The 116,878-nt window shown below is 39.2% G+C and overlaps 1 protein-coding gene across 1 annotated transcript; it reads left to right on the forward strand.

Annotated features, from left to right (window-relative positions):
- On the forward strand, positions 26,295–103,410 carry ADAM28 (ADAM metallopeptidase domain 28). Its single transcript, XM_005684210.3, has 21 exons — positions 26,295–26,497; positions 34,232–34,335; positions 39,722–39,798; positions 41,264–41,342; positions 42,833–42,909; positions 44,659–44,848; positions 49,469–49,540; positions 50,760–50,831; positions 55,963–56,132; positions 59,097–59,181; positions 62,694–62,824; positions 66,183–66,360; positions 68,124–68,213; positions 78,569–78,764; positions 80,652–80,754; positions 83,183–83,342; positions 84,281–84,361; positions 85,168–85,246; positions 96,392–96,500; positions 97,443–97,518; positions 101,082–103,410. The coding sequence occupies exons 1-21, from the start codon at positions 26,446–26,448 to the stop codon at positions 101,100–101,102; spliced, it is 2,202 nt and encodes a 733-aa protein (XP_005684267.3). The 5' UTR covers positions 26,295–26,445; the 3' UTR covers positions 101,103–103,410.

A 116,878-nucleotide genomic window follows, 5' to 3' on the forward strand; every position in this document is an offset into this window, starting at 1 on the left:
GTGAAAGAATGTATCTCCAGGTGTGTCAAGAGCCAGCCACTGCCAGATATCTCAAGAACAACCTACCCCAGGCAAATTCCAGAAATAGGAGAAATATTTGTCTATGGTTTGAAAAGATTTGCTTATGGTTGTTTTATAAGTACTAAAATGTGTGGGGTGGTAAGGTATGCATCAACTGGGCTTCCCAGGTGGCTCAGTGTTAAAAAGCCTGTCTGCCAATGCAGGAGATGCAGGAGACATGTGTTCGATCCCTGGGTAGGGAGGATCCACTGGAGGAGGGAAATGGCAACCCACTGCAGTAATCTTGCCTGGGAAATCCCATGGACAGAGGAGCCTGGCGAGTTACAGTCCATGGGGTCACAAAAGAGTCAGACATGACTTAGCAAGTGAACAACAACAACAAATAAATTACTAGAACAGATAGTAATCATTCTTCCACCAAAAGTATTTCAGCGATCAAATATCTTCTGGCAGTTCTACAGTGTCTAGTCATGTCATCAGGGACAGTATAGTTTCTGATACGTCTTACAGTAAGGATAGTTTGTCACTGCCCAACTCGTGAAGTCAACGAACATCCCCATCCCACTTCTTTCTTTACATAATTTTATTTATTTATTTATTCATTTTTATTTTTGGCTGTGCTGGGTCTTCTTTGCTGCGCTGGTTGTGATGAGTAGCGGCTACTCTCTGGTTTCCGCATGTGTGCTTCTCATCGAAGTGGCTTCTCCTGTTGTGGAACACTGGCTCTGGAGCAATCGGGCTTTGGTCCTTGAGGCACTTGAACTCAGTAGCTACTGTTCCCAGGCTCTAAAGCACAGGCTCTGTAGTTCTGGCTCACAGGCTTAGTTGCTCCACGGCTTGTGGGATCATCCCAGATAATGGATCGAATCCATGTCGCTTGCATTGGCAGGCAGATTTTTTACCACTTATCCACCAGGAAACCCAGCATCCCTACTTTTTCTGATAGAAATAGCTTTTAAATTCACAGTGTATCAGAGACTGTATTGACAGTATTGAAAACCACATAGAAAACTCTCTATTTCTACTAGATATTTTAAATTGTTGCTGAAGTGTCTCACTAAGAGCTAATTTTTTTCTTTTAGGTGCATTGCCACCTTTCTAATTTTGCTAAAATGAATTCTGTGCAATTGAATAAAACCTTTTGCTCCAAGCTATCCAGTGTCCTTTCTGGCCAGTAAAGATCATCATTTCAAGAATGGGCTAGACAATAAGAAAGAATGAAATAATGTTATCTGCAGCAGCATGGATGGGCCTAGAGATTATCATACTAAGTGAAGTAAATCAGGCAGAGAAAGACAAATATCATATGATATCACTTATATGTGGAATCTAAAAAGGAAAATGATAGTTGAGAACTTGTCTAGAAAACCAAAACAGAGTCACAGACTTAGAAAACAGATTTATGATTACCAAAAGGGAAAGGTGGAAGAGAGGGATAAATTAGGAGGTTGAGATTAACATATGCACATTACTATGTATAAAATAGATAACTAATAAAGACCTACCATGTAACACAAAGCACTCTACTCAATACTCTGTAATAGCCTATATGGACAAAGAATCTGAAAAAGAATAGACACTTCTTTGATATACACCTGAACTAAGAGACCAGTGTGAATCAACTATACTCCAATATAAAAACAAATGAGCTAGACAGAACCCAGAGATGATAAAACAGCTTATTAGGCTGGAATGGAATAAAACTCAGGTTCCTTGGTAACCTGAGCTCAAATTTTATTGTTGTTTAGTTGCTAAGTTGTGTCTGACTTGTGATCTCATGGATAGTACAATGTCAGGCCCCTCTGTTCTCTCCTATCTCTGAGAGTTTGCTCAGATTCATGTCCATTGAGTCAGAGATGTTATTTAACCATCCTATCCTCTGTCGTCCCCTTCTCCTCTTGCCTTCAACCTTTCCCATCCTTTCCCATCATCAAAATGTTGGACCTTCAACATCACTCTTTCCTGTGAATATTCAGGGTTGATTTCCGATAGGATTGGCTAGTTTGATCTCCTTGCAGTCCAAGGGACTCTCAAGAGTCTTCTCCAGCACCACAATTTGAAAGCATCAGTTCTTCAGTGCTCAGCCTTCTTTGCGGTCGAACTCTCACATCCATTCTTGATTATTGGAAAAACCATAGCTTTAACTATAGGGACTTTATCGGCAAAGTGATGTCTCTGCTTTTCAATACACTGTCTAGGTTTGTCATATCTTTCCTTCCAAGGAGCAAGCATCTCTTAATTTCATGGTTTCAGTCACCATCAGCGGTGAGTTTTTGGAGCCCAAGAAGATAAAATCTGTCACTGCTTCCACTTTTTCTCCTTCTATTTGCCATAAAATGATGGGACTGGATGCCACAATTTTAGTTGTTTTTTTTTTTAATGTTGAGTTGTTTCAAGCCCCTTCCCCACAACAACGCTGTGATCCATGAAAGAGTAGCTCAAATTACCTATCTTTTATCTTCTGAGTGTCTCATTCTGATCTAGAAGGTCATTCTGCTTAGATTCCCTCTGAAGTTTTCCTGAAGTAAACATGAATGGGCTGAGAAAAACTAGCACAACATTAAAGAGCACAGAACCAAGATTAATATGCACAGAGGGCTTTGGGGGAAGACTTAAGTGTTACACCATTTACTCTGGGATCAAGTATTAATGAGACATGATAAAGAGGAGAAAGTAATTATGACTCACTTTGTCATCTGGTACAAAACACATCCTCTGGTGTGCAACGTCCCTGTTTCCCTCCAGAAATGGTAGAAAAAGTGGCTTTGGAAAAATCTGTTTTGCAAGATGAGTTTCTGAAGGGCCTAGTGTGTTTTATTTTATCACGATCCTTACCTCCAAACACAAGGCCATCAAGTCCTTTATATTTTATCAGGCTGTGGAGAATGCCAGCTTCCTTCGGTTCATGCTGACAAACCTCTTGCCCTGGCGCTGGTCCATTTCTGCCTAAATCAATTCATGAGAAATGCTGTAACTGGAGATAAGGTTTGCAGCCAAAACATTTGACTGAGAGAGAGAACTTTATTTCCCACTTTGGTATTAAATGATACTGGGATTGTTCTTAAAAAGTAACTTAGCCTTGTTGATCCCAGATTTCTTCTTCTTTTGTTGTTGTTGTTTTAATGTTTAATTATTTATTTGACTTCGCTGGGTCTTAGTTGCAGCATGTGGGGTCTTTTATTTGCAGCTTGTGGGATCTGGTTCCCTGACCAGAAGTCAAACCCGAGTCCCCTGCATTGGGACATGGAGGCTTAGCCACTGGACCACCAGAGAAGTCTTGATCCCAGCTTTCTTATTAGGAATGGAATGTTTGAGTAGAGGTAGGTTTGGGTAGAAGGCCCACCTAACAAGATCTTCTGTAGCTCAGATCCCTGATGCATTCAGTTTCATTTGTGTTAGGGTTAACACTGGTGTGTTGTGCAAGCAGGGTTGATTTCCACAGCTCAGTCTTTCCTTTATCTGGTTCTGTCTTCTCCCTCTTCTTCAAATTATCTTCTCACCATGCACATTATCCACTCGCTGATAAAGAATGGATGCCTCAAATAGCATCCTCAGCCTTCCTGTCCCTTATACCTTCCATTGGTTCAAATTCTAGATGTCTTCTCCTCATTTCCTCCCAGACTCCTCTCTCTCAGCCTTCACTCTCACACCCAAGTCATGAACAATCATGACAATTGTTCCCTTTATGTGTTCCAGTTTCTTCCTCTCTGCATGCATGCATACTCAGTCACCTCAGTCCTGTCTGCCTCTTTGCGACCCCATGGACTATAGCCCACCAGGCTTCTCTGTCCATGGAATTCTCCAGGCAAGAATATGAGAGTGGGTTGCCATTTCCTCCTCCAGGGGATCTTTTCCCCAACCCAGGTGTCGAACCCACATCTCCTGTGTCTCTTGCATTGCAGGTGGATTCTTTACCCGCTGAGCCACCTGGGAAGTCTAGCTTATTCTTACAAGAAGCTGTTCCGCCTGGACAGAAAGAATAACTAAAATAGGACCAGTGAAAATTCTTCCTCTTCCCTGCCATCTTCTCCCATATGCTGTGTGCTGTTTAATTGTTGATTTTATGATATTCAGGTCTCCAGTTCTTGATTATAAATTCTCAGAGAAGAAAAATGTTCTCTACTTGAGCAGTGGTCATGGGAGAACAAAATTCTCATGCTTATTTTATTTGCTGAGTGATCTTTGGCAAGGGACTGCTGTGTGATATACGCGAATTCATGTTAGGACCTATCTCATGATCTCAGCGTGTCAGCATGCAGCGAATGAATTGCTTTCTTCCTTTGCTCTGCTTCCACCCCCCTCCCCCCCCAAGAAATGCTCCCATTAGGAGCTTATGTGAGCCTCTTGCAGGTAGTTTCTTTAGTGTCTGCTGTGTGTGTCTGTGACAGAGAGAGAGTGAGTGGGAATGTGAATATATAAAGAAGATAATGTTTAGTCCCTTATGGAATGAATGAATGAAAGTAGTTAAAACATACGAAAATCAATGGGTTGTCTTTTCTATTAATAAATATAACAGAGAAACACATTCACTTAATAATTGGATTATACTTAAGAAGGAAAAGCCAAAGTTTTCAAAAATTCAATGAGATTTTTTTTGGTAGCTCCAATTTTTCATGTCCGACTCTTTGCGACCCCATGGACTGTAGTTTACCAGTTCTGGAGTGGGTTGCCATTTCCTGCTCCAGAAGATCTTCCCGACCCAGAGAGTGACCCTGGATCTCCTGCATTGTAGGCAGACACTTTACCATCTGAGCCACCAGGGAAGTCCCAATTTATTTCAGAATTTTCCAAACTCCACATCTTAGACGGTTTATTTAAGGTTTTTAAATGTAAATAAAATAAAGCATGCTTCCAGGAAAATGTCCCTGTGCTAACAATTAGTTCTTCAAATTTTCAAGTGACTATGATTATTAATTCTTAGTTCATAGAGACTTTGTGAGCACACTACACTCAATAGTATTGCCAACAACAGGTTTATTTTTCTTTCCAGTGAAAGGCGTTGCCCATTTTGGCAAAAGTAGAACTAATTAGTAAATCACTAATATACTGTCATGTATTTACATATGGGTGACTCAGTGGTAAAGAATCCACCTGCAGTGGAGGAAACATGGATTCAGTCCCTTGGTCAGGAAGATCCCCTGGAGAAGGAAATGGCAATCCACTCCAGTATTCTTTCCTGGAAAATCCCATGGAGAGAGGAGCCTGATGGGCTATATACCACAGGGTTGCAAAAGTATAAGACACAACTGAGAGACTAAACAACAACATACTCTCCCAGTAAACAGCCCCGTTATTCAAGCCTGCATTCCAATTTGCCAGTATAAAAAAAAAAATGGCTGAAATACCAAAAGATGTTCTAATAAAATTGTATGTCTACCTGCAAACTGTGAGAGTGTTCACATGTTTCTGCATGGGTATTTTCTATAACTCTGTGACAAAGAAATGTTGGAAGCAATCCCAACAAAAGTGCATTAGTTAAATTGTATATCCATCCAGTGGGGTGCTGGGCAGCAATGCAAATGATTCAAAACTGTACCTATTAATTTAAAAGATTTTCATGGCAAATTTTTAAATGAAAAGGAAAGCTATAAATCTTAATATCATGATCTCATTTTGGAAAAAGTAACACACCTACAGACGTGTAGAAAATTCCCTAAATGATTATACCCTGGAGTGAGAATTTGTCTGTCTTGTGCGGAAGTTAGAATCTTTAAAACTAGGTTTTCTTCCTTTGTTGCTTCTTGGTACTTTCTGATTATCTATACTCAACATGAGTTAACATGATAATAAGGAGAAACACTTTCAGGATTGCCATTTGGCCATATATATTAAAGCCCAAGAATCATCATGCACTCAGCATAAGAAAATTTTTATACTTTGGGATATAACACATGAAAATGATTAGCAATGTATACAACATATTGAAAATACTGGACTAATTTCCCCGCCCTTCAGCAGTGGCATTTTTGGCAATATTAAGCATTATCATTTAAAAAATTTGTGCCAATTTGATGGGTGATAAGAGGTGTTTATGTTTATATTTTGTATATTAACTTTTAAGCAATGTGGAATTAATATATCAGACAGGAATTCTTAATTGATTTTTTCTATGTAGTTAATTAATTACACTTACTAATTACTAACCCTACTAATTATTACCATTTATTGAGGACCATAAGCTGGTATGAAAATTTAACCTTATTATATACTAAATTTTATAGATATATTTCTGGACTATCTAGTTTATCTCATTTAACAGTCTATTACTGTGCCTGGACAAGACCTTTAAGTATTGTAACTTCATGATTTAACTCTGGTGAAAATTTGCCCTCCTTGTCATCGATTTAATGAAAGTTTGTTTACTAAAATAGAGAACTATTAATCAAGAAACTCAAGAACATGAATAGGACTATTTTGGGGCCCTTTACAAAGTGCTTTGTTTTGTTTTTGTTATTTTGGCTCTTTTTTTTTTTTTTTGGTTATGCTGGATCTTCCTTGTAGCAGGCGCTTTCTCTAGTTGCATCTCGAGGTTTTAGTTGCTTTGTAGTATGTGGGATCTTAGTTCCCTGATCAGGGATTGAATCCTCGTCCCTGAATTGGAAGATGGATTCCCAACCACTGGACCAGCAGGCAAGTCCCCCTTTACAAAGTTCTGGCAGGTAAACTGGTGGTATATTTCTCTAGGTATCTAGGTAAGTGATTTCACTATGACTTTTTTACATGCATAGACAGGTTTCATGTGCCCATCAGTACTTCTAATCAGCTTCTCTGCTATAAATTTTCTTACTCCTTGCCACCCAGTTTCTTTCCTAGGGACAAGGAATAACAATGTAGAAACTTCTTACAGCAACTTGAGTTCTATGGCTCATATTTCATTCTATTCATCCTATTCGCCTGACCTCATTGATAAGGTATCACGGTTCCTGATAAATACCTTTCCTGCGTATAGTAAGGCACCTTCTAAGATCTGTACCCAAGAGCTCTGGTAGGTCAAGCAACTCTGGCTGTGATTCATTAGATGGTTATGCTGGAGACATTGGAGATTGTTTTTGTAAATCTCTGTGATCTATGAAGATAGTTCAAGACACTGTTTGTGCATGAAGGTCTCATCTCCCATTGCTGCATTCTTTTTACCTTTCAAGTATTTTCTCCTAGAACTGTACCTTTTTAAAAAAATTTAGTTTTTGTTTTATAATGGAGTTGAGTTGACTTAGGATGTTGTGTTACTTTCAGGTATACAGCAAAGTGATTCAGTTATACATACACATTATACTCTCCTTTTCATATTCTTTTCTCATATAGATTATTAGAGAATATTGAGTAGAGTTCCCTGTGCTATGCAGTAGGTCCTTATTAATTATAGAAATGTAACTTTTGTTTTTAAAGTCCTGCCATCATTGGACATCTTCCAAATGAAAACTACTCTGGTTAATTTTTTTCTATAATCTTATCTCAGAATTTCTCTGTGCTTCCTTTGCCACCTTGTCACCATACCAATGCTCTCTTTCTCGGACTTTCCATTGTGCCTTCCAGAATGACTGTGTCATTGTTTATAAAACCTGTGTCACTTTTAACATCATTCAGCTCTAGCAAGGATAATGCATATCTGTAGCTTTTTATTAGACAGTCTTCATTCAAGTACCTCCTAAGAATGCAAGTAGGGTTTTGTTTTCCTAAGTTTCTCACTGCTGTTTGCATCTCTCCTCTTCTACAAGTGTGACATCTCTTTTCCTATGAAGTTCTATATTTGCTTAGCTTACAAACTACTTCTCCATTTTCATCTAGAAGTTAGTACACATTTCACAGGTTTTCCTCTTTCAAACCCATCATCATCCCAAGTGAACGCAACACTCATAAGATCCAATAGAAATATCTCGATTTATATCTCAGTTCCTTGACATTCTGTTGTATTTATCTTCTCCTTATGTCATTTTCAGAAATAGCTTCAAACTCGACCTGTTTATGATTCTAAAATTTTCCAGTTTTGAAACATTAAAAGGTTTTTGATTTCTAATTTATCTTATTAAATTAATCATGTGCTCTTTAGGAAAATTCTGAGAGATTTTAAGAATAAAAAAATATACAGCTCCCCAGTAAGCCCATGATATCGGTGACTTGTATGTTACATATCTATCTCTGTGTCTATCTATCTCGGTATCTATCATCCAGCTATCTATGTATCTATTTTTTGTCTATCATATGTACCTGATGTGAAGAGCTGACTCATTAGAAAATACCCTGATGCTGGGAAAGATTGAGGGCAGAAGGAGAATGTCGACAGAGGATGAGGTGTTTGGATGACATTAGTGACCCAATGGACATGAGTTTGAGCAGACTCTGGGTGGTAATGAAAGGCAAGGAAGTCTGACATGCTGTGGTCCATAGGGTTGCAAAAAGTCAGACACAACTGAGCAACTGAACAACAACAACAACAACAACAACAATATGCATGTTATCTAGCTAGCTAGTTATCATCTGCTGCTGCTGCTAAGTCACTTCAGTCATGTCCGACTCTGTGCGACCCCATAGCTGGCAGCCTACCAGGCTCCCCTGTCCCTGGGATTCTCCAGGCAAGAACACTGGAGTGGGTTGCCATTTCCTTCTCCAATGCATGAAAGTGAAAAGTGAAAGTGAAGTTGCTCAGTCGTGTCCGACTCCTCATGACCCTGTGGACTGCAGCCTAGCAGGTTCCTCCACCCATGGGATTTTCCAGGCTAGCAGTTATCATCTAGCTAGATAGTTATTGATCTATAATTCTCCCTCTTCAAACCCTTAACCAGGGACTTCCTTGGTAGTCTAGTGGCTAAGAGTCCACCTTTCCAATGAGGGACACAAGTTCAATCCTCCACCCATGGGATTTTCCAGGCAAGCAGTTATCATCTAGCTAGATAGTTATTGATCTATAATTCTCCCTCTGCAAACCCTTAGCCAGGGACTTCCCTGGTAGTCTAGTGGCTAAGAGTCCACCTTCCATTGAGGGACACAAGTTCAATCCCTGGTCAAGGAGCTAAGATTTCACATGCTGCTGGGTAACTAACCCCAAGTGCCATAACTAGAGAGGAGCCTGTGCACAGCAACTAGAGAAGCCTGTGCACTGCAATGAAAGACCCCACATGCCAAAGCTAAGATCCCACTCAATCAAATAAATAAATATTTTAAAATTAAAGAAAACCCTCAGCCACACAGTGGCACTTAGCACATAAGCTAATGCCTGTGTGTGTATATATATATATATATGTATATGTATATATATGTATATGTGTATATATATATATATATTTTTTTTTTTCTATGTCTGCATGAAGTGGCAAGTGAAACCCATTCTGGCTCAGACTGCTATGAATATGCACATGCCCTGAAAATATGGCTCTGTGGATGAATTCTCAACATCATCATGTTGTGATTCAAGCCAGTTTGAGCAAGAAGCAATACAGTTTCAGCCTTATTGCCTCTCCTGGTCTAAACAGGAGACCTCTTTAACTCCCTATAGCTCTTAAACAATCATGAATAATGTGACCAGCAACAGTGCAGCAACTGTCCCGCAAGGCATGCAGGTTTCACCGTGTTCTGTGTATCTCCAGGGGACTTGTAGTGCCTAGAGCAGAAAGATTAGATTCCTAAACTCACATGACTATCTGACATAGGCATTCTTCTACATGCTTTTTTGTTTGTTTTTTCATTACAGGTAGCTCTCTTTGCACATTAAGTGTGTTTCCTTTTCATAGCTTTCTTCACCTTTTATACGGAAATTAAAAATATGCATATTTTGTTGTGGGCAACATATGACTTCTAAATAAAATCCTAAATAAACCCATGTCTCCTATGTCAGCAGGTAGATTCTTTACCACTAGGCCACCTGGGAATTCCAAAGTTTCAGTTATTTAAGATAAATAAGTTCTAGAAATCTACTGTACAGAACAGTGCCTGGAGCTAATAATACTGTATTATAAGCTTAAAATTTACTAAGAGCATAGGTCTTTAGGTTAAGTGGTTTTACCACACAAAATAATAATGATAGTGAAAGTAAGACAATAACTTAAAAAGAAGTGGGAGGAAAACTTAGGAGAACTTAGATATATCTATGGCCTTGATAGTGGTGATGGCTTCTTACTCCCAGACTCATCAGCTTATATACAGTGAATTTGTACAGCCCTTTTATATGTCAATTGTACTTTAACAAAATGGTTTTAAAAAAGAGTTTGATGATTTAAATGTTAATCTCATCAAAAAATCATCACAGAAACATCCAGAATAATATTTGACCAAATATCTGGGTAGGGTATCATGGCTTTAGTCAGGTTGCCACACGATATTAATCATCATATATTCATAAGTTATGTTGACTAAAAAGATGGTCAATGTGAGCGTTGCAAGTTAAGTTTTATTTGGGGCAAAATGAGGACTGCAGTCCGGGAGACAGCACCTCAGATGGCTCTGAGACTGCTCCAAAAACGCAGTGGGGGGAGGTCAATATATAAGATTTCAGTGAAGGGGGAGCTCAATGCAATCAAGTACTTACTTTATAAACGGGTTTCTGCTAGTCATAAGGAACTGATGTCACCATGAAGGGATTTAGTGCTTTTCTCCATATGAGGAGATGAACAGACTGGAATCATAAAACTGGTTCCTGAAAATATCTAACTATCTAAAGACCTGTTCCACCACTTTCTTTAGAGTACAGAGCGCCTCACTGTCGACACTGAATTCCACTCAGGGGATGTTGAAGGTCTGCAGCTGCAATAGTACAGGGTTCAATCTCTGCAGGGGCAGATGACAAATGCCTTTGTTGTTCAGTCCTTGGCAAATGCTCTTGGCAAGCGTCAATTTGTAGTTGACAGTTAAATTCTAAATCTTAATTTCTTCAAGCTCTCTTTTCTCATTTCTTTAACATTCAGTTGCATTTATCTTTTCTTAAACCACTCTCAGAAATGGTTTTATTTTTTACCTATTAAGCAGATCTATTTAATACAATATTAATTTAATCTGTGACTAATTAGGTGATTTTCATTCATACACGTAGTGCCTAAGCGATCACACATTAATAAGAGCATGGGTTAGCAGCTTTGTTTGGTCAAGTATAGAGATAAACCAGAAAGGATCATTTGCCGGGGGCCAGCGTGAGGAATCCCACCCATGACAAGGTCATGTGGAAGGAGGCCTGACAAAACACAAGGACATGATCAGGCTTCAGGGGTTCCCCCTGGAATTTTTTGAGCATCCACCCCCCAAGACCAGAGTCTGCCTGCTTTACTGTGTTATGCTTTCCACCTACTCTTCTGTCATTAACAGGGGGCTGTCCCCCCACCACCTTTTTATGGGAAAATTAGAGCTTTTAGATAATAAACCTCCTGGGTATAATATGAGTGTTTCAATCCAAAAACCCCTCTGATGGTTTTCTAGCCTGCCTACAGGACTCTTACAGCTGCGTATGTGATTGTTTGAGGCCTCCTGACCACAGGAGGCACAGGAAGCTTAAAACATCCTAGGAATGTAGGGGCTTCTGAGGAGTCAAAATCATTAGAATAGGACTGATTAAGGTTTCATTTGTTGAGCCAATACTTGCTGCCAAATTTTCATATCTTTTACTTGTTGATATAGTCAGTATATTAAAAAAACAAGTAGGAACATTAGATCTTTGAGTTAAGTACCTTCTTTGTTATAACACACTGTGCCTTTGTTCTATAGAGATGTAACTTTAGTGCTTTAAGGAGATGCAGATTAAAAAAAAAAAAAAACACTTCAGGGGAAACGAGATTAACATTCATTAAGGAAGAGAGCCAAAAAGTGTTAACAAGCCTCCTGGCCAAAAGATAATGTAAATCACCTGAGACCTTTTGTATACAAAAAGATATACAAAAAGAGTCTGGGCTGCTTCAGTTCAGTTCAGTTGCTCAGTCGTGTCCGAATCTTTGTGACCCCATGAATCTCAGCACGCCAGGCCTTCCTGTTCATCACCATCTCCCGGAGTTCACTCAGACTCTGTCCATCGAGTCTGTGATGCCATCCAGCCATCTCATCCTCGGTCATCCCTTTCTCCTACTGCCCCCAATCCCTTCCAGCATCAGTCTTTTCCAATGAGTCAACTCTTCCCATGAGGTGGCCAAAGTACTGGAGCCTCGGCTTCAGCGTCATTCCCTCCAAAGAAATCCCAGGGTTGATCTCCTTCAGAATGGACTGGTTGGATCTCCTTGCAGTCCAAGGGACTCTCAAGAGTCTTCTCCAACACCACAGTTCAAAAGCATCAATTCTTTGGCTCTCAGCCTTCTTCACAGTCCAACTCTCACATCCATACATGACTACTAGAAAAACCATAGCCTTGACTAGATGGACCTTAGTCGGCAAAGTAATGTCTCTGCTTTTGAATATACTATCTAGGTTGGTCATAACTTTTCTTCCAAGGAGTAAGCGTCTTTTAATTTCATGGCTGCAGTCAACATCTGCAGTGATTTTGGAGCCCTAAAAATTAAAGTCTGCCACTGTTTCCACTGTTTCCCCATCTATTTCCCATGAAGTGATGGGACCGGATGCCATGATCTTCTTTTTCTGAATGTTGAGCTTTAAGCCAACTTTTTCACTCTCTTCTTCCACTTTCATCAAGAGGCTTTTTAGTTTCTCTTCATTTTCTGCCATAAGGGTGGTGTCATCTGCATATCTGAGGTTATTGATGTTTCTCCTGGCAATCTTGATTCCACCTTGTGTTTCTTCCAGTCCAGCGTTTCTCATGATGTACTCTGCATATAAGTTAAATAAGCAGAGTGACAATATACAGCCTTGACGTACTCCTTTTCCTATTTGGAACCAGTCTGTTGTTCCATGTCCAGTTCTAACTGTTGTTTCCTGACCTGCAAACAGATTTCTCAAGAGGCAGGTTAGGTGGTCTGGTATTCCCATCTCTTTCAGAATTTTCCACAGTTTATTGTGATCCACACAGTCAAAGACTTTGGCATAGTCAAAAAGCAGAAATAGATGTTTTTCTGGAACTCTCTTGCTTTTTCCATGATCCAGCGGATGTTGGCAATTTGATCTCTGGTTCCTCTGCCTTTTCTAAAACCAGCTTGACCATCAGGGAGTTCATGGTTCACGTATTGCTGAAGCCTGGCTTGGAGAATTGTTACTTTACTAGCATGTGAGATGAGTGCAAATGTGAGGTAGTTAGAGCATTCTTTGGCGTTGCCTTTCTTTGGGATTGGAATGAAACTGACCTTTTCCAGTTCTGTGGCCACTGCTGAGTTTTCCAAATTTGTTGGCAAATTGAGTGCAGCACTTTCACAGCATCATCTTTCATGATTTGAAACAGCGCAACTGGAATTCCGTCACCTCCACTAGCTTTGTTCATAGTGATGCTTTCTAAGACCCACTTGACTTCACATTCCAGGATGTCTGGCTCTAGGTGAATGATCACATCATCATGATTATCTGGGTCGTGAAGATCTTTTTTGTACAGTTCTTCCATGTATTCTTGCCACCTCTTCTTAATATCTTCTGCTTCTGTTAGGTCTATACCATTTCTGTCCTTTATCGAGCCCATCTTTGCATGAAATGTTCCCTTGGTATCTCTAATTTTCTTGAAGAGATCTCTAGTCTTTCCCATTCTGCTCTTTTCCTCTATTTCTTTGCCTTGATCTCTGAGGAAGGCTTTCTTATCTCTCCTTGCTATTCTTTGGAACTCTGCATTCAGATGCTTATATCTTTCCTTTTCTCCTTGCTTTTTGCCTCTCTCCTTTTCACAGCTATTTGTAAGGCCTCCCCAGACAGCCATTTTGCTTTTTTGCATTTCTTTTCCATGGGGATGGTCTTGATCCCTGTCTCCTGTACAATGTCACAAACTTCATTCCATAGTTCATCAGGCACTCTATCTATCAGATCTAGGCCCTTAAATCTCACTTCCACTGTATAATCATAAGGGATTTGATTGAGGTCATACCTGAATGGTCTAGTGGTTTTCCCTACTTTCTTCAATTTAAGTCTGAATTTGGCAATAAGGAGTTCGTGATCTGAGCCACAGTCAGCTACTGGTCTTGTTTTTGTTGACTGTATAGAGCTTCTCCATCTTTGGCTGCAAAGAATAGAATCAATCTGATTTCAGTGTTGACCATCTGGTGATGTCCATGTGTAGAGTCTTCTCTTGTGTTGTTGGAAGAGGGTGTTTTCTATGACCAGTGCATTTTCTTGGCAAAACTCTATTAGTCTTTGCCCTGCTTCTTTCCACATTCCAAGGCCATATTTGCCTGTTATTCCAGGTGTTTCTTGACTTCCTACTTTTGCATTCCAGTCCCCTAGAATGAAAAGGACATCTTTTTTGGGTGTTAGTTCTACAAGGTCTTGTAGGTCTCCATAGAACCATTCAACTTCAGCTTCTTCAGCATTACTGGTTGGGGAATAGACTTGGATAACTGTGATATTGAATGGTTTGCCTTGGAGATGAACAGAGATCATTTTGTTGTTTTTGAGATTGCGTCCAAGTACTGCATTTCAGAGTCTTTTGTTGACCATGATGGCTACTTCATTTCTTCTGAGGGATTCCTGCCCGCAGTAGTAGATATAATGGTCATCTGAGTTAAATTCACCCATCCCAGTCCATTTTAGTTCGCTGATTCCTAGAATTTCGACGTTCACCCTTTCCATCTCTTGTTTGACCACTTCCAATTTGCCTTGATTCATGGACCTGACATTCCAGGTTCCTATGCAATATTGCTCTTTACAGCATTGGATCTTGCTTCTATCACCAGTCACATGCACAACTGGGTATTTTTTTGTTTTGGCTCCATCCCTTCATTGTTCTGGAGTTACTTCTCCACTGATCTCCAGTAGCATATTGAGCACCTAATGACCTGTGGAGTTCCTCTTTTGGTATCCTATCATTTTGCCTTTTCATGCTGTTCATGGGGTCCTCAAGGCAAGAATACTGAAGTGACTTGCCATTCCCTTCTCCAGTGGACCACATTCTTTCAGACCTCTCCACCATGACCTGCCCGTCTTGGGTTGCCCTGCAGGCATGGCTTGGTTTCAGTGAGTTAGGCAAGGCTGTGGTCCTAGTGTGATTAGACTGACTAGTTTTATGTGAGTATGATTTCAGTGTGTCTGCCCTCTGATGTCCTCTTGCAACACCTACCATCTTACTTGGGTTTCTCTTACCTTGTGCGTGGGGTATCTCTTCACAGCTGCTCCAGCAAAGCACAGCCGCTGCTCCTTACCTTGGACTAGGCGTATCTCCTTACTGCCACTGTTCCTGACATTCAACGTGGGATAGCTCCGTTAGGCCTTCCTGCGCCTGTGCAGCCACTGCTCCTGGGCTGCTATTACCCATTGATCTCTATGTATAATCAAAAGTATAAAAGGCCTTGAAAGACAATAGAGGGGAGCCAGTCATTGGAAGGACTGGTTTCCCCCGTGTCTCCTCTTTACTCTAATTTCAGGCTGAATTCCCATCTGGGGCATAGAGGCTCGCCATGTCTACTTACTTGTCCTGGCTGCTAAGATCCGTAAGAGAAAGCCCAAGGCAGGGCACTCTCTGATATTCAAACAGACGCCAGTGGCCTAACATACATGGTACAAGCTCCTTTTCTGGAACTTTATTGGTTTTCCATGTAAACCAAGTTAATCAGCCTCTTTCCTCCATTCATTTTCCTACTACACTATTTCTTCATAATCTAATCTTACATTAATAAATAGATAAGTTTTCCCTCGCCAACACCATCCCCACTTCGAATTCCCTGGATCCAATGGGCAATCATTCAATCATTTATTTTTATTCTATCAACATTACAGAGCACTTCTTATCAACCCAGAAACATGTGACACAGAACTAGAATTTATAGAATGACTCAGTTATAAATAAATTTGTTGAATGTTACTCCTGGAGAAGGAAATAGCAACCCACTCTAGTATTCTTGCCTGGAAAATCTCATGGACAGTGGAGCCTGGCAGGCTATAGTTGCAAGAGTCGGACACAACTGAGCGACTGAGCCTACACACTCTCCTGGAACAATGTTTTCCCATATAGTTTGTATGAAAGTAAGGTCAATACCTTCAGCCTCAGGGGTGTTTTTTGGTTCTGGTTTATACCAAGTTAAAAGATGAACAAGTCTGAGAACAAATTCAGAAGACATTTACTCAGAACTTGCAATCAGCTTTCACTTCTGGTTTTTAAAGTTCATTCTAATTAACCTGTCACAGTTTTGGGGATTATTACTTATGTGGGTATCCCTTCTTTGAACAAGGAGTTCAAGATTTCTAATCCTGGGTTGATCTTCTTTGTCTGGCAAAGGATCCCTTGGAGAATCTTCTTTGATATGTAAATAGAGGGCTAGCAGAACACATTTTTTCTGGGATTAGAGGATTAGTATATAGCTAGTTCTGTTTAAAAAAAAAAAAAATTAAAAACCTGCAGCACCCACTTGACATGCACAAATACATCTCTGTAGAGAGATTAAAGCCCTGGATTTTCTGGAAGGAAATAAATAAATAAAATTTAAATTAAAAGCCTTAGATTCTCTGGAAGGAAAGAGTCAAATTCCAATCTCTATGTTCAGCATATGGCCAGCAGGCTTGTGAAAAAGCCTTCTCCTCCTGCCCTCAATCTTTACTAGCATCAGGGTCTTTACCAATGAATTGGCTCTTTGAATCAGGTGTCCCAGTTATTGGAGCTTCAACTTCAGCATCAGTCTTTCCAATGAATATTCAGGATTGATTTCCTTTAGGATGGACTGGTTTGATTAGGGAACTCAGGGAATACTTCATGGTGAGAGTTGGACCATAAAGAAAGCTGAGTGCTGAAGAATTGATGCTTTTGAACTGTCGTGTTGGAGCAGACTCTTGAGAGTCCCTTAGACTGCATGGAGATCCAACCAGTCCACCCTAAAGGTGTTGTAGCCACACATTCCGGGAAACAAACTCACTCAGAAGGATAATGCAGATAGTGAAGTGGTTTATTACACCAGCGGGCCCAAGGCAAACTCTCCTCTTAGCCAAGGACCCCGACCAGTTTTTGTGAAAATGTTATATACCCTAAGTGTACTTCTCAAACCCACCTCTCCAAATTCCTTGAAACTAGTCTGGACAAGGTAAAAGAGAGAAACGATCAAAGTTAACCCATGATTCATGTGTCACAAGACTAGATAAACAGTGGATATTTATCAATAGGTCTGTGGTCATATCCCGATAAACATAATGGAATTTACAACTTTGTTCTGTTACAGAGATATTATCATATTCTTTTAGACAATGGAGAGTCCAAGTACAAGTCCTGAGGCTCTTTTATCTGGGGTCTGGTTTTCCATTGGTATGCCATTTCTATAGACACCGGACACAAAGTTCAGAGTCCACTGGGAGGGTGACCATGTGTGTAGCCTAATGTTCGCAGCCTGGCCTAAGACAGAGTCCAGCTCTGTTTCCTCCTTCAAAGGAAATCATTCCTGAATAGTCATTGGAAGGACTGATGCAGAAGCTGAAGCTCCAATACTTTGGCCACCTGATGCAAAGAAGTGGCTCATTGGAAAAGCCCCTGATGCTGGGAAAGATTGAAGGCAGGAGGAGAAGGGGACGATAGAGGATGAGATAGTTGGGTGGCATCACCGACTTGATGGACATGAGTTTGAGCAAGCTCCGGGAGTTGGTGGTGGACAGAAAGGCCTGGTGTGCTGCAGTCCATTGGATCTCAAAGAGTCAGAAATGACTGAGTGACTGAACTGAACTGAATTGATGATGACCAAAGGCAGAGACCTCTACATTAAATAGCATGTGAGAAAGGGAGTTTAAGCTGGACAACTGGGCTTTAGACAAGGGCTTCAGTTTGATCGAGAAGAGCAGGTTTGAAGCAGTATGTAGCTGCTATCCTATTTAGATCTAGGCACCCTGCCATGAACAAGCCATGAGAACAATACCTAACCAAGTCCCAGTGAACTACGAACAATAGTGCTTTAAAAAAAATACTTTTATTTGTATACTTGGCTGCACCAGGTCTTAGTTGCAGGAACTTAGTTGTGGCATGCAGTCTTTTTAGTTGTGGCAAGTGGGATCCTAGAACTTACATGAGGCAGGAGTCATATCTGTACCCCCTCCCACCCAAGGTAAAGCAATTAGAGATTCATTCTCTATTGATGGAAAACTGCGAGACAATTAAGGGAGGAGGCTGGGTCCTGCTCATATCACATATTTCTTGTTTCTGAAGTCAGGAGACCTCCCCAACCACACATGTGCAGAAGACCAGAGGGGGAGACCAGAGGGGGCGAGATGTGAATGGATGCTCTACCCAGATGCCTCTTCAGTAGGATCCATCTTGGCTAAGAGAGGTGTGCGCACACATTGAAGGATCCAAACATAAACTGTGAAAAAGGCAAATTATAATGATTGGCTAAAGGAAAACCAGAAGAAATGCCCCATGTAAGTGATTTAAACTGCCTTGCAGGTGCAACTCAGGGACTCTCCCTCTGAGTCTGCCCGTGTGCATATCCACAGTAGTGTATTTTTTCCTTTTAATAAATATTTTACTTGCTTCATTACTTGCTGTCTTTGTGGAAATTCTTTTCTACAAAGCTGAAGGCCATTACACTTGTCACCTACCCCTGGTCTAGTGGCTAGGATCTGGTGCTTTTCACTGTCGCAACCCAGCCTCAAACTCTGGCTGGGAACCCAAGCCCTATTTCAAGCCATTGCAGGCTGAGGCCGCCTGAGATCATACCCATGAAACTAGAATAGAAAGGGAAATTTATAGTTGGATCAATCCAGACCCTTTTGCTTTTTGCAGGATGTTAAAGCACACATAATATGGGATCTTAATTTTAATTTTTATGCTAGATGAGAGATAAGGGAGAGTGCAGGTCAGCAATGGGGCATAGAGGAACAGAGGAATCACAGATATAGAGATGGACAATGTCTATTTTTATTCTGCCTGGAGGATAGAGTGTTTTGACAACCCTGTCTGCTTGTTAAGTACAACAGATTATGCAAATAATGCATCAGTTTGATTGGACTCAATAAATCTCTACTGATTAGCTGCTGCTGCTGCTAAGTCACTTCAGTTGTGTTGGACTCTGTGTGACCCCATAGACGGCAGCCACCAGGCTCCCCTGTCCCTGGGATTCTCCAGGCAAGAACACGGGAGTGGGTTGCCATTGCCTTCTCTGATTGATTCGCTACTGCTTTTTAATTTATATACTGTATGATGACAGGAATGGCCATTTCATGTTATATACCACTCCAGTATTCTTGTCTGGGAAATCCCATGGACAGAGGGGTCTGATGGAATAGTCCATGGAGTCCCAAAATAGTCAGACATGACTTAGCGACCAAATAACAACGACAACAAATGAAACATACCGTATCTTAAACAATAGCCAATCATTCAAGGTGACTGGACATGGAACAACAGACTGGTTCCAAATAGGGAAAGGAGTAGGTCAAGGCTGTACATTGTCACCCTGCTTATTTAACTTATATGCAGAGTGCATCATGAGAAACGCTGGGTTGGAAGAAACACAAACTGGAATCAAGATTGCCAGGAGAAATATCAATAACTTCAGATATGCAGATGACACCACCCTTATGGCAGAGAGTGAAGAAGAACTAAAGAGCCTCTTGATGAAAGTGAAAGAGGAGAGTGAAAAAATTGGCTTAAAACTTAACATTCAGGAAATGAAGATCATGGCATTCAGTCCCATCACTTCATGGCAAGTAGATGGGGAAACAGTGAAAACAGAGACAGACTTTCTTTTTGGGGGGCTCCAAAATAGCTGCAGATGGTGACTGCAGCCATGAAATTAAAAGACAGTTGCTCCTTGGAAGAAAAGCTATGACCTTCCTAGACAGCATATTGAAAAGCAGAGACATTACTTTGCCAACAAATGTCCGTTTAGTCAAAACTACGGTTTTTCCAGTGGTCATATATGGATGTGAGAGTTGGACTATAAAGAAAACAGAGAGCTAAATAATTGAAGCATTTGAACAGTGGTGTTGGAGAAGACTCTTGGACTGCAAGGAGATCCACTCAGTCCATCCTAAAGGAAATCATTCCTGAATATTTATTGGAAGGACTGATGTTGAAGCTGAAACTTCAATACTTTGTCACCTGATGTGAAGAACTGACTTATTTGAAAAGACCCTGGTGCTGGGAAAGATTGAAGGCAGGAGGAAAAGGGAACCACAGAGGATGAGATGGTTGGATGGCATCACCAACTCAATGGACATGAGTTTGGGTAAACTCTGGGAGTTGGTGATGGACAGGGAGGCCTGGTGTGCTGCAGTCCATGGAGTCACAGAGTCAGATACGACTGAGCAACTGAACTGAGCTGATTCAAGGTGAGAGGGATATTGGCTGATTATAATAGTAAAGCCTAAGCAAGAAAATGGTGCCCCACTCCAGTACTCTTGCCTGGAAAATCCCATGGATGGAGGAGCCTGGAAGACTGCAGTCCATGGGGTCGCTGAGAGTCGGACACGACTGAGTGACTTCACTTTCACTTTTCACTTTCATGCATTGGAGAAGGAAATGGCAACCCACTCCAGTGTTCTTGCCTGGAGAATCCCAGGGATGGGGGAGCCTGGTGGGCTGCTGTCTATGGGGTCGCACAGAGTCGGACTAGACTGAAGCGACTTAGCAGCAGCAGCAGCAAGCAAGAAAATAATATCTCTGTAAATATAGTACCTGAAAAGAGATAGCAAAACCTCTTGGCTTTCTTATGTAAAAATGTATTTACAGAGCTTAAAAGCAAATAGCTTTCTTTCCTTGGTGTCACTCTCTATATCACCACAAGTGGGAACATGATAAGTTAGAATAGGACACCTTTAAGGCTTTACCTTTGTTCTAGTTTTGACAGACTAACAGCTCTTTTATTTCTTCTAAGACTCAGCTGCTCCTTGTGGTTCAGGGTCTCTGCTTGTTTTTTGAATGATCCTTCTTCAAATCCCTAATTAGGTATCAGTAACTACTACTTTCCAAGCATTGTGTTGGGGTTTTGGGGGTGCAGTGATGACTAATGTGTATCCTAAAGGAAAGCTCAGTTTAGAGGAAAAAAGGTCTGTCTATGGTTTTTGGAAAATAATCTGATTTTTGTGTTTATTTTATGCAATTTTTAAATTGCAAGAATAATAGTAAAAAAATAGAAATAATTAAAAAATACAAAAAAGAAAAGTAGTGAAAACACTCACTTTCCCAGCACATACAGAAATGCCTCTCTAAATATTTGGGAATTTTTTTGCTTCTTCTCTTTTTTTTAAAACTCCAAATAAGTTTTTTAAGTTTTTATTTAGCTGTAACCATTTTGTATATACATTTATAGCTTCATTTTTATTCCAATATTATAATGTTAAGATTTCCCATAATATTAAATGTTGTTTTAAGTGGTTTAATAGTTCATTAATTATGTCATTGACCATATACCTATCTTTTTACTTTTATCCATTATAGATACTGCAATTAGCATCTTGATACATATCTGAATTATATTTCAAACAATTTTCTTAGAGCGATTCTCACTCTAAGAAATTATTTGTTCAAAATATAGAAAATATTTTAAAATCTTGAATTTGATGACCAATCTGTCTTAAACTCTAAGCTTATATTTTTGTTTGTTCTTTTCTAGAGATGTGATCTGATAAATTTTCAACATGCGTGCAGTATACTTGCCTGAAAAATCTCATGGACAGAGAAGCCTGACAGGCTACAGTCCAAAGGGTGTCAGAGCACACATACATACTGTATATCTATAGAGCAGACAAAAGGAATGTATTCAGCCATGTTAAAACCTGAGTTCCTTATGCCCTACAACATACCTTTAATAGCATCTCTGGAAGCTATTTATTTACTCAGTGCCAAATCTGTGTAGTTCGTTTCTGGGCACAGGGAAAACAAACGTGCCTCAGTGTTTGATGACCCTATAGTCTGTCTCCGGGTTATAGGAATGGTACTTTTCTGTTTGTTCCAAAAGCAACTAACTGTAAGAGTGTAGAAGTTTAAGAATATTTTAATTAAATAAAAACACACTGAAGATCCTATGCCCAGTGGTCTCAAGATCTGCCGCACATGCTTAGAGAAGATCAATGTCAAGTTTTTGGTATTTTAATGACACTTCCTTCTCTAGGTTGTGGTGAAGATGATACATTTAATATAAAGCAACTGGTGCATTCTAATCACCCAGGAAGTTTTTCCTCCCTTCTCTCTTCTTACTAAGAAGACTTTGCATCCCCCTGAGTGGGGTGAAGTTGGTGGTGACTGAATCATCCTTTTTTCCTAGTTCCAATACTAACATCATTTGCTTTTCTTTTGATCTGATGTTCTTTGAAATAATCAGTATGGAAAGCAGAAAGAATAGTGAGAATTCTGGCCTGAAGGGATTTTTGTGAAGTCATTTTGAGGAAGAATACAGTCTTCCATGTGTACTATTTCTCTTTCACCCCCAAGTGACTAGGAATAGAGCTATAATGGTCCAGAGAGATGAAACTGTGATGGTAAGGTCCTCCTAGAGTTTCAGTGACAACACGCCCACCTCAACTCTACCCAAGGGGACAGAGTTCAGGACATGATTTCTCATTCACATATCTTGATGGGCTTCCTACATGGCACTAGTGGTAAAGAATCCACCTGCCAATGCAGGAGATGCAGAAGACATGGGTTCCATCGTTGGGTAGGGGAGATCCCTTGGAGGAGGGCATGGCCATCTATTCCAGTGTTCTTGCCTGGAGAATCCCATGGAAGGAGAAGCCTGGTGGGCTAATCTTGATGGTTCTAAATAATTATTTTTCAAGATATTTTGAAGGCCTTGAATGACATAAGCATACAGAGAACACAGCAGAACTATTATGATTATTTAATCAGATACAATCTAAGAGTCTTAGTAACCTACCTATAATTGGGTCCTTATTTTCCCCATCATTCCACTCCCAGTTTTAGGTCCATCTACTCCTAAAAGATAAGGATAAGATGTTTAAAACATTGAACACCTCTCCAACCCATTTATCTGTGTCTATTTCAGGAGTTTCTTTTTTGAGGTGTGCAGCAGGGTAGAGAATAAGAAGAAAGGGTATCCTACTATGGTACAGATACTCTGTTCCAAAATATACACAAAGCACCAATGAAAAGCCAGAGCCCAAGACAGATGCTCCCTGGTGCATTGATCCTCATTGTTTCCTGCTTGGTGCTAGATCCTTTGACTATCAATCTGTTCCCAGCCAGCATGCCTAAAGGATTTTCTTTTTCTGGCAATCATCTCCCAGTGAACTGTGCTCCTGAAGGGGACACAACTATTCTTTAAAATGATAATGAAACTATTACCTAGTCCATAGGAACAATGTGAACATAAAAAGTGTTGATTCACATATGAAAGCTCAATATATGTAATCTATCATTTTCTGAAATAGATCTCTAGTCTGAAATCTGAATCTACTTTTTCTAATTAACAACTGAATATTCTGCCTCTAAGCATCCTTGGTGGCTCAGACAGTAAAGCATCTGCCTGCAATGCAGGAGACCCGGGTTTGATCCCTGGGTAGGGAAGATCCCCTGGAGAAGGAAATGGCAACCTATTGCAGTATTCTTGCCTGGAAAATCCCATGGATGGAGGAGCCTGGCAGGCTACAGTCCATGGGGTCGCAAAGAGTTGGACATGACTGAGCGACTTCACTTTGACTAACGTGTCTTAGTCACTTCCTAATTATTTCTTCTTCCATTTCCTGATCTCTTTCTGATTCCGTTACTCTCTTTGCTGTATGAATAATCTTTTAGAAACGTGAGGTAACATATATTGCCCTCTGCTCAATCACCACCAAGATCTTCCCATAGCACTTGAAATAAGATACTTAAAAGCCCAAAATTATCTGGCCCTGGGCCCACATACCCAATTTCCTCTTTTCCTCTCTTTCGGTTCCTCCGGCTACGTCAGCTCACTTTTTTCTTGGGTATGTCAGCTGTGCTTCAGCTTGAATCCTTTTGCATTGTCTCTTTCTTCTGCCAAAATGTTCTTCCTTCATATTTTTCCATGCCGGAGTTCTCATCGTTATATTACCTCCTGAATCCATCCCTGTAGGCTGGACTTTAAAATTGACCAGTGAGACTTCTGAGCCATCTGAGGAAGAAGGTAAAGCTAAGGCAGATACTGACTAAAACAGCTTCTTTATAATTGATTAAAGTGAATAAAGCAAAGTGTAAGAAAGTGTTAGTCACTCAGTCATGCTGACTCTTGTGACCACATGAACTCTAGACTGCTAGGCTCCTCTGCCCATGGAATTTTCCAGGCAAGAATGCTTGATTGTGTAGCCATTCCCTTCTTCACAGGATCTTCCTGACCTAGGGATTAAACCCACGTCTCCTCCACTGCAGGCAGATTCTTTACTGTCTGAGCCACCAGGGAAACCCTGAAGGTAAAGGTGACTTATAACTGTGGAATAAGCATGTTTGCCAGTGCTTATCCTTAGGATTCGGAAGACTCACTTACCTGACCTGGAAATTCCACAGGGCAAGCATCTTCTGACCCGCAGGAGGACTCATCGGCATAGGACCCGTGCACTGAAGGTGTTGAGAACAGAGACTCCTAATCCTGATGGCTAACATATTCAATAACTAGATTCAAAAGTTCCCTTATGGGGGGCTTCCCTGGTGGCCTGATGGTTAAGAACCCTCCTTACAATGCAGGGGACATGGGTTCCATCACTGGTCGGGGAACTAGGATCCCACATGCCACAGAGCAACCAAGCCTAGGGACTGCAACTACTGAGTCCAAGGGCTCTGAAAGATCTCACATGACACAAGGAAGTTTCCACGTGCTGCAACTAAGATGCAGCACCGCCAAGTAAGTAAGCTAAAAAGAGAAAATTCCCTTATGGTTGTTAGCAATATATGTATGATCATTTGGACATGTCTTTTTTCATTGTAATCACTAGTATAAGCACGTGTTTCAGAATCCATAAAATGATGTATATTTTTAGTGGACCAGAAATGGGTTTTGTAATAATACTTCAGGATTTAAAAAAAATAGGAACTGTATATTTATTTCTCAACAGAAATATAACTGGGTGTATAAATCAGTATAAGTCAGAAAGCATGTAAGTAAGTGATCAGACAATACAAGTTCAAATCCCACTTCTGCCACTTACTGATAGGTGACTTTGGGCAAGCTGCTTAATCTTTTTATTCTATGAAATAAGGAAAACTGAGTCTCAATCTCTTGAATTTTTAAACTTTTAAACCCAATTTTTTTTCTTATACAAAATAGAAGTAAGATATTTATTAAACAGGAGTATTATAAGAATCAATATGACAATAAACATAAAGGACCTGGAATTTAGTAAGCGGCTCTAGTAAATGTCAGCTGTTTAATTAGCCATACAGTGTGAGAGCTGGACATGCCAATTTGGACTCACTACTACCTGTGATAACTCCTAATATTTTTCTGGAAATTACATTCTTTGAGTCTTAAAGGCTTCCCCTAACCCCTCTTTCCTGGTTGTTATTGATGATATGAATACCCTTGGGGAGCTCAAAAGCCTTGAGCTTATAGAGTCATACATTCTTATTTCATAATAGTTGAAGTTCCCCGAGATCACTATTGTGCAAGAAGAGGCTAAGGATACAAGATAATGGGAAAGATAATTTTACATAAATTCACACTGTAGGTATTCCATGATGCCCTAAATGGGAAGGAAACTCTACTATATCATGACCTACTTCTTTTTCATATTCTTTCCCCTTATAGTTTATTTCAAAATATTGAGGAGAGTTCTCTGTGCTGTACAGTAGGTCCTTGCTGGTTATCTATTTGGAGAAGGCAATGGCACCCCACTCCAGTACTCTTGCCTGGAAAATCCCATGGATGGAGGAGCCTGGTGGGCTGCAATCCATGGAGTCGCTAAGAGTCGGACACGACTGAGCGACTTCACTTTCGCTTTTCACTTTCATGCATTGGAGAAGGAAATGGCAACCCACTCCAGTATTCTTGCCTAGAGAATCCCAGGGACGGGGGAGCCTGATGGGCTGCCGTCTATGGGGTCGCACAGAGTCGGACACGACTGAAGCGACTTAGCAGCGGCAGCAGCAGCAGCAGAGTGTAGGTACAAGTATATTTCTTATACAGATAATAAATAAACATATTTGTCAACCTCATTGAAGCCGTTCTCCTGGTGGCTTCTGGAAATATAGAATTTTACTGGACAGGGACTACTTTTAAGTGGGGAACATGGGGAAGGACAGAGAAACAATAGCATAGGATAAAGGGATCTTGGAGCCAGGCAGCAGCCAGAACTTCCGCCTGCTGTGCCATTGTCACAGGACCACGGCTCCAAGGTTGTGCAACACCTTTAGTAAACACTTCCTGAAGCAGAGACAAGAATGAACCCTGGGGTTTCGGTCTGTCTCACTTGAAAGGAGGAAGGGGCAGACCAGGAGGGCAGTCTGCTTGAGTGAGAAGAGTGGATACCAGGCCCCTGGGAGCACCCAGCATGTGGCAACGGCTTCTTCTGACGGCCACCTTACTCTTTGCTCCACTTCCAGGTAGGTGTTTAACTTCTTTACAGATTCTGTTAAATACCTGCTTGCTTTTCATCTTCTCCCACCAGTTTTTTTTTTCACCAGCTTTACTAACCAGTTTGGCAGGCTTAATCTGTTGTTTTGGGGGGCTCTGACTGATATAAATAGTATAAAAGAGAAGCAAGGGGACTTCTTAATCACTATTTACACATCTAATCTGAGAATAGGGAAGTCAGAGGGCAGATTTCATTCACCATCATTTAACCAATGAATATGATCTTTGAGTCAAAGGATGGAAGGTCTCAAAATCAACCTTGTCATTTTTAGAGTAGTTAAGATGAGGCAGATTTGACTGGTTATTACAGTGCAGGAGGCTTCAGAAAGTATCCGTTATTATTGTTGGGGCCAGTTTGACTCTTTTCGTTTCGATCACATTTTTGTATTTGTTGCTCAGTTGCTCAGTCATGTCCCTGACTTTTTGTGACCACATGGACTGCAGGAGGTCAGGCTTTCCTGTCCTTCACCATCTCCCAGCATTTGCTCCAACTCATGTCCATTGAGTCAGTGCTGGCATCCAATCATCTCATTCTCTGTCGCCCCTTCTCCTCTTGCCTTCTTACCCCTTTTTATATTTAGTCCTCTCATTTTTGGTGATAATAAATACATTGAATTAGAAATCAATATGATGCATTAGAAATAAACATTTCATATTTATAAAGCACTGTGATATTACTTGATCAAAACAATGCTGCCATTAAACTTAAGTTGATTATTCACTTTCATTTTTCTGGTTAGATCAAACATTTGTTGATTGAAAAAAAAGGCACAAATAAGGCTTCATTCACAAATTTCATATTGTGCCTTTTTTTCAATCAACAATGATTTTAGTGCTCTTCTAGATATGGGAAAATGCAAGAAATTAGGCTTATAATATCGTCTAAAAGTATCTAACTGTCTGAAGGTCTGTTCTGCTAGTTTCTCCCAGAGCCAACTGTCTCATTTCTCATCTTTGCCCTGAACTCTTGTTTCAGGCTGTGTATTGAAGATCAGTTACTAGAATGGCTAGTGACTTCATTCTTGTAGTGCCAGATGGCAAGCAACAATTTTTAGTTTAAGAATTAAAAAATAGGGATTTCCCTGGTGGTACAGTGGCTAAGACTCTGCGCTCTCAATATAGGGGACCCTGGTCAGGGAACTGGATCCCACATGCTAAAAGTAAGAATTTGGGTTGCTGCAAATTCTGAGTGCTGCAAGTAGGACCTAGCACAGCCAAATAAATATATTTATAAATATATGTGCATGCATGTTAAGTTGCTTCAGTCCATGAGATTCTCCAGGCAAGAATAACTGGAATGAGTTGCTGTGCCCTCTTCTAGGGGATCTTCCCGACCCAGGGGTTGAGACCAGTTCCCTTACATCTCTGGTGCTGGCAGGCAGATTCTTTACCACTAGAGCCACCTGGGCAGCCCTGGTATGTTAGATTGGATAACACATTTCCTTTAATTATTTCTGGCTCTAGAGCTTATTGAAGTCAGCACATTAGCGTCAGTGCCTGAGACTCCTTCCCTGGTAAATGTTTTCTTGGGTTTTAGAATGTTTGTTGTGACCTAGAAATGAAACTAACTTATCAACAAGAAGGATGAAGTTAGGAAGGGAAAATCTCTCCTACCCCTTGCACCCACTCGGTACTTGTCAGTAAAAATTATTTTCTTTTTACCCTGGTTTCTGATTTCTTTTCTAGATCTGGGAAGGTTTTACATTGTATCTTTCAGTATAAAACAGTGCTGGACAAAAAAAAAAAAAAAGGAAAGAAATTTTAAAAAGAAGGCATATATGTATACATATAGCTGATTCACCTTGCTGTGAAGCAGAAGCTAACACATTATAAAGTAACTATGCTCCAAGAAAAGTTAATTTTAAAAATGTGCTAGATATTTAAATTATGGACTTAAAATTCCTATTTTTTAAAAATCAAACTTACTAGACACCTTCTTTTCCCACATTTTCTGAAAATACAAGCACTAAAAACCATCTGGGGCCCTTTGCTTGGTTGAAACATAAGAATTGTTTATGTACTAGCCTTATCCAACAGCATAAAGATCAAGCTGGATCCATTAACAGAAGAGCATAGCTGACACTGGGTGCCACCCACATTATAGCCTTTTTGATGAAACTGGGCATACCAAATGGTTCTGTTCCCCTATCTTTGCATTCACAACAATTGCCCCAAGAGACAATATTTTTAGAATTTGTGTCTAAAAGTATGATATCGCTGAATGCTTGGTGGTGGGAGACCAAGGTGCTGAAGTGGCTTTTGTGAGGATGGGGAGGAGAGTCCTTACAGAAAGCTCCTCTGCCCCCATCTTCCATCTGGAACAGAAAGCTCCCTTTCTTCTTACCTTCCAATGTGTATTTTCAAGAGTGTTTCTATGGTCACTGAAATACCCTGATATCATTCCCGTATTAATTTCTTTTCCAGCCAAATGTAAGAAGTAAAGCAATTTTCATTTTCCCATCTCCTTTTTGTTTGTTTGTTTGTTTCTCTGCCCTAATCACCCAGAGAATAAACAAGAGCCACTCCCAGCATACTTTTGCCCAGTTCTTAAATATGTGAAATTTAAAAATGAAGTAAAATCAGGCCAACTGTTTGTATTGAGCTTTACAATCTCTCAAGAAAAATAACTTGAGATTTCCTTGTGGAAAGGGGGAAAAAATTTAAAGAATGTGGCAGGTGCTTGGGGGTGAAGAACTGAGACCAAGGGGAAAGGTCTTTGTTTCAGCAGAATACCCAGGGAATACAGTACCTTTTGAAATCATTTTACTTCAAATTAGCAATTTCTTATTGCCTTCATCAGGTAACTAGAAGACCAAAAAGAACATCTGTAATTTAATCTTAATAATCAAAATGATAAACTTAATTAGGATGTGCTTTTTCTCTTAGTGTCTGTACTTTTTTTATTACATAAAGTTTAAAATCATCTGATAGTTTGATGGGGTACAGAGAATTCCAGAACTTAAGTCAATGTCATTGCATAAACCTTGATTCAGGGCTTAATATCATGTGTTTAGTTTGGAAAGATACTTCTTTAAACAGTATCTTTGAAAAAAAAAAGAAAATATCAGTATTACATACAAAAGGGCTAACCTCTAAAATGCCCCATGCATATTAAAAAATAAAGTAGCCTTCCAGATTAATGTCTGTTTTATTAATCTTGTAAGCAAGATTTAACTTTTCTAGAGACGGAAAAGAGCTTCCCAGGTGGTGCCAGTGGTAACGAACCAAGCTGCCAGCGTAGGAGACAAGACAGGGCTTCGATCCCTGGGTTGGGAAGATCCCCTGGAGGAGGCTGTGGCAGTCCACTTCAATATTCTTGTTGGAGAATCCCATGGATAGAGGAGCCTGGTGGGCTACAGTCTATAGTGTGGGAAAGAGTCAGACATGACTGAAGTGACTTAGCACGCACACAAGTAAAGACAGAGAGAGGGAGTGAAAGAGAGACAGAAACAGGAAGGAAGAAGGAAGGGAAGGAAAATTCTAGATTTAAAAAAGGTAGAGAGGCATGAAAACTAAATAAAATACCTCATTCTAGATTGGACCCTGCAATGGAATAAATAAAATACCAAAAGAGGATATTACTGAGTCAATTGACAAAATTGAAATATAGATGATAAAATGTTGGGTCAGTGTTAAATTTTTAAAATCTGATTGTTTGGCTATAGTGGTATAAGCGAATATTCTTATACTTAGGAAATATTGAAGTTTTTAGGAGTAAATAATCATGGTGTATCTAATGTAGCTGCTGCTGCTGCGCGCTGCTAAGTCACTTCAGTCATGTCCGACTCTGTGCGACCCCTTAGATGGCAGCCCACCAGGCTCCCCTGTCCCTGGGATACTCCAGGCAAGAACCCTGGAGTGGGGTGCCATCGCCTTCTCTGAATGTAACTACTCATCCTCAAATGGTTAGAAAAAAATGTGTGTATATGTATATATACATATACACACATGTATATGACATATGTATATATGTGAGAGACTGAGAATATGCAAAATTTTAGTAAGAACAACCTCAAAATATTGGTGGCTTACAAGAATACTTTATTTCTCATTCATCAGCATGTTTTGAAAAGGGTGAATCTGTGAATCAGATAAATCTGGGCAAAGGATGTTGTTTGTACTATTCCTATTCTTGCAACTCTCATATACATTTGAATTTATTTCCAAATAAAAAGGGATTAATAGTCTCAAAATAAAAGTTAACTTTTCTAAAACTATTAAACAGTGAAAATAATGATCTAACCCAACCCCAAATAACAATTTTCTTTTTTGATCCAGTTCTGCTAGAACTAATCTAGTTTGTGAGTTTTGTGGGAGAGAGAAAAGCAAGTGTTGAATTCATGGAAACATATTGTGTTTTGTCTCAAATTTGTGGAATTCCTGGATGGCAGTTAGTTGCGATCATTCCACAGGCTTCAGAGTAATTAGCCTGATGTTCTTCAGCTGGGAGGAGGCTGCACTATCTCCATCACACTCAAGGATGAATGAGCCAATTAACACTTGGGTCCATTGCCTCTCTTTTCCTGCTGCATGATTCGTTATATCTCAAGTCTCAATCTTTCAGGGACCTTCTTGGTTTCAGAAAAAGAAGGGCCATTAAGGGAAATTCTATCTGTTTTCCATAGAGATGTCCTGTGTTGTAAGAGCATTAAGAGCTGGAAATCTGTTCACTTCAAACTGAAAAAAATACGAGAGGTTGCTGGAAGCTTTTGAAAAACTCTAGCTAGTTTAGTTTATTCATTGATTTAATTTGGTTGTCCATTGGAAGTGTTTGCCCATCAAACAAAGAGTTGGAAAGACATTTATCCACAGATTTACATATTTAGACTTCACATTTAAGAGTCAGTTGATGATTTCTGATTTCATGAAATGTTAGAATTTGGATTACGAACTGGGTGCATGGAGATCAATGTGGACATCAGAGAAAACTTGTGTTGGATGGATTTTCCTGTTTCCACTCACCCCCTCTGGTGGGGAGCATGTGAGTGTTATCACCCTCTGCTTTTATAAAAAGAATTAGTTGAATAGTTATTTTTTTATGACCTGAGGGCAGCTTGGACTTCTATTCCCCATCAGAATAATGTGTATTATGAATGAAAGCCATTTTTCATGCAGCATTTTTAGAAGAGTTACTCTGGTTGCAGCATTGCTGGAATGTATGGCTTCATGAGCTCCATTTTAATGGAACTAATTGTGTTGATTGGACACAATCACCAGACAGCACGTGGGTGCCTTTGGTGTATTTATACACAGAGTGATGGGAAGCTGTAGGGAATTGTGTTGCTACCATCAGTTAACTTCTGGGTAGAGTAATGTCTCTGATTTTTAATAAGCTGTCTAGATTTGCCATAGATTTTCTTCCAAGGAACAAGCACATTAAAAAGCAGAGACATTACTTTGCTGACAAAGATCCATATAGTAAAAGCTATGGTTTTTCCAGTAGTCATGTATGGATGTGAGAACTGGACCATAAAGAAGGATGAGTGCCAGAGAATTGATGCTTTTGAACTGTGGTATTGGAGAAGACTCTCGAGACTCCCTTGGACTGCAAGGAAATCAAACCTGCAAGGAGATCAATCCTAAAGGAAATAAGTCCTGAATATTCATTGGAAGGACTGATGCTGAAGTGACCAATGCTTTGGCCACCTGATGTGAAGAGCCAACCCATTAGAAATGACCCTGATGCTGGGAAAGACTGAAGGCAGGAGGAGAAGGGGACAAGATGGTTGGGTGGCATCACTGACTCAGTGGACATGAACTTGAGCAAGCTCTGGGAGATGATGAAGAACAAGGAAGCCTGGTGTTGTGCAGTCCATGGGGTCACAAAAAGTTGGATACAACTTAGCGACTGAGGGACTGAACAATAACAACAATGACAATTTTCACCAGATGGAAAGAAAATGACTGATTTAATATTCCTTTAAGATTTTGAACTTCAGTTATGAACTTTTAAAACTAATGCTATTATTTTCCTTTACCAAAAATTAACTAAATAAAAATAAAAGATGCCCAGACTGCTTGAATTGTCCTTAGAGATCATTTAATTTGACCACTTTTTCTGAACAATTTAAAAACCCAAACTAAACCCAAAGTTAAGGTAAGTGTTGATGTCATGGCTTTAAGTGTTTTGGGAATGTTTTTAAGGGTAAATCTTGAGTTGGTGAAAGAAAAGCCATTTCATTACTTAAGCACTCCGTTTTGAACCCAGTGAGCTCTTTGCCAATTTAATCGCTTTTCCTATCCTTCAGAATTAAATGCAAATGGCTCTAAGAATGGTCAGATGAATGAAAGCCACCCTAAAATGATAAAACAAAATCAACATCACTAGGCAATTTTGGAAAGTTTCTACTTTAGTTTCTGAAGAAACTTTGAAAAAATAAGCACTTTTCTTCTCTGGAGCATCATTGGAATAGATGTGCACTCATGCAAGTTGATTAATACTGTTTTCTTTGCTATAAGATCAGCCACAGTCACATAAATTTGTATTATCATAGAATTGAGGTTTGCCTATTTTATTTATTTATTTATTTATTTTTATTATTATAATTTTTAAATTTCTGGCTGCCTTGGGTTTTTTTCCTAGTACACAGGCTCTCAGCACGTGTGATCTTAGTTCCCAGGCCAGGGATGAAACCCTTGTTTCCTGCATTGGCAGGCTGATTCTTAACCACTGGATCACCGGGGAAGGCCTTAAATTTACCTGTTTTAGTAAGCTAAGAATACCCTCTAATCATTTAAAGCCTTTGCAGTCACAGTTAGAACCTAACTTTTGGGTTGGCCAGAAGTTTCAAACCAAGTTGTGCGCCTTGATTTCCCTGTACCTACATTCTGTGCTGAGCCATGTGGGCAAATAAAATAGAAAATAGAAAATTTTGTGTTGGCTTTGGGAAATCTGAATTTCTCTCTAAAAAAAAAAAAAAAAAAGAAAGCTTTTAGAAGCAACATTGATATGAGATCTCAAGATGCAGATAGAAAATTGAAGCTTTCCAATTCTCTTTCAACATAACTGCAGGCTCAAAAATTTTCCTTCCTGACCAGTGCTAGTGTTCTAATTGTCTGCTTCTCCAGTTTTCTTTTTCTCTTTTGGTATTTGTATGCAAAAACACGAAGGTTTGTCTGTACTGCAAAAGCCAGCCCAATCTGTGGAGCTGGTACTGGAGACTTTTCTTACTGATTCAGTTTCTTTCACTAGTAAAAAATATTGCTGTTGAAAAACCCAACAGAAATATACTTGAATCTGAAATGGCATCCATTCATTATTTAATTTTTATAACACTGTGTAGTTTCAGAGTGCTTCAGTTAGATTATTCTGACACTGATTAGCTTTCTGGAGGATTAGTTTGATTCATTCTCTCCTGTCCTGGTTTTTGTCTATACTGTTTGCTCCATTCCTCTAGGGGATCCTAGAGGCAAAAAGAAGTGGGGAAATTCCAAAGAAATATATTCACTAAGCTGAGAAACTCTGGTAAACTTTCAGTGGAAAAAATGTCTGAAGATATAGGTTAAAGATATGAGAGAAAGAGAGGGTTTCTGCTTTTGCTGGTTGTTTCTGAGGTTGGTACTTGTATAACTCTCTCATATAACTCAGTTAAAGCCCTTGCATATGGCATCATTCATTAGCAATGCCATCAGGAAGGCCATTATCTAGTAGCCTATGTTAGTTCTGCCTAGCTGAATCTTCTCCAACTTTTTTTTTTTCTCAGTAAATTCTATAAAAGAGCTTCCAGGAGTGAAAAACTATGAAGTGGTTTATCCTAAAAGACTTCATCCACGACATAAAAGAGAGGTCAAGGATCCAGGTCAACAGGTACAACTTTTGATTTAATAAAGAATATATACACACACAAATATATGGGCTTCCCTGGTGTTTCAGAGGTAAAGAATCCACCTGCCAATGCAGAGACTCTGGTTCTAGCCCTGGTTTGGGAAGATCCCCGGAAGAGGAAATGGCACCCCACTCTAGTGTTTTTGCCTGGGAAATTCCATGGACAGAAGAGCCTTGTGGGCTTTAGTCCATGGGGTTGCAAACAGTCAGATATGGATATACACACTTCCTTGGTTGCTCAGAGGGTAAAACATCTACCTGCAATGCGGGAGACCCGGGTTCAATCCCTGGGTCGGGAAGATCCCCTGGAGAAGGAAATGGCAACACACTCCAGTACTCTTGCCTGGAAAATCCCATGGATGCAGAAACCTGGTAGACTACAGTCCATGGGGTTGCAAAGAGTCGGACATGACTGAGTGACTTCACTTTCACTTTCATATAAATATAAATAAATCTATTTCATATATAAGTATATACATTTTTGTAGATAGACATATGCACATTTGTGTATGTTTTTGACCAATATTATCTTTATTAATCTTCAGGATAACCCAACATTCTATTATTAGCTTTATTTTGATGCTAAAATTCTGACAGTTGAAATAAACTATCCAAGGTCACACAGAGAGCAAACTTTAATTACTTATGGCAATTCATAATTCATTCTGTTACTTTTAAAGAATTTTATACAGTATTTTTTATCTCTATCTATCATCATCTTTAGATACATGGTGATGGTGGTTTAATCAGTAAGTTGTGTCCAACTCTTGCAACCTCATGGACCCCTGCCAGGCTCCACATACAAACAAAACTGTGAACACGAAAATTGAAGTCAAAGAATAAAATATTATGGGTGAATGCATGCATAGATGTGTAGCAAACTAGGATTAATTACTATAATTAAACACAAAATTTACCCTGCATTTTTCAAAAGAAGTGGTTATTAAAGTTTGTAGAATTCTTACCACTTGACGAAACACACATTCTCAGTCAAAAGACGGAAGTTGAAACATGATGATTCACTCCACAGCAATTTTCTAATTACTTACATCTGCAATTCTTTTGCTGAGAGCCAGGAAAATACAAATATATGAGATGGAAATAACTTTTACATCTACCTACTGTAAGATGAAACTCACTGGAAGTTCATATTCCCCAACTGGACAAAGTTCCTCACAGGTTATTCTTTCTGACGCAACAACCAAAGTCAGAGAAGACTCTCTTTCCCAAAATAATGGTCTCTCAACAAAATGTTTCTGCTAAATTTATATAGGAACCATTAGGAACCATGTGTATTGGCTTCTGTGTCAATATTACTTTCTTCGAAAGCTCTCTGGCAGTATCTTAAAAATGCCAGCTACCTTTCTTACTGAGTACTTTGAGGTGGAAACCAGGTTCTTGGAAATGATCTTGGTGATTTCTGTATTGAGACTTCTGGTCTTCCTTGTGCAAATAATTAATTAGCAATTTCTTGAAACATTGAGAATTTCTAATGCCTGACCTAGGGGATCTACACAGATCTCAATCTGAATTGATCACTTCTCAAGGCAATCTGCCTGCAGTGCAGGAGACACAGGAGATGTGGGCTTGATCCTTGTGTCGAAAAAAATCCCCTGGAGGAGGAGATGGCAACTCAATTATAGTATTCTTGCCAGGAAAGTCTCACAGACAGAGGGGCCTCATGGGAAACAGTCTGTGGCTTTGCAAAGAGTCAGATCAACTGAGCTCACTTAAAGCAAGATAGAGGACTCTTGTACTTATTGTTATACAACTGTGCCCCCTTCTGGACCAGACCACTAAGGCATAAGCATTACCTGTCACGTATGCCAAGAACATGGCCCCATCTCTCTGACTTCATCCCATTTGTCCAAGTCACTTAAGATTTGAGCTGGAGTGAAGTAATCCTTTGAAAACTTTTCTGGAGGAGGCACTAATAGCCAAGGTAGAATTTTGAAGATTTTATTCATGATTGTATTCTTGACTGGATGTTACATATATGGCATAAAGAGGCTTGAATAAGCTTTTGTGGGATAAGTGAGCAAATAAATAAGTAAACAAATAGATGAATGAATAAGTGGAATACATTTCCTATATATCTGCATAGATGCATATTCAGCAAATACTTAGTCAAGGTCCCTGGTGTTGAAACTTACAGTTGATCATTATTCTTCCTAGGATTCTGCCTTCAGATCACACATTTCCTTAGAGGCCAAAACCATCTTGCTGTCAGCCTATGACACAAAGTAGAATATCCGGCACCACAATGTGTGCTGTGCTTAGTCACTCAGTCGTGTCCGACTCTTTGTGACCCCACAGCCTGTAGTCTGCCAGGCTCCTCTGTCCATGGGGATTCTCCAGGCAAGGGTGCTGAAGTGGGTTGCTATGCCTTCCCCAAGGGGATCTTCTCTATTGGGATTGAACCTAGGTCTCCTGTATTGCAGGTGGATTCTTTGCAAACTGAACCGCCCGTAAAGCCCAGCACCGCAGTGCCTCCCCTATAGTGCAAACAATTTCAGACTTTACCTTGGTCCAACTTTCTAGAGCTTAGATTACCATATGTTGTGATCACAGCTGTGCCACTAGAATTAAGAAACTCCCTGGACTTCTAGGGTTTTCTTCATGTGATCGCTTGCCATTATCTGGTTCTGCTTCCATCCCAGAAACATCCAGAACTATGACCTTCCCAATCCACCTGGTAGTCCTTACCCATGGTGTTTAAGAGGGAAATTTTATTTATATATCCCTGTGCCCAGCTAATCTTACTCAGTGGGCTCCAAGTCATTTCCTTCTAGTAGAATCTCTCCAAATCAAGGTGCCAATTTCCTCTCCCAACCCCTAATTCAAAACCTAGGTAGACGAGAAATAAGACACGCTTCTTACTAGCAGGCATTGTCCTTCACCATGAACTTCTACTTGAGAAGTGCAGTTGTATCGTTACCCAGTCCCTCTCTAGTGCTCACTCAGTCATGTCTGACTCTTTGCCACCCCGTGGTTGGTAGCCCATCAGGCTCCTCTGTCCATGGGATTTTCCAGGCAATAAAATGGAGTGGGTGCCATTTCCTTCTCTAGGGGATCTTCCTGACCCAGGGATCAAACCCATGTCTACTGTGTCTTCTGCACTGGCAGGTGATTCTTTACCACTGAGCCACCAGGGAAGCCCTCTTTCTCACAGTCTCTGCTTTTCTTCTTTGCTGTTTCCTTTCATCCACACCCTTTATGCTAATGTCAGCTAAAACTTCCATTCCACAATTATCTTTTCTGAAATAACCTCCAACTAATATTGGGTTGGCCAAAAAGTTCTTTTGGGTTTGTATCAGAAAAACCCAAACAAACATTTTGGTCAACCCAATATTTTAGCTCACTATCTACCACAAAACTTTCAAGACAGAAAATAGATATTCGGAAGGCTCTTCTGTATGGAAGGTCAAATCTAGTATTCTCTTATATTTTCATTCTATCTGGCCTTTCTTAAACCTGAACAAAAAGTGGTGACAATAATTCCCCATGACATTTGTTTTCAACCTTCAGGCTTTTTGCAGCTCCTGTTATTCATGAAAATGAACTGAATTACAACAGCTTCCCCTCATTTAGACCACAGTGTAGGATATTTATAGTCCTGGATTTTTAACACCAGATGAGCCTTCAAAAGCTGATCACTTAAAGGAAATTTGGGCTGAAATAACTGACCTTGGAGATGGCAAATCCCTGTACAGTATTTTGAATGGATGACTTTCTTTTTTTAAAAAAAGTTTTATTCATTTTATTTATTCTTATTATTTTGGCTGTGCATGGTCTTTGTTGCAGTGCACAGGCTTTTCATTGCAGTAGTTTCCCTTGTTGTAGAGCATGGGCTATAAGGCTTGTGAGCTTCAGTAGTTGTTGAAATCATGGGCTCAACTGCTGTGACTCACGGGCCTAGTTGCAGCTGCGGCATACGGAATCTTCTCAGAGCAGGGATTGAACCTGAGTCCCCTGCATTGGCAGGTGGATTCTTATCCACTTCGCCACCAGGGAGGTCTAGATGGCTCTAACTTTCTGTTGTCCTTGGATGAGCTCAGGTGCAATTCCCTTTCTCAGGAGAGGGAGGAGACTGGAAAGCTTGACCTTAAGTGCAACACAGCAGTGGAAACAGCACTCAGCTCATAAGTGGTGCTCCATCACATTTGGTCTGCCATGTTGGATCTCTTTAATAATAACAATGTCCTAGCACTTCCCAGAGAATTGGTAGATACTATGTGCCACCATGGCTTATCGTCGTGGTTTATAGAACAAAGTAAGAATTTAGTACTTGATAACATCTTTTAAAAATCCTTCGATAGAGACCTGTCTCCTCCTGTATATATAAATCTAAACTTAAAATAGTTCTTTTCTACACAGTGTACTAGGAGGGACATTGTCTTCTCTTTCTGAACACTTGAGACTGTATTTTCTTCCCGATGACCTCTTTCCTGCCTTCAGGTACAAATTTGTGTTGTTTTTTCCCATATTCTGCCCTCCACTTGGCCTTGAGAAGACCTATAGACCACATTAGTGAGGACTTGGTGGGACAGTAATGAGAATCTGCCTACCAGTGCAGGAGATAAGGGTTCTATCCCTGGTTGGGATGGTTCCACATGCCGCATGCACCACAACTGCTCATTCCATTCTCCAGAGCCCTTGGGCTGCAACTACTGAATCCTGGGTACCACGGAGCCCAGGCTCCTCAACAAGAGAAATCACCCCAGTGAGAATCTTGTGCACCACAGTGAAGAGTAGCCCCCACTCACCGCAACTAGAGAAAGTGTGCACAGCCACAAAGACACAGCACTATCAAGAAAAGATGTTAGTGAGAGGCTTGCAGATCTTTGGGTCTGTGTGCATACTCGTTTTTCTTCTCAAACCACTTCCCCATGCTGCATCACCTGATCAATTCATATCTTAGCTTTCATTATTTCCTCAGGAAAGCATTTCCTGCCCTTAAGATATCAGACATCCTACCCTGCTTCCATATTTATGCCCCTTATCACAAGCAACTCACTTTTATTGTGTCTTTTTCACAAGGCTATACGTTTTCTGATAGTAGGTACCAATTTTTCCTGCTTAGAAGCCCATTCCCAGAATTAAACAGTATCTGGCATGTAACCAGCACTCAGTCTTTGTAGAATGAGCAACTGGATGGATGGATAGATGGGTTGGCGTAAAGATCTCAGATAATTTGTCTAGTCAATTGGCAGTTGTTTGATTTGTTAAAAGTGACAGAAGTAGACATTTGGGATTACAGCAATTACTGGGGAAAAAAAGCAGGCATTGTTTCTAATGATGAACATATCCAAATGAATATGTGTATGTGTGTTTTTAATTACCAATAAATGTTTGTGTATTTTTACAGGAAAATTTTGAAACTGAATTGAAGTATGAAATGACAGTTAATGGAAAAATCGCAGTGCTTTACTTGAAAAAAAACAAGTAAGTGCCTTTACTTCTGATGTTATCCTCACCAACAACCAGTTAGCATATGGAAAGTATGCTAATTGAGTCTGTTACTACTTAGGGGCTCCTGGAAATCTTGGATATTCAGCTTTTACTCTCAAGTGACCCAATGGGTTCCATGAATATTTGTTCCTACTGAAGTAGTAGAGACACATTGAGTAAAACCACAGTTGACTAGCGTTCTGAGAGTTGGAGTCATAAAACACAATGCAAGCAGACATATATTTTAGCAATTTCTATGAAGTAGCATAGAGTTTTAAATCTTCCCATGCATTATTGCATTTTATTATTTTAACACTGAAAGATTAGCCATCAAAACATTTTGCAACTATTTTTATTAGAAAAAAGACATATATGTGTTAAATTCCAGAGCCAAAATTCAAGTCAGCAGTAAAATTGAAATTGGGGTCTCCTAATTGCAGCACCAATTTGCTTTCTACCCACATCTACCAACCTTCCATTTTCTCAAACACTCCATTGTCTCTGATTCCTTCAGTCAGTTCATCTAAATTCAAAGTTGCTTTTCAAACTTCACTGCCGGATCCCATCCAGATCTTGATCACCCTATGTCTACACTGTTTCTAAAGTAGTTTTCCCTCGTTCTACTCCTTCAAGGTTTTTAATCCCTAAACTGTTCAATATAGGAACAACAAGATGCTTTCTCTCCCTCAAATAGACTATTACCTTTTACAAAAAGTCAAAACTGACTAGACATGCAAATAGTTTGATGCAACGGAAATTGTACAGGCTTTGAATTCAGGCAGACCTGGATAGATTCTTTGTCACTATTTAATCTCATCTGAAATATAAGGAATGTAATATTTATCTTGTTTGACTGTTGAAATGATTAAACGTTACACATAATATATCTATTCCAGCGGCCAGGATAGAGACAGCATCTAATACATATTAGTTATCCCCTTTTCTCCTTGCCCTGCCTCTTTAAAAAAAAAAAATGTTCAGACTCCTATTTCCTGGTGAGTCATTGAAAGAATTTTAAGAAGCTCAGTGAAAATGCTGAAAGGTCCTTAACTGACAAGTGCAAGTCAATTTTCAATACACTTTCCACTGCTGCAGTCATTAACTGTTACTGGTAACTGACAAGGACTGGGTGGAAAAGGCAGTCATCTGAAGCTGGGGGTGGGGCGAGCCTTGCTCTTTTCAGTCATTTTTATCAATCTTGCCCATTTTGGTTCTATTTCTTCCTCTAATGGCTCCTCTGACAAGCATGCAAAGTTTGATGAGGAAACAGACATTTTTGCACACTACTCAGGAGTTTCCCTGCCTTTCTCACTCCCTCCAGTTTAAGCACCTCTTTCATGTTGGATTTGTTTTGGGGGACTAGGAGGAAAAGCTCACCACATCCAGGAAAATCTCTCAGTTCAATCACTGGACTTCGTAGTTAGCATGAATAAACGTGACATTTCTTTTTCTCCCCCAGGAATCTCCTTGCACCAGGCTACACAGAAACATATTATAATTCCAGTGGAAAGGCAGTCACCACGAGCCCACAGATCATGGTAAAGCAGAGTATCCTAGATTCACTGTTAATTGGGGGGTGTGACCCACATACCCAGAGGCAGTGTCTTTGCCAATTAGTGAAAGTGAAATGGTGTTATAGCAATGTTGTTTTTTTCAGCTGTAATAATTCATTATTTTTAAATTTTTTATTGGAGTAGAGTTGATTGAGAGCATTGTAAAGTTGTACAGCAACTTTCAGGTGTATAACAAGTGATTCAGTCATACATATACATGTATCTGTTGTTTTCCAGATTCTTTTCACATATAGATTGTTACAGATTATTAAGTAGAGTTCCCTGTGCTGTAGTTGATTATTATATATATAGTAGTATGTATAAGATGTGGTACATATATATAATGGAATATAAAAGAATGAAATTATGTTAATTGCAGGATATGGATGGACCTAGAGATTAGCATACAAAGTGAAGCAAGGCAGACAAAGATACTATCATATGATATCACTTTGTGGAATCTAAATAAAAATGATTCAAATGAACTTACAAAACAGAAGCAGTAGTAATTCTTAACAGATCCTCCAACATTTTTACAGTTTGACAAGAACAAACCCATTCCTTGACCACCTTTCCAGCCTTCAAGCACTCCTTATAGGAGAGTAGGCAGAAGGAGCTTCTTGTTTTCATTAGAAAAATACAGAATTACGTGCATCTGGTGTTTTCACTTAGTGCCAACCACCTCTCAGTGTCATGTAGTCTCTCAAACTCAACCCTATATCCTCAACATTAGAATTGTAGAATTCCCTAAATAATTTCTACTTTGGACTCTTATTCAGAGAAGACAGGATGAAGAGGTACAAGGGGTGTTTTATCTTTGCCATCTTTTCTGAGAAAGGTCTTCAAGAATTCTCTTCCATAGCAATGCAGAGGTTTACGTTGGCCAACATGCTGCCTGTCCCAAAGTAGAAAGGTGAATTTGACTGAAGGACATCCACGTGAAAAAGCATTAAGGTTGAGCATTTTGCTTTGAGTGGAGACAGAGTTGTTATATTAATATTAATCCGGTTAGCCTGGTGGCACTCTTTGGATAAATCAAGAAATAACAACATGATCTGAATAATCCATTCACTGGAAAGAGCTTGTTGGTGTTAGGAAAATTTAATGAACAATTATCCAGGGAAGGAATGAATGTCTGGTATTTCAGGGACTCAGGTTTTAAACTTACATCTATGAGTTGGTTTTTTCCCAGACTCTATTCATCCCTGGCATTCTTCTTCTGCAACAATAAAATTTGCAACAAGGTATAGTTTATGCCTCCTAGGCATTTGGGATCATCAACTAAATGATGAAAGTTTTATCCACAGAAGGCTGGTTTAAAAATTTTTTTTACAGCTCTAATTGACTGCTGTTTAGCATAAAATGGTTTGAAAACATTTTTGATCCCATTTCAAGATTTCAAACTCAAATTTAGTTGCCGGTCTAAAATACATGCACACTTGTCCTTTGTCAACCCTCTTTTCCCTTTTTCCTAGGATAACTGTTATTATCAAGGACACATTGTTAATGAAAAAGTTTCTGATGCTAGCATCAGCACATGTAGAGGTCTAAGGTAAGGAAGGCTTCATAATGGTTTGTATGTTCCTGTGATGATGATGATGATGATATGTGCGAATAATCTAAAAAATCTCAAATATAATTAATTGTACTACAGTTGAGTTTGAATTCTAACGGCTCAAAAACTTTGAAATTTGCAGGAAACATGGCTTTTCCTGATAGTAGTTTATAAATTACATCCCTGAATTGCTTGCAGAGTTGTTTTTGTTTGTCTGCTTGTTTTCAAAATATAGGTTATCGAGTCCTAGTTTTAGAGTCAGAACCTTTAGGGAATGAAACCTTCTCTCTTCACTAAACTCTTTCTAGTATGTCCTATCCATTCTTATGACATCCATTTCTTTCTGGATGTTTATGACTTGCCATGTATCTGTCTACATAAGATATCTCTTCTGATGCCCAGACTTGATTATCTCATTTCTTCTTCCATAACTCGATATCTCTCCACATCTGGAGATTTCAAGGAAATCTCAATCTTAATATACTACAAATGATTTCCTCCCTAATGTGGTATTTTTCCAGTGATTTCCATCTCAGTGAATGTTATAGTCAACCAACTACTTGCTTAATCTGGAAACCTAGGTTCTTTGATGACTTCTTTTCTTTCAAATACACATTTTCAATTCATTTAATGAACTCTGTTGATTATGTGTCTAGATATTCCCTGAGATTATTCACTATAGTCTCTCTCTGCTGCCACATCCTAGTCCAAACTGCCATGAACCTTTATGCAGACCACTGCAATAAATCACCTAAGTGGAACTTCCCTGGTGGTCCAGTGGCTCAGATTCCCTGTTCCTAATGCAGGGCACCCAGGTTTGATCCTTGATCAGTAAACTAGATCCCACATGCCACAACTAAAAATCTCACATGCCACAACTAAGACCTGGCACAGTCAAATCAACAAAATAAATATTGAAGTCATCTCACTTATCTCTCTATATCCACTCTTCTAATTCCATGTACACTTAGTCCAGTCTCCCTGTATGTTCTTGGACTTTTCCTTCCTAGCAATTATCTGCTGTAATTGTATATATTACATATACATTGTATAATTATGTGTATTTGTAGATCCAATATGATCATTTGTTTCACTTCCATCTTCCTCATTTTAATATAAGATCCATGAGATGAGAGAGCATGACTGTTTTCCTTTTTACCTTTTGCCCTTGCTCCAATGTCTAGTGAATAATGGGTGCTCCCTAAATAATGGTTAAGTGAATCCTAGCTCAGGATTTCAGCAGAGAGAAGTGAGAAGAAAATGATAATATTCATTGATTGTGTGCTTTGCATCTTATCTCCTTCAGCCGTTGCAACTATACTGTTCAGTAGATATTATTATTCCCATTTAGTAGATGGAGAAACTGAGGTTATGTGACCTTAAGTCATAGACCCAGAATTTCATCCCTTGCTATAAGACTCCAAAGTCTCTTTAATTGTCAGTGTACCTCTAGAGCAGACAATGCATGGGAATTGGAAGGCCACTGGACTGAAGGTCACAAAATTTCCCTATAGCACCAGCATAGCAATCTGACTGCAGTAGTCACTTCTCTCCAACAGGTCCAGTTTCCCCATAGAGAAAACAAGTTTAGGTGATCTCTAAGGGTGTCTTCAGCTGTAATGTTATACTATATTGTACTGCCCTGAGTTTGGAATCCTTTGGTGGTAGTCACTTTTTAGAGTCTACAAGTCTTTAACACTCAAAACTGGAATATTTTTAAGAAGCTTAGACTCTTCTGTTTTTCAGGGGTTACTTCAGTCAGGGAGATCAAAAGTACTTCATCAAACCTTTAGGCCTCACAAACCAGGATGAGCAAGAACACGCACTCTTCAAGCACAATCCTGAAGAACAGAAGACTAATAGCTCCTGCGGGATGAATGACACAATATGGGCACCTGGAATTCATCTGAAGGCAATCTCATCTACCAGTCTGGCTGTATGCCTGCTTTTATTTTTTATTTTCAGTGTTCTTATATATCTCATCCTGGTTGCTCTGGGTTCCAAACCTATTAAGTCCAATTGACTGAAACTTTACAATCATTGTTGAAACTAGTAGGTTACAGAGACATTAAAACCTCATTGTACATTGATGATTTATTTAATAAGTACATATGGATCTGGAGAAGGAAATGGCAACCCACTCCAGTATTGTTGCCTGGGAAATCCTGTGGATAGAAGAGCTTAGCCTTATGGGCTACAGTTCATGGGGTCGCAAAAGGCTGGACATGACTTAGCTAATAAACAACAACAACAATGACTATTATTAACAATATGTTGTGTTCAAGGGTTAAAAAGATGCATAGATATAATGCTGGTCTCCTAGAAGCAGACAGCTTTCATAATGCTACATCATACAACAAGGGAATAAAGTATTATTATTGTTTTGAGATAAAATACCTTGTTGTCTCCATGAATGAATTTATTCAACAAATCTTTCTTAAACTACTGCTGTAAGTCTTGGGGATACGGCAGTGAGCAAAATAAATATGGGATCTGCAACTTAGAATATTCTGTTAAACCTGGAATTCAGCTTCTGGTCACACAAGAAAATGAATGTGGCTTGTGTTGGAAGTGTTAGTGTTAGTCGCTCAGTTGTGTCCAACTCTATTTGACCCTATGTACTGTTGCCTGCCATGCTCTTCTGTCCATGGTATTCTCCAGGCAAAAATACTAGAGTGGGTAGTCAATACCAGAGGATGAGTCCAACCCAGGGAATGAACCTGGGTTGGAAGTTAATTCTTTACCTTCTGAGTCACCATGAAGCCAGCATGGAAACTATAAATATATACACAAAAACTTTGTCATCATTAACCTTCATTTTCTTCAGGATACACTTCACATCCAATCATCTCTTATACATGTTCTCAGAATCCATAAGACCTGGACAGAAGAGGTCTGAATAAAATAGAATCTCTGTTGGATTCAACATTCTGTGGATTTAAATTCTACCAGGCTTCCCAGGTGGTTCAGCAGTAAAGAATCCACCTGCCATTGCAAGAGACATGGGTTTGATCCCTGGGTTGGGAAGATCCCCTGGAGAAGAAAATGGCAACCCACTGCAGTATTCTTGCTTGAAAAACCCCATCGACAGAAGAGCCTGTTGGGCTGCAGTCCATGAGGTCACAAAAAGGACACAACTGAGAGACTGGGTACTGAGCACTAAGTTCTACCAGTGCTATGATATCTAAGAGCCAGAAGAATCACTCTGAGCCATGAATTTCCATGTATGTTGATCTCCTGGTTAAGCTTGATACAGGTCCCTAGTCTTTCTGCCTCAGTTCCTTGGTAATCATGTGCAAATATCCTCACTCTTATTGCATCTTACTGTTTCATTTTGGTACTCCTCCTCAGGTCCTCTCACTGTTATCCCACCTCTGCTGGACCACTAAATATTCGAGGCCTCATGTAGCTCAATCTTTCATCCCATTCTTTGCTTTATCTACATATCCTTCCTGGATAATCTCATCCAGTGCTATGTCTTATTTAAATAGGAACTTTGCACTAGTTACCATCAAATGCATATCTCCAGCTTTGGCTTTAAGAGGCCAGACTGCTACAAGTACCCGCCTACTTCATGCATCTAACTCTTCTCTGAATTTTTCGTCTGGCCTCTTATCAATTACTACTGATTAAAGAGTTCAAGGACTTCCCTGGTGGTCAGTGGTTAAGACTCCTTGCTCCCAAGACATGGATTCATCTCCTGGTCAGAGAATTAAGATACTGCATACTGCATACCACACACACACACACACACACACACACACACACACAAAGAGTTCAAGAACTTAGGTCAGTAACAAATCTACTGTGAAACATGGTTTTTGCTTTGTTTTGTGGAGAGAAAGAAACTGAAATGAGGGAAGCTTGGAATGTGCAGAGGAAATGCAGCTCTGTCTGAGAGGCAAAGGACAGACTAGTTGCTATGGTGACTCCTGGCTTTGAACCCTTGGTAAAGGAGGGGCTACTTATTGGGACAGGAATTCGAGGAAACCAAAAAAATACCAGACCCTAAGAGAATGCTGAAGTTAACATGTCTATTTCATGGCAAACTAGTGGAGAAAGTCCACTGTTCAAAAAATCTTAAGACTTTGGTTTTATTTTTAGTATTCCTATTAATTAGTTGTGTGTGTGTATATAAGTGATAAGTGAAAGTCACTCAGTCGTGTATGACTTTTTGTGACCCCATGGACTATAGAGTCCATGGAATATTCCAGGCCAGAATACTGGACTGGGTAGGCTTTCCCTTTCCTGGGGGATCTTCCCAACCCAGGGATGAACCTAGGTCTACTGCATTACAGGTGGATTCTTTACCAGATGAGCCAAAAGGGAAGCCTAGTTTTAGAAAAGGCAGAGGAACCAGAACATTTCATGCAAAGAAGGGGGCAATAAAGGACAGAAATGGAGTGGACCTAACTGAAGCAGAAGATATTAAGAAGAGTGGCAAGAAAAAACAGAACTATACAAAAAAGATCTTCATGACTCAGATAATCATGATAGTGTGATCACCAACTCAGAGCCAGACATTCTGGAATGGGAAGTCAAGTGGGCCTTAGGAAGCATCGCTATGAACAAAGCTAGAGGAGGTGATGGAATTCCAGTTGAGCTATTTCAAATCCTAAAAGATGATGCTGCAGAAGTGCTACACTCAATATGCCAGCAAATTTGGAAAACTCAGCAGTGGCCACAGGACTGGAAAAGGTCAGTTTTCATTCTGATCCCAAAGAAAGGCAATGCCAAAGAATGCTCAAACTACCACACAATTACACTTATCTCACATGATTGTCAAGTAATGGTCAAAATTCTCCACGCCAGGCTTCAGTAGTATGTGAACCGTGAATTTCTAGATGTACAAGCTGGTTTTAGAATAAGACAGAGGAACCAGAGATCAAATTGCCAACATCCGCTGGATCATGGAAAAAGCAAGAGAGTTCCAGAAAAACATCTATTTCTGCTTTATTGACTATGCCAAAGCCTTTGACTGTGTGGATCACAATAAACTGTAGAAAGTTCTTAAAGAGATGGGAATACCAGACCACCTGACTTGCCTCTTGAGAAATCTGTATGCAGTTCAGGAAGCAACAATTAGAACTGGACATGGAACAACAAACTGGTTCCAAATAGGAAAAGAAGTATGTCAAGGCTGTATATTGTCACCCTACTTATTTAACTTCTATGCAGAGTACATCATACGAAATGCTGGGCTGGAAGAAGCACAAGCTGGAATCAAGATTGCCGGGAGAAATATCAATAACCTCAGATATGCAGATGACACCACACTTAAGGCAGAAAGCAAAGAAGAGCCTCTTGATGAAAGTGTAAGAGGAGAGTGAAAAAGTTGGCTTAAAGCTCAACATTCAGAAAACCAAGATCATGGCATCTGGTCTCATCACTTCATGGCAAATAGATGGTGAAACATTGGAAACAGTGACAGACTCTATTTTCTTGGGCTGCAAAATCACTGCAGGTGGTGATTGCAGCCATGAAATTAAAAGACTTTTGCTCCTTGGAATAAAAGCTATAACCAACCTGCTGCTAAGCTGCCGCTAAGTCACTTCAGTAGTGTCCAACTCTGTGCGACTCCATAGACGGAAGCCCACCAGGCTCCCCTGTCCATGGGATTCTCCAGGCAAGAACACTGGAGTGGGTTGCCATTTCCTTCTCCAATGCATGAAAGTGAAAAGTGAAAGTGAAGTTGCTCACTTGTGTCTGACTCTTCGCGATCCCATGGACTGCAGCCTACCAGGCTCCTCCATCCGTGGGATTTTCCAGGCAAGAGTACTGGAGTGGGGTGCCATATAACCAACCTAGACAGCATATTAAAAAGCAGAGACATTACTTTACCAACAAAAGTCCATCTAGTCAAAGTTATGGCTTTCCAAGAGTCATGTATAGATATGAGAGTTGGACTATAAAGAAAGCTGAGTGCCAAAGAATTGATGCTTTTGAACTGTGGTGTTGGAGAAGACTCTTGAGAGTCCCTTGGACTGCAAGGAGATCCAACCAGTCCATCCTAAAGGAGATCAGTCCTGAATATTCATTGGAATGACTGATGCTGTAGTTGAAGTTCCAATACTTTGGCCACCTGATGGGAAGAACTGACTCATTTGCAAAGACCCTGATGCTGGGAAAGATTTAAGGCAGGAGGAGAAGGTAACGACAGAGGATGAGATGGTTGGATGGCATCACTGGCTTGATGGACATGAGTTCGAGCAAGCTCTGGGGGTTGGTGTTAGACAGGGAAGCCTGGCATGCTGCAGTCCATGGGATCGCAAAGAGTCGGACACGACTGAGTGACTGAACTGAACTGATTAATTATTTATGCAATCCTTTACACTCTGGTAAAAATGAAGGGCCCAGACTAGAATATCTTCCACCTCTGACGTTCTAAGTCTAGTCTATAAGATGATTCTGGTGGTTAGTTAGAGTCAAAATGGTAGTATTGTCTTCCTTCCCAGATACCAACCAACTCTTATTAGATTACACATTTCAAATTTAAGAATGATTCTTGCAGAGAGAGACATTGCCTTCATAATTTTCCTTTTTATGGTTTTTACAGACATCCAAAGACCAGAAGGCTTGGGAAAAAAAGAAATATATAGAATATTATTTGGTCCTGGACCATGGTGAGGTAATTATATCAGATAAATGAGTCTTTTAAAATGCTATACTGCATAAGTTTATTATGCAAGATATTAAATAATGGATATGTTCTTAAAATAATGAATATGAACTGTTCTTTTTTATAAATTTAGAAATTTTACATGCATTTAGGCTGATATTTTACCTTTTAAGGAAAGAGTACCTAACATAATATGCATAAACTGATGTTTTTGTACTATAATGCTCCTTTCTTGTTGTCTCAAGAGCTCCAAACTTATTTTCTAATTAAATTCTTTAGTCTAATTAAATTCTTTATGTTAAGTAGTTAAATCATTGGTAAATTAAAGTTTATGCTTATCAGGGAGTGATAAATTAAAAAAAAAAACTAATAGAATTTTCTGAAAAAGCCACTTTTTGGTAATATTCATTGTTAATCTTTTTTTAAAAAATTTGAAATAAAGCTTTATTTACAAAAGCATGTCATGGGCCAGATTAGGTTCTTAGTTTGCAGATGCCTGACCTGCAGAATCCAAAGTGAAAGTTAAAACTATTCCTTTGGCTAACCAGCCTATAAAAGACTTAGGACCACAAACTGAGAAAAATAATTTGTAGCATGTGTGACTGATAAAGGGCTAGATTCTAAACTTGGAAAAATGTTCATCACAAAGAAAAGAAGACAAGGACTCTGATAGAAAACTCTGTAAAGAACTTTTCAGTTAGTTACATAACACATGGAGCTTTGGTTATAGTTTTGAACGCATTTGAATATATTGATTATTCTAAACCTGAATTTCACATATGTGATCACAAAGGAAAACTTATGATAATATGAGTAAGTTAATTCATTTTTGACCTCTCTTATAGAAAGTTTTGACCTCTTATTATATAAAGTTATATATATATATACTTATTATATAAATTCATTTACTGCTCATATTTCTTTAAATGAATAGACTCTTCCTTGTATTAGTTCTACACAGTTTAAGAAGCCATGGTATTTAACTGAAAATACTTCAAGAATAGTTCCTTAGAGCTTTACACTGAACTAGTACTTTATAGGATGAAGCATCATCTTCTAAAGTGCTTTCATTTAGCTAGAGAAATAAGGAAGTTTTGTTTTTAGTAAGTGTCAACTTTTATAATTGATCATTAATTATAATAAATAAAATTAGTGAAATTGCTATTTTTAATCTTCTAATTACGTTCATTTCTATCAATGTCTATATTTTGTCTGTGCTGTTTTTTAGTTTAAAAGGCACAATCAAGATCAAGAGGAAATAAGAAAGACGGTATTTGAGATGGTCAATTACATCAACATGGTATGATATATTTTACTGAGTGTAGTTTTAACAATTTGCTAGGTGGTTTCATTGGTCATTTCATGAGACAGGGAAGAAAAACCAATACTTCTGAGAATATGGCTGACTGTCTCTTGAAAGGTGACCCTGACTTTGGCTACTTCATTGAATATTAATATTACATGATAGAGAAGTATCTCACCTACTTGCTGCATTATTCTCAGGTCCATCAAGATTTAGAAGGTGGTTTTGTTTCATGGTCTTTGTTTTTCTAAAGCCCAGTAAGAAAATGCTGACATACAAATCCCAATAGAAAACCAAATGGAAAAACCAACTAACCAACCAATGAGATAAGCCAAACTCTGGTACAATAGCAGCTTTCAATACATTATCTCATTTAAACTTTGAACAACCCTAATATATCATTAAACTTAATTTATAGCTAAGGAATTAGCTTCTAAGACACAAAATAACTTGCCTAAAATCACAAAGTTAGAAAACAATAGAAGATTTAATCTTAGATTGGTTCGATTTCCAAGCCTATTTTCATTGTACAACTGTTGATTCAGTTCCTCAAACATGATTTTATCATCTAATTTCCATTAAAATTATTTTTATATCTCTTCTATTAAAACCTTGTTAGTTGAACATATGGTTAGCCTACTTCGTTGAAATGGCTGAATCACCTGTGGTCCTGCTAATACTGTAACAATAGAAATGAAATGAAGGTGGACTCAGTAACCAAGGTCATATCTCATTTTCTCACCACAAAGAGTATGCTGAGTCCTCTTAAGAGACCCCAAGAAGTGGCCATGTTTATTGAGCACTTACTTTGTGCTCAATTTTTCTAGATTATGGAAATAAAAAGGTGAACAAAACTGACAAGTATCTCTTTCTTCGAGGCATTATTCTTCCCTTCAGGAAGTTAGCATTCTTGTTCAAAGAGGCAAACAAGTCAAATGAAGAGTGTGTAAGATGATGATATGTGCTATAAAGAATAATAAAACAGTTTTTAAAAAGAGAGAAAGAGAAAGGAAGAGAAAGATTTAGATGCATGCATTGTGGTTTGGTGTTTTGTGTTTTTTCTTCTCTTTGGCTATGTTAATTCTTTGTTGCAGCACTCAGGTTCTTCGTCGCGGCATGCACACTACTCTGGTTGCGATGCATGGGCCCTCTGGTTATGGTGTGAGCGTTTAGTTGCCTGCAGCATGTGGGATCTTAGTTCCCTGATCAGAGATCAAACTGCAGTCACCCTGCATTGGAAGACGGTTTCTTTACCAGAGAACCACCAGTGAAGTCCTGAGGCGAGATATCTTGGGTGCTGTGTTAAATAGGGACGTCATCTCTAATAGGGTAATATTTGAGCAGAGACTTGTAGGAAAGAAACAGATGTAACCCTAGGAAGAGCAAATGACCTGAGTGCAGAACCTAGATTGCCTTGCTTGAGGAGTAAGTGGAAGGCCAGGGCCAAGAGAGGGAGATGACATCTAAAGGTAGTGGTGGCCAAAACTTGAAGGCCCTAGCGAGCCTTTGTAAGGACTTTGCTATTTTTTTTTTCATTAAAACATAGTTGATTTACAATTTTGTATTAATTTCTGCTGTACAGCAAAGTGATTCAGTTATACATTTATGTACATTCTTTTTATATTCTTTTTCATTATGGTTTATCACAGGATAAACCATTTCAAAGTATGTACGGTTCATACTGAGTTTAGTTTCCTGTGCTGTACAGTAGGACCTATAGGATCTATCCTATAAATAATAGCTTGTGTCAGCTAATCTCAAACTCCTAATCCACTCCCCCATGCCACCCTCTCCCCCTTGGCAACTACAAGTCGGTTCTCTATGTCTGAGAGTCTGTTTCCATTTCATGAGTAAGTTCATTTATGTTATATTTTAGATTCCACAGATAAGTGATCACAGATGTTATTTATTACTTTGTTATTCTTAATGAGTGAGGAAGACACTAGAAAGCCTGAACTGAGATGTGACATGTTTAGATCTGTGTTCTTAAAAAGATGACTTTGGCTGTTCTGCTGAAGATAAACTGAAGGCGTGCAAGAGCAGAAACAAGGCCAGGTATGGGAACTGTGTCATAGTTCAGGCTAAGAGATGGCGATGGCTTGAGAGAAACCAGTGATGGGTGACCTATTGAGAAGGTCTGATCTCTGGATAGAGTGACTTGAGTTTAGAAGGTGGATGGGATATAAGAAGCATAAAAAAAGAGAGAAGTCAGGTGACATCAAGGGTTTTGACCTGAGCAACTTCAAGAATGTGAAGCAATGGTGGGGGGACAATGGGAACCTTTCAGAGAAGACATTAGGCTGTCCGTTTTGGACACATCAACTTTGAGGTATCTTTTTGCACAAAGACTTCTAGGTGGAAATCCTGAAGACACAAGATTGGAGTTCAGGGCAAGGTCTGGGTGAAGATATAAATCTATACCTTTTTTTAAATCTTGGTCATTATTTATTTATTTTAAATTTATTTTTAAGTTGGATTCCAATTGTTTTACAATGCTGGGTTAATTTCTACAATAGTGTGAATTAGCTGTGTGTATAGCACACATAGGTGGCATAAGATGGGTCAGCAAACTGTGGCATGTGGACCAACTGTGGCCTGTTGCCTCTTTATAAAATAAAGCTTTATTCAATCATAGCCATGCCCACTTGTTTACATTGTCTCTGGTTGCTCTCCTGCTGCAATACCAAAGGTGGTGAGTAATTGCAGCCAAGACCATGTGGCCTCAAAGCCTAAAATATTTTCTATCTGGACCTTTATAGAAAATATTTGTAAAATCACCAGGGAAATGGGTGTAGGTAAGCAGGAAAAGGACACAAAAATATATCCTTGAAAGACTTCTTTGAGGAGGAGCAAGAGGGGAGGAAGTGAGACCAAGGAATAGACAGTAAAGAAAAGAAGAGGAAAAGTTGTGGTTGTGGAAGCTACCTGAAACAAATATCTATCAAGGAAAGATATAGTCAATGATGTGAGATGCTCCTGAGGACCAGGGACTGGCCATTGGATTTAACAAAGGAGAAATTATTGTTCTCCTGGATGAAGCAACACACTGTAAAAATCATGATTTTAGGGAGCCCAGAAACAATGAGAGAAGTGAACTTAGAAACAGCAAATACAGATTTTTTTTTCTGGAAGTTTTTGCTATAAATGGGAGCAGAGAAATGGGGCGTAATTCAAAGGAGGAAAAATCACAAAGAGAAATCTCCCCCCCCCGGCCACAATGAGGCATCTTTTTGATTCTGATGAGAATCATTGCGCAGAAGGCTAAATACCGACAATGCAAAGAAGATGGAAAAATTGCTAGAGGAATCTCTGATATGGGGTGAGATGGCAGGTCTGGTGCATAAGGGAGGAAATTGGCCTTGGGCTCACAGACCTGTCATTCATACAGTGAAGAAGGGGAAGTACAGGTTGTTTGAACAGATGTAGACCAGTGTGAGTGGATGGGTGGAGCTTGTGGAAATTCTCTTCTGGTTGCATCTGTACTCTTCAATGAATCTGCTCAAAGTGGGGACTTGAAAGAGAGTGCCAGAATGTTTAAGAAAGAGAGGCATGTGCAGAAGGCTGTGAGAGTGAATGGACTTTGGAAATACAGCAGGTTTGCTGGAGGGTGGTTCAGACCACTTGAGGTTAGTAGTCATGTCTTCTGAGTGAAAGCAGTCAGCATCATTTGCTTTCCCCATCTGAAATCAGAGCTTGATGGAGGAGAAACAGAAAGGACACTTTATTTTAACCAGTGCTGAAGTTTTGTCAGGTGGGTGAAAAAAAGGAAAAGAGAAATAAGAAAGTTGGAAAACAAGCAAAGCAATATTTTAATCTGGTTAGATTTTTACTTCCCTTTTGATGATAACTGCATACCTCAACACTTTTCTTGTTTTCTTTTTTAAAAAATGTCTTCTCCAATTTCTTAGCACGGAGTTTCCCCAAGAGAAAGTCTTAACTGCGGTTTTCCCCAGCTTTATTGAGATATATTTGACCTATTATATTGGACAGATTTAAGGCATTCAATATGCTGATTTGGTATATTGCAAAATGATTAGTTTGGCTAACCTGATAGGTAGGCTAACACCTCCATCATGTCACATGATTCCATCAGCTTTTTGTTTTTTTTTTAAATGATGAGAACATATAGAGATCTACCCTTTTTGCAATTTTGAAGCATAGAATACATTATCATAAACTGTAATCCCCATATTGTACATTAGATCCCCAGAACTTACTTACCTTATACTGGAAGTTTGTACTCTTTGACCGACACTGTGCAGTTTTACAAACTATAGTAGCAATATAAGTTTTTATCTGTAAAGTAAGTGTATTGTCTCATAAGCTTAACTGGTTATTTCTAAAGGTATCCTATATGTGCTGTAGATTCTTTGGTTCAATTCGTCCGATAACAGAGGTCCCTTACTCTATTGTAACTCATTTATATGCAGGAGTTTTCCATGTAGCTTTTTCCTTTTCTGATGTTCAAATCAGCACTGAGTCAAGCTTGCTAATTCGTTTTAAAAATTTATTTATTTTCCATAGCAAGATTTTTTTTAACATTTTATTCTGTATTGAAGTATAGCCAATGAACAATATTGTGATAGTTTCAGGTGAACAGTGAAGGGACTCAGCCATACATATATATGTATCCATTCTCCTCCAAACTCCTCTCCCATTCAGGCTGCTACATAACACTGAACAGAGTTCTCTGTGCTATACAGTAGGTCCTTGTTGGTTATCCATTTTAAATATAGCCAAGCTTGTTAATTCTGAAAAATTATGACTCTGAGAATGTTGCATTGCAATTGAGGAAATACATTTATAGTGAAATCATAGTCATGAACTACTAGCAGGATATTTTGATATTTCTTGAGGTTGCAAGCAGGAAAAGTTTGTTTCAACAGACCCTTTGTCACCAAAAAAAAGAGTTTATACACCTGAACTAAGAGTGTCTGTCTTGCCTACAAATGGGGATGCTAGCGTCTGCCAAAAGAGATGGTAACTTCCATTACACAAGTATGTCTGGAAATAAGGTTTTTACAGTGTAGTTGTAAATAAGTTTGAAAATCTGGAGTACATAGAAAATATTAAAAGATAATAGTGCCATAATGAATAGTTGCTTTGCCATTTTTTTCTTTTTTAACAGCTTTATAAAAAGCTCAATACTTACGTGGCCTTAATTGGGATGGAGATCTGGAATGACAAAGACAAGATAGATATATCTTCCAAAGCAAGCCTCACTTTAGAAAATTTTGCTAAATGGAGGACAGCTGTCCTCCTGAAGAGAAAGCACCATGATGTTGCTCAGCTACTCACGTATGTATAGATTTTCCCCCTTTTTATATTCTGTGGTATTTGGCATAGACAGCTTGGAAAGTCTTGGCAAAGCAAATGGTATCTCGAAACATTATAGATTTACACATAGGGTGCTAAAAGTTTAAAAAATATTCTTTTGGATCTTACGTTGCATGTGGTCTTCTTTTCTTTTTTTTTTTTTTTAAAGAGAGAGAAGTTATATGGGAGCAAAGATTCATCAGAAGCTTTTTTTATTGTCATTTGGTCTGTAACAGAACAGAAAGACAGGGTTTAGATAATGGGGGCTTCCCTGATGTCTCAGCAGTAAATAACCTGCTTGCCAATGCAGGAGACACAGTTTTAATCCTTGGGTTGGGAAGATCCCCTGGAGGAGGAAATGGCAACCAACTCCAGTATTCTTGCCTGGAAAATCCCAAGGATTGAGGAGCCTGGTGGGCTATAGTCCATAGGGTCGCAAAGAGTTGGATCTACTTAGTGACTGAATAACAGCAGCAGCAGCTACACAGGATATGAATACTGCAAAGCTGGTTCATTGGGGTTATCTTTGAAGGATAGCCACCACAGTCTCTTAGTTTGGAAAGATGAATTCCAGACTCAAAGACTCAGCACAAGACATACCTTATTTTTTGGAACTACTAACACAACAGAAGTATCGAAATTTAATGACTGAGCTACAAACATAACAATATGGGAATTAAACTTTTACTAGACTGGCTAGTAACCTCAGATATGCAGATGACACCACCCTTATGGCAGATAGTGAAGAGGAACTAAAATGTCTCTTGATGAAAGTGAAAGAGGAGAGTGAAAAAGTTGGCTTAAAGCTCAACGTTCAGAAAACTAAGATCATGGCATCTGGTCCCATCACTTCATGGGAAATAATGGGGAAACAGTGGAAACAGTGTCAGACTTTATTTTTGGGGGCTCCAAAATCACTGCAGATGGTGATTGCAGCCATGAAATTAAAAGTCACTTACTCCTTGAAAGGAAAGTTATGACCAACCTAGACAGCATATTCAAAAGCAGAGACTACTTTGCCAACAAATGTCCGTCTAGTCAAGGCTGTGGTTTTCCCAGTGGTCATGTATGGATGTGAGAGTTGGATTGTGAAGAAAGCTGAGCACCAAAGAATTGATGTTTTTATACTGTGGTGTTGGAGAAGACTCTTTCCAACCAGTCCATTCTAAAGGAGATCAGTCCTGAGTGTTCATTGGAAGGACTGAAGCTAAAGCTGAAACTCCAGTACTTTGGCCACCTCATGCAAAGAATTGACTCATTGGGAAAGACTCTCATGCTGGGAGGGATTGGGGGCAGGAGGAGAAGGGGATGACAGAGGATGGCATCACCGACTCGATGGACATGAGTTTGAGTAAACTCCGGGAGTTGGTGATGGACAGGGAGGCCTGGCATGCTGCGATTCATGGGGTTGCAAAGAGTCAGATGCGACTGAGTGACTGAACTGAACTGAACTGAACACTGGCTCCAGGATAAAGCTCAAATTGTAGTAGAATCTAGTGTTGTGAAATAATTAAGGTAGAGAGATATAAATCATGGCCAGGATGACAGATTGTACAGATAAGGCATGGTAATCCAATATCAAGAGTAGATTTCCTGAATAGACCAGAATAAACAGGATAAAAGGACTAAAAAGATAATGGTAGAGGAAATAACTGTGTTATCATGTGTAAATTGAGTCTTACCATTTCTCTGACAAATTAACAAAATACACCTATACCTGTGCATCATCAGGTAGGAATCTAATACAGACTCTAAGATTCCAAATGAACTCTCTCCACTGGAAAGAGAAAGCAAAATAGTGAACTCCATAATGGAGGAGAATTTTATTTTTTATAAATGAGCTAGGAGCAAGAATTAAATCCACAAGAATGTAGGCTTGAATATAAAAATTTTCTAATATAATTTTAAGAGAGAATACAAATGCCATAAATATTTAAAGTATCATGAATGACACAAAGCATCATTTCAAAATAACAGATAATGCCATAAGGAATGGAAAGTGGAAGTTCTCTAATTTCCTCATTTTTTTATGACAAAATGTACACTTTCCATTCGTGATGTTGATAAATGGGAAAATATAGGTTCAAATTTTGCATCTACTAAGGGAATTTGAAAAATAATGCATACTTTGCAAATTTCTAGAGACAGACCAGAGTGACCATCTTGAACAGATAGCACAATAGTAAAACCAAAAAGGCACATGGTATAATTACAAATTGAAAGGAAAACAAAATGGAATAAATTTAAATAAAAGAAATTAAAATGACTAAAGACCAAATATATTATCTATGTGAACAAATGCAAGTAGTTAAAATATCTCTTAAACAGGATAGATATTTCAATTGCATAATGAAATTTCATTTCAATTGCATATTTCAATGATACAAAAGCTTTCAGAATGGGCCCAAATTCCAAATCCAGCTACAGCTAGAGCAGTACTAAAAGAAAATCAAAGTAAACATATATGAAAATATATGAGGAAAATATAAATTAAAATGAAAGATATTTCACTTTAATATATATTTATGTACATATATAATTTAATTTATATTTATAAAGCAAAAATATTAACAGTGATTACACCCAGATGCCTGGGTTTAGATGGTATGACAGCCATCATATAAAAAAAGTGTCATGAGTTTCTCTGCTAATCAGCATTCTAGAGGAACTGTCTACAGAAAAAATGTCTATTATTAGAATCATGAGTGCCTGCTAAGTTGTTTCAGTTGTGTCTGACTTTTTGCAACCCCGTGGACCATAGCCCATTTCATGGGATTCTCCAGGCAAGAATACAGGAGTTGGTTGCCATTTCCTCCTCCAGGGGTTCTTTCCCACCCAGGAATCAGAGTTTCTTATGTATCCTGTATTGGCAATTATTTACTACTAGCCCCACCTGGGAAGCCCAATTAGAATCATAAGTTATATCAATTTCTTTCTTTTTCACAGGACAGTAGCATTTTCTGGAACAACTGTGGGCCTTGCTTACCTGTCTACAATGTGCTCTCCTGATTTTTCTGCTGGCGTCATTATGGTTTGTTTAAAGATAAAATTGCTGGTTCTACAGTTCAAGTCTGTCAAGGGCTGTTGTGCTGCATCTATGGACAAAATATTGTTTTTCTCCTTTAATCTGTTGATGTGGGAAATAACATTGATTGAATTTCAAATATTGACTCAATCTTGCACATTCACCATAAACCTGGCATGGTCATAATGTATTATATCTTGTATATATTGCTTAATTCAACATGTTAACATATCATGAGGATTTTTGCATCTATATTCGGGATATTAGTCCGTAGTTGGTCTTTTCCTATAATATGTATGTTTCAGGTTTTGCTCTCAGGGCAAATATCAGTATAAACTTGACCATATACAGTGATGTGCAGTTTTCAATTTTCTTGAATATTTGAATAAAATCAGGTTTGTTTCTAGAATATTTGAGTAAAATCAGTATTGTTGTTGTTTAGTTGCTAAGTCGTGTCTGACTGTTTTGCCACACCATAGACTATAGCCTACCAGGCTTCTTTGTCCATGGGATTTCCCAGGCAAGAATAATGGAGAGGGTTGCCATTTCCTCCTCCGGGGGATGTTCCCGACCCAGGGATCAAACCTACATCTCTTACGTCTCTTGCATTGGCAGGCAGATTCTTTACCACTAAGCACCAGGGAAGCCCCAAATCGGTAGTATAACATAGTAAAATGTTCAGTACAATTCACCAGGTAAAACCATACAGGCCAGATATTTTTTGTTGCAAGGTTTTTAAGCATGCAATCAATTCTTCAATAGATACAGAGCTATTCAGGTTATTTATCTCTTCTTAAGTAAGCCATGGTAGTTTGTGTTTCAAGGAAAGTTGTCCATTTAATTTAAGTTGGCATAAATTTGTTGATGATATTTCCTTACTATCTTTTTAATATATATAGAATATATAGTGATTTCCCCTCTGTCATTCATGATATTAGTAATTTGCGTGTGTGTGGAGTGGGGGAGGGTTTTCCCATGATCAGTTTGGCTAGGGTATATCAATTTTATTGATCTCAGAGAATCAGTTTTAGCTTTACTAATGCTCCTATGGTTTTCCTGGTTTCTATTTCATTGATTTCCATTCTTGTCTTGACTATTGATTCTTTTCTTGCTTTCTCTGTATTTAATTTGTTCTTTTTTAGTTAAGTAAGGAAGAATTTTAAATCATGAACTTGAGACTTTTCTTCTTTTCAAATATGATCATTTAATGCTATTAATTTCTTACTATGCACTGTTTTAGCTGCATCTGAGATATTTGGATATGTGTTTTCATTTTTATTAAGTTAATATTTTTTATAATCTTCATTTTGATTTCTTTTTGGACTCAAGTATTATTTAGATATTCAGGTCAATTTAGATTTGATCCATTTATCATAGAATGTTCCTCTTTTTCCTGAATTATTCCTGTTGTAAAGTCTACCTTATCCGATATGATTATAATACTTTGTGGACGGTTTACTTGATACAACGTTTTCCTTCCTTTAATTTTTAACATATGGACTTCTTTCCATTTAAAGAAGATTTATACTAGACAGTGTACACCTGGGTTTTTTTTTAATCTAGTCTGACAATATGCATTTTACATTGTATGCTTAAGTAATTTATATGTAATACATTACTGATATTGTTGAACTAAGATCTGTCATCTTGCTAGATGTTTCCTATACCATCTCTCCTATTTTTTCTGCCTTTTTAGAATTGAGTATTCAAAAAATAATTTCATTTACCTCCATTATTAGATTTTTGTTGATTTTTCTTTTTAATGGTTGCTGGGATTTATTATACATCTCTGCTTATCTGTTTTACCTTTGTTGTTGCTATTGTTCAGTCACTCAGTTCAGTCTGACTTTTTGCAATCCTAAGGACTGCAGCACACCAGGCTTCCCTCTATTTTTCCTCTATTTCCTTGCATTGTTCACTTAAGAAGGCTTTATTATCTCTCCTTGCTATTCTCTGGAACTCTACATTCATTTGGGTATATCTTTCCCTTTCTCCTTTGCCTTTCACTTCTCTTCTTTTTTCAGCTATTTGTAGCGCCTCCTCAGGCAACCATTTTGCTTCTTGCATTTCTTTTTCTTTGGGATGGTTTTGATCACTGCCTCCTGTACAATGTTATGAACCCCTGTCCATAGTTCTTCAAGCACTCTATCAGATCTAACCCCTTGAATCTATTTGCATATCCATTGTATAATCATAAGGAATTTGATTTAGGTCATATCTGAATGGCTTAGTGGTTTTCCCTACTTTCTTCAACTTAAGTCTGAATTTTGCGATAAGGAGCTCATGATCTGAGTCACAGTCAGCTCCAGGTCCCATTTTTTCTGACTGTGTAGAGCCTCTCCATCTTTGTCTGCAAATAATATAATGAATCTGATTCTCGTATTCCACTATCTGATGAGTAGAGTCATCTCTTGTGTTGTTGGCAGAGGGTATTCTATGACCAGTGCATTCTCTTGGCAAACTCTATTAGCCTTTGCTCTGCTTCATTTTGGAGAAGAAAATGGCAATCCATTCCAATACTCTTGCCTGGAGAATCCCTTGGACAGAGGAGCCTAGCAGGCTACAGTCCATAGGGTTGCAGAGTCAGACATGACTGAGCAACTCACACACACAGACACACACACATACACACACACTGCTTCATTTTGTACTTCAAGACGGAACTTTCCTGTTACTCCAGGTATCTCTTGACTTCCTATTTTTGTATTCCAATCCCCTATGATGAAAAAGACATCTTTTTTTGATGTTAGTTCTAAAAGGTCTTGTAGGTCTTCACAGAACCATTCAACATCAGTTTCTTTGGCATTAGGGGCATAGACTTGATTACTGTGATGTTGAATGGTTTGCCTTGGAAATGAACCAAGATCATTCTGTCATTTTTTGAGGCTGCACTCGTACTGCAGTTTGGACTCTTTTGTTGACTTTGAAGGCTACTCCATTCTTCTAAAGGATTCTCATCCACAGGAGTAGATATAATGATCATCTGAATTAAATTCGCCTATTCCCATCCAATTTAGCTCACTGATTCCTAAAATGTTGATGTTCATTCTGTCATCTCCTGTTTGACCACTTCCAGTTTATCTTGATTCATGGACCTCCTATGCAATTTTGTTCTTTACAGCATTGAACTTCACTTTCACCACCAGATGCTTGCACAACTGCATCTGCACAAATGCACAATGCATTTCCACTTTGGCCCAGCCTCTTCACTCTTTCTGGAGCTATTTCTCTGCTCTTCCCCAGTAGCATATTGGACACCTACAGAAGATGAGGTGGGGAGGCTCATCTTCTGGCATCATATCTTTTGCCTTTTCATACTGTTCATGGGGTTCTCAAGGCAAGAATATTCAAGCGGTTTGTCATTTCCGTCTCCAGTAGACCACGTTGACAGGGTGAGGAGGCTGAAGCTAAAATCAGACTCTCTACTCCACTTGGCTACAGTAAAAATATTTAATTATTTCCTGAATGATAATTTAGTTTGCAAACCAGAGGATCTGTCTCTCTATTCTTATCCTCAGGATCACAGTGATGACGCACTTCAGGTTGCAGGAACCATGGCCCATGAAATGGGCCATAACTTCGGAATGTTTCATGACAGCTACAATTGCAAGTGCCCTTCTATAGAATGTGTGATGGATGGATCATTAAGGTAAGCCTTTCTGGGAAGGTGATACTTATTCTTGTTTTGGGTTCACTCTGGGCTATGCTATTCTTTTCATCTTCAGCAACCTGTTCAAACTTTCAAATTATTAAATAGCAGCATCAGGACATGATCATGGTTGTGGGTCTATACCAGTCTACCTATACTGTCACACTCTTTGTGATGCCAAGGACTGTAGCCCACCAGGCTCCTCTGTCCTTGGAATTCTCCTGGCAAAAATACTGGAATGAATGGCCATTTCCTTCTCCAGAGGGTCTTCCCGAGCCAGGTATCGAACCCAGGTCTCCTGCATTGCAGGCAAACTCTTTACCATCTGAGCCATCAAGGAAGCCCCATACCATCACACGGTACTATATATATCATGTAATGTTTTTCATTAACTGAGACATAGTTTAAACATATTGTCCCTTTGCTCTTGGGGTGACATGTCACTCTATCCTCATCTTAGGTGCACAAGATCTGGGTTCAGAAGATCATTAGCATTTACCACAGTTTCAATGAATTCAGATTGATTGCTCATGAGGGAAAAGTTTTAGAAGAAAAATCTAATTAAAGAAGAGGAAATTAGAACACTTACTAACACCATACACAAAAGTAAACTCAAACTGGACTAAAGACCTATATGTAAGGTGTAATACTATAAAACTCTTAGAGGAAAATATAGGTAGAACAATCCTGACATAACACAGCAGGATCTTTCTCTATCCACCTCCTAGAGGATTGAAAATAAAAACAAAAATAAATAAATGGGATCTAATTAAACTTAGAAGCTTTTGCACAGCAAAGGAAACCATAGAATGAAAAGACAACCCTCGGAATGGGAAAAAAAATATTTGCAAATGAAACAACTGACAAGGGATTAACCTTCAAAAAACAACTCATGTAGCTCAATATTTAAAAAAAACAGACAATCCAATCAAAAAATGGGCAGAAGATCTAAATATATATTTTTCCAAAGAAGACATACAGACAGCTAAAAAGCACATGGGAAGGTGCTCGACTCACTCATTATCAGAGAAAGGCAAATCAAAACTACAATGCCGTATCACCTCACACTGCTCAGAATAAAGTGAAGTCGCTCATTCATATCCAACTCTTTGGGACCCCATGGACAGTAGCCTACACAAGGCTCCTCCATCCATGGGATTTTCTAGGCAAGAGTACTGGAGTGGGTTGCCATTCCCTTCTCCAGGGAATCTTCCTGACCCAGGGATTGAACCCAGGTCTCCCGCATTGTAGACAGATGCTTTACTATCTGAGCCACCAGGGAAAGTCAAAAAAATCTGCAAATAGGGCTTCCCTGGTGGTTCAGTGGCTAGAAGTCTGCTTTGCAATGCAAGCAACAGCAGTTCCGTCACTGGTCCGGAAAGATCCCATATGCTATGGAGCAAGTAAGCCCGTGTGGCACAAATGCTAAGCCCCTCTAGAGCCTGCAAGCCGCAACTACTGAAGCCTGTGCACCTAGAGACTGCGCTCCACAGCAAGAGAAGCCACAGCAATAAAGAGTAGCTCCCACATGCCATAACTAGACAAAATCTGCGTCCAGCAACGAAGACACAACACAACCAAAAGTAAATAAGTAAAATAATTATAAAAAGAATACATTTATTAAAAAAAATAATTACAAACAGTAAATGCTGGAGAGAGTGTGGAGAAAACGGAACCCTCCTACACTGTTGGTGGGAACATAAATTGGTGCAGTCACTATGGAGAACAGTATGAAGGTTCCTTAAAACAATAAAATTAGAGCTACCATACCATCCAGCAATCCCTCTCTTGGGTATCTATATTGAGAAAAACATAATTCAGAAAGATACATGCACCCTAATGTTTATTGCAGCATAATTTACAATAACAAGGATATGGAAACAACTTGAATGTCCATTGACAGAGGAATGGATAAAGAAGCTGTGGTTCAAACGAAATATTACTTAATCATAAAAAGAATGAAATAATGGCATTTACAGTAACATAGAGGGATCTAGAGATTGTCATATTGAGTGAAGTCAAAGACAAATATATGATATCACTTATATGTGGAATCTAAAAATAGGGTATAAATGAACTTATCTATAAAACAGAAATAAAGTTACAGATGTAGAAAGCAAACTTATGTTACCAGGGGTTTAGGTGGGGAATGTACTGGGAGATTGAGATTGACATATACACTCTACTATACCTAAACGGGATATCTAGTAAGGACCTACTGTATAGCACAGGGAACTCTGCTCAGTGTTTTGTAATGGCCTATATGGGAATAGAATCTTAAAAAGAATGGGCTTATATATATAACTGATTCACTTTGTATCTGTATACCTGAAACTAACACAGCATTATGCATCAACCATACGCTAATGGAAATTTTTTTTTAAAAAGAATGTTCTCACAGGAAGATGAAGAGAAAGTCTTTAAAAAGAGATTACATACTCCTGCCTCATCTGAGGCAAAACTGCTCTGGAATTTTATCTTTAAAAACCCCACAGTTCCTTTGATGTGTTCATTTTCTCTTGTATTTCCCTCTCTCAGTTCACATAGGCTAAAGTTAAGTCTCCCATGCTCTTCCACAAAATAGAATATGACTTGCAGGCCAGTTACATATCTTATGCTATCTCTTCCAGATATCACTACATTTTTATTAAAAATTTTTTTAAATTTTTATTTAAGTACAGTTGATTTACAATGCTGTATTCTTCTCATATATATATATGTATATACATATGTATATGTGTATATATGCACATGTATATATATATATTATTTTTCATATTCTTTCCCATTATGGTTTGTCACAGAATATTGAATATAGTTTCCTGTGCCACACAGTAAGACCTTGTTGTTTGTCCATTCTATATATGAAAGTTTGCCTCTGTTAATCCCAAACCCCCATTCCTTCCCTCCTCTCTTCCCACCACTGCCTTTTTAAACCTCATCCTTATTTGTGGAATGAAAAGAGGCTATCAATTTAACTTCCTCTGAAGGAAAGTGAATTCTTAAACATATAAGTAAACATAATTTTAGTGCATTTAGTGTTTCTCAACCAAAATGACCTAAGGCTGAATGAATGAGATTATCAGGATAAATTAGAAGAATTTTCAGTTTATTAAACAGCAGCCTGGATGCTCTATTTTGAGATTTGGCCATACTTGCTCATTAAGCTGGAGCTGTATCTACTTGCCTAGGTGAGCTAATTCAGGCACAAAAATAATGAGCTCGTGATTTAGCAGCTTCTGAGTGGATTCCATTCGCTCTTTTGGGTTATGTTTTGAGTATATCACACTCAGCATCTGATAGTTCTCCCTGTCTACTCAGTGTGATTGTATTGTTTTCTCTTTCCTTAACTTTACAGCAAAAATATACCTACAGCCTTCAGTTCCTGCAGCCGGGCCAGCTTTGAAAAATTCTTTGAAGATAAATTATCCAATTGCCTCTTTAATGTTCCACTGCCTACAGATATCATATCCACCCCGATCTGTGGGAACCAGTTGGTAGAAATGGGAGAAGACTGTGATTGTGGGACCCCTGAGGTACCATCAGCTCTTTTTAAAATGATCTAGTTTGTTTTTCAATTGCTTAAGAGATGAACTGTAAAAGAACAGATGTGTGCATGCTAAGTCGCTTCAGTAATGTCTGAGTCTTTGGGACCCCATGGACCGTAGCCTGCCATATGTCTCTGTCCATAGGACTCTCCACGCAAGAATACTGGAGTGGATTGCCGTGCCCTCCTCCAGTGTATCTTCCCCTTCCAGGGATTGAACAGGAGTCTCTTACATCTCCTGCCCTGGCAGCCTGTCCTTTACCACTGGCCCCACCTGGGAAACCCAAATGAACCTTGTGTTTCCTGTAATTTTGTAGATTTGTGTTTGTAGACAGTGGTCAGGTCAACCTTTCTCACAAAAAAACGCTGTATTGCTTAAGATCTTTCTTGTTTCCTTCTCAAGATTCCTTCCCCATCTTCTGTTTTATAAATTCCACCCACCAGCTTGGGCTTCATGTTCTCAACCCTCCTTTTTTGGGAGAAATACCTCATGTTTCTTAAGTGCCTAAGACTTAACTAGGCAGTTTCTTTAGACCCAGACCTATGCTAGATCTCAGAGAGTGGAAATAGCTTGCTTAGGGTCATTGGGCTGGTAAATGGAGGAGCCAAAATCTGGATTCAGGTGTTAGGTGTGTTTGTTTTAGCAACCCTGGAGCCTCCCTGCCCTGGGATTCAATCATTTCTTACTGCTTTGGGACTCAGAAATTGTTATCGTTCAAAGTGCCTGGCTTGGTCCCACCCTCTTGACAGGGCAGCCAGGACTCTGAATGAGACCTTTGCCCCTATCTTATTAACATTCAAGTGAGTACCAGGCCAAGCCCTTAGGGTGTGAGCCTTTCAGTAACTTGAAAACTGTGCATGCTTGCTCAGTGTCCAACTCTTCAACCCCATGGGCTGTAGCCCACCAGGCTCCTCTGTCCATGGGATTTTCCAGGCAAAGATACTGGAATGAGTTGCTATTTCCTCCTACAAGGGATCTTCCCAACCCAGGGATCCAACTCTGTCTCCTGTGTCTCCTGCACTGGCAGATGGATTCTTTATTACTGCACCACCTGAGAAGCCTAACTTCAAAATAGGATTACACATTTATCTTTTCTGTGGGAAAAAGGAAACTTTCCCAGATGATGTTTGTTTGAAATAAGGTCAGCAGTTTCAACACTAAAAATTTGTGACTCTAAATACATCACACCTTTTGACTGAATCTAAACAGCTACAAGGGGAGGTTCCCCAGCAGGATTTTCCCCCATGCCTCGTGTAGTGTCTGATTTCCCAGAAACAAGGAGGAGAGAAGAAGACGACAAAGTATATTGCCTTACAGAGAATTGAGTTAAATGTCAAACTTGAATAAAGAACTATATTTTTAGATTTTCTGTACATGCTCTAGAGCTTAAGCTTACTGCTGGATAGATACAAAACTGATTAGCTGAACTAATTATGTCCATTAGTTAGAAGAATTTGATTTTCAAAAACTATCCCTTTATTTTGTTTTATTTCATATTTCACCAAAAATAGACCATGTTCAGTATTAATCTGGTAGATTGGAGAAGCTAGAAAAGATATATATATATATAAAAAGACATAAGTTGAATTTAGATAAACAATATTTCTAATGTTAAGCTTGTGTTTTTCACCCAGATTATTTTCAGACCATATCAAAGGAATGTCTGTGTGATGAATAAATTATATTATGAATAGTGCAAAAATGAGACCAAAAGCTAATCTGGCATTTACATTTGTTTCTGGATTTCTTAGGAATGTACCAACATTTGCTGTGATGCAAAAACATGTAAAGTGAAAGAAAATGTTCAATGTGCATTCGGAGAATGCTGTGAAAAATGCCAGGTAGGATTATTATTTATTTATACCTTAATAATTATGTTTGCTTTTTGTTTTTTTTCTGTATTAAAATCTTATTTTAGAGGTTATGTTAAATGAAATAGGCAAAGTAATATTTTTCTGTCTGTAAAATAATGTTAGCTACCATCTCTCAAGTCTTCACTGAACACTTTGCAAACATGGGCTCTTTAATTCTCTGACAGCCCTTTGAGGTAGATATTATTTAATTTTGTTTTTGAGAGGATAGAGTCTCAGAACAGAAAATATACAAAATACTGTAGCCACTAAATGGCAAACTCCAAATATGACCAGTTCTAAAGGCATCACTGATTTGATGGACGTGAATCTGAGTGAACTCCAGGAGTTGGTGATGGACAGGGAGGCTTGGCTTGCTGCGATTCATGGGGTCGCAAAGAGTCAGACACGACTGAGCGACTGAACTGAATTGAACTGAACTGAAAGCCAATTTTTGGTTATTCCTACCTACTGTTTCTTCTGATGCCATGGGATCTTCTTGGACCAAGTCCAGTAACTCTTTGCATATACCCTTTGTCAACAAAAAATGAATGAATCAGTTAATCTAAGAAAGAAATGGAAAATTTTATTATAGTCAAATTGAGGATCGTAACTGGGGAAAAGCATCTCACAATGCACTGGAAACCAGTGAGCCCCATTAGGAGTCAAAGCACAGTTGTGTAAGTTTTTCCTGACAAATACATTAATTAACATATTATTGATAATTTGCACAATCCAGATCTAAGTGCCATCAAGCTCAAGAAGGAAAGTTATTTTTAAGGAGTTGTCTTGTTGGTGCTGGGAGGATGTTGCTCTTTATGGTTGAGCAGGTATTTCTGCCCATGGGGAGGTTTGGTTCATCCTAATGCAGATACACAATGCACATTCAGGGGAGAGAGGAGGCCATAGGGCAGAGATACTTTTTTATGTTTAAATTTTTCTTGTCTTGCCATAAAATATGAATTTATTTCACATTTTAATAATGGCTTAGTGGGAAAGTTTATTTTGAATAATATAGGGGTTCCTTTATCTTCATCCCTTGAAGTCACTTCCAGGTGAAATTCTTAGAAAAAAAGACTTAGGATGAGGATGCTCTGTCAGTTTCTCTGTGGGGCTTTTTTGAATTTCTCTTCCAGTTAAGAGTTTAGCATATTACATTCTACTATGGCATAGAATTCTGTATTACGATTATGTATCTGTTTTCTTAATTAAACTGATTGTTAAGGTCTAGGATCTGATTCATGCTCACTTAACAAAGAATTGCATACATTTTAAATGCACGGTAATCATGTGAAAAAGGAATATGCAGATGGCATGCTGGGTAGTGTTTGGGATAGGTGTTTTTTGTTTGTTTTCGGTTTTGTTTTGTTTTGATGTTGGAGGGAGAGGAAAGAAATAAAGAAAGCCAAAAGGAAGAAAATTGGAGAATGTAAGTAGTATTCAGCAAGTATTTATTAAGTCCCATTTGTTAGAGATTATGGGTGATTAACAAAAAAATTAGCTTGTTTCTAACAAGCCATGTGTGCTGTGCTTAGTCACTCAGTAGTGTCTGATTCTTTGTAATCCTTTGGACTGTAGTCTGCCAAGCTCCTCTTGTCTGTCGGGGGAGTGTGTAATTTCGTCGGTTCTGTCTTGCCACAATAAGGATTTGAAATGGCTGACCAGTGTTACAGCTCTGTTACAGCTCAGTTTATTCAGCAAGCAAAGGATAGTACACCTATCAAGGCGTGAGGGTTGGCCGACCCCAAAGGAGAGGCTTCAATCTGTCTTGGCTTCCTCCTTTTATTCATTTGTTTCCTCCCTACTGAGCCTGCCTTATGCAAATTGGGCTAGCCAAGAAACGGGTATGTTTGTTTCACAGGAAGTTCTCACTCCAGTCCACAGGTTTTCTTTTGTTCCATTTTTGCAGGCTTTTCCTTTTCTTTTTTTAGCCACTGCCATTTTGGACTCCTTTTTCCTATACCGAATTCTTTGGGAATAGGGGCATCAGGTTCTCTCTGGCTACTTTCTGATGAGCTAGGATGTGAGGTGCATTGGACCTCCCCCTCTTTCTAGTCTCAAGCCTCAGAGTCCTTATAGCAGTGTCCATCTAAGGGTGAGTGATATTTTCCATGGTTGGGTGTGGTTTCATCTATCCTTATTGAACTGGCACTGCATTTTGTAGCTTGTTGGCCTGGGCAGAGACAAAATGGGTTAAACAATTGATAACACATGGAGCAATCATAAACAGCATCAATATGGTGATAACAGGGATTAGTAGGGGCATTGCTGCTGCTGCTGCTGCTGCTAAGTCGCTTCAGTCATGTCTGACTCTGTGCAACCCCATAGACAGCAGCCCACCAGGCTCTCCCATCCCTGGGATTCTCCAGATAAGAACACTGGAGTGGGTTGCCATTTCCTTCTCCAATGCATGAAAGTGAAAAATGAAAGTGAAGTCACTCAGTCGTGTCTGACTCTTAGTGACCCCATGGACGGCAGCCTACCAGGCTCCTCCATCCATGGGATTTTCCAGGCAAGAGAACTGGAGTGGTTTGCCATTGCCTTCTGCAGTAGGGACATTAAGCCAACTCCATTTGCCCCCTTGTCAAGAGAAAGATCGCCCAAAGAGAGATTGTAGCCACTTTGAGAACCCTCCAGCTTGTTCTTTGAGCTCATTCTTTGAGATCCCTTAGGATTTGAATGTTTTCCTTGAGAATTGTGAGACTTTAACTTAGCTGGAGGTATTTACCCAGAAACAACACATCTCATTCAAGATGGCTCAAGTCCCTTCTTATTCAGGGATCAGGAAATCTATCATCTTCTGGATTTTTCTGTATTTTGGAGTACCACCCCTGCCAAGCTGTGTTGGTTCTTTAGAGCTATCCTGAGAAATTTCATCCCCAGAAACTTAATTTTGAGGGTGTTCATTAGAATGGCACTCATCTTTAGTCCTGAATAGTTATCTGAGATCTCCTAGGGACTTACAGGTGTATTGAGTGTCCTCTTCTGTTTTCTTCCACAGCTTGACTCATTAGTAGTAAATCCAGGAGTGTGTCCTGGTACCTTGACTGTTGTGGGGGTAGAAAGTATTACAGGATAGGGGGCTCTTCCATTTGGGCTGGAGTTGAGCCTTTGGGGACCCATCTTTCCAGGCTTTAACTTGGACTTGAGTCACTGGAGCATATTGTGGTAGGTCCTTAGAGTCTTTTGGGTCCTGGTTGACAACCCACAAGTGTATATCTTGTTGGAATTGCCCAAAGGCCATGGATTAAGACTGGGGGGTCTGAACCTCTGGATCTAGGAAGAGGTCATTGACATAAACAAAGAGTCTCCCATATAGTATCTCATAAGGACTAAGACCAACCTGTTCCTTAGGGGCAATATGGGTACAGAGGAGAGATATTGGCAAAGCCTCCTTCCATCCCAGGGAGGTCTCCTAAGTTATCTTTTTTATCATTGATTTTAAGAATTGGTTGGCTCTTTCTACTTTTCCTGAAGACTAAGGGCTCCAGGCACAATGAAGGTAATAAGTAATGCCCAATGCTTTAGAGACCCCTTGGGTGACCTTAGAAGTAAATGATGTCCCATTGTCACTTTGTAATGAGCTGGGCAGACCAAATCTTGAAATGATTTCATGGAACAGTTTTTTTTTAACCACTTCCTCAGCCTTCTCGATGTGGGTGGGAAAGCCTTCAATCCATCCTGTGAATGTATCTATCATGACTAGTAGGTATTTATACCCTTGAGAAATTGGCATCTGGGGGAAGTCGATCTGCCAGTCCTGTCCTGGGTAGGTCCCATGTCATTGGACAGGCTGGGCCACTTGGGGTCCTCAAGCTGCTTGGGAGTTGTTTAATTAGAAAGTGGGACAAGAGACCACTTGCCTTATAATCATTTGGAGGCCTGTCCCTCTGAAGGCCCTTTCTAGTAATCTTTGGAGGGCCTTCTCCCCTAAATAGACTTCCCCGGTGGCTCAGATGGTAAAGCGTCTGCCTACAACGTGGGAGACCTGGGTTTGATCCCTGTGTTGGGAAGATCTCCTGGAGAAGGAAATGGCAACCCACTCCAGTATTCTTGCCTGGAAAATCCCATGGATGGAGGAACCTGGTAGGCTACAGTCCATGGGGTCGCAAAGAGTTGGACATGACTGAGCGCCATTTACTTTACTTACTCCCCTAAATGAGTGGTGGCATATAAGGAGTTAACCAACTACCACTGAAGGTTCCCAGGCAGGAAAAGGAGTCCCTCCTTTTGGAACCACCCCATATGATCTTCTTGAAAGCGCTCACTCTTAGCTTTAAGAGTCTCACTTTCAGAATATGAAAGGGTTTCTGGCAAATTAGTCTGTGGAACTAAGGTGGCAACACCTATTAGGTCATTGTTTTGTAATGCTGCTCTCTTTTTGGTGTCCTTTACAATGGGAGACTGAAACCTCAGCAGGCTGATGGACTGCCTCCAAGAACCTAAGGATTTGCTCACCATATTTGATTGGGGACCCTTGTGTGGTCTAGTGGCCTCTTTCTTCCTGAAATAGCAGCATGTGCATGTAGCACCAGAAAGGCATAATTGGAGTCAGTGTAAATGGCTACTCTTTTCCCTTTTCCCTTTTCCCAGCTGTAGAGCTTGAGTCAGGGCTATTAGCTCAGCCAATTGGGCTGAAGCACCGGGTGGCAAAGGTTTAGCCTCTATGGTCGCAAAATTGGAGACTACTTCACATCCAGCTTTTCTTTTTCCATCCAAAGCTACTTCCATCAGTGTACCGGATTTCCTCAGGATTGGTCAGAGGATCTTCTGACAATCCCTTCTGGGGTTTGGTCCAGTGGTCCAAAGTTTCTAGGCAAGAGTAAAAGGGGAGAGAGTCCTTGGGGCTAGGCAGGAACATAGCTGGATTAAGAACCTCACAAGAGTATACAGTCAGGCCTGAATTTTCCATCAGCACTACTTGATATCTGAGGATCCTTTGATCAGACATCCATAAATGGCCTCTCCCATTCAGGAGTTGTTTCACTTGGTGGCTAGTAAAAAAGCTAATTTGCCCCTAAAAGAGAGTTTTAAAGCATCTTCTATCAGGACTGCAATAGCTACAAGATTTCAAAAGCAGGGAAAGAGCTCTTCCCAATAAAGGAGTAGGACACTCAGGGACCACCAGAAACTGGTGGGAAAATATTTGTCCATCCCAGCAACATAGAATTGCTTGGGTGAATCTTTTTGTTATTGTTTTTCCTGTAGCAACAAAAATGGCACAGGTTTGGGAGGAGAATGCTCCAGAGTAGGAGGTCAGGACAGGGTAGGTAGCCCTGTGTCAACCAAGAAATTCTTGGACCTACCTGCCACATCTGTTTGGACCCTTGGCTCTGGCTCCATGAAGGTTATCTGTGACAGGTAGGCTGGCTGGAGCAGGCCACTTCAGTCCTGTTGAACCATCAAGAGGGAAGACTTGGTGCTTGACCTTGAGGCTCTTGGGTCCCAAGGGCAGAGTGCCACCCAGTGTCCCAATTGATGGTGTTTGTAGCAAGCCGTTTTAGCAGACTTGTCACAGTTTGGACACTCTTTGGCCCAGTGTACCACCTGTCTACAGTTTAGGCTTGTGCCTTGTGCCTTGTGCCTTGTCCTTCAAGGACTCGGAATTTGCCATAGGGCTTCCCTGGAATACAGCCAGCATCTGGGTATGCCTTATTTCTTTCCTTCTTTCCCTTTCCTGGGCCTTGGCCCTCTTCTCCTGTTCTCTGTTATAAAAGGTATTGGTGGCTGTCTGGACCATCTCATCTAAAGAGGCAGCAGGGTCCTGATGCTGTCTGTAGCTGTTGCAACTAGGGGTTTGATGTACACTGGGACAGGAATTTGTCCTTTAAGATCACCTGTTCCTCATAAACGTCTAAGTTGATAAACTTTTGGAGGGCCTCTTTTAGACTTTCCAGAAAGACAGTAGGGTTCTTACTGGACTCCTGAGTTATTGCTGAGACTGGGCAAAGTCCCACAACTAATAGGCTTCCTTCTGTTTCCTTGGGTGGACTTCCTTAGGGGTGAGTCTATCTGAAGCTTATCCTACCCAGTACTGTTGTAACCTGAGAGGCAGGCATACTTGGGTCAGAGTGCAGATCCCCAGGCAGGTTGAGATGTGACAACTTCCTGGAGATTGAATCCCCAGGCAGGTTGAGGCATGGCAACCTCCTGAGAATTGGGTCCCTGGTCAAGTCAAGCCATGTAGACCTTCTGGGACCCCTGGACTTGTGGATCCCCAAGCAGGTTGAGGCATGACAACCTCCCAAGGACCAGATTCCTAGGCAGCTTGAGGCAGGTTTACCTCCTGGGACACCCAAGCTGGAACTGGGCATTCCCAATGACTCTAGTGTGACTAGTGTTGGGTAGGATTAAGGGGTTGTAATCTTAACTCATTGCTGGTTTGTCCACCACAGATGGGAATAGATACTATGATGTAAAGCAATCTAAGCCTGTGCCCTGGGACGGGGAATCTGAGGAAATAACCATAAACCTTATCCTCTTATTTCTCTGATGAAATGTAAGTCACTGATTTCCTCCCTTAGTCTTCCAGAGCAGTTTAGGGTATTTCCAATGGTAAACATTTCATTGTCACTTTAGGCAATAACAGAAGTAATGACAAAGGAGCAGGTTATCTGGTCTTGTTAGGGACTTTAGGAGTATTCTAATAATAAGCTGGGTGGAGCGATGTTGCCTACAGTAGGGGCAGGTTTAATGTTGTAGGAGTTAGTACGTGGCTTAAGGACAAAATGATAAGAGGCAACAGATCAGATGTTCCATAAAATGGGGTGGAGATTTGATCCAGGGGTATGTTTGTAGCTTTAGGAGAAGGGTGGTAAGGGTTTGGGCCCAACAATCTGCAGGGTTAACTCCCAAAGTGGCAAACATTGTCCCTGGAAGCCCAGTTGCCCTTGAAGGGATGCCACCAACAGATTAACTTCTAGCAGGCATTGTGGGCCTGTCACCCATCCTAGCAGGTTCACTGAGAGGTGCTGTTGTTGGATCTGTTGTGGGAAACATGGAAGATGAAGGTGTGAATCTCTAGAGAGATTGGATATTATACAGTATTTCCCTCCCAAGAGCTAGCTATTTTCTGGTTGTCCTGCCAGAAGATTGTAGAGGCAACACTATCAGCCTGGACAGGGCTCATGAAAAGAGCATGAAACAGGACTGAAGCAGGCAGGGCACAACTTTTGAAAGACTGATATAGCCCAAGGGCATAACATAAACCAATTAAAATCAAATGGGTCCAAGATGCAGACAAGTCAAATTCAACTAAAAGCCTTCAATCTGCAAGCTAAATGACACATCTGGAGGCAACATGACGGTTCTAAGGCACTATCAAAAGACCAAGGAGTGTTTCCCCAAATGTTGGAATGATCCTCCCACTCATTAGCATATGAAATCACCCAACCCATAAAAACTAACCACACCACATTTCATGGCCACTATATATACCCTCTGTGATGGCACACACTTTATGGACTGTGCTTCCCTGTGAATTCAAACAAATCTACCTCTTACTTATTGCTGTGTCTCTCACCAAACTGTTTTGCAATGAGAGATTAAGAACCTGAGCTTCATTAGGTGCTAAAACCAGGCACCATGAGTTCTGGCTGGGCTCAAGTCCTGACTGGACACGCCTGAGTGACTAAGCATAGCACAGAGTTTCTGCCTCATGGGTTTCAGTCCCAATCTTAGGCAAACAGTTTCAAACACAACTTTCAGAAATGGAAAGATGATGACCTGCCCAGTACTTTGTAAACAGAGGCATAGATGGAGAGAGGAGCTAAAGAATGGGAGAAAAAACAGTGGGAAAAACATGCCAAGGAACCCCTTTCATAACTTGCTGGAAAAACTGCTAAATGCCTGACCTGTGCCCACAATTTTCATTGGCCTGATTCTAGGCACAAAGGAGGTTAAGGGCCAAAGAACCCTCACCCACTTGGGTAACAGCTACTAGGGCACAGCAGATAGTGGAGCCTTCAGGACACACTGAGGAGTAGCCCCTGCCAGAATCCCTAAGTTGTGCCCATGGCCATTCATCTGTTCACAGGGGGTTCGAGGAAATAAGAAACAAGAGACTGTAAAGGATTTAAGATTCTGTTAGCCATATGTCCATCCAGCCATAGGGGCGAGGACCTCCTACCTAAACTGGAGGTCTTCTGGAATCTGAGACTGAGCCTCATGAGCTTTTGTCTGAGTTTGTTTTTCCTGTCCCCGTTTCCAGCACACTGGGCTTCTTGTCATTTCCAGTGTGCTGGGTTTCCTTCGCGTTCAGCTTCCAGCATGTGAGCTTTCACCAAGTTGGTCTTCTGCTGTGCTTGGTCTCCGCCTCACTGGGGGTGAGCTGAGGTTGTTTCAGCCAGGTTACATCTGGGTCACGGCACCAGATATGTCAGGGGATTGTGTAATTTTCTTGGTTCTGTCTCACTGCAACAAAGATTTGAAACGGCGGACCAGTGTTACAGTTCAGTTATAGCTCAGCTTTAACTGGCAAGCAAAGGATAGTACACCCTCAAGGCGTGAGGGTGGGCTGACCCCAAAGGAGAGGCCTTAATCCATATTGGCTTCCTCCTTTTATGCATTTGTTTTCTCCCCACTGAGCCTGCCCTATGAAAACTGAGCCTGCCAAGAAGTGGGTATGTTTTTTCCACCTGAAGGTCTCAATCCAGTCCACGGGTTTTCTTTTGATCCATTTTTGCAGGCTTTCCCCTTTCTTTGTCTTTTAGACACCACCATTTTGGACTCCTTTTTCCTATTCTAACTACCTAACATGTCCATAGGATTTTTCATGCAAAACTACTGGAGTGGATTGCCATTTTCCTCCTTCAGGGGATCTTCCTGACCCAGGGATCAAACCCGCAACTTCTGTGTCTCTTGCATTGCACACACACACACACACACACACACACACACACACACACACACACACAAGTGGTATTTTTCCTCAAAATATTTGCTGTTTCCTTACGGTGAGGATATATTTATACATACCTGAAATGGATGAAAATACTATACATGATTAAATGCCAGGTAGATATTATAACGATATATAACCTTTGGGTATATTACTTTCCCATATTTTTTCACTTAATTTTCATAATGGCTTATAAAGTTAAGATTAAACTCACTTGCTAAGGGTACACATCTAGCCACTAGCAGAGCCAAGTATGTATCTTTCATATTCAAATTATGTGTCTTTCATATCCAAATTCTGGGTTGTTTTCCTACTACATGTGGAAAAGAGGAGCAATGATCCACATTGAAGGGATCAGAGGAGTTTCCATGGAAAAATTAGGGTTTCAAACTGTTTGGGAAGTAGAGCAGATTTTATATAAACAGAAAGAAAGAAAAATTCCAGATAAGGAAAGAATAAACAGACAGTAAAGCATGGTTTGTGTGACATCAGATAAGAAAGTTAGTCTGACTGGAGCAGAGGGGCTTTGCAGGGTCTCATAGGCCCCAATGAAAATTTTGATTTTATGCTCTCACCAGTGTAAAGATATTAAAAATTTCTCGATGTGAAGTGGTGGTCGTTTAGTCACTGAGTCATATCTGACTCTGCAACCCTATGGACTGTAGCTTGCAAGACATCTCTGCCCATGAGATTTCTCAGGCAAGAACACTGTAGTGAAAACATACCTAGTTGCTTCAGCTAAGGAAGGAGGTGATTCCAGTATCCACACAGGCCTCTTTAGATCTGCCTGAATGGCAGGATTTCTTTGACTAACATTTCTCTGAGCAAATAAGAGCAAGATTTGCAGTAATAGATTTTAATGGAATTAACACAGCAAATGAATGGTTTTGGTTTGTTTCTCCCTCCTAATAAATCATTCCATAAGAATGAAAAAGAAATATCTAAAATTACACTAAAAGGAATTCAGGATTAGGAAACTCGATGCCTAGGAAAATCTCAGAGCATGCTGATCTGGGCTTTGAAGCTTATCTTCCTTATTACAAAAGATTCACTTCACCAGTAAATTTCTGGAGCTGCAGATTTAAATCTCCTTGAAAAACTTGAGAAAGATGCATTTAACAAAGGGAAAGGTAACTTCCTTCTTTGCATCTATAATATTGCTGGGTGTTCTAAAGTATTTTTTCATTGTTATTTTTATAGCAGTTGCTCTACAAATTCAGAAGTATTGATTGCTTTAACAACTCAGGGCTTGGCCAAAGTCAGTGGAAGAGACATTATAGGAGATGGTTTTGGCTTATACAATACAAATATAAACTAAAATAGAACAATACCTCTAGGTACACATTGCTAATTAAAGGCCACAGGGAAAATATAATTTGCATCAATTTGAGATATTGTGGTAGGTCAGGTGGAAAAAGTCCATGTCTACATTTTTATTTCCCTACAGTTAAAAAAGGCTGGTGAGGTGTGCAGACCAGCAAAAGATGAGTGTGACCTGCCTGAAATGTGTGATGGCAAATCTACTCTTTGCCCCAGTGATCGATACCAAATCAATGGCTTCCCTTGCCAGGATGGGAAAGGCTACTGCCGGATGGGAACGTGCCCCACCCTGGAGCAGCAGTGCACTGACCTCTGGGGACCAGGTACGAGGACAAGCCCAGTATCACTGGCATGTCTGCCTCTCTCTGTGTCCATACACAGGAAAACCGTATCATTCCAAGTGACAGTGTTCCATCATGGCTGAAGTAGCATTCTGTCCCTTTCGTCCTTCCTTTATGGTTTCCTTTACTCTGCAAAAGCTTTTACATTTAATAGGGTTTCATTTGTTTATTTTGCATCTATTTTCATCACTTTAGGAGGTGGGTCAAAAAAGATCGTGTGATTTATGTCAAAGTGTGAACTGCTTATATTTTCCTTTAAGAGTTTTATAGCATCTGGCCTTACATTCAGGTCTTTAACCCATTTTGAGTTTATTTTTGTGTGTGGTGTTAGTAAGTGTTCTAATTTCATTCTTTTACATGTAGCTGTCCAGTTTTCCCAGCACTACTTACTGAAGAGACTGTCTTTTCTCCAGTGTATATTCTTGCCTCTCTGATCATAGATTAGGTGACCATAGGCATGTGAGTTTATCTCTGGACTTTCTATTCTGTTCCATTGGTTAATCTTTTGTTCTGATCTTTTGTTGTGAGTGTATAGATATGCAAGATTTCTGTGTATTAATTTTGTATCCTGCAACTTTACCAAATACATTGATGAGCTCTAGTAGTTTTCAAATTCATTGAGGAGCTCAAATTCATTGATGAGTAGTTTTCTGGTAGCGTCTTTAGGATTTTCTATACAGTATCATGTCATCTGCAAACAGTGACAGTTTTTTGTATTTCTTTCCATTATGGTTTATTACAGGATATTGAATGTAGTTCCCTGAGCTATACGATGGGACCTTATTTCTCAACCATCCTATAATAGTTTGTATCTGCTAGTTCTAGACTCCATACGCTTTTTATTATTTTTAACTTCATTGTTGTTTTTTCAAAGGCTGGATTCATATTTTCTAGGTCTTCCTTATTGATCTTTAAAGTAGAGGAGAGAGAAGGAGTAGAGGCATTAGAAAAAGAAGGATAGAGGCATTTGACTCAATAGTACTTGATTTGAAGTTTGATTTTTCATCTCTCTTTGTGGCTTTAACCAATACCACCCTCTGTACCTTTATTAACAAAATGAGAATGCTAATAAGAATGGGTAATATTTATACACCATGTTCTACTGATCAGGCGCTCTTCTCAGTGGCTCATATAGATTAACTCATTTAATCTTCTTAATAGTGGACTTCCTTGGTGGTCCAATGGTTAAGACGCTGTCTTCCAATGCAGAGGGTGTGGGTTCAATCCTTGGTAGGGGAACTAAGATCCCACATGACTCCAGGTGTGGTCAAACATTTAAATAAATAAAGTTTGTTTTTTTAAAAAAGATATAATCCTGAAAACTTTAAAAAAATCCTCATAATAACATTATGAGGGCATACTATCATAGAGTCATCATTTTTACACAGAGCAAATTGAAAGTTTAAGGCAATTAACCATATCACACAGCTCTTAACCATTGATTGCCCGTCTGATGAAGATTGCATGAGAAATTAAACTTGTGATGCACATTACTTCCTGGCAGAGTGGAAGTCTGACTAAGCATGGGGTGTACCTGTCACGTGTGTGCCCTCCAACAGGACAGCATTCCAGTGTCTGCCTGTGGGCTGCTGCTAGGATAACTATGGCTCTTCTAGCTAAGTCTTCAGTCTTACAGATATTTCCAAATATTTAGATAGCCATCAGTCAAAACTAGGCCATCCAAAAACTTTTTTAACTCCAGACATTTCTCTTGATATCATATCAAAGTAAACTGTATTTCCAAGAAGAGGTATGATGCTAAAATCGTGTTCTTCATGCTGGCTTTCTGTTTCATGAATCCTTTGTAGCACTGAACTACTTACCTCTCTTCTTTCCATCTATGACCTGACTGACCTTGTTTGATCCCAGGAGCCCAGGTTGCAGATAAGTCATGTTTTAGACACAATGAAGTTGGGTCAACTCATGGATACTGTCGAAAAGTGAACAACACACACATTCCCTGTAAAGCAGAGTAAGTGGCCTTGCTGTTTGAACTTCCTGCTCATTTTCACACATGCTGATTTATCTCATTTAAAGAGAAAGTAATTTGGACATCATTTATTTGATAAACATTCATTGAGTGACTATTACTTGCTTTATTTTAGGCTAGGCAATGAGTTAAAAAGGTAAATAGGGAATGATTCCCATTTTTCAATCGCTTATAATGCCTGCTTCAAAGGACACCAAGTATAGCTGCTGTTAAACAGAATGAGTGTTTGAGAAGGAACATACGAGAGTAAATGGGCCTTGCTGGAAATGTGTACACTTATTCTCCAGTATGCTTCAGATGCTTTTCCATCTACTGCATTTCATGATGATTCTATGGTAGAAATACGTATCTTCTCAGAGGAATAAGCAACACCATGATTGTACAGTTATTTTTTTTTTTAACTTGCCATGGCATTCCATAAAGAAAAAAAATACAGTAAGGGAAAAGATTGACAACTGACCTAAAGAAATTGTTTTCCATAAAAAAATTGATAGTCTTAAAAAAGAAATGATAAACACTGTAATCAATGAACTTGAGATTTTTCTACATATTTCCCTTGGATTCTACAGTTCTAAGATGATTTTTAAAAAGTAAATGATAATAGGTGAAATACCTGTTCCAAACTTTGCATGTGCAAACTAATGTGTAACAAGACACTGAATGAAAAAGATCAGCATTTCTCCAAGTTTTTCTCTGTTGAAATAACACTAATTTTTCTCAATGATAGTTATTACCAAACAAACTATTTTGGACAGAAAATCATCTTTTGGGGAGTCTGAGCCTCAAAGGTGGTCGTGCCTTGCGGGCTCTCCTTTATAGGAAATCAGGGGATAATATATTAATAAAAGTCTATATGTGTGTGGGGGTAGGGTGAGTGGGTAGCAATATTTAGTATGAGAAGTTATGATAGGGAAAAAAGGCTAGGGTAATTCCATCTTTCCTCTGTAAAGTGTACACACACCCTTGTCCTGTATAAATGCTCGTGTGAATAATGGATAATTTCTGCAACCAAGGGCATAAGCATTTCATTTCTTCCCACAGACTGGCCTTCTGATCACTTCTTAATAATTTTTGCTTGTAGTGAGAAGTAAGCCTGAAATTCCCTAGGTCCTAGAGCCTTCCTAGGGCTTCCTTGGTGGCTCAGAGGATAGAAAGTCTGCCTGTGATGCAGGAGACCTGGGTTGAGTCTCTGGGTTGGGAAGATCCCCTGGAGAAGGAAATGGCAGCCCACTCCAGTATTCCTGCCTGGAAAATTCCACGGATAGACAAAGTTGGTAGGCTACAGTCCATGGGGTCGCAGAGTCAGATATGACTGAGCAACTTTCACCTTTTTAGAGCCTTCCTCTTAAAGCTCTGCCTAAATGATTCAAGAAAAATACCATCTCAAGTCTGGAAAGAATGCAGGCCTTTCTCTGCTCCTCAGTGGTATTTTTTCTAAAAGCGACCAGAGTAATCAGAAGAATCTGATTCTAACACTCTCAGAAGACTTTTTTCACAGCTTTCCTCTAAATTTTACATAAAAGCAATTGATACCAATATTGTTGACATTGACTTTCTTCCCCTTGCTAGTGAATGTAAGGTGTTAGTGATCCCCTGGCAATTTCATCTGAATTTGCAGGAGTTCTTTCAGGAACCTACATGATGCCTTGGAATGCCATCCAAGGCTCAGCCTTATACTGATACAACTATAGTCAAGAGAATTATTCTGCTGCAATTCATGAAGTAAATACCCTTACCTGAAACAAGACAGAAACTGACTTCCTAGGTGCCCTCCTTGATGTTAAGAACTGATGTTGAACCTGAAGCTCCAATACTTTGGTCACCTGATGCAAAGAACTGACTCACTGGAAAAGACCCTGATACTGGAAAAGATGGAAGGCAAAAGGGAAAGGGGATGCAGAGGGTGAGATGGTTGAAGAGAATCACCAACTCAGTGGACATGAATTTGAGTAAACTGCGGGAGATAGTGAAGGAGAGGGAAGCCTAGTGTGCTGCGGTCCATGGGGTCCGGAAGAGTCAGACACAACTTAGTGACTAAACATCAACAACAACACATACCCTCACATAAGGCCACCTTCAAGAATCTGAAGTTAAGGTTCTGCATCCTTCCCACTGGCCAGAACTTAGGTTACTGGCCAAAATTAGGGAATCTGGGAGACAAGGGTTTTGTTATTGTTGTTGTTGTTTGTTTGTTTTTTTAGCAACGCCAGGCCTTGCAAACCATTGAATATGGTGGTTCTATTACTTAAGAATAAGGGGAAAACTGGTATAAAGGAGAACTAGGAGTCTCTGCCTTAGGGAAAAATACCATTAGTTAAATATTGATAGTCCAGGAGGTGATTTATATTTGTATAAAACTGCAGTTTGGATCCTGGTGTTTCAACTGCATCAAATTTTGGCTTTTCCTCAGAGATGTCATGTGTGGGAAGTTGTTCTGTCATGGTGGCTCAGATTATCTGCCCTGGAAAGGACGGATAGCCACATTCCTAACATGTAAACTATTTGCTCCTGAAGACAGCAGAGAAGAAATTGGCATGGTAATCAATGGAACCAAATGTGGAGATAAGAAGGTGAGTTGAAATTGTGGCTTTTACTCAGAATGTTCTTTCTGTTTGTTTTTTGTTTTGTTTATTTTCTTCTCAGGGCCTCCCTGTGTTTCATGGAGCACAATTTTCAAAGTAATGTTTATGCCATTCATGTATGCATGAGTGTGTTCTTCCCTTCAGTGTGATTTAATGAGTACCTATTATGTGCTTAGCACTAGGATGTTAAATTTGGGCAAGTTTTACTGCCCCTAAATTGGTAGGTTCTCAGCAAATGATAGCCACTGATAGTAATAAATATAATCATAACAATACTACTTATTTTTACATAAATTTTTATTTTAATCTTAAAGATGATATGATATTAACACGTTTTCCATGTTAATTTTGTTTGGAATCAGTATCTTGTATCATGTGCAATGCTTAGCTCAGTGCTAACTATCAGTCTACAGAGCTGAACTAAAGAGGCGGATTAAGGGAATAATCCATGAGGAATGAAGTAAGGAAATTTTCTTTGGAGAGGACTTCCTAAATATTTTATTACAAAAATTACCTAGATTCCATCTTCCTATTTTCAAAAGGATGTTGTGATTTCTCGAATAAAAAGTAAGTTTGATGACAATGCGTGCGTGCATGCTTAGTTGCTTCTGTCTTTTCTGATTCTTTGTGACCCTGTGGACTGTAGCCTGCCGGGCTCCTCTGTCCATGGGATTTCCCAGGTAAGAATACTGGAGTGGGTTGCCATTTCCTCCTCTAGGGGATCTTCCAGATCAAGGGACTGAACACATATCTCTTTCATCTCCTGCATTGCAGGCAGATTCTTTATCCACTGAGCCACCTGGGAAGCTCTTGATAGCATTAATAGTAGTTAAAAATATAAGATTAACTCCTGAAGAGTCAACAGTTTGCGTAAGTGATATCTTTGGACATTCATGTCAGTTCTGTGTTTTTCACATCACTTTCAGGTTTGCATTAATGCAGAATGTGTGGATATGGAAAGAACTTACAAATCAGCAAATTGCTCCTCTAAGTGCAAAGGACACACTGTAAGTAAGTCTTGACAGTATTTCCCAAAGCTTGCTGAATCTTATGTCATTTTAGGTCAGACAGTTTGGATGATGTTAATGTAGTGTTTCAGTGTTGAATGATTAAAACAATTAAGTTTATCTAACTCTTTAGTACTTTGATTCAATGAAAACTTCCTTCAAAGAACCTGATACTGAAATTCCCGTTTTTTTTTTAACTTTTTATTTTGTTTTGGCGTATAGCCAATTAAACAAATGATGTTGTGATAGTTTCAGGCGAATATCAAAGGGACTTGGTCACACACACACACATATCCATTCTCCTCCAAACTCCCCTCCCATCCAGCCTGCCGCATAACACTGAGCAGAGTTTCCTATGCTGTAAGTAGGTCTTTGTTGGTTACCCATTTTAAATATAGCAAGGTATACATTTCCATCCCAAACTCCCTAACTATCCCTTCCCCCCAACAACCATAATTTCATTCTCTTAAGTCTGTGAGTCTCTTTCTGTTTTGTTAAGTTCATTTTTATCAGTTCTTTTAGATTCCACATATAAGTCTGTCATATGATATTCTTCCTTCTCTGCCTGACTTACTTCACTCAGGATGACATTTCTCTAAGTTCATCTATGTTGCTGCAGATGGCATTATGAAATTCCTGTTATTGATGCTTAAATTATGTAGGTAGTTGAAAGGCTGCAGAGCAGGGGGTTATTCTTTTGTTTTGTTTCATTTTTTTTTTTTGAAATGTGCTTAATTATGGATGAATAAGCCCTTGTGTTGAGCATTAGTTCAGTGAGAAAACTAACAGAACCGTTGCTCCTCTAGGTGTGTGACCACGAGCTCCAGTGTCAGTGTAAAGAAGGATGGGCCCCTCCTGACTGCTCTAGTTCTTCCACGGTCTTCAGTACGTAACATTACATGTCTAACTTGAGAAAATTGCTCACCTCTTCCAAGTATTTATTTCCTATTATGCAAGATTCCATGCCTTTTTCTCTTTCTTCTTGGAATTCCTGTTCTGTAGGTAATAAATCCACGATATTAATCTCCAAAGCTTCTCATCCAAGTTTTAAATCATATTTCCCACCCTCTTATGTTTTTATATTTTACCAAAACAATCCTTGAAATTTTATATTTGTCATTTCATTCTAATTTTCTGAGTTTTCTTGCTTTACGATCATCCCATTTTCCTAACAGCCTTGACTGAAGGTATACTAGGTATAATATCCTCATAAAACTCTCTAAGAATATGACTTATTATTTTTGCAGGTTCAGTCTCTTCTCCAGATTACCTCTATTTCTTCTGAGTTGAAATTATTTTTTCACCCTCTCTTCTCTTATATTGCACTGTGCTATTTTTCTTCAGGATATATGATCCTTCATTGAATGTGGGATTAGGTTGACTTGAATTAGCTCACAGGGGTTTTCTTGGCACGTGTGCATGCTTGTTGGACCTTACCTCTCCTGACTGGAGATCTGCCTGAGAGCTCTATGCATAGGCAGATCTTCCTATAGACCTCAGACCTTCATTGTGGAAACAGCCAGAGAGCCTCACCTCCAGTTGCCATGGTGATAAATACCTTGCACTGAGGACAGAGCTCTTCATTACAGTTACTTTAGAAACAGCTGCTCCTCCTCAGGACCTCTTCCTATTGCTTTACAACCTTTAAGCGATTTGGCATAAATAGAATTGTTATATTTTAGCAACTCTTGTGGGTCAGTAGTGATAACGCATTGAAATTTTCGTTTAAATTATTTTTATAGCTAGTAATAATGATAGAATCCTTTCTTAATTTTTTTGGCCATTGGCATTTTCTCTTTTATGAAATATTTGTTCATGCCATTTTGTGTATTTTCCTTTTGGGTATCTCCCTGACCCCCTATTAACTTAAGTTTTAACATATTCGATATAAGCTATTTTTCAGTTATATGCTCTGCAAATAACTCCATTCATTCTGTGTTTTCTCACTCTTTGTGATGTCATGTGATTAAAGAAGATTTTAATTGTAATGTAGTCAATTTGTTTATCATTTCCTTGATGATTAGTTTTCCTTTTTGTGTCCGTTTTAAGGAATTTTTTTCTATCCTAAAGTAATGAATGTATATCCATATATGATCTTCCAAAAAGGATTATTTTATTGCTTTTTCAAATTTAAATCTATAATGTATCTGGAATTATTCTGTGTATGATGCAAGTGTTCAATTTCACTTTTATCCCAGATAGATACTCAATTGTCACACCATCATTTATGTAATAGATCTGTGTTGTGCTAAATCGTTTCAGTAGTGTCCAACTCTTTGTGATCCCATGGACTGTAACCCACCAGGATTCTTTGTCCATAGGATTCTCCAGGCAAGAATACTGGGGTGGGTTGCCATGCCTTTCTCCAGAGGATCTTCCTGACCCAGGGATCAATCCCTTGTCTCTTGCGTCTCCTGAACTGGCAAGTGGGTTCTTTACCACTAGCACCACCTGGGAAGCCCGTGTAATATATGCTTCCTTAATGCTTTATAATACCAATTTTCCAATAAAAGCAAATGTGTCCGCATGTGTGTCTCTCTGAGATATTTCTACTTTTCTGGGGGTTCTATTTGACTATCCATATGCCAGTATAAGGGCTTCATAGCTGACTCAGTGATAAAGAATCTTCCTGCCATTTCAGGAGATGTGAGTTCAGTCCCTGGATTAGGAGGAAATTTCCTCTTCCTGGAGGAGGAAATGACAACTCACTCCAGTATTCTTGCCTGGAGAATCCCAGGGACAGAGGAGCCTGGTAGGCTACAGTCCATGAGGTCACAAAGAGTCTGACACGACTGACCACACACATGCCAGTATAATATTCTTTTTATTATTGTATCTTTAAGATAAGTTTGTTATCTTAGAGGCAGTCCTTTAATTTTGTTCTTCAAGAATGTGTTGGCTATTAGCTTTTGTACTTCCACATATATTTTACAGTCAGATTTTCAAGTTACACACACAATTCCTCTTGGAATTTAAAGTTAGTCTAAGCTGTGTCTATAGATTCACTTGGGGAAGAATGAGCATATATAAAATATTGAATTCCAAACTCAGTACATGAAATAAGTACCCATTTACTTAGCGTTCTCTAAGTTTGCCAAATAATATTCAATGATTTTCACCATAGAATTTTTATATATAATATATATTAATTGGATTTATTAATTGCACTCATCTCACACGCTAGTAAATAAATGCTCAAAATTCTCCAAGCCAGGCTTCAGCAATACATGAACCATGAACTTCCAGTTGTTCAAGCTAGATTTAGGAAAGGCAGAGGAACCAGAGGTAAAATTGCCAACATCTGCTGGATCATCGAAAAAGCAAGAGAGTACCAGAAAAACATCTATTTCTGCTTTATTGACTATGCCAAAGACGTTGACTGTGTGGATCACAATAAACTGTGGAAAATTCTGAAAGTATGGGAATACCAGACCACCTGACCTACCTCTTGAGAAACCTATATGCAGGTCAGGAGGCAGCAGTTAGAACTGGACATGGAACAACAGACTGGTTCCAAATAGGAAAAGGAGTATGTCAAGCCTGTGTATTTTCACCTTGCTTATTTAACTTATATGCAGAGTACATCAGAGAAGGCAATGGCACCCCACTCCAGTACTCTCGCCTGAAAAATCCCATGGATGGAGAAGCCTGGTAGGCTGCAGCCCATGGGGTCATGGAGAGTCAGACACGACTGAGGGACTGAACTGAACTGAACTGAACTGAGAATATAGAACTTCAACTAATTTTTGTATATTTGTTTTTATATGAAGCACCTCTGCTAACCTGTCAATAATTTTAGTAACATGAATTCTTTTATATTTTCTACATATTCAATCATACTGTTTGAGAAAAATGACAGTTTTGCTACTTCTTCTCTAACAGTCACAATTTTAATTTCTTGTACTTTTTTTCAACATTGTGCAATGTTGAACAGAAGTAGCAAGAGATAGCAAGAAATAGCAAGCCTCTTTACTTCTTTCCCAATCTTAGGAAAGACTTTCAGTACTTTTCCCTAAAGGTATTATTTCATATTAGATCCTCTTCATCTGACTAAGAAAATTCACTTCTATTTCTAGTTTGCTAAGAATCGTATCAAGTACTTTTTATGTATTGGTTAAGATTTTTAACTCTTTACTTTGTTGGTATTGCAAAATAAATTGATTGATACTTGAACATTTATCTAACTTTGCATTCCTTGCATAAACCCAACGTGGAAATATTTAATAGCTTTTATAGATACACTGGAGCCATGAAGAGACACCCCACATCCAAGGTGAGAGAAACCCAAGTAAGACCGTAGGTGTTGCAAGAGGGCATCAGAGGACAGTGACACTGAAACCATAATCACAGGAAACCAGTCAATCTAATCACACGGACCACAGCCTTGTCTAACTCAATGAAACTAAGCCATGCCGTGTGGGGTCAAACAAGATGAGCAGGTCATGGTGGAGAGGTCTGACAGAATGTGGTCCACTGGAGAAGGGAATGGCAAGCCACTTAGGTATTCTTGCCTTGAGAATCCCATGAACAGTATGAAAAGGCAAAATGATAGGATACTGAAAGAGAACTCCTAGGTTGGTAGGTGCCCAATATGCTACTGGAGATCACTGGAGAAATAACTCCAGAAAGAATGAAGGAATGAAGCCAAAGCAAAAACAATACCCAGTTGTGGATGTGACTGGTGATAGAAGCAAGGTCCGATACTGTAAAGAGCAATATTGCATAGGAACCTGGAATGTCAGGTCCATGAATCAAGGCAAATTGGAAGTGGTCAAACAGGAGATGGCAAGAATGAACATCGACATTCTAGGAATCAGCCAACTAAAATGGACTGGAATTGGTGAATTTAACTCCGATGACCATTATATCTACTACTGCGGGCAGGAATCCCTTAGAAGAAATGGAGTAGCCATCATGGTCAGCAAAAGAGTCCAAAATGCAATACTTGAATGCAATCTCAAAAATGACAGAATGATCTCTGTTCGTTTCCAAGGCAAACCATTCAATATCACAGTTATCCAAGTCTATTCCCCAACCAGTAACTCTGAAGAACTGAAGTTGAACGGTTCGATGAAGACCTACAAGACATTTTAGATCTAACACCCAAAAAAGATGTCCTTTTCATTATAAAGGACTGGAATGCAAAAGTAGGAAGTCAAGAAATACCTGGAGTAATGGGCAAATTTGGCCTTGGAATACGGAATGAAGCAGGGCAAAGCCTAATAGAGTTTTGCCAAGAGAACACACTGGTCATAGTAAACACCCTCTTCCAACAACACAAGAGAAGGCTCTACACATGGACATAACTAGATGGTCAACACTGAAAGCGGATTGATTATATTCTTTGCAGCCACAGATGGAGAAGCTCTATACAGTCAGCAAAAACAAGACCAGGACCTGACTGTGGCTCAGATCATGAACTCCTTATTGCCAAATTCAGACTTAAATTGAAGAAAGTAGGGAAAATCACTAGACCATTCAGGTATGACCTAAATCAAATCCCTTAAGATTATACAGTGGAAGTGAGAAATAGATTTAAAGGACTAGATCTGATAGATAGATTGCCTGATGAACTATGGACGGAAGTTCATGACATTGTACAGGAGACAGGGATCAAGACCATCCCCATGGAAAAGAAATGCAGAAATGCAAAGTGGCTGTCTGTGGAGGCCTTACAAATAGCTGTGAAAAGAAGAGAAGTGAAAAGCAATGGAGAAAAAGAAAGATATAAGCATCTGAATGCAGTTCCAAAGAATAGAAAGAAGAGATAAGAAAGCCTTCCTCACAAATCGGTGCAAAGAAATAGAGGAAAACGACAGAATGGGAAAGACTAGTGATCTCTCCAAGAAAATTAGAGATACCAAGGGAACATTTCATGCAAAGATGGGCTCGATAAAGGACAGAAATGGTATGGACCTAACAGAAGCAAAAGATATTAAGAAGAGGTGGCAAGAATACAGAGAAGGACTGTACAAAAAAAGAGCTTCACGACCCAGATAATCACGATGGTGTGATCACTCATCTAGAGCCAGACATCCTGGAATGTGAAGTCAAGTGGGCCTTAGAAAGCATCACTACGAACAAAGCTAGTGGAGGTGATGGAATTCCAGTTGAGCTATTTCAAATCCTGAAAGATGATGCTGTGAAAGTGCTGTACTCAATATGCCATCAAAGTTGGAAAACTCAGCAGTGGCCACAGGACTGGAAAAGGTCAGTTTTCATTCCAATCCCAAAGAAAGACAATGCCAAAGAATGCTCAAACTACTTCACAATTGCACTCATCTCACACGCTAGTAAAGTAATGCTCAAAATTCTGCAAGCCAGGCTTCAGCAATACGTGAACTGTGAACTTCCAGATATTCAAGCTGGTTTTAGAAAAGGCAGAGGAACCAGAGATCAAATTGCTAACATCCACTGGATCATCAAAAAAGCAAAAGAGTTCCAGAAAAACATCTATTTCTGCTTTATCGGCTATGCCAAAGCCTTTGACTCTGTGGATCACAATAAACTGTGGAAAATTCTGAAAGAGATGGGAATACCAGACCACCTGACCTACCTCTTGAGAAACCTATATGCAGGTCAGGAGGCAGCAGTTAGAACTGGACATGGAACAACAGACTTGTTCCAAATAGGAAAAGGAGTACATGAAGGCTGTGTATTGTCACCCTGCTTATTTAATTCTATGCAGAGTACATCATGAGAAATGCTGGGCTGGAAGAAACACAAGCTAGAATCAAGATTGCCAGGAGAAATATCAATAACCTCAGATATGCAGATGACACCACTCTTATGGCAGAAAGTGAAGAGGAACTAAAAAGCTTCTTGATGAAAGTGAAAGAGGAAAGTGAAAAAGTTGGCTTAAAACTCAACATCCAGAAAACAAAAATCATGGCATCAGGTCCCATCACTTCATGGGAAATAGATGGGGAAACAGTGGAAACAGTGTCAGACTTTATTTTTGGGGGCTCCAGAATCACTGCAGATGGTGATTGCAGCCATTAAATTAAAAGACGCTTACTCCTTGGAAGGAAAGTTATGACCAACCTAGATAGTATATTCAAAAGCAGACTTTGCCAACAAAGGTCATAGTCAAGGCTATGGTTTTTCCAGTAGTCATGTATGGATGTGAGAGTTGGACTGTGAAGAAAGCTTAACGCCAAAGAATTGATGCTTTTGAATGGTGGTGTTGTAGAAGACTCTTGACAGTGTCTTGGACTGCAAGGAGATCCAACCAGTCCATTCTAAAGGAGATCAATCTTGGGTATTCTTTGGAAGGAATGATGCTAAAGCTGAAACTCCAATACTTTGACCACCTCATGCGAAGAGTTGACTCACTGGAAAAGACTCTGATGCTGGGAGGGATTGGGGGCAGGAGGAGAAGGGGATGACAGAAGATGAAATGGCTGAATGGCATCACCGACTCGATGGACATGAGCTTGAGTGAACTCCAAGAGTTGGTGATGGACAGGGAGGCCTGGCGAGCTGCAGTTCATGGGGTCGCAAAAAGTCGAACAGACTGAGCGACTGAACTGGACTCAGCTGAATAGATACTGATGGGTGATGTCTGCTATTACTTTATGTTCATGGGTGATGCCTATAATTTTCTCATTGTGTCTTTATAAATCTGAGTACAGGATTATGTTAATCATTAAGTAAAGTGGAGTGTTCTCATTTATCTAAATTCTCTGGAAAAATTTATGTAAGAATGGAAGATCCTCCCTAAACATCTGTTTAGAACTTGTCAGTACCCAAATGGGCCTAGAGTTCTGAGCAATATTTTAATTAAAGATCCAATGTCTTTAGTAGTTATAAGAACCTTCAGGTTTTTTATATCTTCTTATACAAGTTTTAGTATATTTTACTAGACATTTTCCTCGTTCACTTGAATTTCAATGTTTTGGTTTAAAATTCCTCATAATACTTACTTATCTTTTCAATATCTATAGGATCTGTAGCATGCTTTTTTTATCTTTTTTTGTATTATCCTAACAAAATTTTAAAACTTTATTCTTTATGGTTTGTTTTTCTTTTTCAAACTTTTTTTTTTTTTTTTGCTATTTCAAAGTCTGCTTTATACAATTCCCTTTCCTTAAATTTATTTCATCTTAAAATTCTTGAAAGAAATCTTTGCTTCTTTAGTTTTCAGTTTGTAGCCCATATGGTAACTGATAATTTCATTATCATTTGACTTAAATTATTTTCAATTTTCCATCTGCTTTCTTCTTTGCCCTTGAAATGTTTAGTTGTATATTTCTTAATATATATGCATATACAGATTATCTAGCTATTGTTAACATTATATGCAGCATAATTCCATAGAGATCAGAAAATCTACAGTGTTGAGAATGTGTTGAAATTTATTGACACTTTCTATGACTCAGCATATGCCCATATTGTAGGTGTTGTGTCTGCGCACAAAAAAATATGTATTATGCAGTTATGTGCAGTATTGTCCGTGTTTTTTAATCCATGTTTGTTAGTTGTGTGTAATATTTTAATCCTTACTGATATCTTGTTTGTTTGTTGTACCAATTACAGAGCCACAAGTGTTAAAATCCCCAGTGTAATTGTGAATTTGGCTATCACTTCTTGTTCTATTCAGTTCAGTTCAGTCCAGTCACTCAGTCATGTCCGATTTTTGTGACTCCATGGACTGAAGTCTTCTTTGTTTGTCACCAACTCCCAGAGCTTGCTCAAACTCATGTCCATCGAGTTGGTGATGCCATCCAACCATCTCACCCTCTGTCGTCCCCTTCTCCTCCTGCCTTCAATCTTTCCCAGCATCAGAATCTTTTCTAATGAGTCAGCTCTTTGCATCAGGTGGCCAAAGTATTGGAGCTTCAGCTTCAGCATCAGTCCTTTCAATGAATATTCAGGACTCATTTGCTTTAGGATTGACTGGTTGGATCTCCTTGCAGCTCAAGGAACTCTCAAGAGTCTTCTCTAGCACCGCAGTTCAAAAGCGTCAATTCTTCAACACTCCACTTTCTTTACAGTCCAACTCTCACATTCATACATGACTACTGGAACAATCACAGCTTTGACTAGACAGACCTTTGTCAGTAAAGTAATGTCTTTGCTTTTTAGTATGCTGTCTAGGTTTGTCATAGCTTTTCTTCCAAAGAGAAAGCATCTTTTAATTTCATGGCTACAGTCACCATCTGCAGTGATTTTGCAGCCCAAGAAAATTCTGGGTCTATTAATGCCTATATATTTTGAGACCTTGATATCCACTACAAAAAGGCTTAGAATTGTATGTCTTCCCAGTGAATTAACACTCTAGTCATTATGAAATGCTTGTATGTATCTCTAGTTTTCTTGCCTTTTAAAGTCTGCAGATCATGGAGAAAAATGTAGCTGTACCATATTTATTTTGTTCTAACTTTTTTCTTACTTTTATTTTCATCCTTTCTGAAACCTCATGTTTTACATCTGCCTCTCATTTTAAAAATACAAATATATTTAAAATTTTCAATGTATGGCAAAACCAATACAGTATTGTAAAGTAAAATATAGTAAAAATAAAAATTAAAAAAAAATTTAGATTGATAATAATTTTTTAAAAATCTGGTCCATTTAAATTAAATGTAATTACTGATATACTTGGGTGTATTCTTCCTATCTGGTCTCTTCCTTTTTCTCTTCTTTCTTATCTTATGGGCGTCATAAGGATTTTAATCACTCCAGTTTTCTTTTTATTAATTTGGAGATTATGCATTTATTTTGTATTCTTTAAGTGGCCATCATAAGAATTTCCAGTTTATTTCTTTTAATACAGACTTTACTTTTTAGAGCTGATTTTAACTCCACAGGAAAACTGAGTAGAAAGTACAAAGGTTTCCCATGTATTCTGCCCCAAACGTGCACAGTCATCCCCACCACTAACATCCCCCACCAGAGTGCAATGTTTGTTATAGTTAATGAACCTACATGGAGGCATGATTATCACCCAAAGTCTGCAGTTTACATTAAGGTTCAGTCTTGGTTTATTTACTCTTCATTCTTTTGTGCATTTCTGGGCTTTCATCCAGAATCATTCTCCTTTCTGTCTTTCTGAGTTCCTGCTCTCTCATTCCAAACTAATTTTCTCTCACTCCAGAGTAATTTCCCCCTATTCTTTAGCACTTCTGTGTTTTTAGGAAGCTTTTTTTTTTTTTTTTTAAGTTCAATTTGCTGTTTTTAGTGAGAGAGCTGGTTCAAATTTCCTGGACCTACGTTTCCAGAAATAGAAAAGACTGTGTTTTCTGTTCAGACACTGCCATCTTCAACTATAAAGCTGCTTCCTGTTATAATACTCTCCATCTGTCATGCCCCAGCTTTATACCTAGACCACGACCTTTCAAATTATGGGTGTCTGTGAAGTACTGCTGAGTTCGTCTTTATTTCCTCTGGACTATGTCACTCTTTTGAAATTACCTACAGTGTTGTTAGTGCAAGTACACTAAAAAAGTTCTGAACATATCTATACTATTTCTAACACAAATACCTTATAATTGCATTTCCTTTGGTTTTTTGGATAGAAATTTTTATGGAGGGTAGAGAGTATTTAGTATTTAAACAATTATTATCTTACCTAGAATTCTACTTCTGAGGTCTCTACCTTTCTGCATGCATGTGTGTTCACGTTTGTGAGCTTTTCTTGCATTTATGCCAAAAAAGTATTATTATTGATTTAGTGATCTCTGTAATAAGAGAGCAGTCAGTAGCTGTTGGCATCGCTCTTCAAACTTGTACCCCCGGTCTTTGCGGTTTCAGATTATTATGAGAAATTAATATATGAGATAACAGAAGATTAAAGTTGCACTCATTAACTAGGCTGTAGATAAAATAGAAAACATCTTCAGTTCAGTTCAGTCACTCAGTCATGTCCAACTCTTTGCGACCCCATGAATCGCAGTATGCAGGCCTCCCTATCCATCACCAACTCCCGGAGTTCACCCAAACCCACGTCCATCGAGTCAGTGATGCCATCCAGCCATCTCATCCTCGGTCGTCCCCTTCTCCTCCTGCCCTCAATCCCTCCCAGCATCAGAGTCTTCTCCAATGAGTCAACTTTTCGCATGGGGTGGCCAAAGTACTGGAGTTTCAGCTTTAGCATCATTCCTTCCAAAGAACACCCAGGGCTGATCTCTTTTAGGATGGACTGGTTGGATCTCCTTGCAGTCCAAGGGACTCTCAAGAGTGTTCTTCAACACCACAGTTCAAAAGCATCAATTCTTCAGCACTCAGCTTTCTTCACAGTCCAACTCTCACATCCATACATGACCACTGGAAAAACCATAGCCTTGACTAGAGAGACCTTTGTTGGCAAAGTAATGTCTCTGCTTTTGAATATGCTATCTAGGTTGGTCATAACTTTCCTTCCAAGGAGTAAGCACCTTTTAATTTCATGGCTGCAGTCACCATCTGCAGTGATTTTGGAGCCCCCAAAAATAAAGTCAGCCACTGTTTCCACTGTTTCCCCATCTATTTCCCATGAAGTGATCTTATAACCCCCCCAAATATAATTCTAATATAGAGTAAACATCAATAGAATACTCACTTATGTCCCATCTATCTATCAGTTATCAATTATCCATTTGTTCTCTTTTTTATGTCTCAGCTTCTTATTTGCTCCTAAGAGGAGTAGGATTTCAGGACTTTAGGTTATTTTTACGTGCTTTATTCCAAGGTTGAATTTTAAAAAATGCTTCTTTCCTCTTCTGCCATCCCCCTTACTTCATACACTTTCTGATCTTCCAGCCTTTTGTTTTCAATTTATTCCTTCTAAGCATTCTCAGTTATTTCGATGCTTTACTAATCTCATGTAAAATGTTCTGCATAGATCCTCTTTAGCCCCTTTATCTAAATAACATTATGATAATCATTATCAAGATACATTTTCATTTTACTGGCTATGAGAGATTTTCCAGGGAACACATGTTCTTTGGAAAGAGGATCGATGATGTTTGTGATAAAGAAATCAGGACCAGTGTGATGTGTATTTGTGAACTGATCATATTTTCATGAGGCCCTTGTTCTCTGTTGCAGACTTCTCCATTGTGGTTGGGGTGCTGTTCCCTGTGGCTGTCATATTTGTGGTGGTTGCTATAGTAATCCGATGCCGAAGCTCCAGAGAAAAGCAGAAGCTAGTCCAGAGGTAGGCCCTGCTTTGGGGACAGCTGATTCACTATAAATGTAACGACCCAAATTATCAAATTTCATCTCATTTTAGTTTGCTTCAAGTACTCAGAGATAACTACAGATACATTTTTCTCAGACCAGATGCTTGGTAGTCTGTTTACTGGGGGCATTTTTCACAGGAAGACCTGCTTTTTTTCTTCTGTTTATCACTGTTTATAATTCATAATAAGAAGAGCTCTCATTATTAAATATTTTAACACTCATTATACAGATACAGTCTTTAAAATGTATTGATGACAGCTTTATAGCAAGCACCTTGGTTAGCCCTTTTGCATATATTATATCATCTAATCTTCATAAGAACATTTAATCTTCACAAGGAAATAAGATTTACTTATTAGTATTTCCACTTTATAGATGAAAAGGTATATATTTATCCTCACAACAATCCTGCAAGGTTAGGGACTCCACATTTTTACTGATGTGGAAACAGAAGCTCAGGGAGGTAAGCAAGCATGTTTAAAGTCTTACAACCTAAGTAATGAAATCTAGATTTGCACCTACATCAGTCAGTCTTTAAAACATAATCTTGACACTACAGTATCTTTCCAGCATTTTCAAAAGACTGACTTATTCACTCAGAATGGGCTTCTGATAAGTATTTAATGAATAAAATAAATCTTTATTTACTTAAAAGACATAATTTAGATAAAAACTGGACTCAAGACCATCATGATTAGATATCATGGCTTGGTAGAGAATCAAAAAGAAAATCAGTGGTGATCATTATGAATTACAGAAAAGGGAAACCCGGAGGATGTCCTAGGGAGCAGACGAAAAGCCCAGCAGTTACCAAGAAGGACACAGAAAGGCAAAGGAAAGGAGCAGACTTCTCTCAAATCTCCCTCTTGTGGTAAAGACACTGCTAAGTCACTGTAAATGCTATGCTTTTACACAGGCCACTGTCTACCATTGATACCGGCCTACACAATCAGAAGAAACCACAGATGGCGAAGACTGTTCAACCCCAAGAGGTGAACCAGAGTCTGTAGTGTGTTTTCTGTGGACCCCAGCTTATGACCTTCTCTCTCTCTTTAGCTGTCATTTCTACTCAGCAATGTTTTACAAATCTATCTCACTAGTATGTAGTACTAGTATGTAGCAAGGACTGCAAGTTTTGTAACTACACATTCAGAAAGTTCGCCTTTGCCTTTTGTTAAATGCAAAAGACTCTCTAAAATGTAGAGGTTGCTTTTCTCTCTAAAATGTAGAGGCCGCTTTGCTGTGGTTTACAAAAGGCAAAGAGATTAAAAAAAACAAAAAACAAAAGAAAGGTAGATGCCAGCTTCCTCTCCCTCTCTTTATCTCTCTCTGTGTGATTCTAGGTCAATTCCTTATTCCTTTTGCAATATCCTGATAACGATGATAATATGTATACTTGTGGGCTTCCCAGGTGGTGCTAGTGGTAAAGAATCTGCCTGCCAATGCAGGAGACATCAGACGAGGTTTCGATCCCTGGGTCAGGAAGATCCCTGCAAGAGGACATGGCAACCCACTCCAGTATTCTTGCCTGGAGAATCCCATGGACAGAAGACCCTGGCAGGCAATAGTTCAAAGAGTCGGACATGACTTAGCAACTATAACAGCAACAACATGTACACTTGTATGACAATACATGTAATATGTATAATCTTTAATGCCCTAGTTGTATCCTGCAAGTTTAGAAATTTAGATAGCAAGTGGTTAACGATAGTGACATTGATAATAATGTTTTTGATGGAAACATAACCATCTCTGATAGCTTTGTACCCAGCAGAGTGCAGAGACTGGGTCACTATGATTGTCCCTCTAGTTTCTTGGTGCCATCTTAGTTCTGAGCTCACATTATCAGAAAAGGTGCTTATTTGGAAGCTGAAATTAAGAAACTTAATATTTCATTTTTTAAAATGTATATGTTCTTATTAAATGAAAGATTCTTTAAATTCTATAGTGCTTTACAATTTTCAGAATTCAATATAAATATTTTATGGACATATGATGAACATAGCTTTCTATGTCTGTTGGCATTGAGTTTATTTCTGAACTGTATGTGTACACCTAAATGAAAGCAGTAAACATATGTTCATGCATGGTAAGTCACTTTTGTCATGTCTGACTCTTTGTGACTTCATGGACCATAGCCTGTTGGGCTCCTCTGTCCATGGGATTCTCCAGGCAAGAACACTGGAAGGGGTTGCCATGCCCTCTTCCAGAGGATCTTCCCAACTGAGGGACTGAACCTGCATCTCTTGCACCTCCTGCATTAGCAGGCAGGTTCTTTACCCTTAGCACCACCTGAGAAGACTCGGGAAGCCCGTATGTAAATATACAGGTTTAGATTATTCCTAGTTTTCTATATCTGAAAATGACTTAGTGAAAGTCACTCAGTTGTGTCTGACTCTTTGCTACCCCATGGACTATACAGTCTATGGAATTCTCTAGGCCAGAACACTGGAGTGGGTACCCTTTCCCTTCCCCAGGGGATCTTTCCAACCCAGGGATCAAACCAAGGTCTCCCACATTGCGGGTGGATTCTTTACCAGCCGAGCCACATAAACCTTTCTTTTAAACACACCTATTTTCAAGGCCCCATTTTTTAATTAAGTATTTTTTTTAACCTTCATGCTAGCTACCTACAAATCCAAGTTTTCCTCCACCACTGATTTCTATATCTGTATCATCCTCTTTTCTTGTAAGTATCAGATGGTCACTGGCAATGTTTGAAAGAACCCTTGTGCCCAATGTGGATGATATCTTTCAAACTCTGGGTTCCATTCTAGGATGCTCTATGCTAACGTGAGAGATTGTAGCCCAAAGGAATATTGGAGAAAGCAAGACCTCCCTCCTCACTATTTATAAATTAGTATGGCTATTATTTTGACTGTTAAAAATAGTTCTGTTATATAATTGTTTAAAAGGGATACATGGTTCTGCTGTAGAAGATGAATTGTCTCCTTCAAAGGATAGTCTCTAGATGCATAGTTTGGAGGACATAAAACTGTGTTATAAATTAGATTTTACTTCCTTATTCTAGATAGAATAAGGCCTCTACTAGTCACAGTTTTCTAGAGGAGGAAGTGTATGAAAAAGAGTCCATAAAGGGAAATCCAGAATAAAAGCCAAAACCCATGAAGAGGTAGAGTCATTCATTCAACTGGATCCTGAGAATCTTGCCTCCTACTTGGTACTCTATTGTGAGTAAATGAGAAAGAACTAAAACTTAAGGTCATTTTTTCAATGATTTTTGCATTTTTGCTGGGAAAGCAAGTCATATACGTATGGAGCACCTGTGCTGTGTGTGCCTAGTTGCTCAGTCATGTCTGACTCTTTGTGACCCTCTGTCTGTGGGCATTCTCCAGGCAAGAATACTGAGTTGGGTTACCATGCCCTCCTCCAGGGGACCTTCCTGACTCAGAGACTGAACCCAGGTCTCCCACATTGCAGGCAAATTCTTTACTGTCTGAGCCACTAGGGAAGCCCATGGAATGCCTCATATGTGATGAGTGCCAAAGTAGATGATGCTACAGAGAAAAGTATGGTGAAGGGATAAGGAATGGGCTACAAATGGTATAGTAAGAGGAAAATCCACTGACCAACTGGTTGGAGTCTGTACTGTACCCTGAGAGTCAGGTAGAAATTAAAATAAGTGGCCAAGACTTCCCTAGTGGTCCACTGGTTGGGACTTTACCTTCCAATGTGGGGATATAGGTTCAGTCCCTGATTGGGGTCCTAGGATCCCACATGCCTCATGAGAAAAGAACCAAAACATTGAAAAAAAATGGAAGCAATATTGTAACAAATTCTGTAGTCTCTAAAAAGGGTCCACATCAAAAAATCTTTTAAAAAAAGTAAGTGACAAGGAAGTAAGGAAGAACTGAAGTAAGGAAATGAGTACAGTAAAGACAAGAAGTGAATAACATTTTTAATGCTGACCATTATTTTTGTTTCTATTATAGCATAGAAACATAAAAGGACTTTCTTCTACTGTTTTCAAGGATAATCCAGTGTCTAAACCTAAGATTAGTGATACATAGTCAAACTGTTACAATCTTGTAGCACTCCTAGAATCAAGGACAGAAATTCTAACCATGTCTTTCAAGAAGATGTTCACTGAGGACAGTATCTCTATAACTGTGCAATAGGCTTTAGTATCTGTTTGCCCTCTAGTATGGACAATAACCAAGAGAAAGAAGATGTAAGGGTCTTTACTAGAAAGTGATAACCCCAATATTCTTTGTTTTCTCAGAAATATTACCCAGGGATAGTGAGATGGAGAAAATTTCCCACAGAAAAACACTCAGCATGATATCACTGCTCTTCTGATCCCCACCTTCTTTCCTAGAAGTACCCACCCATATGGATAGTTTGATCCCAGTGTGATGTTTTTCTCTTTTTCTTTCTCTACCCTCCTGTGTTCCCACTCCTTCATTGTGAAGTATCACAGAATCTATAGAAAAGGACATGTGACTACAAAGAATACATTTTAACTTCTTAATAGTTAAAGGTTATCTACATTTTTAGGAAAAAATCATTATTTAAGAGTTTTGTCTTTCTTTAGGACTCCAATCCAAAAATCTGAAGTAACACCTAAACAAGTGTTGCCGGGTAAATGATCAACTTGGAAGACTGGACAATCTGGATGGAAGAGAAATGTACTTACTTCCTCTCTATTATTTGCCATCAATACCCAGCAAGGCTACTATTTCTTGATTACACTTTAATGACACAAAATTTCAAGAGAGACATACTCTTGATAGTCTTTGTATGAATTAAAATTTTCTGTTCTCCATACTTATGGGAAAGAGGATGATTCTAAACAATGAGCTACGAAGCTGATATTTCTAATTAGGTGAATTTCCTAATCTTTCCCACACCCCATTTTTGACCATGATGCTGGCTAATATTTGTTACAGGACTTGTGCACCTTTATTTTCTCACTTGCTAGGAATTAATTCACCCTCTAATGATAATAAAAAATAAGAAATCACAGGAAACTGGGAGAAAATTGCACACTCATCATTAAATAACTAGCAACATCTTAACTGTTTGAACCATGAAACTGTCAAACTAGAGCACTTAGTTACAAAAAAAAATTATATAAACCTTCTCTGGTTTACATAATATCTTTTTCCTACATTATCTTCTGCTGTCCTTATTAGCTGCGTAATTGGAAGTTCACTACAACTGATTAAGCTTTATTAACTAAATTTTTATAGGAATTTGTATAATTCAGTTATTGGCAAGCATAAAGTGAACATTACTAAGTAGAAAAGTTTTAGTTAAATAAATTGATAACATAAACCAGAAATAAATTACTAACATAAACCAGAGTTTGTAAATTGGTGACTTGCAGGATGTTTTTGGACTGCAGATTTATTTTATTTGGCCTGAATAATTTTGGCCAAAAAAGTATTTTCGAGTGTTTTGAATGTATTGCCAATATTTAAAAATTGAGAAATCTTGCATAAACATCCAGATACCAGCATTTTAAAAGTAATCAAATGATTTGTCAACGCTGCAATCACATTGCCAACAGTAACCATTGGCTTAGTTGACTAGTGATGGAACAGAGTTGGTAGATTGCCTACTAAAACTTTCTTCCCTTTCAGAACTCAATTTTTTTTTTCATTTTTTCATATTAAAAAAAATCTCTGTAATAACCTCTATGGGAAAAGTATCTGAAAAGGAATAGATATATGTTGTTCTTCAGTCACTCAGTCATGTCCAACTCTTTGTGACATAATGGACTATAGCACGCCAGGCTTCCCTGTCTTTTTTTTTCCCCCTGTCTTTTACCATCTTCCAGAGCTTGTTCAAACTCATGTCAGTTGAGTCGGTGATGTTATCCAACTGTCTCATCCTCTGTAGATACATGAGTGTGTATGATTAAATCACTTATCCTGTATACCTAACATTAACACAACATTGTAAATCAGCTATATTGCAATATAAAATTAAAAAAAAATTAATGGTAATCCTAACTCCATCTCCTGAATAAATTTCTATCACAGTAAATCAATCACAATAATCTCATTTCCTTACCAATGGTTGATTGATTTGGAGGTGTGTGTACCATTACTGCAGATGGAGGAGGCAGAGTTACAGGTGCATCCACAGTTGGAGGGCTGAGATTGCATGCCCACTGCTCTCCGGTTCCCTTGGCCACAACCATCTCCTGCAGCCAGGAGGCCAGCATTGTATAGACTGCCTCCCCTGAAACTACCTGTTCTCTGAAGCTGTGGGCTCAGCTGGAGGGATCCAGGATGGCAGGCACGGCATCTGCTCTTTCCCTTGTTTCGCCTCCTCTGTCTTCTAGTCCACCCACCTTTTAGAAGGACAGCTATGTGGAATGCTCTGCTGCCCATGTGTGTTGGACAAAGACACCTTTGAGTTATGGATGTTTTACTGTTTGTAGATTGAAGGAAAGAGACAAAGGGAACATCTCACATTGTCATGATGCTGACATCACTCTTGAAAAGCATTTATTAAGGAGTTTTATATGCAGAGTTTCCTAAAAGGAAAACTGTGTTTTTCTTAGTTGTCTAATTCCATTTAGTCATTTGCTCTTTTTTTTTTTTAAATTGTCTTCTTATCCTTCTTTTTGAGGTAACTGCATTGAAGTAGGCTTTGGACCGAGGAATATTAAAAACAAAACAAACGCAGCAGTATTTTTGCTGATGGGACAAGTCTAGAGATATGTTAGGGAATTTCTAAGAAAGGTATCCTAGTTCTTACTGAATAAGATAGAGCAGAAAGATGAAAAGAATACAACCTGGTCTTTTAATGCTGTCATAAATTGGTAAATTAATAACTGCCTGAGTCATTGTGTACTTTCTTGGGACTTCTGTTTATGACCAATAAAATTTGTCAAATTAGATTTGCTCTTACTTGCCACGGAAGCCATCCTGATTAATAAAGTAACTGCTTCTATTATTGGGATACATGCTTTCCTCTTCAACATCACTGCCACATATTGCTTTCAGAAAAAGACCTTGCTTTGCCAATGACAACTTTAGACATTGCTTAGCAATTAGCCCTGGATTTAATTTCCACTAAGTTACTAAGCAGGAGAAAACTATAGTATGCAATTTATTATGAAAGTGTCTCTTTTTTAAAATTTAACTCTTAGGACTTCCCTGGCTGTCCAGTGGTGAAGATTTCACCTTGCAGTGCAGGAGTTACAAGTTCAATCCCTGGTCTGGGTGCTAAAATTCCACATTCCCCATGGCTAATAAGCTAAAATGTAAAACAGACGTATGCAACAAATTCAATAAAGACTTTAAAACATAGTTCATATGAAAAAAAATCTGAAAAAACAATTTAACTCTTTTCTCTATCACACCTAGTGTTGAAGTCCATATTCTTTTTTTAAAATAAATTTTAAAAAATGTATTGTGGTAAGAACATTTGACATAACATCTGTCCTCTTGACAGATATTTAAATGTACCATAAAATATTATCTATTAATATAAGTACAATATTATATAGCAGCTCTATATTCTTATTCATCTTTCAAAATGGAAATTTTATACCTATTGATTAGCAATTCCCCATTCCCCATCCACTCCTAATCTTGAAATCACAATTTTATGCTTTGCTTCCATGAGTTTGCCTATTTTATATACCCCATATAAATGGAATCATGCAATATTTGTTCTTCTGTGATTCATTTATTATATTTAGCATAATGTCCTCCAGGTTCACCCATGCTGTTGCCTATGACAGGATTTCCTTCATTTTTAAAGATTAAGTAATATTCCATTGTATGTATATCAGTTCAGTTCAGTTCAGTCGCTCAGTCGTGTCCGACTCTTTGTGACCCCATGAATCTCAGCAGGCCAGGCCTCCCTGTCCATCACCAAGTTCCAGAGTTCACTCAGACTCACGTCCATCGAATCGAATCAGTGATGTCATCCAGCCATTTCATCCTCGGTCGTCCCCTTCTCCTCCTGCCTCCAATCCCTCCCAGCATCAGTGTCTTTTCCAATGAGTCAACTCTTCGCATGAGGTGGCCAAAGTACTGGAGCTTCAGCTTTAGCATCATTCCTTCCAAAGAACACCCAGGACTGATCTCCTTCAGAATGGACTGGTTGGATCTCCTTGCAGTCCAAGGGACTCTCAAGAGTCTTCTCCAACACCATAGTTCAAAAGCATCAATTCTTCTGCCCTCAGCCTTCTTCACAGTCCAACTCTCACATCCGTACATGACTACTGGAAAAACCATATTTAAAAAAATTCATTCATTTATTGATGGGCATTTACATTGTTTCACATTTTGGGTATTATGAAACATGCTACAATGAACAAGGGATTGCAGATAACTCTTTGAGATCCTGATTTCACTTCTTTTATATAAATATCCAGAGATGGAAGTGCTGAAACATATGGTAGTTCCATTTTTAATTTTTCTGAGAAATCTTTGTACTGTTTTCCATAGTGGTGCCCCAATTTACACTCCAACTAACAGTGCACAAAATTTCCCTTTACTCCACACCGTCACCAACTCACGTTGTCTCTGGCCTTTTCAATACTAGCCATCCTAACAGGTATGAGGTGATATTTCATTGTGATTTTGATTTGCATTTCCCTGACAATCAGTGAAGTTGAGCACCTTTTTATATACCTGCTAGTCATTTGTCTGTCTTCTTTGGATAAATGTTTATTTGGTTCCTTTGCCTGTTTTTTAAAACCTAGTTGTTCTCTTGAAAAAAAATATATATATAATTTGCCATTTTAACCAGTTCCAACTTCACAATTCAGTGGCATTAAGTACATTCACAATGCTATGTACCCATCACCACTATCTATTTTCAGAACTCATTCATTACCTCAAACAGAAGTTCTGTATCCATTAAATAACTTCCCATTATTACTTCCCCCAGGCCCTGATAACCTTTCTTCTACCTTCTGTCCATATAAACGTACTGATTCTAGGTACCATAATAGGTGGAATTATACAGTATTTTTTTTCTTTCTTGTAACTTATTTATTTCACTTAGCACAATGTTTTCAAAGTTCATCCATGCTGTAGAATATTTCAGAATATCATTCTTTTTAAAGCCTGATGTGAAGTGAAAGTCACTCAGTCATGTCCGACTCTTTGCGACCCCATGGACTATACAGTTCATGGAATTCTCCAGGCCAGAATACTGGAGTGGGTAGCCTTTCCCTTCTCTAGGGGATCTTCCCAACCCAGGGATTGAACCCAGATCTCCGGCATTGCGGGCATATTTTTACCAGTTGAGCTACAAGGGAAGCCCTTTAACGTCTGAGTAGCCTAATATCAATTTATATAAAGTATTTTTTAAGTCTTTATTGAAGTTGTTACGACATTGCTTCTGTTTCATGTTTTGGTTTTTTGGCCATAAAGCATGTCGGATCTTAGCTGCCTAACCGGAAAAGTGAAGTCTTAACCACTGGACTGCCAGGGAAGTCCCCTAATATCATTTTAATATATTTTCTGTTTACAACTGCTAGAGACAATCTCTGGGTGTCCACATCCTCATACACACTATCATTGTGTTCAGACTTTCTCATTTCCTAACCCAGACATGCTTTTCACACTTTGCTTCTTGATGAGTGTCCTTTTAAGTGATTATTTTATTCACTTTAGTCTTAGTATTTTAGAACCTTGTTTTAAAGCAAAGTTCTTGCTGTTCTTTTCTTAGTAAAAACCACAACTCAGGTTGTTTTCTCAGCCTTACCAAGCATCCATGTGAACTTAGTGTTGAAATCCTTATTGTATAACCCTAATGGGGAACTAAAGAAAGCCCATAAGTTTGTCTAAATGAAAAAGAGGGTGATGATAATCTGACTATAGATAATGGTCTCCATCTGGTTATCCTAGTAACTTCTGAGGAATGGGATCTCAGCCCCTCAACTGCAAAAAAACTGTTGCATTTCTCATAGAGAAGGGGCTTCCCTGGTGGCTCAGATGTTAAAGAATCTGCCGGCAATATAGGAAACCTGGGTTCGATCCCTGGGTTGAGAAGATCCCCGGGGAAGGGAATGGCCACCCACTCCAGTATTCTTGCCTGGAGAATTCTATAAACAGAGGCGCCTGGTAGGAGGGCTACAGTCCATGGGGTTGCAAAGAGTTGGGCATGACTGAGTGACTAACACTTTCATAGACAAGGACCCTGAGTCACAGGCCAAGTGTGACTATAACCAGAATGGTAGTCCACAGGAGTCAGTTCTAGGCAGAAATTCCTTTGGTCCTATTTTCCAATAGCAGGCTGAGCAGATCTAGTGGAAAGCTGAAGTGTCAGATGGGGAACTGGAGAAAGTCAAGAGAAAATTGAAGAAAATGTACAGAAAAGCATAAGGAAAAAGTAAAAAAATGAATTTATGCTTTTGAATTGTGGTGCTGGCATTTACTCTTGAGAGTCCCTTGGACAGCACGGAGATCAAACTCAGTTAATTTTAAAGAAAATCAACCCTGAATATTCATTGGAAGGACTGATGCTGAAACTCCAATACTTTGGCCACCTGATGCAAAGAACTGACTCATTGGAAAAGACGCTGAGGCTGGGAAAGATTGAAGGCAGGAGGAGGAGGGGATGATAGAGGATAAGATGGTTGGATGGCATCACCAGCTCAATGAACATGAGTTTGAGCAAACTCCAGGAGATGGTGAAGGACAGGGAAGCCTGGCATGCTGCAGTCCATGGGGTCACAAAAAGTCAGATGCAACTTAGTGACTGAACAACAACAACAACAAAATTGCTATGTGGGGGAAATATACAACACATCAGGATAAAAGCAGAGACAGTTTCCCTGGTTTTACGATTAACTAGAGTCCCTTGGACTGCAAGGAGATCCAACCAGTCCATTCTGAAGAAGATCAGCCCTGGGATTTCTTTGGAAGGAATGATGCTAAAGCTGAAACTCCAGTACTTTGGCCACCTCATGCGAAGAGCTGACTCATTGGAAAAGACTCTGATGCTGAGAGGGATTGGGGGCAGGAGGAAAAGGGGACGACCGAGGATGAGATGGCTGGATGGCATCACTGACTCGATGGACGTGAGTCTGAGTGAACTCCGGAACTTGGTGATGGACAGGGAGGCCTGGAGTGCTGCGATTCATGGGGTCGCAAATAGTCGCACACGACTGAGCGACTGAACGGAACTGAACCTTTTAGACTTAGTAAATCACTTGAACTCTGTGGGCATCTTTAAATTTCCACGCCTATGAAATGCAATGAACAATTCATAAATTGCCAATATCTAAATAGGATTTTCTAAGACACGTGTTTTTCTTTGAAAAAAGGAAAAGAGAAAAGAAGAGAAATATATGTCCATTGTGTAGAAGGGCAGATAATGTCCATATGTCTAGGATCTACCCATAACATAATTACATTCTTGGCTTTGTCAAAGGTGTGGCCCTCTCTGTACAGCCTACTGTTTCACATGTCTTTGAGCAGGAAATAGGGCCGAGTTACTTATTATTTGTAGATATTTCATCAATGAGACCCTATTTTTTCTCTGTGGTTATTCTGCCTATGAAGTGCTTTTAGAATTTTCTTCGTATCCTCATTCATATTCCTTTTCTTCCATTACATCTAAATCTCAGTCAAAACTTCTGGGTTAAACTCAACACTGTTGAAGATTTGGGGCTGCCATGTGAAACAACCCTGAAATGATAGTTGGGGGAAATCAACAAGCACTGAATGTATAAAACTTTTATAAAAAAGAAAAATTAAAACGATTGTAAATTTGGCGATTTTTTTAAAAGGTTAGAATACCATAGGGTAGTGTAAAAATTTATAATTATAGAATGCAATTTGATTTATACAAGTCTGTGTATATACATGTGCACAGATGTCTTCATTTAATTCTTCTAACATTGTCTTCACTGGGGCTTCCCTGGTAGCTCAGATGGTAAAGAATCTGCCTATAATGCAGGAGACCTGGGTTCAATCCCTGGGTCAGGAATAATCCCTGGAGAAGGAAATGACAAACCATTCCAGTATTCTTGCCTGGAGAATCCCGTGGATGGAAGAGCCTGGTGGACTATAGTCCATGGGGATCACAAAAAGTCAGACATGACTAAGCAGCTAAGCATGCAAGCATGCATTTTACGATGAGAAAACAAAAATAAGAGAATATTTTTCTCTAGATTACTCAGCTAGGAAGTGTTGAAATAGGGACTCAAACCCAATTCTTCTGAATCTAAGAGTTTAGTTCCTTCTACACAAACTGTCTACAGCAAAACAATCTTGCACAGGAAAGCACATTTAGTGTTAATAGTACCAAGTATGGAAATCCGATTTTATCTCCAGCTATCATTTCTTTTCTACAATATTACTAGTGACAATCTGTCTGATGTTGAAGTCAAATCTTATGTCTCTTGGCTCTCCACTACTATTTCTTCTCTCCATTCTGGCCACTAATGATTAGCAAAGAGTGTTGAAATGTTATATAGTCAACAAATCCTTAATAGAAGTCTTCTGTCCAGATTTTAGATTTATGCATTATGCAACTTACACTTACCTGTGTTTCTTGTTCTTTAATTAAAACATCTATAAAAATGCCAGTTTATTTATATTATGTTGACCTAGAGGACAGAAATATTAACCTCTTCCCATGCTGTCCCAGGGCTCACAGCCTCATTCTAAAAAATTACATAAATAAATATGGAAATATAATCATTGCTAAAATAACAGCATAAAGGAGCTCATGGGAAAAATTTGTCAAAGAAGGGAATGAGAAGTTTCTCAGGAAGGTACCATTTAAACCTTAAAATAGTAGATTTGTCAGGCCTATAAAGGAAATAAAAAGAAAGGGACATTCTAGGAAGATAATGAGATTCAACAATAGCATATATAAAGTCATGGTTCAGCAGGTTTATCAAGGTTAGACTGAAATAAAGCATTTTATTTACTCAATAATGCATTTTATTTACTTATTTACTTATTTTTGAGTCTTTTTATATATTTATATACATTGCACACACAAATTGAGCAGGTTTCAAAAAGCATAAAAGAAAATTAGAAAGCAAAACAAGATATTTCAGTGGTTGCCTGGGAAAAGGATGGAGGGAAGGGATAGTTAGGGATTTGGGGACGGACATGTACACACTGCTATATTTAGAATGGGTAACCAAAAAGGACCTACTGTATAGCACAGTGAACTCTGTTCAATGTTAAGTGGCAGCCTGAATGGGAGGGGATTTTGGGGGAGACTGGATACATGAGTATATATGGCTGAGTACTTTCACTGTTTGCCTGAAACTATCACAACAGTGTCTGTTACTTGGCTATATCTCAATACAAAATAAAAAGTTAAAAAAATAAAAATCTCACCTAGGGAAAAAAAGCAATAACATTCCAGAAACCATAAAGCCATGGTAAGATGAGACCAGTGAAATATAAAACACACAGCCCTACATGGTTGATAAGTATGTGCTCCAAGTTCTCTTCCAAACTATTGGGGAAAAAAAAGCAAACAAACAAGAGAAGTAAACAAGATTGATAGGAGATTTATAGTGTCCATAAAGTAAAATTAATGTACTATCAACAAGGATAATAAAATTATATAAACAGGACAAAGCCAGCCAGCTAAGTTCAGTTCAGTTGTTCAGTCCTTTGCAACTGTATAGACTGGAGCACGCCAGGCTTCCCTGTCCGTCACCAACTTCCAGAGCTAGCTCAAACTCATGTCCATCAGGTCAGTGATGCCACAGCCATCTTGTCTTCTGTTGTCCCCTTCTCTTCCTGCCTTTAATCTTTCCCAGTATCAGGGTCTTTTCTAATGAATCAGCCCTTCTCATCAGGTGGTGAAAGTATTGGCACTTCAGCTTCAGCATCAGTCCTTCCAATGAATATTTGGGATTGATTTCCTTCATGATGGACTGGTTGGATCTCCTTGCAGTCCAAGGGACTCTCAAGAGTCTTCTCCAACACCACAGTTCAAAAGCATCAATTCGTCAGCGCTTAGCCTTCTTTATGGTCCAACTCTCACATCCATACATGACTACTGGGGAAACAAACCAGCCAGTCAAATAATAAAAATCAATGATTCAGAAGGAACACAGTTCTTCCTGCTTGGCTAGGGATGTGGGAGGAATGAATCTGCAGAATACATAGGCTAGTGCCATACAAATGCTTCCCTGGCAGCTCAGCAGTCAAGAATCCAGCTGCAATGCAGGAGATGCAGTTTGGATCTCTGGGTAGGGAAGATTCCCTGGAGAAGGGCATGACAACCTACTTCAGTATTCTTGCCTGGAGAAGCACGTGGATGGAGGAACCTCGTGGGCTGCAGTCCATAGGGCCACAAAGAGTCGGACATGGCTGATGCGACTGAACATGCACATGGACCATAAAAATTAACAGAAACAACTTGTAAAGAATCAAGAACAAACAATATTTATGTTTGAGATGCTTATATTTATCTCGGTGGTTGCTGAATGAGAAATTGTATAAGGATATCAAGTATAAGCAACAGAATATATGCAACTATGCATGTGTGCTCAATTACTTCTGTCTTTGTGAACCTATGAACAGCAGCCCGCCAGACTTCTCTGTTCATGGGATTCTCCAGACAAGAATACTGCAGTGGGCTGCCATGCCCACCTCCAGGGAATCTTCCTGACCCAGGAATCTAACTCCTGCATTGCAGGTGGATTCTTTACCACTGAACAGCCAGGGAAGCCTGGCTGCTATGCAACTATAGCAGAAACCAAAGCAATTGGGATAATCTGATCAGCTGCAGCAAACACTCACGGTTCACTCATCTTATTTTGGTTCATTCCCATGATTGTAGAGAAGAGACAAAGATTTTATTTTCTAGAGAAGTTTTAGGTTCACAGTAAAATTGACTGGAAGGTACAGAGATTTCCCATATGCGCCCTGCCCCTCACAGGCACAACCTCCCCCATTATCAACATTCCCCACTGGAGTTGTACATTTGTCACAGTAGATGAAACTACATTGACATACCATTACAATTCAAAATCCTTAATTTACATTCAGTTCAGTTCAGTTCAGTCGCTCAGTCGTGTCTGACTCTTTGCAACCCCATGAATTGCAGCACGCCAGGCCCCCCTGTCCATCACCAACTCCCGCAGTTCACTCAAACTCACGTCCATTGAGTCGGTGATGCCATCCAACATCTCATCCTCTGTTGTCCCCTTCTCCTCCTGCCCCCAATCCCTCCCAGCATCAGAGTCTTTTCCAATGAGTCAACTCTTTGCATGAGGTGGCCAAAGTACTGGAATTTCAGCTTTAGCATCATTCCTTCCAAAGACCACCCAGGACTGATTTCCTTTAGAATGGACTGGTCGGATCTCCTTGCAGTCCAAGGGACTCTCAAGAGTCTTTTCCAACACCACAGTTCAAAAGCATCAATTCTTTGGCGTTAAGCTTTCTTCACAGTCCAACTCTCACATCCATACATGACCACTGGAAAAACCATAGCCTTGACTATGACCTTTGTTGGCAAAGTAATGTCTCTGCTTTTCAATATGCTATCTTGGTTGGTCATAACTTTTCTTCCGAGGAGGAAGCGTCTTTTAATTTCATGGCTGCAATCATCATCTGCCTGCCGTGATTTTGGAGCCCCCCAAAATAAAGTCTGACACTGTTTCCACTGTTTCCCCATCTATTTCCCATGAAGTGATGGGACCAGGTGCCATGATCTTAGTTTTCTAAATGTTGAGCTTTAAGCCAACTTTTTCACTCTCCACTTTCACTTTCATCAAGAGGCTTTTTTGTTCCTCTTCACTTCCTGCCATAAGGGTGGTGTCATCTGCATATCTGAGGTTATTGATATTTCTCCCGGCAATCTTGATTCCAGCTTGTGCTTCTTCCAGCCCAGTGTTTCTCATGATGTACACTGCATATAAGTTAAATAAACAGGGTGACAATATACAGCCTTGATGTAGGATCCATCTTTAGTGTTATGTGTCCTAGGGATGGGACAAACACACAACGATGCCATATAGCCACCATTAGAGTACTAGACAAAGTATTGTATGGTTGTTATTGTTTAGTCTCTAAGTCATGTCTGACTCTTTTGGAACCCCATGGACTGTAGCCCCCAGGCTCCTCTATCCATGGGATTTTCCAGGCAAGAATACTGGAGTGGGTTGCTGGGTTGTCATTCCCTTCTTCAGGGAATCTTCCTGATCCAGTGATCAAACTGACCCAGGGATCAAACCTGCATCTCCTGCATTGGCAGGCAAATTCTTGACCACTGAGCCACCTGGGAAGCATTAGTAAGGTACTTGCCTCTTTTTTCTGAAGATTCTTTCCTCCCACTGTCCTAGCCCCTGGAAACCATTGTCATACAGTTGAAATCAAAAGGTATGTAACTTTTCTCATATTGGCTTCTGTCAGGTGGTCATATGCATTTGCTTCTTCCATGTCTTTTCATTCTCAGTAGTTCATTTATTTTTACTGCTGAATAAAATTCCATTTCTAGATATACTGCCATTTATTTATCCATTCAACTACTGAAGGATATCTTAGTTAATTCCAATTTATGGCAGTTATGAGAAAGCTGCTATAATTGTCCATATTCAGGTATTTACACAAACTTAAATTTTCATTCATTTGGCTAAATACCAAGGAGTGAGATTGCTGGACTGTATAGTTATGCTAAACTGTCTTCCAAAGTGGCTGAAACATTTTGCTTTTCCACTAGCATATAATGAGAACTCCTATTGCTTTACATCCTCCCCAGCATTTGATGCTATCAGTGCTCTGGATTTTGGCCATTCTAATAGGTGTGTAGTGGTATCTTCAGTTCATTTCAGTCACTTAGTCGTGTCTGAATAGTTGCGACCCCATGGACTGCAGCACACCAGGCTTCCCTATCCATCACCAACACCCAGAGCTTGCTAAAACTCATGTCCATCAAGTTGGTGGTACATCTAATCATCTCATCCTCTGTCATCCCCTTCTCCTTCTGCCTTCAATTTTTCCCAGCATCAGGGTCTTTTCCAGTGATCATGTATGGACATGTGAGTTGGACCATAAAGAAAGCTGAATGCTGAAGAATTGATGCTTTTGAACTGTGGTGTTGAAGACTCTTGAGAGTCCCTTGGACTGCAAGGAGATCCAACCAGTCAATCCTAAAGGAAATCAGTCCTGAGTATTCATTGGAAGGACTGATGCTGAAGCTGAAGCTCCAATACTTTGGCCACCTGATGCAAAGAACTGACTCATAGGCACCTTTTATTTTGTTGTAACTGAAGATAATGCCATAATCAAACTTACATTTGAGCCTTCTAATTTCTCTTGAGATGATAAATCTTCCACATGCAAAGGCTCAAGTGACCTCAAATAATACCTCCATTAGCAATGTGTGGGTCTCACAACTAAAGATACAAGAGCTGTTTGATTTAGGCTTCTGCTTTTTTCTTGAAACACTAAATAGAGAAGCAAATAGGAAAAAAGAAGTGACTTTGATATGAATTGGTTTTATAACTAGAAAGGGGTTTTGAGGGACTCATTCAACAGAATGATCTAATTCTAAGCAAACTTAGTGAGGAAAGAAAACATGTGTATCTTGCTTATATTTAAAAATCATCCAGGGATTTGGAGCAAAGAGCTGATGTGGCCCAGCTGACTATTTCTTTGGTCCAAGAAGAACTTAAGACAACTGGAAGACTTCCCTGGATAATGTGGGAGTGACTGTGGGCTTGTTTTTAGATTTCTGTGTGTGGTTTTGGCTTGGATCAGGAGGCAGCTTGGGCAAGTCTGTGGTAAATAAGACAGGAACAGGATGCATTGTGCTCCACTGGCTGTTTGCCAGCTTTGCTTTGACTACGGTTGTCTACTATACCTACCACAACTGGGATAAGCCCTGGCGGACTCAGGGATAAAATCAGGGCAAAAGAGAAACCGTGAGCAGTAAGAATTCAGAGGAAATGAGACTAATCCCTGAAAGTTGCTTTCCCACCCCATCAGCTCTAACTGACAGAGGAAGTTAACAACTAAGGACTTTTCCTTACTAATGTTTCTCTAGGTGCAAAAGGTGAAGTTCTGAGAACTGTCTGTGAGTGTTGAGTAACTGACTTTTTTCCTGGTCTTTGAGGTTTTTCAGCCTGTGGGAGGCTTATCAACTTCCTACTTTCTAGCTTTTCTAGCTGACAATATCTGAGGCTGTCCATCTCTACATGTATTGCTTAATGGAATAAGTAACAGTGTCATGTAAAAATGAGGTAGCTGACCCCAAAATAACACATTAAGGAAGCAAACATTTCCAAAGATAAATGATAGTAGAAATGTTAAAATCCAGATAATAAAAATTCCCCAAAGACAGAAAATTCAAAAAAGTAGAGATAAGGAAATAACTTGAATAACGGAAATGAATATTCCAGACTTAAGAAAGAGAAAAGAGCATGGTGTGAGAAAAACCATGGAAAGTCAAAAGAAGAAGAGGAGCAAAACATTTTAAAAAAATTGTGCCCCTAGCTAGTTATAGAAAATTTAGGAACATTAAAACAAAGGAAAAAAATCCAGTGATTCCAAGAGAAATAGTATATCACATAGAAAACAACCAAGATTATATTGATACCACATTTTCCAACAGCTGTAATAGATGCAAGAAGAAAATACAATAGCAATTTTTAAATATTGAAGGAAAAGAACTTAGAACTATGATTTTATGCCCAACCAAACTCTTTATTCAATTATCAGAGTTTGATTCAAAAATATTCTCAAGCATTATGGGCTATAAAAATTAATGACATAAAGACCCACTTGAAAGCCTTTTATATAAATTAATAAATGAGAAGAAAGAAAATCCAGAGTATACCACAAGAGATACATGAAACAGAGATGATCAAATACCTTGATAAAATGTATGTATCCTAAAACAAAATCATTATAGCCCCCCAAAAGTGCATTCATAATTTCCCTGATTTGAAAATCTAGGTAATTCTATCCAAGAAAACTTTTTGTTTTGATGGACGTCTTCTATATCATCACCCTGCAACATGGGAGTCACCAGCAACATAGTTATTGAGTACTTGAGATATGACTTCTGTGACCGTGAAACTGAGTGTTTCAATTATATTTAAATTAATGTTAACCTTAATAGCCACATGTGGCTAGTGACTATTTTTTAGACAGTGTAAGTCTAGGTAGTACTTTCACAGCATCATCTTTTATGACTTAAAATATCTCAACTGGAATTCCATCACCTCCACTATCTTTGTTTGTAGTGATGCCTCCTAAGGCCCACTTGACTTTGCACACATTCCACAATGTCTAGCTCTAGGTTGGTGATCACACCATCGTGATAATCTGGGTCATGAAGATTTTTTTGTACGGTTCTTCTGTGTATTCTTGCCACTTCTTATTAATATCTTCTGCTTTTATTAGGTCCATACAATTTCTGTCATTTATTGTGCCCATCTTTGCATGAAATGTTCCGTTGGTATCTCTAATTTTCTTGAAGAGATCTCTAGACTTTCCCATTCTGTTGTTTTCCTCTATTTCTTTGCATTGATCACTGAGGAAAGCTTTCCTATCTCTCCTTGCTATTCTTTGGAACTCTGCATTCAAATGGGTATATCTTCCCTTTTTTCCTTTACCTTTCACTTCTTTTCTATTCACAGCTATTTGTAAGGCCTCCTCAGACAACCATTTTGCCTTTTTGCATTTCTTTTTCTTGGGGATGGTCTTGAGCCCTGTCTCCTGTACAATGTCACGAACCTCCATCCATAGTTCATTAGGCACTCTCTCTATCAGATGTAATCCCTTGAATCTATCTGTCACTTTCTCTGTATAACCTTAAGGGATTTGATTGAGGTCATACCTGAATGGTCTAGTGGTTTTCCCTACTTTCTTAAATTTAGGTCTGAATTTGGCAATAAGGAGTTCATGATCTGAGCCACAGTCAGCTCCTGGTCTTTTTTTTTTTTTTTTTTTTTTGCTGACTGTATAGAGCTTCTCCATCTTTCAGTTCAGTCACCCAGTCATGTCTAACTCTTTGCGACCCCATGAACTGCACCACGCCAGGCCTCCCTGTCCATCACCAACTCCCAGAGTTCACTCAGACTCGCATCCATCGAGTCAGTGATGCCATCCAACCATATCATCCTTGGTTGTCCCCTTCTCCTCCTGCCCCCAATCCCTTCTAGCATCAAAATCTGCAAAAAATATAATCAATCTGATTTTGGTATTGACCATCTGATGATGTCCACGTGTAGAGTCTTCTCTTTGTTGTTGGAAGAGGGTGTTTGCTATGACCAGTGCGTTCTTTAGGCAAAACACTGTTAGCTTTTGCCCTATTTCATTCTGTACTCCAAGATCAAATTTGTCTGTTACTCCAGGCATTTATTGACTCCCTACTTTTGTATTCCAGCCCCCTGTAATGAAAAAGACATCTTTGGGGGGTGTTAAT

This window comes from Capra hircus, chromosome 8, assembly GCF_001704415.2.
Source record: "Capra hircus breed San Clemente chromosome 8, ASM170441v1, whole genome shotgun sequence".
In the NCBI taxonomy this organism is placed as follows: Eukaryota; Metazoa; Chordata; class Mammalia; order Artiodactyla; family Bovidae; genus Capra; species Capra hircus.

What these genes read in the sequence shown, in the direction of transcription:
- ADAM28 (XM_005684210.3), top strand. Translation starts at nt 26,446, where the DNA reads ATGTGGCAACGGCTTCTTCTGACGGCCACCTTACTCTTTGCTCCACTT. An exon ending in TCAAGGATCCAGGTCAACAG is followed by an intron (nt 34,336 to 39,721) that starts GTACAACTTTTG and finishes GTATTTTTACAG; the next exon opens with GAAAATTTTGAAACTGAATT. An exon ending in CACTGACCTCTGGGGACCAG is followed by an intron (nt 78,765 to 80,651) that starts GTACGAGGACAA and finishes GTTTGATCCCAG; the next exon opens with GAGCCCAGGTTGCAGATAAG.